Raw genomic sequence first — 144,179 nt, forward strand, 5'->3', positions numbered from 1 at the left:
TTTTGTTACAATAAACTTAATTTAGTTTTGATTCTAGATGTATGGACAACAAGAATTCAGAATTAATTGATTTTAGATCCACATGGAAAGTTTGAGACTTGTGAATAATTATTAATCCATTTATCTTACATTAATTTCTTTCTTTTTATGAGTTAGAGGTTTATTTATTTATTGTATTTAAAAAAATTGTTGAAAGTATTACATATGTCCCCATTTTTCCCTCACTGACCTCTTCTTGTCCTCCCCATCCCACTGCCCCAGGCCTTCACCACCATATTGTCTGTGTCCAGGGGTTATGCTTATACTAGTATGCATACAAGTTCTTTGGTTGATCTCTTCCCACCTACCCACTCTCCTCCACCTTCCCTCTGTGAGTCCACAGGATGGATTATTCTTGCTTTTATTCTTTATCACCAGTGTTTCTAGTGCAGTATACAGTAGGTAATCAGTTACTGGGTGTTCAGAGGGCTGGTATATTAGCATTCTGTATAATGATTTTCAATTTATTTCCCATACTAAATATTTTACTTTGGCAATTATATGGTAACTAATTAAATATATTAATATGGTAATGTCTTTGTTCTTTTACCCTTTACATACGTGCAGTTTATTGAATATCAATTATAATATGGTAACTTCTTGTATCTCAGGCCTGGAGTCCTAGAGCCCAAAGGCTCTGCTTTATTTTCTCCACAGAAAATGAAGATGTATCACAGGAAAAATGCTATATTACTAAAATTAAGTCAGTATTAATCTGAAGTAGATAGTAAACTAAAGATGTGCATTATAACCTTCAGAGCAACTAGTAAGAAAATCACATTAAAAAAAAAGCTAACATCCAACAGAGAAATTACTAGTAACATCTACAATAATAAAAGCATAATATGCTAATTAGACTTAATAGCTGAACAACCTTCTGGACAACATTCTGGTTGTCCTTCAGATGAAGTTGTGGCAGCAGGGGCTGAGGCAGAGGTGATTGGGGTGATCAGGCAGGCAGGCAGGCAGGCAGAGTGGTTAGGGGTGATCAGGCAGGCAGGCAGAGTGGTTCTCCCTCTGTAGATGGCATATCCAAAAGCAGCGCTCAAACCTTCTCCAAAATTATGTATAAATCATGCTTAATTTATGGAACAATAAAATAGAGATATTCTCTGTCTTAAAGGTAAGAATTGGGTGACAAAAATATAAAAAATACATTTAAACTTTTATGTAAAGCAGGGAAATGTTAAACATTTTGTTAGCATTTAGCGATAGCAGAGTACTTTTATGTTATTATTTGTACTACTATTAAAATATAATTTTATTGGTTTCAGAGAGGAAGGGAGAGAAAGAGACAGGAACATCAATAAGAGAGAACCATTGATCTGCTGCCTCCTGCACGCCCCCTACTGGGGCTTGAACACACAGCCTGGACAAGTGCCCTGACAAGAATTAAACAGTGATCTCCTGACTCATGGGTTGTCACTCAACCACTGAGCCATGCTAGTAGGTCTGTAATGGCATTCTTTAAGTGAGGAAACCAAATCTCAAAGAATTCCTGTAATCTGTACCAGGTCACATAGTTTTCCGAGCTTCTTCCAGAGGGCATATTTCTGTGCTTACAAAAAAAAGAAGAGAAATTAAGATGTCATGCAAAAATCTCAAACATAAATGAATGTCACAGACGTGTTTTTTTCTAAGACTCATAAACATGAAAGAGCCTTGTGGTTTTTTCTGTTTTAGACTGGGCTAGATGTCTCTGGTGTTCCACCAGAGGCTTGGGGGAAGTGGGGAAGCTCTAGAGCAGCTGCAAAAGTAATTACTCTCCAGCATTTGCATTTTCTAAAAGCCGAGGAGTTGTTTCTCAGCCTTGAGAAGTCGTAGTTCAAACATAGATAAATGGGTTTTGTTTGGTGTTTTGGCCTCATCTACATCTAAAGCACCAAGGGGAAAAATATTAAAATATGTCTGTAGAGTAAAAGTTTAAGGTCTAACATCTTAAACTACCATCTTCACTGCTGCACTAAGTTAGAGCCCTCAGTCATGAGAGCAGAGAGTTTTAGGACTAAGAGTAAAACATTTTTCCCCTTTGCACTAATCAGAGGACCCAGTTGTGCTGCCGTTTTATGTCTCATTACCTCATTGTACTTTGGAGTGCAAAGCAATCCCACAGGCCATTTAGAATCTAAATAAGACCAAGGCAAGGCTAAATGACAGGCACTGCGATGCCCACAGCTAAACAATATGAGTGGCATCCTTGATTCGTTTTTATTCCTCTGATTTTAGAATTGCAATTGGGTTTTTATAGTTGCCCATAAAAGTCTCAGCTGGCACAGGCAAGGCATGAGCGTGAGGCAGAGGCCACATCCTGGTGGCCTGTGTGCCAGGCCCACCCTGCAGATGTGTTACATTTTGTTTGGCCTTTAAAGTGTTTAAAAGAAATTGCTTTTCTGAGTTTCGTATTTTGACAAAATTTTGCAACCTGGAGAATTCATACAAACATCTAAATTTCCTGTTTCTCTTGGGAAATCTATTGCCACAGTGGGCACACAATCCACTCACTGAGGAGTGAATGCTGCCCCCTTTAACTGGGCACATTGTCCACCAAAAGGAGGGACAATTTTTTCTTGTTCCTGCGAATGCCTAGATGTTTGAGTTTGGACTGAACGCTGACTTATCCTATAGTACAAGTCTTTCAAGTGAGTTATGGTCTGGGGATGCAGACAATACACTTATTCCATTTGTTTTGTCAGGTTCAAAGCCACTTTGGGATATCTCTGTTAAGTTGCTTTTAGAAGTTTTGACACTCATTTGACCAGTCACCTTTGAGCAAATCTTTGTCCTTGACTCTGATTTTTGGAACCAGTTAAGGGAAAATCGGGAGCCAAGATTGGGGTAAAAAATATGTGTGACTATGAAATGGTGAAAACTTGTTTCTTTTGGGTGGCTTGTAGGCTGACTCAAAAGTAACAAATAATAAAAAGAAAATCTCAATAATGCTTTGACAGATTGTCCTTACTTCTTCCAGGTCTTTATTACTCTTTCCACCAAGCTTTCGAAATATCCTATTTATGCTTCTACAATGCATAAATGAATTGGGTTTTAATTTCTTGTTTATTGCCTTCACTTCCTTGAACCAGACTGAAAGCCACGTGGGAAAGATTTCCTTTTATTCATCTTTGATGTGGTATGCCTAGTTGGAAGCCAATAGCTTGAATTGAAGGATTGTTATTGAATGAATGAATGAGTCAATATAAAGGAAAAGCATCCCAAGGTGAATACTTCAAAGAAAACAACACACGCTTTATATCTGTTAAACACCGGTTCTCGGTTTTAGAAACGTTTGTGTAATCAAAGGCATTGAACATGAATTGTTTTGGATTGTATAACTCTCCTTAGTCAGGGAAGGCAGTCCCAAGTATTGCAAAGCCGTTGGGAGGCACAGGCTTCCCCTTGACAGGCAGGACTGCCTTCACTACCCATTTGTGGTTTTTCTAACTGATGAGCAAGGAAATGTAAAAGTTGTAGAATCCAAGGTGAATCAACACCCACCAGGAATTATGGCCTACTGTTCCTGTCCTGGTCAAACACTATGAAAGTATTCCAGACTGAATTAAATGTTGGATATTAGTTACCAAGTAGCAACGTCAACTTCAGGAGAGGGCAGGCAACAAGATACTTTGAAGCCTTCAATATAGAAAGTATAAAAGGACTAATAAGTAAATATTTTAAAACAAGGCCAAGGACAGAAAGCCAGAAACCACACACACACACACACACACACACACACTCACGGAAAACTTGTGTTCCCTTCGTGTGTTTTGTAAAAGCAGATCTTCAAGGTTGGACGCTCCTCTCTGAGTAGTTAGGGTAGGTAGTGGGTAGCAGGGCTTTGAAGGGATTCTTGTTCCTTTGGACGGGGGAGAACAAGGTCGCGGTGCCCCATGCATGCTCCTCCCCGTGTCCCTGTAGTTTATGTGCATGTGCATCCAGAAACACGGGTCTGCCGGGCTCCACTCTCGCACCTTACAGCCTGGCCGCTGCATCCTTCTCCTCCGGCTCTATTTTGGGGCCCCATGAGCTCATGCCCTCTTGCAGACCACACTGCCATTCCAGTCCAGCCCGCGCGCCGCAAGGCCACGCAGGGCGATTCCTGCAAGTGTTCGGAAGGTGGCCGGGCGGGCGCGGGGCGGGGAAGGCTTTGGGGAAAGTTAAAGACACGCCCACGTACAGGACCCAAAATAACCGGCAGGCCGAGTGGCCGAAATCAGACAGGAAGCCAAATAATCCGGGGCGTTGGGTTGCTCTCCCCGCTCCTCCAGCGCCGGGCGGCGGGCGGGCGGGCGAGCGGCCAGGGGTCTGGCGGGGCGGGCGGGGCGGGGCGGGGCGGGGCCGGCGCGGAGCCTATTAAAGGCGCTGCGGGCCGGCGGGGCGGGAGCGCCCGGGCCACGATGGATCGCGACGGCTATGCGGGGGGTGGGAGCCGCGGCGAGGGCGGGCACGGCCGCCGGGAGGGCCCGGCAGGGAACGGCCGCGACCCGGGCCACGGCCACGGAGCCGATGCGCTCGGGGACCCGCAGACGGCCGCGTCCCTGCTGGCTCCCATGGACCTGGGGGAGGAGCCGCCGGAGAAGGCGGCGCGCGCCCGGCCGGTCAAGGACCCCAACACCTACAAAGTGCTGTCGCTGGTAGGTCCGCACCCCGGGGCGGGGAGGGCGGCGCCCCGCTCCTGCGGGTCCCCCTCGATCAGCACCGGGGCCTGGAGAGAGGCTGCCTGCATTCAGCTCTGCACCTTCCCGCTCTGCAGGCGGAATGCATGCTGATCACTTCGGTGCCTCCTTTTCACCCCAGGGGAACAGCACTCTCCGTTGTGTGCACTGATGCTTATTAAAGAGTCTGCTTATGAAATCAGGCTGTTAAAAAAAAAAAAAAAATATATATATATATATATATATATATATATATATATATATATATATATATATATAGTGATCTTTAGAAATACCACCTGTAACCCTCAGGGAGTACAAGGTGTTCAGAGGGGGAAATGACCAGCCAGAAAGTTGTGGGTCTTAGGAACCACCCAGGGCGTTTTACCCCTTAGGGCGGGCTTTGGGCGGCCCTGGGTGCTGCGTCAATGACTCTTCTGATTCTTTTAACTGATTCCGCTAGAAAAGATTATAATGGAGCTCAAGTTTTATCAGGAACTTTAGAAAACACTTTTTTTCTTTGGGCTCTGTTTAGGAATTTCCTTGCAGCTGTTCAGAAAGCCCATCCATATGCATGTCATGTGAGTGTAAAGAAATGTTTATGATTTTTCTGTCCACTCTTTTAACCAGAAGATTACACGTTTTTTGTTTTGTTTTGTTTTGTTGTGTTTTTTTTTGTTTTTGTTTTTGTTTTTGTTTTTTTTTGTGTGGATAACAGAAACCCTCATGATTCCTCTGCTATTGTATGATGATAGTTGCAGGATCAACTGTCAAGTGTTTGAAATGAAGGCGTTGTTTTTCAGTCTAGATTTGTGGTGAGAAGGGCTGGATGGAGCGTCAGAAACATGCTACTGGTTTTACGGCTGTTATTAATTGCCGAGGCCTTGGGTAACCTCTCTCTCTCTCCCCAAACTCAGTTTCTTCTGTGTTAAAATGAGGACGTCAACCCATTGCACAACCCATAGGATTATTGTGAGGATTAAATGGAACAATGTATGTGGGGAAGTGAATTGTGTTATTTGGAAAGAACAGATTTCCATGTATAGTGTACCCTAAATTATATCCTCACTTGCATATGATGATTCAACAATGGTGTGTAGAGAAGAATATCTTTTCTGATTTTGAAATCTTTTTTTTTTCCTTTCATAAGAATTTACATTTTCACTACATTTTGGGTATCATGGAGATGTATTCTGAGGAACCAAGATTCCTAGAGTGAAGAGATAGTGTCACATACTGGCCAGTGTGGCTCAATTGGTTGGAATGACCTCCTGTGAACGGAAGGGTTTCGGGTTTAATTCCCAGTCAGGCCACATACCCAGGTTTAGAGTTCCATCCCTGGTTGGAGCACCAATCAATGTTTCTCTCTCCCATCAACCTACTCCTCATTTAAGTTTATCTGAAATACCTTCAGAAAAATGCAACAGTCTTGTTGTGACTGATTATCCCCTAAAAGGGGATGCTTGTGTTTATCCTGCTAGATAAAAAGAAAGAAATCTCTAAAATCAATACAATAAATATATCCTAGGGTGAGGACTGAAAAAAGAAAATAAGCCTAAGATTCAAAGAGTAGTGTCCCAGACCACATATATTTTATATCTCAAGATATATTTTTGCATCATGTACCACAGTTTAAGTCTAGAACACCTGATATCGATCAGAACTCAGTGGTTGTCTAGAGTCATCTTTTTTAGCTTTTGTTAATGGGGACCTTAGCTTTTACATCCAGATCACTCAATTATTCGGTTCCAGTACTTTCCGCATTTAGCACTCTACAAGGTATTCAGTAATTGTACATTGCATCTGTATGTGAACTCCAATGTGAAATCATATCTAAATGCCCATACTCGGGAAAGGTTGCTAAATTTCCAGTTGCTGAGTTCAGTTTCTAAATCTTTCTAGCTCATTTACTCAGAGATCCACAGTCAGCATCAGTGAAGGTGTACCTTTGGAACATGCATTCCAGTCTTTGGCCTCTGCAATCCCCTGGTGAAACTGCATTTCCTTCTGCTCTGATGACGCAACTCGATATTTGACATGGAAGTGTGCTAGGACTTACTTCCACAAGTAGGACAATCCGAATATATATATATATATATATATATATATATATATATATATATATATATATATAATTCTCATGAGTGGAATTTTTGCTCTAACACAAATTGAATTGGAAAGAATTGTTGCCCCATGTCTTTCTATGTAGTACTGTGAGCATTCATATCCACCAAAACACATTGCTGTATTCTTGAAACTCTTAATTTACTCACTTATCTTTCCCTTCCCTACTTCAATCCCCTTCTTCACCCTCAGACCTTTTCCAAACGATGCAGTTCCAAAGGGAAAAGTCTACAAAAGTCTACAGTTGTCCTCAAAGAGCTCTGGGACATGTCTTCTGGAAAGGGGCTGCAATTACAGGATTCCTTTTTCAGGTTAAACATGAGCACACTCCTCACAGAGCTGGAGAAATGGTTGACTCATTGCATCTGGTGTTGAGGTTATGAGAGGCCAGCCACTGGGGAGGTCTCAGCCAGTTTTTATCTAGCAGGATAAACACAAGCCTCCCCTTGCAGGAGATAATCAGTGACAATGTGGCTCTTGCATTTTTCTGAAGATATTTCAGATAAACTTAAATGAGGAGTAGGTCTGCGAGAGGGGAAGATCCTGCCCTCCCCTTGCTTCTCTCCAATCAAGTTTGATCCCATGGGGAGACCAGCTGGCTCTGCTCTGGGGACTTTTGGCTGTTGGCCCTGGAAATGCTTATTCCTAGGCACCAAGCCATTCTGAAGAAAACTCCAAGAGTTTTCTACTTGTATAAAAAGTAGTATTCTCTCTATGCCTCAGTTAAATACCTTTCTTTGGTTCCAAATTAACTTTTGAGCTGAAATGTCCACTTCCACTGAGGCTGGACTTAAAGATTTATTTGAAATGTTCTTGTTGCCTGGCGTAATTTTAAAGAGTCAGATAACGTTCAACCCATGGCAGTAAATTTCTTCATTCTCCAGTTTGCTGTTCTATAGCATTAATTTTGTTTGTGACCTTCTGCTATACTTTTAAATACGTAGACCCGTGTGTCTCAGTATTGGTGAGTGAAGATTACTTTACCTTTCAATGAAAGAATTCTTTACTTTTAAAAAATATATTTTTATTGATTTCAGAGAAGAAGGGAGAGGGAGTGAGAAAAAGCATCAACGATGCCCTCAATTGGGGATTGAGCCCACAACCTGGGCATGTTGACTGAATCAAACCCAGAACCCTCTAGTCTATATCCTTTAGTCTATCCACTGAGCCAAACCAGCTAGGGCTTGGATGTGGATGTTATTAGTTCTGTGAGTTTCTCTCTGCTTCCACTTGCCATACTTATCTCTAGAATACAACATGGAGAATATCTACACTAATAAAAGAGTAAGATGCAAATTGACCATACCTTAGCGAAGCCCACCAGCCAATCAGGAGTGAGCATATCCAGGGGTCCTCAAACTTTTTAAAGTGGGGGCCAGATCACGGTCTCTCAGAGAGCTGGAGGGCCGGACTATATGAACTACTAATTCCTACTGTAACACCTTGGCTGCGCTCACTGCCCAAAAAACCTGGCGGGCCGGATCAGACTCCTCTGAGGGCCGCATGTGGCCCGCGGGCCTTAGTTTGAAGACGCCTGAACCAACCCAACAAAGATGGTGGGTTAATTTGCATACACTGGCACCGAGTGGTGGGGAAGGGGGCGCGGAATGGCACACTTGCATCATCGCCATGGCGATGACATAGGCATTCCACTGCCCCATCTGTTCTGGGCCTCTGGGCATCCTGGGAAGGTGGAAAAGTGGCTCCGGCCGGAGCGAAGGCAGTGCCAGCAGCCAAGGGAAGGAAGGCCCATTATTGCATGAATCTTTGCGTGCATCTGGCCTCTAGTTCAAGATAATTCTCTGCTCTTAATCTGGTTTGAAATTGACATTGCTCTTTGGATTATGAAATTTAACATCTGTCCAGCCATAGTTTAGCATGTTATTGCAAAATGACCTTACATCTTTGTAAGTAGCAGTAGTTGGCCTTGTTTATCAAATTTGGGTATGAAGATTAGCTTCTCTGTCCTTCCTCTTGTAACACATAATCTTATTTCTAGAATACAGCTTGGAGAATAATCAAGATAGTTCTTTGCTCTTAATCTTACTTGGACTTGACATTGCATCAATTCAGCAATAGTTCTGCATTTTACTTCAAGATAACCAGAGCATCTTAGAGGCCAGAGAAGATGGCCTGTCTGCTCCTTGTGGTATTTGTTTCACTTTTTCTAATAAAATATGCCAAAGATTTCTGGGAACTCAACAAGACTGTTGTGTTTACTACTGGGCCTAACACAGAGCCTTATACTCAATGTCAATCTTTGTTTGAATGAATACACCATGTTTTTTCACTTAGACCTAGTGACACTTTGATTTGGAAAAGGGCAAATATGGAAAGACCAACTGTGCAACCACTCACTCAGATGGCCAGTTAAAGGGCAGGGACTCAAACACAGATGCACTAATAGAGATGACACTTGAGTGTAAATTCACGGAGAAGATCAAACATTTTATTATGTGAATAATAACAATTTTATTAGTGAATAATAACAATTATCACTATAATATATAATAATATATGTATAATAATATATGTAATAATGTAACATAATTATTGCTATAAAAGGGAAAAGGAAAAGGCAGTGAATGAGCTATAAATAAAAATTACAACTAAGGCCAGCCTCCTTAAGAGACCAAATGGGGCCCCTGCAATAACTTGGATTCAGAATTAGGATCTAGCCATTGGGCATTTGCTCAGGTACAAACAACTCAATGTGACCATCAGGCACATGCCAGGAAGGCCATCCTGCAGGTACAAACATGACTTCCTTCCCTTATACCAGGCCTTTTCTGTTTGGATGACTTTGCTGCCACATTCCAAATTCAGTCTTTGTGGGTCTTGTAAGGAACTCTTTTCTCCGGCCTTGCTTTCTATTACTTCCTATCTAATGGTTTGAGTCATATTCTAGTCTTTTTCTCTCTCAGCATTTATATGCTAGCTGTTTCTACTCCACGAAGTCTCTTTCTCAGAGATACCCACTCAACATGTTTCTTTTTCCTTTCTATTCTACTTTTCCAGTTAATTCTAGACATTCTGTTTTGCTGTTTCCTGCCCCATCATGTCCTAACTTTGTTTATGATAATCCTATTGCAAACATTTGGGACGTTTAAGACATAGCAAATGTGTTTTATCTATATTACGGGCTTGTTGGACAAGACAGAGAACTTAGTTGTGATTCGTAATTTTTGGGGGGCCAGGGGGAAGGGCATTTCAAGTTCCAAACAATTTAGGGACAAATAAGTTTTTGGAATACAACTTGTAATTAGAGCTCTGCCTTTGTTTAAAATAAACATGCCTCTATCAACCATGAAATATCCTCCAAACAACAAAACATAAACAAAAATGCATTTAGCAGAACAGAAATTACTCTTCTAAGCCTAAATCCTGTGCAATAATAATCAGAATGGAGACCCTACATGAAAACCCTTTGGCATCAGATCAGAGCTAAGTTATGTGTTTACCAAGGAAAGAGAGTGTATTAGTATATTGAAGAGGGATTTTGAGAAATGACTAGAATATTCAACTAAATATTAACTAGAGCACTCTAGTTCCTGAGTATTTTCCTTATCTGAGGAATTACAAGAGTTAGTATAACATCTATGTATTTTTCTTCTCTTACTTTTATTTCTTTATTTTAAATTTCTTTATTGATTAAAGTATCATATATTTGTCTTCATCCCCTCCCCCACCATTCCTATCCCAAACCCCTCCCACGCATGCTCCCACCTCCCAATTGTCCGTGACCACTGGTTAGGCTTGTATGCTTACTTTTACTTATTTATTTTTTTGTTAATCCTCACCCGAGGATATTTTTCTACTGCTTTTTTCTTTTTCTTTTTCTTCCAAAGAGAGTGGAAGGGAATGGGAAAGACAGAGGGAGGAAAACATGATGTTAGAGAGACACATCGATTGGTTGCCCTCTGTGTCCCAGGTATGTGCCCTTGACTGGAATCAAACCTGAGACCTTTCAGTCCTCGGGCCGATGCTCTTTCTACGGACCCAAATGGGCTCAGGCTTCCTCACTCACTTGTAGTTTTTAGAATAAAATTTGATTGAGATGTCAGTAGTAGAAGCTTAGATGATTATAATCATTCACATAGCACTTGGCATTTTTTTAAAGCATTTTACCACATATATATTTTTTTCCTTTTAAACATTTTAAAAAAAACCTGTGTTTTTACTTATTTAAAAGAGGAAGGGAAAAGGAAAGATAGAAACATCAATGATGAGAGAGCATCATTGACTGGCTGCCTCCCGCATGCCCCACACTGGGGGTTGAGCCTGCTGCAACCCAGACATGTGCTCTTTACTAAGTAGTCATGCACTTGCAATACAAAGATATATTTTGATTATAAGAATGGACTGCCGAAGCCAGATTGGCTTAGTGGTTAGAGTGTCGGTCTGCAGACTGAAAGGTTCCAGGTTCTGGTCAAGGGCATGTACGTTGGTTGTGGGGGGTGCAGGAAGCAGCTGGTTGATGTTTCTCTCTCATCAATGTTTCTAGTTCTCTATTTCTCTCCCTTCCTCTTTGTAAAAAAAAAAAAAAAAAAATACTAGATGAAGCAGTAACAATTTCCATAGTGAAGCAGATTTTATTTAATTTCAACCCCAATTTACCCGTGTTTAGTATTCTGTAGGACAAAATTGGAGGTGTGCACATAGCACATCTGCTGCTCACTGAGGTTCTGCTGTTTTCTAGAGGGAAAGCAGTTGTGCAACTGAGTTGTAAGTTGATCTAGCTGCTACTTTTCATGGGTCATTATTTTTAGTAGAAAGAACAACTAACAAACTGTGGTTATTCAGCCTTGGGTATTTGGTGCATGTTTTCTTAAAGAGGAATCAGTTAGTTACAACAATTGTATCTTTATTTAAACAAGGATCTTTATAGATTTCAAAACTCTCCTACATCTACTACCTCCTTTGGTCCAAACCACAGCTCTGCCATTCCCATGCCAGAGATGAAAAAAAAATAAAAAAATTCACAGCTCAGAGAAATTTGGGGGGCTTTCCAAAATCACAGAACTAATAAACTTCTTAATCACATCACTAGCTTATTGACAAATGGTCTTGAAGGCAGACAGACTTGGGTTTAAATCTTGGCACTGTTTGAGTGTAAGCAAATAAGCTTCTTGAATATCAGCTTACACAACCACAAAAGAGAGATGAAAAAACCATTTCAGGTGGTATAGGAGAATTAAATAGATATCACATGGTGTGCCCTCCATAAGTGGTTGTTTTTCTTGTTATTGCTAAGCATCAGTGTGATGGGATTGTTTTTTTTGTTTGTTTTTTTCCTTCCTCAGAAGCCACTTTACATCCTTGCTACTCAAAGTGTGGTCTGCAGGCCAATCTGTCAGCACCCCTCCTTGGAACTTGTAAGAAATTCAGAATCTTGGGCCTCCTCCCAGTCCTAAACTGAGCCTGCATTTCCACAGATCCCCAGGGATGTGTCTTCGTATTCTCATACGAGGAGCAGCACCCATAGGCTGAGATTGTTACAGAGGCATAAAAATTGGAATTTCGTTATTTAATTTTTAAAAAAATAAATCTTTATTGTTCATATTATTACAAATGTTCCTTATTTCCGTCTCCCCCTCCATTGCTCCCCTCCACCAGGTTCCCACCCCACCCTCTGCCCTTTCCCCACTCCCCATTGTCCTCATCCATAGGTGCACAGTTTATGTTCAGTCTCTTCCCACACCCCCCTCTCCCCTTTTCCCCGAGAATCGTCAGTTCATTCCCCTTCCATACCTCTGATTCTATTATATTCACCAGTTAATATTGTTCATCAGATTTTTTTAATTCCCTTGGTTTTTAGATTCAGTTGTTGATAGTTACGTATTTGTTGTTCATAGTTTTTATCTTTATTTACTTTCTCTTCCGAAAGAACCCCCTTCAGCAATTCATATAATTCTGGTTTGGCGGTGATGAACTCCTTTAGCTTTTTTTTTATTAGTGAAGCTCTTTATCTGGCCTTCAATTCTGAGTGATAGCTTTGCTGGGTAGATTATTTTTGGCTGTAGGTTCTTGCTATTCATCACCTTAAATATTTCTTGCCATTCCCGTCTGGCCTGCTTGGTTTCTGTTGAGAAATCAGCTGACAATCGTATAGGTGCTCCTTTATAGGTAACTACCTGCTTTTCTCTTGCTCTTTTAATATTCTCTCTTTGTCTTTTGCTCTTGGAATTTTAATTATGATGTGTCTTGGTGTGGTCTTCTTTGTATTCCTTTTGTTTGGAGTTCTGTGCGCTTCCTGGACTTGTAAGTCTAGTTCTTTCACCAGGTGGGGGAAGTTTTCTGTCACTGTTTCTTTCAGTATGTTTTCGATATCTTGCTCTCTCTCATCTCCTGGGACCCTCATAATTCTGATGGTGGTTCGCTTGACATTGTCCCAGAGGTCTCTTACATTATCTTCAACTTTTTGGATTCTCTTGTCTTCTTGCTTCTGCGAAGGAGTGTCTTCTGGCTCTTTATGTTCCAAATCTTTGACTTGATTCTTGCGATCTTCCATTCTGTTTTTAGGACTCTGTATAATATTTTTTATTTCAGACAATGTATTCTTTATTTCTTGTTGATCCCTTTTTATCTCCTCATAAGTCTTATCGACCTTTTCTAGGAAATTCTTGAAAAACCTTATAAGCATGGTTTTGAACTCTATATCCAGTCTCTTCTTTTGCTCCATTTCTTTTGTTTGTGATCTATTTCCTTGTCTCGGCATTTTCACAGATTCCCTGTGTTGGTAGTGTGGCTTTGTGTGCTAAGGTGTCTAGTCTTGGTGTAGCCCTTTGTGGGCTGTGTGTGCAGTCTTGTTGTTAAGCCTTGCTTGTTGGTATCACTGGGAAGCGTTGATCTCCAAGCTGATTGGCTATGAGGATCAGAAGTGTCTCACCTAGGAGGGTTTCTGTATTCCGCTTGAATGGGGTGGAGTCTCGGGGTGGCACAGACAAACTTTGTTGAATCCCGCACAATTGGTTGCAGACAAGTTTTAGATTCCTGTCTGCCCCTCCCTAGAAGAGTCCTATTGGCAGCGAACGAAGAAGGGTACCCCTTGGAGCTCAGAGGTGCATTGATGAAAGTAGCCCATTGCTGTTACCTAGCCACTGGAAGGGCTTCTGTGCTCCTCGTGGATGGGGCGGAGTCTCGGGTGTGCAGACAAGCTTTATTCAGCCCTTCCCTACGAGGGTCTGGTTTCTGAGTCCTGCAGTAATGGCCACTGGCTTCATACACCTCCGAGAGATCTTTGTCCACTGCCTGACAGTCTGGCCTCTCCCTGTCTGGGGCCATCTATCAGCGCAATAGGGTGGTTCTGTTTTCCTCCCGAACAAGAAAGCCAGCATTGCATTAGCTGTCTGTCCTCTCCGCATGCAGGGAGTAAGCCAGTAGTGAACTCAGCCCGCCCTCTCCGTGCTCCGCAAGCAAGCCAGCAGCGAACTCTGCAGCCGATTTTTGCACGCACAGTTCTCCGCACCTTCACAGTTCCTGAGGTTCAGCGGGCCTTCTCTCTCCTTCCCAGATGGTAGAGCCTCCTCTCAGCCACCCGTCCAGTGCTTCAGGGTGATGTTTCCCCTGTTTTTCAGTTCTAAATTCAAATTTGTTGTGGTAGGCTGCATTCGGGTGTCTACCCTATGCCGCCATCTTGGTTTTCCAGTGGAATTTCTTTAGCTGGACTTCTAATCAACCCTTGTTCATCCATTGACTTCATACATGATGCTATGATTAAAAAAAAATCACCAAATGTTCCTTGACCTCAACCATATTGGTTTTGGGTTCAAAGGCTGCTGCTGCTGATGATGATGATTGCATTTTGCCCCTTCCCTTCCTTGGAGCTCAGAGGTGCATTGATGAAAGTAGCCCATTGCTCTTCTCCTGTGCGAATGACGCTGGATACTCCCTTCACTGTGCAGTTACTATTTCTCAGGATCCTACCTGTGTTCTCATTTGTTTTCATGTATTGCAATTGCCTCTTCATGGCTTGTCCTTTAATTGCTCTTTATTGCTCTCAGCTTAGCCAATCTTCTGCCATGATTGTGATCTGATAACATTCCCACATTCTTTCCAATTCAACCACTTTCCTATCAGGATATCAGGTAGATTTCACTTTGCACCTCACCACCAATAGAAGTCTTCAAAGTTTCCACGACAGCACCTTCTCCACAATCAACAATATACTTGATGCAAAACCAAAACAAAGAAATCTGATCCCCGGGCTTTTCAAGTGATGTTGAATCAGGCTCAATGTCCTTGGCACAGAATGAGTTCCACAATACCAGTACTCGGGCCAAACACACTGGTTTCCTATAAGTACCACCCAGCATCACTGAGACAGAACCTTATGGAGAGTAGGAAATGGGTGAATGAAGTTCATTCAAGTGGGAAGGGTGTGGGTTGGGAGCATTATGAATAGACTGTGTTGGGCTTTTCTATCTTTGGATTAACCAGGGAATAAGTACAAAACAACTACTCTATACTTGTACACTATTTACTTAAATATCTTTCTGATCAACTCAAGGGAAGTAAATGCAAAGCGTGTTAACATATGAAAGTGCTTTACATTTGTCATCTTGTGGAAAATTTCAAAGGAAAAAAGAACGTTGATCTTTCTGAGATGATTCCGACAAAGGTTTTGAGAGACAGCGGTCAGGTAAAGAGTCCTAAACTTGGAGTCCCGGGAATTATTTACCTGGTGACTTTTGAACAGTCGCTTTGCTCCTCTGACTTTTGGTTTCCTTACATGGGTTCTTTCCAGTCTAAAATCTTTGCATAGAGAGTTTACAGTATTTTTCTTTTGTTATAAAAATAATACGTATCACAGGAAGCTCAGAAAATGCAAAAAAAAAAAAAAAAGAATATAAAAGGTGCTATCTTATTATATGCTATTTATATTGTGGTCTATTTCCAATAGATCACTTATTTATTTATTTATTTATTTATTTACAAAAATGGGATCACACTGCATATACAGTACTATTTCCTTTTTTCACCTATGTGCAGTTGTGAATTTATTTTGGCTAGAAATCTTTCCAGAGTGTCTTTCAGAAATAGGATTTGAGGCTTTCATTGCACTAACCTTAGTTCATGGGGTAAACTTTGAAACCATCCCTACTAGTACTTCAGGCATACTCAGTCCCCAATAATTCTTTTAGGACACATTTTTTTTTTATTTATTCACGTCTCAACTCCATTGCTATTGCTTGTGTCTCTTTTGTGCGGTTTATTATTAGTTTTCCTGAAATAATGACTTCCCTTCATTCTGAATCCACTCAGAGTCTCCCAGAGATGCCACATGAGTGGGGAAATGTGTACTTCTCAATTTGGTATTCTCTTTAGCCTGATTTCTTATCGCTTGAGCAACTCAGGGGCTTAGCATGAGCAGTTTCATCTGTGCACAGCACTCCTGAAGCTCTGTGACATACGTGTGTGGTCATTGACTAGGCGGTGTTGATCCAGCACACAGTGAGTGTTACATAAATGTTCGTTGGATCCATACATGCCTTCATTGAGTTTACTCTTTGTCAGACCCTATGTTAGTGCTTTATCTCCTTTAATTGACACACGTGTGTGAGATCGGAGGGAACAAACCTGTTGGCTGGTGAGTGAGTCTGGTCTGGGTCCCACATCTCAGTGGAACTCTGTGTCCTTTATCTTACATGGGACATGTGTGTTATATACATAACGTGGAATCAGGAGTTCAAAGGGCTCAAGTATGTTTCAGTCAACTTCTGCTCTTATTGCATTTTATCAGTCTGGAGAGTCAGGGCTCAAGAAGCACATGCCTTACAGATGCTCCAGTTCTGCTAAGCCACCTTCCATTGCCCTCGGCCCAGACTTGTACTGTTCCCCAACACACTCAGTGCTCTACCCCAGGAGTGACCTTTTCACTTCTCTTTTTCTTATGCAACACGCTGGGATCCAACTCAATTTATCCTCCCACAGGAAACATTCCTCTGCTGTTCTCTGGGCAGCTCTCTCCTGTCCCTGAACTATTCTATTGTTACACAAGCAGATCGAGGTCATAGAGCTAAGTGGTTAAGGGCCAGACTCTGGAGGCAGACTGCCAGGCTGTGAATCCTGTATGTCAATAACTGCTCTCTGTACTTGGGCAAGTCTTTTCGATTCTCTGTGCCTTAGTTTTCTCACCTGCAAAATGGGGATAATTATAGTAGCTACCTCATAAGTTTATGTTGAGGTTAAATGGATTATGATATGTAAACTAATTATAAAAGTGCCTGAGAGATAGTAGATACTAGATTGGGGTTTATTGTTGTGGTTGGTGATTCATTCAACAAAATTAGAAGCTATACACAGGTCTTGGTGACAGGGGAGGGGAAAGACTTATTCCCTATCCTTGTGATCCATGCCCACAGGACCAGATGTTATTTATTTATATATGTATACTAAAGTATATTTGACATACAATAGCATGTTAATTTCAGGTGTATAACATAGTGCTTCGACATTTTGTATACCTTAGATGTGGTCACTACAATAAGTCTAGTAACCCTATGCCACTGTACAAAGTTATTACCATATTATTGAATATACTAGAGGCCTTGTGCACAAAATTTGTGCATGGGAGGATCCTCTCAGCCCAGCCTGCACCCTCTCTAATCCAGGACCCCTCGGGGGGAATGTCCGACTGCCCGTTATTATAACTGGCAGTTGGAAATCCCTCTCACAATTTGGGACTGCTGACTCCTAGCTGCTCACCTGCCTGCCTGCCTGATCACCCCTAACTGCTTCCCCCACCAACCAGGTCCCCCCTGACTACTCCCCTCCACCAGCCTGGTCACTCCTTACTGCACCCCCTCTGATGGCCTGGTCACCAATGCAACCTGCTATTTGGTCATCTTTCTGGTCATAATGGCCCCTGGATTTTTATATATTAGGATTCCCAGGACCGGGTATTTATCAAAGAATCTCAAAAGATTGTCTCATGTTGCAGCTGTGACAATTGCTTCTTGGAAGCTATACTCAGCTGTAATGGAGGTCTGAGGAGGTAACAGGTGAGCAGGAGATGATTCTGAGGGGAGGCAACAGCAGGTGCAAAGGCCCTGGGATAGCAGGGAGCATGGGCCATCCCAGAAAGGGAGAAGACTAGGGGGGCTGATGTATAGAAAAGTGTGTGATGGGCGAGGAGACCAGAAATGTGATCAGGGGCCAGGTCCACGCAGGGCCTTGCAGGCCATTTTAGAGAGTTTGGTTCTGGTTTTAAGAGCAATTGGAAATTTTTGAATTTTTTGTTTATTTGTTTTAATTTCTAGCTCCAGTCATTATGTTCTAAAATTTATTTCAGAATAAAAAAAATAAATCACAGAAACTTAACTGAGCATGATTTCCCACTCTTCCATTCTTTACCCACCCCCACATCCCCTGTTTTGGTTTCATCTCTGACCTACTATCCATGAAGGCAAGAACCCTGCCTAGGCAAGAAAAACATTTTTTAGATAAAACCCATGGTGCTTTACCTTTAGTCTGTTTTTTTTCCTCTGCCTGAGGGTAGCAAGGGCTGTCCTATGTCCTAAATAATCTACTTTTCCATTTCATGAGCTCAATTAAATTGTTTTTTCTAAATCATTTAATACTACTTTTATTTAATGAGTCATATCTTTCTTGATCATAGTTTTAGAAGAACCAAACTGTTTTCAGGATTATTTTGGTCATGCTGTTTTTCTTTCTCTTCCTTGAGATTCATATGAAGTAAGATGCAGTTAATATATATATATATATTTTTTTGCATCTAAGAATTAAAAAAAGTGAGCCTGCCCTGGCTGGTGTAGCTCATTTGGTTGGAGTGCTGTCCTGTACACCAAGAGGTGGCAGATTCAATCCATGATCAGGGCAAATGGGGGAGGCAATCGATGTTTCTCACCTCTCTCTCTCTCTCTCTCTCTCTCTCTCTCTCTCTCCCTGTCTCTCTCTCTCTCGTCTCTCTCTCTATTCTCTCTCCCTCTCCTTTCTCCTCTCTAAAATCAATTTAAAAAAACCCAAAACAAGTGAATCCTTAAAATGGAAAGTTCTTTGCCCATATTAAATTTAGAGTATGGTGTGTGTGTGTGTGTGTGTGTGTGTGTGTGTGTATGTGTGTGTTGTCTGATTATTTACTGTACTGGCCAGGGTCCAATCAGAAAAACAAAAAAATATACTTGGTAATTGAATCAGGAGCATTCATAACAAAAAACAAGCTACAAAGCTGTTGGAAGAGCTGAAAGCCAAACAAGGGATGTTGTGGCAACGAGACAACCTGTATTCATTTTCCCTCCAATGAAGTGATGAGGAACCGCTGAGAGAAGCTGGCCCCTTGTGCGCTTTCATCAGAGCCAATCCTTAGATTTCTTCATGAGTGTTTCACCCTGGGAGTGATTTAGGCATATAATCTGGGACAAGGAGAAGAGCAAGTGTGTTCTCTCATGTGGTCAGGGAGTCATGTTGGTTAAGTCTGCTAACGTGATAAATTGATCTCTGTTCAGCATCTGATCATCAACTCTGTAGATCCCAAAACCTCTCACAATTTTTGACGGGTTGGGAATTCTGGAAAAGCATGTCTGGGAAGATGTGGCTCAGAGACCCTCTTGCAATGGCAGTCAGATAGATGGTGGCTGGGGTTGCAGCAGCAGGGGACGGAACATCTAGGAGTTGGCAAGGTATCGCTCTCTCACTCTCTGTGGTTTTAGGACTTCCCCAAGTGGTCTCTACAGATGGACAGTTTGGGCTTACTCATAGCGTGATAGCTTCAGAGTAGACTGCTGATGGGGGGCCGAAGGCTTTAAGAGCAAATGTTCCAGTGAAGGATCTACATAATTTAAAAATAATTACATAGTATTTTATATTGTTTGGGTTTATTATTGCATTACATTGACTCAATTTTTTATTCACAGAAATGTGGGTTGTTTGTGCATTATTGCTATCCAAACAATGGTAATAACTATCTATGCATATCTTTGTGTGCTTTTGTGAAAATTTCTATCTGATAAATGAATAGAATTAGAGTTGCAGGAGTGGAGGTATGCACATGCTAAATTTAGGCGCAGTCATATAAATGACCGTTTGGAAAGGGATTTATACTTCAATAAAAACAGTGAAAATGCCTGTTTTACTTCACATTCTTGTCATCATTACCATTGAAATTGTAATTTTTTAAAACATTTTCCAATTTCATTGGGTAAAAAAAAGGACTCTGATTTATAGTTCTTTGACTTTTAGTGAAGGTAAATATCCGATATTTTTATCTGTTTTATTTATTTGAACATCTGATTTATTATTTTTTGGCATTATAAAACTGTGGGTTATCTTTTCCTACTTGATTTTTATACACTTATTATCTATCATGGACATAACTTTGTCATATGTTGAAAATGATTTATCTTAGTCTCTTCCACCCCAATTTTGCTTGTGGTAGAATTTGTTTCTTTGGCTTTATAGAAATCTCTGGATTTTTAGGGATCCGAATGTATCAAATTTTCCATTATAATTTCTGAATTTTGCACGGTGCTTGTAAAGGTGTTTACCACCCTAAAATTGTTAAGAAAAAATATTTTCCCATAATTTCTTCTAGTGATATCAACCCTCTCTGTCATTTTATTTTGTTGTAAGGCAAGAGATAGAAAATCAGTATACTACACTTTCCTCGAGATCTTTATTCTCAATAGCATGTTTTAATAGTTTAAGTAAATCAGAAGATTGTATAAAGGCCATGAGAATGCATTTTACTGTACTCACAGTCCTACTGTAGACAAAAGACAGTTACATAAGCCATGAGACCAAATGAGAGTGCTGCTGTTTATGAATACCGTGATCACTGTGGCATTCCCCATTTGTGGGTGTAAAGACAAACAGTGTGGCACCAGGCTGTGTGCGCGGAGTTTCCCTAGCCTTCCTAAGGGATTTGCTTTGTGCTCTCTAGTTTCTGTTACTGGCCTTGTTGATTTGGTGCTTGCATCTCCAGATTTAGTGAGGGTGCACAAGTCATGGGGTGAAGGATGCCATCCAAGCCGAGTCTCTATTGATGTTTTATCCTTTGACCCTGAACTTCTGTGAAAGTATGAGGTGAGAACTGGGAGAAGTGATTTGCTCACTCAGGCAAAAGTTGTAAGTGCTGGATAGTCTTTCCTTTGAAAATGCATGGTACTTTTTGAAACAAAGATACATCAACATGATGGGAAAGGGGAATGAATCATTGTCCTAGATAAATCAATTTTCTGGAGGCCTTTCAGAGTCCCAGGAAAATGTCTAATATGAAGAATATAGCTCAGGATGTGGGGTCAGGAGGGATCCAAATAAAAGTAGGATCAATTGCCAGGGAGAAGTAAACTCATAAATATCTCAGTTTAACTAGGGAGTATAGAGAATATCCAGTCTAGTCCAGTGAAGGGACTATAAATGACATGACTCTGGCAATACCACAAAGCTCCAAATGTAATGCATACTTAAAAAAAAATCTTTATTGTTGAAAGTATTACATATGTCCCCTTTTATCCTCACTGACCTTTTCTCACCCTTCCTCGGCCCTTGCCCCAGGCCTTCACCATCCTATTGTCTGTGTCCAGAGGTTATATGCACATATGTATACAAGGTCTTCCGTTGATCTCTTCCTACCTACCCACCCATCCCCACCTTTCCTCTGAGATTCCACAGTCTGTTCCATGCTTCTCTGTCTCTGGATCTATTTTGTTTATCAGTTTATTTTGTTCATTAGATTCCACAGATGAGTGAAATCATGTGACACTTACCTTTCTCTGACTGGCTTATTTTGCTTAGCATATTACTCGCCAGGTCCCTCCAGGCATACGAGTTGTTGGTCTTTCTGTGATCAGGACCACAATTTTTGCCATACTTGTATTTTTAGTTTAAAAAAAAGGCTAGAATTTTAACAATTTTCTTACAGTTTATGGTAAAGTACTAGGATTATTTTTTAAGCCAGACTTAAAATTTGATATATTTTTTTAAAAGTATGTTTTTATTGATTTTAGAGAGAGAGGAAGGTAGAGGGAGAGAAACATTTATATGAGATAAAAACATTGATCTGCTGCCTCCTGCGTGCCCCTACTGGGGATGGAGCTCACAACCTGGGCATGTGCCCTGACCCAGAATTGAACCAGCAACCTTTCAGTGCAGGGACAACACCCAACCAGTTGAGCCACACCAGCCAGGCCAATTGAATATTTTATTTTAATCTGTCCTCCTAAAAAAATATTTTTCAATAATCATTACCAGCTCCCATAGGCTACTGATATGAACTTTCTTTGTTATTTTTCTTTAAATGTTTATTCACCAGGATAATTCATTGAAAATGAGGGAAATGATGAAATGACTATTTGCTTAAATATCAAAGGTGCCAAGAAAAACTTTCTGGATATGAATTTTAGTTTGTAGAAGAATCTCATGTTTTATCTTCCCCAGAGGTTAGTTCAACCAAATGTGGACTGTGTTTTTTTCAAAATAATTGTTTTTAAACTGCACAGTCTATTACCAGAAACACCTAGCAAGTTTATATGAAATTGGAGACATTTTCCTCTCTATCTTTCATGTACATAGTCTCATATCTAAATTTTAAAAAATATGTATCAGCTATTATATGTCTTTCCCACTTAGGAAATGGTTAAAAGCCCTGTGCCTCTGAGTAACACATGGGGACATTTAAGAGAGCCAGTATTTTAAAAACATATATTTTTATTGATTTCAGAGAAGTAGAGGGAGAGAGAATCATTGATCGGCTGCCTCTTGCATGCCCCCTACTGGGTGTCACGCCCAGAACCCTGGCTTGTGTCCTTGACTGGAATCCGACCCAAGACCCTTCTGTCCGCAGGCTGACAGAGATTTAGTATTTAAAATAATAATAATTTGGGGGCAATAGAAAGATATGTACACATATCATACCTTAATAAAAAAATAATAAAATAAAATAATAATAATTTAAGGATTTCTATTTTGTGCTTTACAAAACTGCTCTACCTCCTTCTAACTGTATTTTTCTTCAGTTTTCTTTTAAAAAGATGAGAAAAAGAGCATAAAGATCCCCCCAAAAAGCATGTGGTTTTTAGAAATATGAATATAATTCTCTTTACTCATAACTAGAATCCACTTTGATGGAGTCTTTTAGACCTCAGCCTGCTGCTGATTTTCCCACTTACTAAATATGAGAAGCATTTGTCATTTAAAAAACGGCACGAGATTCATGGCACCGTTTCTAACACAAATTAGAAGCAAGTACTGTTTGAAATTACGGCATACATCCAGCAATTCTATTAATCGTTACTGCAAAAAAAATGTTGATGGTAGATTCTTGGAAAGCCAAACACAATTTCTGTGTCTTTGAAGTTTATTTTTTGTGGAATTACTATCTCACTTTTTTCCCTTTAATGTTTGTGGAAAGTGCTATACTGGTATCCACAGAGAAGAGATTCTTTTTATCCACAGAAATAGGAGTCTCTCTGAGGAAAAGCTGTATGGCTTGTGGTCTTAACTTGTGTGTAATAGCGGATCTTCCAAGTGCTTTAGCATCTGGGCTTCATCAAGTAGTGACAAGCTCTGCCTCTGTCTGGATCTGTGCCGAGCCAAAGGAACTCACCAGACGGGTACCCTCTGCTATGTTGTCATTAGCCTTGGATTGGCCCTTTAGTTACTTTCATAAGCAGTGGTTTGTCCACTAAGACCATAGATATTTGGAGTTTGTTGTCTTGTATGTATGCGTCTGTGCGTGCACTTAAGCTTTATAAAATACCTCTTACATGACTTTTATTTCAGCACCTTTTTTGCTATCATTGTAGTCTTCAATCTATACTAAGCCATAAGTTGATAGATACTGCTATAATAATTTCTTTGGCTCTTATTTGACATTGTTAATGAGATAGTAAATAATCTCACTATTCCCATATTTGCCAAAGCTGACACAATTGTGAAGATAAAGGACATTCGGCTTAAGAAAGTTATCATATTATCATAGGTGTTCCCTGACACAGTTCAGGCAGTCATTAATATTTCTTAAATCTAATTTGATGAGATTGAGTGTGGCTTGGAAAGACAGGGATATAAAGGTAATACTTTGAAAGCTATCATAAATTAGAAATGGAGATAAAGTTTTAAAGTCATAATTTTACTTTGTAAGGAAATTGTGCTATTGTGTTGTAGAATTAAACTACATTGAGAGGATAATTCAAGTTGAATTAGATTTTAAAGTCCTCAAAATTGTTGATGAGAAATTCCCTACTGAAAACTATTCTGATTGGGTGTTGTGTAATGAAGAAGTAGGTAATCTAAATTCCATTTTTTATGGATGGGATTATAGATGAGAAATGATTGCTTTTGTTATACTTTTGTTTCAATTACATGCTATGCATTATCTTATGAAGTAACATAATTTAGCAAAGAAGAGGTGATTCAAAAAATCAGTGTACCTCTTCTGCAGATCAGCAAGAGGGTAAAAGCCTGCATATACAGGTATGTTTTAAACCAGTGGTTAAGGAACTAAAAGCGATAATGCTGGAAGTGAATTTCTTTTTTTTTTTTTCTTTTTTCTTTTTTAATTTAAAATTGTGGACATATTATTTGGAAATTATAAACAAATACAATATCTTCTCTAATACTTTCTACATATTTTCTTATAATTCTATAACATTTAAAAAACTAATTTAAAAAATTTTAAGCCTCCTAAAGATGCTCTCAAATTCCCTTCATTTTCCCCCCCCACCCCCCCCCCCCAAATAGTCTTCCAATAACATTACTTTGGGGTGATGGAAGAAAGAGCTACTGTGGAATGTTAACACCGCTGCTGTTTAATGGGCCTTAGATACCCAGCCAGAGGAACTTGGTGGTAGCTTACTTGGTGGAGTTTACTGACAAATAAGGAGCATGGTTGTGATTAAATGGATGAAGATGCCTTAGAGGAAGGGACACTAGCCCAAAAATTTTATAGTTGAGGAACTCTTGGAGACATTTCACAGTAGTTAAAGGACAAAAGTCAAAGCATTGGAAACTGATCTAAATTTAGAAAGGAATGTGACAATTCACAAAAACTTAGAAAAATTCTCACTCTTTATTGTAAGTTACATGATGGGAAGACAAAACACTGTTCAAACTATTCTTGAAAAGTTTATTACTAAGAAATAAAACTTTAATTCTAATTTTAACTTAGAGTCTATTAAATAAAGGTTAGTTTTACTATTATCTTCATTTTCCTGTAGATGTATAGACAGTAAGAAATTTTTTAATATTTTTGATATATGCTTTAAAATGATGCTTTCTATATGGTTGTGTCAATTTACACCACCATCAAAGATTCAGGAAAATCCATTAGTACTCTCTCTGATACCTTGTTCTGTCTCTGCTATTTTCAGCTATTTGTTCAAGCTCTTCCTCTGATTGTTTTTCTATTTTAATGGACATAAATAGATTTTTTATTTCCCAAAAAAGGGGGAGCTGGCCTAAGCCCTGTTGTATTTTAGACCCATAATACTCTTGTTCTCCTTCTCTTTACTCCCACTTTTAAAAAAGTAAGTTAGACAGACTGCTTCAGTTTACTTACCATTCTTCTCTTTGTTCTTGCAGTCATCTAAGAATGGGCATCTCAAGGACATGTCTATGTTATTACTGAGTAGCCAGCACCTAGCCTAGATATTGGCATAAGATCAATGCTTTAAGTTTTATTTGAAGAAATGTGTTCATAAAAGCCACTACCCACCATTCACCCTGGCCAATTTATCCATCCTTCCTTTCTCTACCACCTCTTCATTTTGGCTTTTGGGAAATACCACTCCACCTTTCCATGCCTTCTCCCTGCACCCACATCAATTTCCCTGTGATTTTCTTACCCTGTTTCCCCGAAAATAAGACAGTGTCTTATATTAATTTTTGCTCCCAAAGATGCGCTAGGTCTTATTTTCAGGGGATGTTTTATTTTTCCATGAAGAAGAATATGGTACACATTTATTGTTAAATGAAAATAAAGGAAATTTATTACCTGTATACGGTACGGTAGTTGTCAACACAAACCAGACAAACTGTGAATCCTATAGTATCAAGAATTTACTCATTTATTCAATGACAATCATGTCATCATCTTCTGGAACATTATCATAACAATCCAATTCCTGAATTTCCTGGTGAATTTCTTGTGACTCCATTTCTTTTAGAATCAGTGGACTAAATCACTCATGTTTAGTCAAGGGGAGACTTTTTTTTTTTGGGTTATGCCTTATATTTCACTCAGAAGGAAACCTGTAAATAGATCTTATTTTTGGAGGATGTCTTATTTTCGGGGAAACACAGTAGTTCTGGCCAAAGTAGACTGCTCATTGCTCATCTGCTGCCTTTCATATGCCTTCCTTTCTTTGAGCATCTCCTTATGCTGGCCTTCCTCCTAGATGTTTGCTCTGCTCTGTCCTCTCTGTTTCTCTCAACTCTGTCTGCAGTCCCAGACCATCATTGCCCTCCAAAGACTTTTTCTGTGGCACACCTTCTGATCTCCCTCTCCCCAACCACCCCAAACTGTCTCCTGTTTTGTAGAGGCTACCAAGTATGATCCATTTATGCTGTTGTATTTACCTCCTCCCGCAAAAATAAGAGCTCCCCAAGGAATCTCTTATTCTTTCCTCCAATGTGTAACATAGTTCTTACACACAGTTGGTATTCAATGAATATTTTGTTGGATTGTCCTATAAAGTGGCATCCCAGAGAGCTGTCAAGGAAACTCTATCCCACTAAAAATATTAAGAATTGTCTTATGAGTTCTTTATTTTTCTCCTGACTCACGAATAAAAGTTCGGTTGTTCTTTGGTATTGTATGATGTATCCACTTATTTTAAAACGTCAAAGGCCAGAAGAGTAGAGAATGAGGAAGTACCAAGATGTTAGAACCGGAAATATTTCTAGGGATTCCGTGTAGTCTAACCCTTTAATTTTACAGGTGAATAAACTGCTGTCTAGAATGGGTAAGCGACTTGCCCCAAATCGTACAACCAAATTGTGGTGACATTTGGACCAGAGATGTAGTCACCTAACCCTGTCCAGTGGTTGGTCCCACCAGGTGCCACAGTGCACAGGAAGGTCTTGTTTAGGTGTGTGTAGATCCACTGTGAAAGGAGGCAGCTAATGTTCTCTTTGCCTTTCACATAGGAAATAGATTTTCCTCTTTTTCCTCTCTTGTTGTAAGTTCTATAATTGGATTAATTTATATTAACTGGAAAATTTCTAGCAACATTAACTTTGGATAGCATAGATTTATTGCTAACATTTAAGTAGTCTTTATTTATTTTTGGTGTTTTTTTTTTTTTTAAACATTTTTATTGATTTCAGAGAGGAAGGGAAAGGGGGAGAGAGATAGAACCATCAATGATGAGAGAGCATCATTGATTGGCTTCCTCCAGCGCACCCCCCACTGGGGATTGAGCTCACAACTCGAGCATGTGCCCTGATCGGGAATTAAACCGTGACATCCTGATTCATAGGTTCACACTCAACCACTAGGTCATATTGGACGAACATAAGTCATTTTTTTGTTGTTGTTGTTGAAGTATAACATACATACAGAAAAGTTCATAATGCAGAAGTGCAATTTGAATTGTCACAAAGTGAACACGATTGTTTGACCTGTACTTTGATCAGGAAACAGAGTAGCATCAGCAAGTTTAGAAACATTTAAAGAAACAAAACATTTGAAGAAATAAAGAGTTTTGAAGCTATATAATTTTCTTTTTATATCCCCACAGGTATTGTCAGTCTGTGTCTTAACAATAATCCTTGGCTGTATATTTGGGTTGAAACCAAGCTGTGCCAAAGAAGGTAACTGTGTATGTGTGATGATATTCAGCCTTCTTCAGAATGCAATAAGTGTTATGTCCTAATCCTATGGCTGCTCCATGATATTGGATATTTGGTGCTGGTTTGAGCAACCTTTTATCTTATCCATATTTTATTTACTTGCAAAATTTCATCCTAAAACAATAAAGAGGGGCTGTGATTGAAAAACCAAACAAACAGAAAACAACAGAAAGTAAATAAAGAACAAAGGAACAAACAAGCAGACATGGACCTCAGGGTCTGGCATCAGCTCCTGCAGCCGCTCCCTGCCTTCCCCAGGCACTCCTTTCTCCTCGAGCCCAGAGGTTACCAGGTGACCAGCCAGTATCCTTGGGCAACCAGAAACTTATCTTTATGTGTTCTCATGGCTCTTAAAATTGTGGACTTAGTGGTTTCAAGGCATTTGGGATATTTGTAAGTTAATGTGTGTGTGTGTGTGTGTATGTGTGTGTGTGGTGTGTATGTGTCGAGTGTAATAATTATCCAGCATTGGTAAGATCACTATAATTCATAAAACCGAATCACAGTTCATTGTAGGAGTCATTATTTTGCTAAGACAGAGAGTAAGGTACATCAGGTATTCTTTCTCTGAAAGATTCATAGATAATAACTTTAAACATCTTTTCTCACATTTTGAAATGTGAGAGAACTTCATGGCTGTTCAAGCCAACCTTCAGAACAAGCCCCTATTCTGACTTTTCTCTACCATTCCAGAAAGTATTTAAGCCTTATCAAACACAGTAGGGTTGTAATAAGCAAAAAGAAAAAAAAAAAACTTCTCTTTTCTCTATGACAAGAGAGAAGATCATAAACTCTGTACACAGGTTACCTTCTATAATATTTGTATCAGTTTCCGTGTGTCTTGGTGAAAGATTCTTAGGTAATTTTATTATTCCATCTGTGTATTCTATAGTATTTGAATTGTACAAAGTAGATGCACTTAAGTGTATCAATTGGTGCTTGCTTTGCAATTCTCTAATGATTAGAAACATCTGACTCTTTATTCAATATTTTCAGTTAAGAGTTGCAAAGGTCGCTGTTTTGAAAGAACCTTTGGGAACTGTCGCTGTGATGTTGCTTGCGTTGAACTTGGAAACTGCTGTCTCGATTACCAGGAGACCTGTATAGAACCAGGTAAACATGTGCTGGTAAACATGTCATAGGCATTAGCAACACCACAGGATGGTTCTGCATCTTTTGGGTACTATGTGATTACCTAACTCATTTGAGATTTTTTAAACTTTTATATTTCCTTAGAGAAAACAATTCCACATATTTGGGCCTTTAAACACTATATGGCTAGCAACAGTGTGCCTATTTTTAATGTACAACCTAATTTGCATTTAAACTAAGTTCAAAGGAACGTATGTGCCTATTTTATTAAAGCAAGAGCTCTTGAATGTCCAGGTAAACTTTAAAATAAAACCTTCAGGACATGGAAAATTTTCTCAGTTTGATGTTGACTTCTCTACATCTGACACGGACTAATATTTAAGTGGGAGTGAGCCAGATCTGGATTCAAGTTTGAGAACCTGCAAATGGCTGGTGGGAAAAGCCAAGACCTTCCTGTGAATTCCATCATAAGAACTGCTTGTCCACATGAGATCCTGGGGTTTTAGTGAACTAATACCAACTGCAGCTGCATATTCCCTGTTTGTTCTGATTGATATGATGATGGCAGTGACTGAAAGTTATGGACCGGTTTGTTGTCTCTTACGGGTCCTGCTCCAGAAGACAATAGCTCTGTGTTCAGTTCGGATCCTGAAATTGCTGTTGATATTTATTCCCAGAGCACATATGGACTTGCAGCAAGTTCAGGTGTGGCGAGAAAAGGCTGTCCCGAAGCCTGTGCTCCTGCTCAGATGACTGCAAGGAGCATGGTGACTGCTGCATCAACTACAGCCCTGTGTGTCGAGGTCAGCTTTCCACACACTCAGCCGTCTGTCTCAACTGCCTCACGCCTTCCTAGGTCTTAGTTAGGTTTTGCACGTCTTATCTTTTCACATTAGGAGTCATGTTTATTGGCCAACCAGACTAGCTGAAAAAATACTTTAAAAACATTTTATTAAGGAAAATTTCAAACATATACATGAGTAAAAAGAAAGTGTATTGTGAACATTGTACCCACTCCCAGATTAATAATTATTATCTGCAGAGGGCGAGCCATGTTTTGTCTATAGTCATTCATTCATTCACCAGCTACCACCCCCTCCTGTTGTTTTGACATTAGCTTTATGTTTAATGCCGAATTGTGGAAAGATCATTCCGGCTGACTCCTGTGTCCCAGGTTCCCTTTGTAAAAACAGGAGGATAATGACTTCCATGCCACCCCAATAAATTCAATTAAGAAAATAGCAGCAACTTAGATGCTGAATTTATGACATGAATAATAGGAGGAGCTTAAATGATCGGTTTACTGTTGGGCCCACTATAGCTTTTCATAGCTCTGTAAATACGAGCCTGGCCGCAACATTCTGAGATAGAGGTGAGAGAGCTGGTTTGCTCATGAATTTTAGGGACTATGTTCTATATTCCTCACCGCGTAAAAGTAAATTTGTCCTTTATGATGGCCTCTACCTCACTTAGGAATCAGGAGGCTCATTTCATATGAACATGAGACTAATTTTTCTACAGGATTCTGTCTCCTAATTTCCTAAAAGTATAGGTTGTCTGAAAATCCACAGCACAGAGCCAGGTCACAGAGTCTCAGGAAGGGCAATGATCTCTTTCTCAAATAAATATAAAAAATAAAAAAAGGAAAACTGCAGCAAGAATATAGCATTGCATCAAATGTAACATTATGTCTGGGGGAGAAAACATGACTACACATTGCCTAACTTCCTACTGGAAATGACTTAGGCATTTAGGATAATCTGTTCATTTTGTGAAAGGTACAGTGGGAAAATATTGAAAACTCAACTTCCTAAAGCATATTATTAAGATTATGTTTTCTTTTTTAAAAAACATTAGGTTCTTAGACTTCAATAGGTTGTATTTTACATCATTAAAAGGAAGCTTATGTTAAAACACAGGAAAAGGAGTTTCCATCCTGTCTATTTCATTTCTGACCTACTCTCTCGTATATTGCTTGTGTTACTCATTTCAAACTCAGTTGCATATTCTCTTTTGTCAGTTATTGTTGTCTCATGTGTTTACTTTCTCTTCTTAGTTAGATTATGAGTCCTTAGCAAATAGACAGCATCTCACACTTTTGTATTTAAAAAAAAAAATTCTGTCATGCATTAAGAGAGTGGATGTGAAATTATTGCAAAAGATTATAGGTTAATATGTAAATTCATGTTATTAGGATGTTTTATCTAGATGTTACAGGATTCCTTGAAATTCCCTGGCACTATCTAGCTCTGCTTGAGAGGTACTGACATCATAGTTTTAATACCAGAAGATTTGTTGGATGGGACAGAAGGAAGATTATAAATTTTGGCTGAAAATATGAACAATTTAAAAATAAAAAAGATGCCTTCAAGATCTCACAAATGTAATATTATATTTTAGTCCTGTGATGATACATTCATTTTTTTTTCTTTGTGATATCAACTAACTCTTTGGAAACATTTTTATTTTGAGACAGATTATCTCCCTCTTTTCATTATGTTTTCCTAGAACTATGCCCCATGTTACCTATTTAAATGTTAACACATTTTGTTTTTAGAATCTGTCTTAATGTGTCTCACAAGCATCATATTGTTATTGCTATTAAGTGTGTTCATCTTGTTTTATTTCTTTAAAATATTTTAGGTGAGAAAAGTTGGGTAGAAGAAATGTGTGAGAGCATTAATGAGCCACAGTGTCCAGCAGGGTAAGATGATATTCTGAGATACAATTTTTTTCTTTTTAAATTGGAAAGATAAAATAATTATTATCCATTGGTTCATTAATCATGAATTTCAGGCCTCATCATTGGCACTGGGGGAATAGAGATGGTATAAAGTGGTGTGAACCTCACTCTGGTATGTAGTGGGGAAAAAAGAAGTCATGTAGTATTTACAATAGTATTCATGAGTGTTGGGCGTAAATATTTGTATCTTCCTTCTTAGAAGGAAGGGTGCCTTTACTTTTATATGGAGTTTTGAGAGTTGCACTTGTAGCAAATTACTTTACAGCTTCTTTTTTATATTTTTGCATTTGGTTCATTTATAAGTTTGGGGAATAAGCAGCATGTCTGTGCGAGGATGTTACATAGTTTTTACAATTCATATGTGTTTTGTCCTTAGAGTATTTGGCACTTAGAGTATTTTATATATACTAGGCCATCAGAAAAAGGTTTTGTGGAATTCAGGGAATGGAAATTTTATAAAAGATGTTAGATACATTTAGCTTTGCTCCACTTGAGATCTACCCCATATAATTTGAGTTATTCATTTCTTTTTTTTAATATATTTTTATTGATTTCAAAAAGTAAGAGAGAGGGAGAGAGAGATAGAAACATCAATGATGAGAGATAATCATTCATCAGCTATCTTCTGCATGCACCACACTAGGGATTAATCCCACAACTCGGGCATGTGTCCTGACCTGGAATCAAACCATGACCTCCTGGTTTGTAGGTCGATGCTCAACCACTGAGCCACACCAGCTGGGCTTGAGTTATTCATTTCATGAAATATATTTTTACTTCTTTGAAATGATGATTTTTCTAAACTATTAAAAATATTATGCCTGTATTTTAGTTTATTTTTTATGTATATAATATTTTTGCTTTATAAAATATGTATTTTTTTTTCCTTTGGGATGGGAGAATATATTTTTGTTGTTCAAAAACAATAGTAACAACAATAGAAAAGGCTAAACTCAAACCAAAAAGTTTCAAAAAAAGAAACTTTTTTTTTAAATCAATCTTTATTGTTCATATTATTACAAAGGTTCCTCATTTCTTCCCCCCTCCACCAGATTCCCACCCCACCCTCCACCCCTTCCCCATCCCCCATTGTCCTCATCCATAGGTGCACATTTTATGTTCAGTCTCTTCCTCCCTCCCCTTCCTCCCTCCCTTTCTCTTTTCAGATAGTAAATCAGTTACTTAGCATTTTCTCATATCAATAATACCTCCACATGCCCAATGATACACTTCACACAAAAGACATTTCCAAATAGGTCAACCAGCCTCATCCAGGCCCCACCCAAGGCACTCACAGATCAACACCCCAGCCCTATACTAACTCAACACATCCAGATCTAAGCCTTCATCACTTGATTCAGCAGACCCTCAAGTTCCCGCGAAAGTTTCCAGCCATGTCTGAGAGGCAGCCTTGGGGCAGGAGCAGGCGAGGAGCGAGCTGTTCCGGGCCTGGCTGCTCCGGGCCTGGCCTCTGTTGCTCTGGTTCGTTCCACAACCAGCTGCTCCGGGTCTGGTCACTGCTGCTCCCGACCTAGTTGCTCTGGACTTGGCTGCTGCTGCTCCGGGCCTGGCCGCTCCGGGCCTGGCCATTCCCAGCCTGGCAGCTGCTACTCTGGGCCTGGCCACACATGACCTGGCTGCTCCGGGCCTGGCTACTCCCAGCCTGGCAGCCACTGCTCCGGGCTTAGAAACTTTTTTTTTTAAAAGGACCCTTCTCATATACCTTAAGCTGCCTTTTAAGTCCAAGATATACAGGAAATTTTCGACTTAGTGAATTTTGAATTTTTCCTCTTCTTCTAAACATTGATAATTATTTTTCAATTATAATGTTGAGGGTTTTTTTTTTTCTTTGTTTGTTTGTTTTTAGTGGAAAAATTTATCTTCTTTCTTTATGAGAAGATTATAATTTAAAACACATTTTATTATACTGGAAATTTATTTACCAGTATATTTACCTGGTGGTTCAATAAACTGTTTTTATGTTTGCTGTTGATTGAGTATAAATAACTTCATGAAGATACAGACCATTGAGTTTATATGCAGCTGATTCTGCAAAGTTACTCAACAGAGTGTGGTATTAACACTAGTTACTATAAGTTATATAAATTACATACACATCTCTTCCTTTTTCTATTTGTGTTTGTATATGAGAGTAAGCTGGGGAGGAGATAGAATTGAAAAAAGCAAGGTGAGGTAAACATTAGCTTTTAAAGTTTAAATTACACCAAAACCGGTTTGGCTCAGGGGTAGAGCGTCGGTCTGCAGACTGAAAGGTTCTGGGTTCGATTCCGGTCAAGAGCATGTACATTGGTTGTGGGCACATCCCTGGTCAGAGGTGTGCAAGAGACAGCTGGTCAATGTTTCTCTCTCATTGACGTTTCTAGCTCTCTATCTCTCTCCCTTCCTCTCTGTAAAAAATCAATAAAATATATATTAAAAAAAAGTTTAAATTACTGAGTACATTTTCAGTGGAAAAATTTTTTCATGGTTATCCAATGATATATAACTCGCCTGCCATCTACTAAATAGCATTAGAAGCTGCAAAATTTCTGAACCATGCCTGTTTTGGTGAAGTCATGTAACAGTTGTTTCCATAGTTTTTCTCTTTTCCTGAGTATATTATTGTGTGTGTGTGTGTGTGTGTGTGTGTGTGTGTGTGTTTCCTTCTTTGCTTCCCTGTTTAGATTTCCACACCACAGACTGTGTGGGTGTTGTCATTGTTCATTTCTAGCTTTAGATAATTTCTTTGTTGTTTATATATTTAAATGCAGCAAATACCTCTTAAACTTCTCTGTTAAATATTAATATATTTTAAATATATTAAAGCTAAAAACTTGTATATAATTTATGTAATATTAGGTGCTACCTATTAGATTTAAGTATTGACAATATCAGAAAGTGGTTTTTCAGGAAAAAAAATAATGGAAACAAAAACATAATTTAGAAAATAGTTTGTGTTAACATTTATTCTGATGCATATTGGGAAAATATTGCATTTTAGTAGCATTTGGTTAGCTCATAGAATAGAAGATGGTGACTCAATGGTATGAGTGCTTAATAAGTACTGTTTGATAAAAGATAGGTATATAATAAAATGTAAAAACATGTATATGAATATAAATGCTTATAAAATATCCTTCATGAGGTTGCTCCTGAGTTTGCTGGTTAACTTATAATAGATTACACACCGACCTCAGTGGAAAATCTTCATTAGATGTGTGTCTTCTTTCTTTAAACATGTTCTTTTTCCCTCTTGCCCAGGTTTGAAACACCTCCTACCCTCTTATTTTCGTTGGATGGTTTCAGGGCAGAATATTTACACACCTGGGGTGGACTTCTTCCTGTTATTAGCAGACTAAGTGAGTAACTTCAGAGTTTACTATTGGAATACCACGATTTCAATGAGATAGTCGAAGGGCACAGTCTTTTTTTGTTTTGGAAAAGTACTGGCAGTTTGAACTTGACTGTTTTACTCTACTTCTCTGGTATGGAGTGGTTGAACTTGATGATAAGGAACTAGTGTTTAATATTGCAATTACTTTAAGCTACCTTGTAAATACTTTTAAAATTTGTTTTTTATTTCTCACTGGAAGAAAATAGTTTTTAGAAATATCATTTGACATAAAAATTCCTTAGTGATGAGCCAGCATAGGCAAGGAAAGCCCTGTCTTCACCAGCCAGGACCATGGGGCTTCACGCTTGCATCTGGCCCTTTGTAACCAGTGAGAGGAAGGTTTGTCTTGATGGCATCTTGAGTTCAGAATTAAGGAGCTGTAGGTACCAATATGTGAAGTTTAAAAGCTACCGATACACAATAAGCCTGTCTAACTTGAGATAACTGGAGAATGTGGTCTGTCATTATGAAGTGTTTGGAAAGCAGTGAGAAAGACACATGCCAATCCAAGGAACCTTTTGCGGCAATGAGGTATTAAAATGTTAGAATCATTAGTTATATGTTCCTTCCTCAGTAGCAGATGCTGTAGGAGCTGATTTAGGAACAATTGACTTCTGCGCTTTCTCTGACTTAGAAACAGAATATGCCTTTTTTTTTATTTTTATTTTTTTTTTTTTTTTTTTTTTTAGCAGCATTGAATTTGTCCAATGTGAGCTAGTTCAGAATCTATGGGTTGGGTTACTGTCACCCCAGCTACTGTTTCATCCTAGTTTTAATTTTACACAGATTAAGCTACTAGTTCAATTTTTTTGTTGTTGCTATTATCTTGGTTTTTTTGTTGTTGTTGTTTGTTTGTTTTTTGTATTACCTCTTGCAATTTAGGTATGTGACCACTAAATAGTCACAAAGATCTAGCAAGCATCATTATTATAAATGGTCCATCTGGAGCGTAATGTTATTGATTAACACAGGATAATTACTTTATTGGCTTAATTATTTTGTTTAATATTTTGACTAGGAGAAAAATTAACTCTCTTTTAACATTGAATTTGAGTTAATAATTCTGTTTTATAACTCCCCCTGAATTTGTATATGATTATAAACTCCTCATGGGTTAATATTTTTGTACGATTTATAGACTTCTGTGGTACCACAGCTATCAATAAGGTAAACAGATTGTCAGTTCTATTTAATAACAATCTTTAATTTTTTTTATTTGTAGAAAATTGTGGAACATATGCTAGAAACATGAGACCAGTATATCCATCAAAAACTTTCCCCAATCACTATAGCATTGTCACGGTAAGTTCTGCATTTCAACTTTTATGTATTCTCAGACATGAGATGTAAATGTAGCATTTTTTTTTTTTTAGAGATTTATTAGATATTAGATCAGAAAAAAAATAACTTCTTTTCTAATGTATAATTAACCCAAAAAACCTAGATTCTGGTTGGTCTTTGCTCTGCTACTAACTAGCCCTGACCTTGGGAAGGTCACTTTACCTTCCGAGTCTTAATTTTCTCATGTGAAAATAGGTGGCCAAAGACCTCAATAAATGCTTTTAAGATCTCTGATTCTTAGGTCCTGTTTTTTTGTTTGTTGTTTGTTTGTTTGTTTGTTTTTCTGATTAGTTTTGTAGCTTACTTTATTTAAGCCCCCAAACTATCTCACACTGGTATGTTTGCAACTTATCTTTCTAATCATCCTTTAAAAAAAAAATTGTTGACACTATTACAGATGTCCTCTATCATTCCCACACACACTTTGCCCACCTCCACCCAGCCCCCCGCCATCCGTCCACTGGCCTCCGCAACTCTGCTGTCTGTGTCCATGGCCCATCAATCATCTTGATGGATGAGTTTGAGCAAATCACTCTGCCTCATTCTGGATAGGATTACAGCCCTGTTTTGTTTCAGTCCAAGTTTCCAGATTTAATTTGAATCCAGGAAAATGAAAAGTAGAATTCATTTAGCCTGGAAGCTAGAAAATTTATACTTTAGCTTGTATGGATCCCAACCCCAAAAAAGTTTGTTCTGCAGAAATGCCTTCCTCAGCAATGCAAAAAGATAGTCCTTCTTTCACAATTTGGGAGGCTGTTATTTGTATAGCCCTTCATCCCTAGCATTACTAACTTATTACCTCCTTTTACAAAATGAAAAACACAAATGCTGCATAGCATTTTGAGTGGGTGGTTGTGTTTGGATAATACTCATTGTTTTGTTTTTCCCCTCAAACTGTGTTAAATTTCTTATAACTTCAGTAACCTCTTTTTCTTTGATGAAATTGTCCAGTGACTGTAACATGAAAATACTCATTGTTCACATAAAACCTGCATTTTATGTTTTTTAGGGTCTTTATCCAGAATCCCATGGCATAATTGACAATAAAATGTACGATCCAAAAATGAATGCTTCCTTTGCACTGAAAAGTAAAGAGAAGTTTAATCCTGAGTGGTACAAAGGAGAACCAGTAAGTTGTTTGTTTTAGCGACCAGAGCAGTTTCTTTTACTGTTCTCATCTCTTACAATCAGAGTAAAATGCCAGATTCCCTGGCACTCTTAATAACCTGCTTCATTTACTGTGTCGATGGCCATCCTTTTGTAGATGAATGCTAACAATCCTAAATGCAGTTTGTGTCATCGTGTAGTGAGAGTAGTAATTTATTTCAGAATTGGGCTCGGGTTATTCTGAGCCATTTTTCTTTCTGCTTGACCCTATCTTCTTGTATTAGTAGCATATGGGAGTAGTTGGATGGGAAGTAATATTTTTATCTACACCAAGCTAATTATTTCTGAAGGAGGTAAACTTTGACTTCTTTTGCATATGAAAACTTAGAAGATTCTTTCTGACTGTAATTTAGATGTATCCTTTCTATTTTTAAAAATTGTTACAGTATTTCTAAAGGGTCTATTTGGATAGTCTTAGAAATCCTCTTGGAAAAAGAACATGATGTATAATTTACAGGTTATAAAATGTAAATTTTAGCTCTGATATTAAAGTTCTGTGACTTTGGGCAAATTATTTTTTCTGTGCCTTAGTTTCTCATATCTATACTGTAGATAATACTGTTAAGTAGCTCATAGGGTTTTTTGAGGGTTATTTAAATTAATAATCTAGGATACTTATTGGATTACTATTTAGAACTATAATTGGCAATAATAAATGCTTAGTAAATATCAGTTATATAAGTTAAGGTGTTGATAAATTGGACATGCATATTTGTGAATTTTTCTTTTCTTTTCTTTCTTTTTTAAAATATATTTTATTGATTTTTTTACAGAGAAGAGGAGAGAGGGACAGAGAGCCAGAACCGTCTATGAGAGAGAAACATCGACCAGCCGCCTCCTGCACACCCCCCACCGGGGATGTGCCCGCAACCAACATACATGCCCTTGACCAGAATCGAACCTGGGACCCCCTAGTCCGCAGACCGATGCTCTACCACTGAGCTAAACCGGTTTCGGCTGAATTTTTCTTTTTTTTCAAGGGGAACCTGGGAAGTAGGGACATGGCTCTAAAAGTTGCAGGATTTGCCAACTGAGTTATGCCCATATTCTTTAGGTTAATTTAGTCTCTATTTGATTTATTTTTGCTGCTGTTCAGAGTCATATTACATTATTATTTTTAAATCTAACTGTAGATCTTATTAATCTTGTAAGCATCCTAGCACTTGAGAAGAATGATTGGTGTTGCATGAACACATGTTTTCCTAAGAAATCAATATTTACATAATCTCCTAACTTTCCTTTGTGATCTTTTCCAGATTTGGCTCACAGCGAAATATCAAGGTCTGAAGACCGCCACATATTTTTGGCCAGGCTCAGATGTGGAAATTAATGGAATTTTCCCAGACATCTATAAAATATATAATGGGTATGTGTAGATGTACTTTTTCTAGGACCATAACATAGAATAGCTTTTAAAATACATAAATAAATAAACAAATAAATAAATAAATAAATAAGTAAATAAGTAAATAAGTAAATAAATAAATATTGATTTCAGAGGAAGGGAAAGGAGAAAGAGATAGAAACATCAATTATGAGAGAGAATCATTGATTGACTGCCTCCTGCACATCCCCTACTGGGTTCCAGGCATATGCCCTGACCAAAATTGAACCAATCAAACTGTGACCTCCTGGTTCATAGGTCAATGCTCAACCACTGAGCCACACCAGTGGGGCTTCTTTGGTGATCTTATGTCATTGTTAGTTCTCTGTGGTTTACTTGAGCATAGTGCAGTGCCTCTTCCCACCTTATTATTTACCACGAAATCCGTGCAGGGGCAGAGGGTCCCTCAGTCTGGTCTGTGCCTTCTGGCAATCTGGGACCCCTCACTCCTAACCACCCACCTGCTCACTTCTAACCCACTGTCTGGTCACTCTTTACATAACCCCCCTGCTTGCTCCTAACTGCCTCCCTGCTTGCTCCTTACCACTTGGCTTGCTGCTTCTTAGCACTGCTGTGGAGGCGGGAGAGGCTCCTGCTACCACTGCTACACTAGCCAGCCATGAGCCCAGCTTCTGGCTGAGCAGCACTCCTTCTGTGGGAGGGCACTAACCACCAGGGGGCAACACCTGCATTGAGTGTCTGCTTCCTGATGGTCAGTGCACGTCATAGCAACAGGTCATTCTGGTCATTCCCTGTAAGGGTTGTTAGGCTTTTATATAATAGAAGGTTATTTTCATTCTGTGGATGGTAATTGAGATTTTATTACCATCCACTATACCAGGCATGGGGGATTCAAAGATTAGTGGTATATGTTCTTTGGCTTTTCCAAATCTAATAGAGAATGCAACTGTGATGGGGTTGGGCAAGCACACACTTTAGTGGAGTTTTGTAAACAAAATCCTGTGCCTGGAGGAAGGTGTAGTGAATTCTGCTGAGGAAATGTTGCCCGGGGAACTATCTGTTCATCAGCCTACTTCCTTCTTTTGCTGAGTCATCAACAAGTGAGTCTTTATAAGGTGACTTAGTAGTGTACTGACCCATGGGTTTTTCACGTGGTAGCAATTGCTATTTCAGATATAAGAGAAATATTTTCAAGAAGAGTTTAGGAAATATATTATTAAGCCCAATGACAACTTTCATATGTGTAAAACTTAACCAGTTAACTGTCACGCGTCCAAAATAAAAACCATCCCCACATGCCACCATATTTTGAATTTAATTAAAAAAAACAATTTGCAATGAATATTATAAAATAAATATATTAATCACAATTCGGTGTTCTTGAATAGTTTCAGCTGAAAATTCTCATGAAAAAATGATTTTAAAGTTGGTCAGGGTTCCACTTAGGGAACCTTATTATTTATTTTTTCTTTATTGATTAAGGTATTACATATGTGTCCTAATTTTTACAGACGTGAGTGGCATGTGGGGAAGGTCAGCTGCTTGCCATCTACAAGTGCTTAAGGCATACAATGGGTTAATTTTTGTTCTATTTTTTTTTTAAACAAATTTAAGTTTCCAAATAGAACTCTTACATGGCTTTAGACACAATTGATGCATTAGATTGTTTTAATCTTTCTCAATGCAATTTTGTGAAGAAAAACATTTACATTTTAAACCTAAATAATGGTCCCAGATTTGTTTCATTTTGTTTATTCTTAATTTTAGTTCCGTACCATTTGAAGAAAGAATTTTAAGTGTTCTTAAATGGCTACAGCTTCCACAAGATCAAAGGTATGTATTATAAATACTCCTTTGTCTTATAGAAATTACACAATATTTTAAAATAGACTGCAAGAAAACTTGGATATTGACTATGAGGTTTGATATCCAAATGAATTCTTTGTTGAGCTATTACAGTCACATTTTGAAGAATTTGCAACCTGCAAATTATTTCCCAGCAAGTTTAGAAATGTTACCCCAGCGTTGTATACTTTTTGTTCACTGTCGATTGTTGAATTATTCTTTTCATTCTGTTGTACAATGAAATATTACATTTTGATACTGTTTGATTTAGACCACACTTTTACACTCTGTATTTAGAAGAACCAGATTCTTCAGGTCATGCCCATGGACCAGTCAGCAGTGAAGTAAGTACCTCTTATCAGTGGTTACTTCCTTAAACCTGGTAATGGGTAGCTGAATGAACCTTGATTTGAAGTTGGTTTCTAGACTATTCTGTAAGATTCCATGCTTTCTGGAAAGAGTGAGTATTATGCGCAATTTTACTAAACCACAGAATGCACTTTAATCAAAATAGGAGTTGGGCAAATTGTATTTTAAAAAAATATATATTTTATTGATTTTGTACAGAGAGGAAGGGAGAGAGATAGAGAGTTAGAAACATCAATGAGAGAGAGTTATCGATCAGCTGCCTCCTGCACACCCCTACTGGGGATATGCCTGCAACCAAGGTACATGCCCTTGACCGGAATCGAACCTGGGACCTTTCAGTTCCCAGGCCAACGCTCTATCCATTGAGCCAAACCCGTTTCGGCAAATTGTATTTTTTTTTATATGTTCACTGTGCTAAATTGAATTGATGATGAATTAAATTCAATATTTCGAATTCCAAAGCCTTATCCACTCTATACCCACCCCCCGCCCCCCATATGTTGGCCTAAAACTTAATGCTCTTTAAACATTTTGTAAATGGGCAAGACTCCACTTTTCTAGGAAAATGTAGGGTAAAGTGTCAAATAGCAGAAGAATCCTCCTATGAACTCTCCATCTTAGGAAATATATCTCTGACAATCTGGACCATATTTACAAGGGAGCTGGGGCATCCAAGGAGTGGCGATTTTATCCAAAGTATAGAGAGCTTTCATTGAGCGATTACTAGGAAGTGAGACATCGGGAAACAGCTCATGGACTAAGGCTGTTTTCGCCTCTCTCTAATAAATGTAACATCTTATTTGACCTGACCTCGGTAGAAACTGAGCCCACTCCTGGCTATGTTTGCAATTGGTGCAGTGCTTTAAAACCGCAAATACTGCTTTCAGTTTCTGGGTGGCCATATCATTTTGTATCATGGAGCGTAGGAAACATTTGAACCCAGGGAGGGAGAGTGAATCAGTTCAGCTAACACCATTCCCAAGATTTAGGATTAAGCATGTGTGGAATTTGGGCTCTTTCACTGGTATTTGTCAGCAGTTATTTTGTGCTCTTTCTGTGTTACCTGACTTGTCTTAAGGCTAAATGTGAGTCAGTTCATCATAGTATTTGTATCCACAGTTCCCTCCCTCCCTCCCTTCCTCCCTCGTTCCCTCCCTCCCACCCTCCCTCCCTCCCTCCTTCTTTCCCTCCCTCCGTCCCTCTCTTTCAACAGAGATAGCTTTCTATAGGAATAGCCATTAGTGTGGCATATATCATATAAGATTGGTTCTCTTTCTTAGATCATCAAAGCATTGCAGAGGGTTGACAACATGGTCGGCATGCTGATGGATGGTCTAAAAGAGCTCAGTTTGCATCGGTGCCTGAACCTCATCCTCATTTCAGATCATGGTAATCTGAATTTGCATCATTTACCCTTCAAGTTAAATGGTGCAAACTCCCCCCCAAATTGATTGATCATTGTTTCATTATTTCCTCTTATTGTTATAGTTAATTCTTTAAAAAACAACAACAACATAGTTTCATGTGGAAAGTCTTTAGAAAAGCATAATATTAAATATAAAGTGCAAATGAAACACAGAATTCACAGAAGTTTAAGGGCCTATCAATAAAAATACTTATACCCATGTCCTGATTTGGGGAAAACTTACACCAGGAATTTGGATAGTTAAAAAAATTCTTTTATATTAAATTTTGGTAAATCTACTCTAACAATTTTTATTTAATTCGAATAGATTATTACGTACCTTTTCTATTTGTTTTAGCATGATAAGTTTGACTTTTTAAAAATTTTGTCTTTATTGCTAAAATTATTACAGATGTTCCCTTCCCCTGACCCCCTTTCCCCGCCCCTATTGTCCTCCTTCACCCAGCAAAAAGTTTGACTTTGGAGGCAGTATATATTAATTTTGGTAGTATTTTAATTTCACTTTTACTTACTGTGATCTTTATAATACATGTTTTTATATAGCCTTGGGACTATAGAAGTGGTGTGGATACAAGAAAATAGAAAACAAGTTCTTTATATTGTTTCTTTTTCTTGTTGTTATTATTGTTTGCTTCAGAAATAATTACTGAAAATTATTTCTAGAAACAGTCTTAAAAAGTCATGTCTTAAGGAAACTCTAGACCTGGAATAAGAATAAGAATTTTATACTCCCAGTTAATATCCTAGGTGATCTGGGAAAAATAATGAGGCTTTCATATTTATCCTAAAAATGTGATATTCCTCCTCACTCTCCTAAGACATAAAGATATTATTTATATGTATATGTAAAAGCCTAAGCGATTGGTAGCTATGAGGTGCAATGACCACCAGGGGGCAGACACTCGGACCAGTAGCTATGAGGCGCACTGACCACCAGGAAGTAGATGCTCAATACAGGAGCTGCTGCGTAACTTGGCAGCTGTGGTTCTTGGGTGATGCACCCAGAACCAGAGAGGAGGAAGCCCGATTTTGGGTGTGTCACCCACGAACCACCCTCTCACAACCTGGGGCCCCTCAGGAGATGTCAGAGAGCAGTTTCAGCTTGATCCCCACAGTCCGGGCTGAGGGACACGTGCACAGGGCCTCTAGTAGTACATACATAAGAAAAAACATTAAACTAATTTTGGATAAAGGAAAGGGAAATTTTTTTTTAATAAATAAAATGGTAGCTATAGTTAGGATTCTGTGTCTCACCTATTAGATATTTAACATGAGTACTGAGCACATGTTTATTCAAAGAAAAAAAAAACAATAAAAAGAACTTGTTTTCTATTTTCTTGTATCCACACCACTCCTATAGTCCCAAGGCTATATAAAAACATGTATTATAAAGATCACAGTAAGTAAAAGTGAAATTAAAATAGTGCCAAAGTTAATATACACTGCCTCCAAAGTCAAGAAGTAAAAGACATTTTGTTCTACATGTTAAATTTTTCATTCAAGTTGCAGGATGTTTTGGATTTTATTTTATTTTATTTTATTTTTTATCTAGGCATGGAACAAGGCAGTTGTAAGAAATATGTATATCTGAATAAATATCTGGGGGATGTTAAAAATATTAAAGTTGTATATGGACCTGCAGCTCGATTGAGACCCACTGATGTCCCAGATAAATACTATTCATGTAAGTATAGCTCTATGCTGACCTTGAATATGATTATTATCTAGAATACATTCCTCTAAATCATGATATGTCTAAACTAAAGAGAATCAGTCCTTTGGCTTAGTGGATAGTGTCGGCCTGCAGACCAAAGAGTCCCGGGTTCGATTCTGGTAAAGGGCATGTACCTTGGTTACAGGCTCCTTCCGAACCTATACCCTGGTCAGGGCTTGTGCAGGAGGCAATCCATTAATGTTTCTCTCACATCATTGTTTCACTCTGTCTTTCCCTCTTTCTTCCACTCTCCCTAAAAATCAATGGGAAAATATCCTAGGGTGAGGATTAACACCAAATAAAAGAGAATCAATTGAAGTTAATTTCCTTTTCATGATTAAATAATCTCCAGTGCAAATCTTCCCCTTAGGAGACTGGATATGGGGATAGGTCTGACTACCATAGTATTTATGGCTAATAATGTTATTCAATGAGCTTAGTACAATTTCATGTTGTATTGTGTGTTTTGCTTGTATTAGGCTCAAGATTACTTGTACAAAATAACTTAGGAGAAAAGTTTAGCTACATTTATTCAACTTTAATTAATGACATTCCATTAAAATCATTTACTCAGGTTATAGAATAATATTCTATTATGAGGAAGAATGTTGGCAGAGATGATTAATTCTATAAGCAACTAGTTTCTGTCCTCAGAAATGATTTTTTTAAAAACCATTCTAAAAAGCACTGAGTGTATTTTGTAAACAGAGAAGAAATTTTACCTTCTCTCTCGACTACTCAGACTACCAAGAAATCTTTTTAAATGTTTATTCTTTTGCAAGTCAAGCCTATTTCACAATTGTTTGCACCTCTGTTATACCCTTCTTTTCTCTTTGTCTTACAAGTTGTAAAATATTATTGCTATACATAGGAAAATTCACAATAGTAAGGCTATCAATTTTTTCTAAAATTAGAGGACGAAATTCTTTTTTTTAAATAATTTTTTATTGTTCATATAATATTATTACAAATGTTCCTTCCCCCCCCCGCCCCCCCCCCGCCACCATTGCTCTCCTCCACCAGGTTCCCACCCCACCCTCTGCCCTTTCCCCACTCCCCATTGTCCTCATCCATAGGTGCACAGTTTATGTTCAGTTAGAGGACGAAATTCTTAAGGAAATGATTAGAGGACAATTTTCCTAAGGAATTTTTATGTATACCCCTCTTTTTTATTACTGTCTTGGTAACTTTCAGATATTTAGAACAATTTTGTTTATCTTTTTGTTAGAATTACTTCTAAAATGGAAGGAGAAGAAAGGTCATCTGACAGTTATCAAAATTGGGACCACATATACAATGATGGGATAAACATCAAATAACCACACACAAAAAATGAGTTAGCTTTGAGCACTGCAGTGCTATATGTGCTAATTAATACTGTTGAATATTTATATGAAAAAATAGATTTTGCTGCAGGAAAATGGTTAATGTAATATACTATAACAGTGACCCAAAACATCGACTCTATATGCATAACACATTTTAATTAGTATTTTTTTTATTTATTGATTTGAGGTGGGGAGGGGGAGGGAGAGAAAGAGAGAGAGGGAGAAACATCAAGTTGTGGTTCCTCTTACTTATGCATTCATTGGTTGTTTCTTGTATGTGTACTGACCAGGGATCAAACTGCAACCTTGGTGTATCAGGATGACACCCTAACCAACTGAGCTACCTGGCCAGGGCTCCTAATTAGTATTTTTAAGTGTATAAGAGTAACATACAATAGCTATAAAACCTCTTATAAAACTGTTAGAGGAACGGCAGTCCCAGAAATGTTTAGGATGGGATGGCTAATCTTTTGTCACACTCTTAGCTCAGTTATGCCCTCAAGTTTTCCAAATTAAAGCAAAAACTATACCTCTATCTATCTATCTATCTATCTAATCTATCTATCTATCTATCTATCTATCTATCTATCTATCTATCATCAATCTACTTAGATTGATGATAGATAGATAGATAGATGTATAGTTTTTTTGTATGTATTACATATTCTTTTAAATGGATAATTTTGTCAAAATCATGTGAAGTTTAATTAGAAAGCTAGACTGGAATTGATTTATAACACAAGGTGCACTAGGTATAGGTAACTGTGGGCTTGCTATGCCAACACAATTTCAAAGCTATTCTATTTATTCTTTTCTCTGAGCTTCTCTCTATCCCTCTTATTTTGAAATTCTGGAATTATCAGTGACTAAGTGACTAACAAAGTATATTAAGCAAAAAGTAACAGTTTCCCACCCTAAGCTCCCCTACTTTCAGTTCAGTTACTGAACTGAACTGAACACTGTTAAGTTTGGGATGTGCCTCCTCAGATATTTTCTGTGGCTATATAAAACACATTCATTTTTATTTTTATTCAGTGAAATCATACTAGCTGTAGTAGATGGAAGCATGAGTATTTGCATGAATGGATAGATGAATGGATTAATGGGTGGGTAGACAGATGCACAGGCAGTTGGATAGATGGTCAGATGGAGACTATTGGATGGGTAGATGGATGGTTAGGTGGATGTTCTATAACTTGCCTTTTCATTTAACATTGTGACATAATTTCATTGGCTTGGCTGGGGATTCCTAACATCTATCTTATTTCTGCCAGTGGCTAATATATAATGATTTAAATGAGCTGTTAGAAACATAGGCCTTAAATCTGACAATTTATATATTTGTATTATTTTTATTTCTAATTGTAGCATACTATCAATAATTAATTTTTTATCTTTGTCCCCCTTCAGTTAATTATGAAGGCATTGTCAGAAATCTTTCTGTGAGTATCTTTATTGTTCTATTATCTAATTACTGTTAGTTTCATATAATATATATTTAGAAAACGTTCAATATTTGTTGTGACTATAGTGTTAGAATTTTTGAGTAACTGGGCAAACATTTAAATGCATTGTAGATTTTAAAGATTTTCAAGGATATGTCCCAATAATTTAGGTTTGCAAGTTTTAAGAATTTGTTTATTGACATTGTTAAATTAATGTGACAGTATAAGAAAAGCATAATTGAAAACAGTAGAAGGAAAAAAACTTACAGCTGTACCACCATTAACACTGTATTAGCACCACAATATATTTTCTACCAGTCTTTTTTAATGCCTATTTTTAAGAAAGTTTTTGTCCTGGTGCTGAATTATCTAGACTATTTTATTTTACTTGATAGAAAATTTTCACTTTTTAAGAAATTCCTTTTAAAAATAATTTTATTGATTCCAGAGAGGTAAGGAGAGGGAGAAAAAGATAGAAACATCAATGATGAGAGAGAATTATTGATTGATTGGCTGCCTCTGGCATGTCCCCTACTGGGGATCCAGCCTGAAACCTGGACATGTGTCCTTGACCAGAATTGAACCCAGGACCCTTCAGTCTGCAGACTGACACTCTAGCCACTGAGCCAAACCAGTAAGGACAAAAATTTCACTTTTTAAGAAAACTCTTACAATTGTAGTTATATGAATGTTTGAAAATAGGATCATCAGTAGTAACTCAAATATAATCTTGTGACACAGTCTAAGTATCCTGGGACATCTAAGCAGTGATTATGTTTTCATGTAAAAATAAGAATATTTAATAGCTAGGAATATTTAATTTGTACATTATACAAATAGTAAGAACTAATTTGTTTTTCCATATGTGACTTATTGGGCATGCTGGTAAAATATTTGTGAGGGAAAAATTCATATGGAGTTAGAAAGCACTGTTAAAAGAAGTTTACATTTAAGAAAATCTGCAAATAATGTTTTTTCTTTGCCTTCTATGATTTTAGTGCCGGGAGCCAAACCAGCACTTCAGACCTTACCTAAAACAGTTCTTACCCAAGCGGTTGCATTTTGCCAAAAGTGACAGGATTGAGCCCTTGACATTCTATTTGGATCCTCAGTGGCAACTTGCATTGTAAGTTTGATAGCTGCCTAGATAAACTTAGCCTGATCTATTAGTAATTCAAAATGAAAACTGCACAAATACGATTCTCTAGAGTCTATTTTAGGGTTTCTCAACCTTGGCCTCTTGACATTTTAGATAATATTGTGGGGAGCTATCTTGTGTATCGTAGGGTGTTTGAAAGCATTCCTGACTTCTTCTTACTAGATGAAAAAGTACTATAGTTGTAACAACCCAGATTGTCACCACACATTGCCATATGTCCCCGAGCAAGGGAGGATCACCTACTGCTAAGAATCACTGCTCTGTCCATTTACTCCGCAGTGATTATTTCTTTTTTCTTTTCTTTTTTTAAAAAAAATATTTTATTGATTTTTTACAGAGAGGAAGGAAGAGGGATAGAGAGTTAGAAACATTGATGAGAGAGAATCATCGATTAGCTGCCTCTTCCACTTCTGAGGATGTGCCCTCAACCAAAGTACATGCCCTTGACCAGAATTGAACCCGGGACGTTTCAGTCCACAGGCCGATGCTCTTAGAGCCAAACTGGTTTCGGCTGATTATTTCTTATGCTCCAGATTTGTGTTGCCACTTGCCATTGTATCTCTTTTGCACATTACAGTTATGCCTAATAATGCCTTCAAAGTTCAGCAGATAATTGGCAAAAGCTCTTTACCTTATAATGACTTATTAGCTTCATCATTATACAGTTATTTTTTCATTCTTGTTCTATTCATCTATCAATAAACCTCAGTTTATTGGTATGTTCAGCAAGTTATTTGGATCATTAATATGGTTAACATCTCAAAACTTGATCATTAACTCTTTTTGGTCATTGCCAGAAAGCTAGGGATGAGGAAGTTAGTCAACAGAATTGCACTGTCTCTACTTTATGGGAGACCTGCACTTGTAGTGTTTGGAAATATGAAAGACAAGATGGTCTTACCCTCATGGGAGAAATAATATTCAGTGAACATCTATTGTTTCAAGCATTTTTTTTAGGTTAAACCATTTAATTGTTATAAACAACCTAACATGGCAAAATTGAAACCAAGAGTAGATAAGTAAATTTCCAGAGTCACAGATAATTATTATAACAATCAGGGTTCAAAACCAGTTCTGTTTCAATTATAGTGTTTTTTTTTCCCTTTATATCATATAGCTTATAGTTGATTTATCTACAAAATAAAAGATAAAGGTGGCTTTTAATGCTTTCAAAGTCAAGTGATTTTATTTACCTTTTCTTGGTTTGTTTAAAAAAAGTTACTTATTCTTTATTAATGAAAATAATGCCATGATTATCAATTTTGCTTTATGAATTGGCTTTACATTGTTAATTCATATTTTGTAAAAATTAGGAATCCTTCAGAAAGGAAATATTGTGGAGGTGGATTTCATGGCTCTGACAACCTATTTTCAAATATGCAAGTGAGTATACCTACTATATATTTTTAAAATAATAGTTATATTTGAAGAAAAACTGGTATATAAAGTTTTAGACTTAAAAACACTGACATTATATGTCTTGAATGAGAAATACTGAAATATACTTTCACATAGCTGTTTTTCTTTGGTATTAAAGTAATATATTTTTGTTAAAATTTATATTTCATGAACATGTGACATATATCTCCTACTAAATTTCCAATAATTATTTTGTATATATTATGCTCCACTAACAATATTGCTTCACAGCAAATGAGAGACAATTTGTTAATATTTGAGAAGACATCATACTTATGATCTAAATGAAAATAATACCTTAAATTTATTTTGCACTTAAAATTTAAAAAACAAACAAACCAATAATTATCTAATTTGATCCCTGCGACACTGTGTGAGATTGGCAGGGTGAGGTTTACATTCCATTTCATAGATGAAATTAGATTCCATTGTAATATTGTTCTGAATGTCAAGTCAGGAATTACAGTAAAGATAAGAAAACTATTCTATTGTAGATGTCCTTAGGTTATCTGTGCAACAGGGGTTAAAAAAATTTCCATCAAGTCCTTTGGGCATAGTATTTTTCCTCCTAACATAATCACTTTATATATATATATATATATATATATATATATATATATATATATAATGTAAATATATAAATTCACTTCAAACATTTTTTAATTAATGTTTTTCATTTACAGTTGACATTCAATATTATAATTAGTTTCAGGTGTCACAGCATAGCTGTTAGACATTTATGTAACTTACTAAGTGAGTATTCAGTAAGTCTAATACCCATCTGGCACCCTACATAGTTATTATAATATTATTGACTATACTCCCTATGCTGTACTTTACATTTGACCAACTCTATACATAACTGGAATTCATAAACTGCTACTTTCCTGGTCAATCTAGGCCCTCTTTATTGGCTATGGACCTGGATTCAAGCACGGCCTTGAAGTTGATTCCTTTGAAAATATTGAAGTCTATAACTTAATGTGTGGTAAGTGAACAGGCAGCTTTCATCCCTTCTGAAAACAAAGCTGAAATAGGATTATCAAAAATAAGTTACTTGATGGGTATTTTTTGTGGAGATTATGATGAGGCAAGATAGACCCTCACATTTCTCCCTTTTTCCTTCCTGACACCTGAGTCATTGAAAAAAATGTGCCCAACATACCATCTGATTACCTATCTGATTTTTCCACGAAGCTGCACATTGATGAAGTACAACACTCAGAGTAGGGAGATCTATACATCCTCAGTGCCTGGTATTTTGTGCCAGGGCTCAGTTATTATATATGACCATTGAATCAGATCAGTATGTGAACTGTGTCCAGCACGGCCAGTGTTGAATTTGAGGGTGGGCAGCGAAGGATTAAAGAAAACAGGCAAGAGAATACAGTTGGGGCCAGGTGGATCACTGTGCCTGGATGAGGAAACAATGACCCTACTTGTAAGCAGGATCTTTATTTTATAGTGAGATCACACAAAGCAAAACAAGGGCAAGCTATTTACAGTGTTCTTGCCAGTTTCAAATCTGCTTCTTTCCTGTTGTTGCCATTCTCTGAACTCCATCAAGCTTTGTTTTGGCAGCACTGGCTGCATGCATCTCCCCCAGACCACATCCCTCAGCTATGTAGAACTATAGGTCAAGCTTACAACCATAGCCTTTGGTTGTAATTGTTCTGGGAGGGCTTTGCCCTCTAAGTTGGCTCCAACTGGGACTGGGCCTGGGATGGAACCTACAACTGAGGCACACTCCCTTGACCAGGAATTGATCCCATGTTCCTTTGGTCTTCGGACTGACTCTCTAAACATTGAGCAAAACTAGCCAGGGAACTCTGTGCTCAAAATAGTACTTTATGAGTAGAATATTACATCTTAAATATTACTTCCTTTTTCTAATAATGATACTGGGCATTTACAAAACCTTAACTATGTTCAATGGGAGCTGATTTACATAAATGAATTACTAGATCTTAAAGCACTTAAAACAGTGCCTGGCATATATAATAGTAAGTGCTTTATTATGTAAGTGTGTGCTATTACTATTCTTAAGAGCATGAATCTTAGAGTTGGACAAAGCTAGTTTTGAATCCTAGGTCTATTATTTTAGTAGCTTTGAGACATTGAGGAAAAGGCTCTGATTACTCATCTGTCAAATATTGACAATATCTTATTAAAATGTTTGGAGGATTAAGAAAAATATATTAGCATGGTGATTGGCATATAATAAGCATTCAACATATGCTAACTATAGTTATTACAAACATTAAAATCAGAAAAAAATTATAGAGAAGTACAGCATAAAGACTAACATATTTAAAAATACTCAAAATTCCAAGAGGATTTTAGAGTTCTATTATATTTTAGGTAAAGAATTAAGGATTCATATAGACATGGTTTTAAATAATATAAATCATAGTATAAGTCTACTATTTATTTGATTTAGGAACTTTTAAGTAATCTTCACCAATCTTGGAATTATGCAGATTTACTGAATTTGACACCTGCTTCTAATAATGGAACTCATGGAAGTCTGAACCACCTCCTGAAGAATCCTGTTTACACCCCAAAGCATCCCAAAGAAGTCCGCCCCCCCGTGCAATGCCCCTTCACAAGGACCCCCAGCAATAACCTTGGCTGCTCGTGTGATCCCTCGGTAAGTGTTGTTGAGAGGCTGAGACCAGTGTGTATGTTTTCATAGCACTTTCTGCATAGCCTGTGCTGTGGAAAGACTTAATGATCGAATTAAAATTTATGAGTGAGAGTAAAAATAATATTTATTTCTAATTCTAATGACACATGCAGACTTTTTATTATTTATTTTTCCTCTACCTTACTTTTGCCTCTATTTTTATTCCTGGGTGTTGTGACTTGACTTGCAGTTTTGGGGGAAGTTGAACTGAGTCCTATTATCCTAGCAGTTAGGTCTTGATTATAAACCAGTTACCATATTCCTTTTATAGAGTACATCCCCACCTATTTTAATCTTAGGGGAAAAATATCTCTTTTTTGGGTACAAAATGGATATATATGACACTGTTCCAGTTTTTTCCAACTTTAACATATAGTTGCCATAAAAGAATGAAAATATGTGACAGCTTATGAGCAAAATTGATTAGATCCCTAAAGATAGAAATTTGGGGAGTAGTTGAATTTGTTCTTTCTATTTTATTTTAGGCTTTTAGAAAGACTGAGGAGTAGTGCTAAGAATTTTAAAGTAGCAATTATATTCTTATCTTTCAATTAATAGTGTGCTTGTGCTAACCATCTTGTCTTTTTGCAACTATCATCTTTATCTCTTTTTCCTCAACGTAACAAAAATAATTTTGACTTGTCCAAGATGGTTTTAAATTATATCTTTGTTCCACAATGGAATAATTAATCTATAGCCGAAACCGGTTTGGCTCAGTGGATAGAGCGTTGGTCTGCGGACTGAAAGGTCCCAGGTTCGATTCCGGTCAAGGGCATGTACATTGGTTGCGGGCACATCCCCAGTGGGGGGTGTGCAGGAGGCAGCTGGTCGATGTTTCTCTCTCATCGATGTTTCTAGCTCTCTGTCCCTCTCATTTCCTCTCTGCAAAAAATCAATAAAATATTATTAAAAAAAAAGAATAATTAATCTATAGATGTTTTTTATTACAAAATTAAAACATGTCTGTCATTCCTTAAAAATAGTATTATTAACTTTATAGATGTTTCCAGTCATGGATTTTCAGACACAGTTGAATCTGACCATGGCAGAAGGTAAGGCATGTTTACTCTTCAACTTGGAATAGGGAAGCAGGCTTTTTCTCAATAGCGTGAACCACAGAGAACTTGTTTGGTGGCAATTTTTAGAATAACCAATAAAATAAAGGGAGTAGTGGAAGATCACCTGATATAAAATATAGAGATTTTTTTGCTTGAAGTCTAGACTGTTAGTCATAAAGAAAGAAGGGATATTTATAGTGGAAACAGTATGCAGTATATTTAGTGGAAACTGAATCACTCTTTGTGAACATAGTAGAGATATTTTGAGATTTTGAAGATTTTTATAGGTTTACTAGAGGCCCGTTGCATGAATTTGTGCACAGATGGGGTCCCTCTGGGTGGCCTACAGGGATCGGGCTGAAGCCTTCAGTCCAAGGCTGCCTGCAGCTCCTACCTGCCACTCCCACTCATCCTGGCCCCACTGTGCCTGCTGTAGGCTCATGCCCAATCAGTCCAGATCGGGAGAGGCTCACACTGCCACAGCAGCATCACCAGCCATGAGCCCTGTGTCTGGTGCCCTCCCAAGTGGAGTAGCCTGTGGGATTGGGCTGAAACCTGCTCTCCAACATTCCCCAGGGGGCCCAGATTGCGAGAGGGTGCAGGCCAGGCTGAGGGGCCCCACTGGTGCATGATCGGTGTGTGTCTGGCCCATCTCACACAGTCCTGATCGGCCGGATCCTAGCAGTAAGCTAACCTACAGGTCGGAGCATCTGCCCCCTGGTAGTCGGTGCACATTCTAGTGACTGGTTGACCAGTTGACTACCCCTTGGTGGTTGGTGTACATCGTGGCAAATGGTTGAGCAGCCTTAACATATCATTTAGCATATTACGCTTTGATTGTTGTTCAGTTGTTCTACTGTTTGGTCTATTTGCATATTACCCTTTTATTATAGAGGATAATAAACATTCCAATTTCCATTTAAAATACATGTTAAATGTCTATTTCACTGGGTTCTTAGTTAATTACAAGAGAGTACAAATTGAATCACTTATCTAAAGTTATTTCTTCATAACCTGTGAATGAAAATTAAGACTATGCAGACATCTGATGAAATTTGTTAGTTGTGACTTGGATGGATATGCAGTGTCTGATACCCTTGACAGAGTCTCTAATAGATTAAGTTACTTGTCTCATGTTATTTTCCTGCTGGGGAATAAAAGGTGAATTCTGCATGATTCTTTACTTGAACTTACCTGCATGAAATTCTATAAATGTTCAGGGTAGAGAAACCTTTGGTGATCCCAAGGTGTTAAAGTATTGTAAATAATGACACGTTGGAATTGGTTAGAACTGGGTTTGAACATGAGCTTAGAAATTGTATGTCATGGAAAAAAGTATTTACTTTCTCATCTATTAATGGTTATATAACCTTAATTTATAGGGCTATTTAATAATTAAATTAGATGGTGTCTACAAAGAATTCTACAAAGCACATTGCACTTGGGAAAAGGGCAATAAACAGTATATACTATTATTGATTCACTCAGTTTAGTCTCATAATTTCAGGTCTGCACTTTTGCTTTCCGAGTACATGCATTTTTTTTTTCTAGAGTACAAGAAGTAATTGAAATAATGTTAAAGAATTTTTAAAAAATATATTTTATTGATTTTTTACAGAGAAGAAGGGAGAGGGATAGAGAGCTAGAAACGTCGATGAGAGAGAAACATCAAGCAGCTGCCTCTTGCACACTCCCTACCGGGGATGTGCTCGCAACCAATGTACATGCCCTTGACCAGAATCGAACCTGGGACCTTTCAGTCCACAGGCCAACGCTCTATCCACTGAGCCAAACCGGTTTCAGTTGGTGCTGTTCTTTTAGTTTTTTGTTAAAAAAAAAATATATTGTTTCAATATTTTAAGTAGGGGAAAGAATTAGATGAGTGTATCATATATATTATCATGTATTACACTCTCAGTACGTTTAAAAAGGTGGTTTTGTTTTCCTCCTGTGACCCAAGAGAAGGTTATTAAACGTGGCACTTTACCCTACGGAAGACCCAGAGTTCTCCAGAAGAGCGGCACTGTCTGTCTGCTCTACCAGCACCAGTTCGTGAGTGGTTACAGCCATGACATCCAGATGCCCCTCTGGTCATCCTACACCGTGAACCGAAATGCAAGTATTTACAACCCATGTGGTTCTGTGTGATTACTTCAAGTTATCATTAAGCAAAACATTGAGAGCATTATTTCTCACTGTTAATCTTGGCTCCATAATCACTTCTCAAATTAGGTCACTGAATTGGAGTTAAAAAAATTAGGCTCCAGCTCTGCCAGTAACTAACTGGTGACATTGACACTTGGAAAATATTTCTTTTTCTGTGAAATGAAGGATGTGCAGTAAAGGCTTCTCTCTTGTCTTTGATTTAAATACTTTACAATTTTACTTTATAATTTTATGAAATCATTTTTACAATCAGTCACAGTTATTCATCTCTAAATGCATAGTATGTGGGCACACAGATTTCCCTCAACCGCTCAACTCTTAGCAGATTCTCACTGATGGAGAAGGCTCAGTCGCCTCCTTGCATATACCACCCATCCACAGGAGCACCCCTGAACCAAACTAGGAAGAGGCTGGGGGTCCCATTCACCCCCAAACCAGAGGAGTTAGGCCTTGAGAGGAATGAGGAAAAATGTCCCAGAATAAGACCACCATTCCTCCTCACTCCTAAGGGCTGTGGTGGAAAGAAAAATAAGAAGAGATGGGCTTTGAAAGAGAGAACAAGGGTGGAGATGAGATTTAGATCTTACTTGGGATGGAAGTTTTAAACTAGACTGACCAGCTTTTCAGAAACTCCAAGTAACTGGCAAGCTGTGTGATGTCCTTAAAAGATAGAGAGCTTAGATGAGTTGAACTTAAAAAATAAAACTATTGTTGATATCACTGAGAGTGCCAAGTAAAAATATAAGGGTATACAAATATATATATATATATATATATATATATATATATATATATATATATATATATTTGTATACCTTTAAACACAGAAATTTATATATATATATAAATTTCTGTGTTTAAAAATATACACAACATTCAGATATTTACATAAAATTTCCACCTTAAACTTGCATTAAAAATACATACATTTTGAAGACTATATTCAAACACATAAACACTCTTCATGTTTTTTTTTAAACTTGACTTGTACTATGTAGCATTATACACAGTTTTGTGGGTCCCTATCCATCTATTGTTGTTTAATACCTCAACGGCGGTGTTTTGATTGTTTAAATTATCAGCTTTCTTATGCAAACAAAACTGCAAAACTTCTCTTGAGGTTTTCACATTACATTGCTGTGCAGTGGTTTTTCACACTCACCCACCCCAGACTCTTGGTTGTGTAACTGAGTTTGGAAGATTGTCTTGAATTTCTACAAATCAGCAACTCCCTATATAAAAGTTTGAATTCGAGTAAAAAACAGACAAACTCTTATTATCAACAAAATTAGCACACCATAGGAAGGAACTATTGGCACATAAATGACAAATGATTAATGTCCTTAATTTGAAAAGAGTTTTGCACTTCAGATAGAAAAGAGATGAATACGTAGTAGGAAATGGAAGAAAACTGATGAAAGACATAGACAGCGAGAGCTCCGTAATTTTATGTTGTAGTTCACTTTTAACTATTTAGAAAGTAATCTCCTTCCCTTTTACATACCTGATACCTGATGGTGCTTTTCATTTTGATCTTCAGGACAGTTTCTCTACAGAAGACTTTTCCAACTGCCTTTTTGAGGATATTCGAATTTCCCTTAGTCCTGTCCATAAATGCTCATTTTATAAAAATAATGCTAAAATAAGTTATGGGTTCCTCTCTCCACCACGTAAGTTTCTTCTTCCCTGACCTCCTCTTCCCCAATCCTCTTTCTCTCTTCCTTTTTTTTCTTGTGGGACAATGTATATCATCATATTTATTGATTGACGAAAATTGTGAGTGAGAAATACAATTACTAGGGAAATTTTTAATACTAGGTCTCAAACGTAAAATTTAGAAAGCTTTATTTTTGATTGAAAGGATAGTTGGTTTAGTGCAGATACTGTAGGTAAGGCATTCTTCACTTTAATGCATTTCTTTTAACCAGAATTTGAGAAATCTGTGAGGTCAGAAAAATGCACCTGAATTTTTTGGAAGGAGGTATCATTTTGTTGTTTGAAGTCAAAAACGTAATTCGTCAAAGAATTAGGTAAAGGTAGAGCTTAAATGCTATTGCTCTCTCACCAATACATAGCCCCTAGGGGTGGCTTTTTCTTTTTAAGTTAAAATGTTCCGTTTTTAAAAGGGACAGATTTGTATGTGAGAACACATTTTGAGGTTGCCCTAAAGAGGCAAAACTCAGAAGGCTCTTGGTGTTCTAATACCCTTAATACCCAGTCCAGTCCCAGAAGTAAGTGTCTGAATTCAGAACCTGGCCATTGCATTATAAAAATAGACCAGGTCCCAGCTGAGAACCCATACAAAGAAGCCTTGTACAGCATTTCCAGGCAGACATCTGTGATGTTTTTTCTGGTAGATGTTGTTCTGAAGCCAGATATTGTGTTTTTTTTCTTTTCACCATGAAAGAGTTTAAGGACAGAAAATTGTCAACACAATATGCTTTAGTTAAAATAAGACAAATAAGGTAAAATATGAAAATGTTTAATTTGGGGCTCTTTTTATTAACGTTTTTGTAAAGTTTTTTTTCCTTTGAAGAAGAACATATCTGAATATTTTTATTTTGTTGAGGGACTTAACCAAATGCATTGGATTTCTCCCTTGAACTACTACCTGGGAAAGTTTTACGAGTTTGGGATAATACTCAGTTTATTATTTTTTTAAAAATACATCCTATGAGAAAGTGTAATTTCCAATGTTATTTGTGAAGAATGAAATAGATGTTCTTTTTATTCTCTTTGTAGAACTAAACAAAGGTTCAAATAAAATATATTATGAAGCATTGCTTACCACTAACATAGTACCAATGTACCCAAGTTTTCAAGGTAAAAATTTTTAACTCTATATTTCATAATTTCAATGGATTTCTGTGTGTGTGTGTGTGTGTGTATATATATATATATAATTTATGTGATAAGACCTGCTCTAAATGAAATTACTAAATATCAAATACATTTTTATTGGTTTGTTTGATATTGAGAATTCTAATAAATAAAATTTTTTATCAGAATTATGGTTTATCCCAATATAATTATTCTGCTCTCTCCTTAAATGTTTATAAACGTTTTTGGTGATAAAAGTATGTAATGTTTTTTTCTAAGTTACCAAGCTAACATTGTCTATTAACTTTTAGTCTGTCAGTATTTGGAAGTTCCTGATAATTTTTTTTTCTTTTTAAATCTCAAAATGAATAGATTTTACATTATGATTGATTATTGCAGCATTTGACTCTTACAAAAATAAATGTACTTCAAGTGACATAGGGAATTCAAAATATAGAGCTTACAAATAGATTTTTATTCTAATTTACATCTAGAATATTTGTGAATATTTCAAAGGTAATATTCAGATATTGAGAATAAATCTGAATAACCTGTCTTGTTCCTGTTGGTCACTTCTTATTAATGCTTTGTGATGACATGTGACCACAAGTTCATGGTGCTGCCAGGCCCAGGGAAGGCTGAAATAGAGTTGGATGCAACATTTGTGTATTAGTCTTTCCAAAGGCCAAAGGCCAAAGTTGAACAGTCAGTTTTTGGCCTCACACTAAGACTGAAGCCAAACTTGACTTTTATCTCTAATTACTACAAATGCTAGTTTTGAATCATGGCATTGGATCTATTTTACATGACAGTGTGGCTCTTGTTTTTTATTTATTTATTTTTTTGAACCTGCACTGTCCTTGTTTCAGTGATATGGCACTACTTTCACGGCACCCTACTGCCAAGGTATGCTGAGGAAAGAAACGGCGTCAATGTTGTCAGTGGTCCTGTGTTTGACTCTGACTACGATGGACATTACGATGCCTCAGAGACTCTAAAACAGTAAGAACATATTTTATTAATCTTAACAGCAGCTGTCGAGTGGGACAATCTTCTGGATGAGTCAGCAGAACCTTTACGATTCAGATTTATGTTCTTGACATTGGAAGCCCTGAGTAGGCTTAAAGTAGGTTTAGGTTTAAGCCCTGAGAAATATCTGAGTAGGTTTAATGTTTTGCTCAGTGTTCAGTAAAACATTTAAAAATATATTTTTACTGATTTCAGAGGAAAAGAGAGAGAGAGAGATAGAAACCAATGATGAGAGAGAATCATTGATTGGCTGCCTCCTGCACTCTCGGTACTGAATCAAGCCCGCAACCTGGACATGTGCCCTGACTGGGAATCAAACCTTGATATCCTGGTTCCCATGCTGATACTCAACCACTGAGTCAAACTGGCTCTGGGCATGCAACCTTTTTTAGCTGGTGGAAAAACTTCCTCCACCACTGAGGTCAGATGAGTAATTCTTGAGCTCAGATTCAATACTAAGAAGAGATCATCAGTGTTTAAAAGTTCTATGTGTAGCTAGGATAGTGGTCGGCAAACTCATTAGTCAACAGAGCCAAATATCAACAGTGCAATGATTGAAATTTTTTTTGAGAGCCAAAAACTGAATTTTTTGCACGGGCCACGAAGTTTCAATTGCATTATACGTGTGCTCCCACATGTGGTATTTTGTGAAGAGCCACACTCAAGGAGCCAAAGAGCTGCCTGTGGCTCTTGAGCCACAGTTTGCCGACCACTGAGCTAGGATATTATCTTAATTACATACTTCCAGTTAGAAGATAAAAGAACCATATGGTGCAGCTAAAGGCATCTTGAGTCTAGGAATCAGCAGGGTAATAAAGCTGTAGGCAGAGGTGAATGTCATAGCTTTTACCCAACTCTGGCTGGAGGGGAAGGATAGAGTGATCACTTTGAGGAAACATCAGCAAGTCTGTTTCTATCAAGGAGAGGTGGAGAACATTTTAGAGATGAATTGATCTTTACTAAACAGTAATTCGAAGATTTTATGGACTAATTTTGCTATTAAGGCTATGAGAAAAAGGGACTAAACAATCTGTTGAGATTAAGGTCTTATCTAAGAATGTCTCCTGCAGGCTGATTTAGGGATTACTGTATATATACATATTAATTTATAAAATCACAATTTCTTACTAATATCTCTTGAGGCATCAAGGTATCCTGTAACTGCCTCATAAGTCACAGCAATAAAATGGGTAAAGAAAACAACTTCATACCTTTCCCATTCATAGCTTTAATCAGAGCTCTCTGGTTTGTTTGTTGGTTTGTTTGTTTATTTAGTATGTTTTTATCAATTTCAGAGAAGAGAGAAAGAAAGAGAAAAAGAAATATCAATGATGAGAGAGAATCATTGATTGGCTGCCTCCTGCATGTCCCCTACTGGGAATCAAGCCTGCAACCTAGGCATGTGCCCTGACTTCGATTTGAATGGTGACCTCCTAGCTCATAGGTTGAAGCTTAACCACTGAGACACACCAGTCGGGCCAGAGCTCTCTGGTTTAATGTATTTTATATATTATGGTTCTACATAAAATTGTATTTGAAAACAATGATACCATTACCTGAAATTTTGAAAGATGCTGAAAAAACAAAACAAAGCAGACTAGCTTCCTGACCAAAGGAAACAGAATTAAGGCGAGGCAAAGGTGTTACTTGGAGTATCTTTGAGAATATGCTGCAATGAAAAAAATATAAGTTTTGGTGCAGAAAAAGAATCCAGTTAAAACAAAGAATTCACAGCAATGTGGTTTCTCTGAAGGAGTCGGAATTAAAAAATCTCAACCCAGTTCTCTCTCTCTGTCCACTGTCTATCCACAACTACACAGAGTTTAAAAGACTATTGTTTTTGTATCTTAGTTGTAGGTATTAAAAAACATTTGTGTCTCAATTCTAGTGTGTTATGGTAGAATTTTAAAAATTCCAAATTCAATAAATTTCTATAGAAAATAAAAATTATTTGGGTTGAGTTTATCTAACTGTCTTCTAGTTCTTACTTTCTCAACCTGGCAAAATAAGTTGAAGTATTATGATTACTGACTTCTTATAATATATTTACTTATTTAACTGAATTTGATTTTTAGAAATATTGTATGAAAAAAATGCTTTCAAAATATATTTTATTGATTTTTTTACAGAGAGGAAAGGAGAGTAATAGAGACTTAGAAACATTGATGAGAGAGAAACATCGATCAGCTGCCTCTTGCACACTCCCTACTGGAGATGTGCCTGCAATCATGGTACATGCCCTTGACCAAAATTGAACCCGGGACACTTCAATCTGCAGGCCAACACTCTATTCACTGAGCAACATCGGTCAGGGCTGAAAAAATGCTTTACTGAAATATTCATTATTGAATATTGTTATTTCTTTCTTAAAGTGAATATTATCTTGTTTTACAGAAACAGCAGACTCATCCGTAATCAAGAAATTCTGATACCAACTCACTTCTTCATTGTGCTAACAAGTTGTAAAAATATATCCCAGACTCCCTCACAGTGTGAAAACTTAGATACCTTAGCTTTCATTTTGCCTCACAGAACAGATAACAGTGAGAGCTGTGTGGTAAGTAGCCTTTGTTAATTTACTTTAAACATTGAAAATATATCTAGCTGTGCCTTATATCTAACATTATTGTGGGAGAGAACATAACTTGAATATACTTTGAAATTACAGGAAGATTTTAAATTTGATCCTCTAAAAAGACATATCTACAGAGGGATCTGGTTAGGCAACATTTCAAATTAATTTCCTATATATGACTTTATTATAAAAATCATGTTTGTTCTTAATTCTCTTTTCTTATTCTGTTGTCATTTGAATGTTTGGAAATAATTGTTTTATATTCTTTTATTTTCTCAACATTTAAAAAATCGAAACTGTAGTGTTTGAGCATCAAGATTGCATTAAAATTTTAGCAATTTTGAAGTTTTTCCTTATGGTGAGTCAAAAAAATTTTTTTTTTCCAGAGTACTTCTAAGATATCCTCGTTGGTTTTTTCTTTTCTTTCTTTCTTTTCTTCTTCTTTTTTTTTTTTTTTTTTTTTTTTTTTTTTTTTTTTCTCATTTGCCATTGAATTTTACAAAGTAAGTCTAGACCTAGATTGGCAAATATATTTGGCTTTTCTACCAGTCTCAGGGGATTGGTTTTGACACGTAGAGTACTATGGTCAAAAGGATCTCAAGGCCCAGTCTGAGCGTGGCTGGAGAGAGTGCTGTGTCACTTGTTCATTTACCCCTTCACTTATTCATTTAAGCCTTCTTTGGACCAGTTATTCTTTCTTTTAATAAATATTTGTTGCCAAATACTCTAGGAACTAAGGACATAGCAGTGAACAAAACAGACAGTGCTCTGTGGTGGTCCCCTAAGTAGAGTACAGTGGCTCATTTGCCATTCCTGACCTAGTGGCTTTTCTCTATATCATTCATTAAAATGAATGAGGATATGTCTATATCATTCATTAAAATGATATTCATTCTAATGAATATCATATAAAATTCAAATAAAATTCATTCATTCTCTATATCATTCATTAAAATAAAAGAGGATATGTCTTGCGTTGTTTCTCTGATAAACTTTCAGAACCAATTGACCAGTCCTTTTAGAACACATCTCTCATTAAGTTATTTTTCCCCCCTTATTCTTCAGAATTAAGTACAGAATAACAGGATGCTAGCTATTTGGATTTACGTTGGGCATCTAACTCTACTAACTGGTCAGTGTTGTGGCTGCTGTTGGACACATACAAAACATTTCCTTGTTCATTGCTTTCTCTTCCTTGAGAGATTAAACCGTCATGAAAGGTATCAGTTAGTGTTGTGTTCTGCAGCAAATAACAGAGAACCAGTTACAGTGATGAGCAAATACGAGTTGCCTCATATAATAGAAAGTCCAGAGGTGGACACTCTTGGGACAGTGCACAGGTCAGCTACACCATTAGGGACCTAGACCTTCCTATCTTTCTGTGCTACTGTTCTCAGCATGTGGCCCATGTGGGCTAAAGATGGTTTCTACTTCTCTAGGTGTTGTGTCTGAATGCTAGACCCGACACCAAAAAAAAGTCATCAACAGACTTAGGCTTACATCACATTGACCAAAATGATTTTAAATGCCATGCGTTAGGTGTTGAATTCCTTTTTCATCTCTATTTTTCCAAAAGCTATTGTACCAATATCTTAAACACAAATGAACAATGACTAAAGATTGGCTGGATATTGGCCTAGGAGAACAGATGCCTTATGTGTACTTTTTACATAGTCCTGTAAACATTGGAACAGATGGAAAATATCTACTGGCCAAATAATCTACTGAGTCCGAGTTGTTATCTTGAGAGCCAGAAGGAAGACATTTTCAGAGAAGCAGGCTGAGCAGTATTGAGTAGTGGATGATTGGAGGCTAATGAGAAAATGGAAATTATTAGTCTATTTCCCTTTTATGTGAAAAGTCTATATTTATCAACTATAATAATAAAAGTATAATATGCTAACTAGACCGGACATCTGAATGACTTTCTGGACATCATTTTGGATGTCTTTCTGGACAAAGCTGTGTCAGTGGGAGCCAAGGCAGAGTGGTTAGGGGTGATCAGGCAAGCAGGCAGAGGTGGTTAGGGGTCATCAGGCAGACAGGCAGAGTGGTTAGGGGTGATCAGGCAGGCAGGCAGAGGTGGTTAGGGGTGATGAGATAGGCAAGTGAGTGGTTAGGGGTGATCAGGCAGGTAGGCAGGCAAGCAGTTAGGAACCAGTGGTCCTGGATTGTGAGAAGGATGTCCGACTGCCCGTTTAGGCCTGATCCCACCGTCAGTTAGACATCCCCTGAGGGGTCCTGGACTACAAAGGGTGTAGGCTGGGCTGAGAGATGCCTTCAGTTCATGCACTGGGCCTCTAGTTTCCAATAATAAAGTTCTAAAGGTATTGAGAGATGTCTTTAAAATACAGTCATATCCCACCAACCCTTGGATATTTTCTTCATCTGTCCTTCTCTGAGCTTTTTTCAGAAGGATTTACACTAAAACATAAATGTACAATTGCCACCTCTATTACCTGCTTCAGCTACCAGCTCTGCTTCCATGTGCCAGAGCAGAGCATATGTCTTTAACTCTTTACTGATCTCATATTAGCTGAGACTTTACTACCTCACCAGAAATGATTGTGTTTTACCACTTTCCTCAACCTTTTCTTCATTGCAAACATGTACATAACTGATTCTAATAAAAACTAGTGTTTGTATTGTGCATTTGCACCCATCCATCATTATATTGGATCCTCTAAACAACCCTCTAGGAAAGGTGCAAGGTAAAGAGAATCAGGATTCAGATGTTAAATAACTTGCCTTAATTTACCTGGTAAGGTGATAGTGGAACCAGCATTTGAATCCAAGTTTCTTTATGCTAATTCCCACATTCTTTCTACCGTCCCATGTTGCTTCTGTTTTCCAACATTTTTTATTCCTATACCATTGAAATTTCTTGCACCAATACAATAAATGAGTATCTAATCCAGGTATACTTGTCTTTTCCCAAAATTGATACATCTGATTAAACAAACATGCATCGTATATATTATAGTAAATTACTCAAGAGCAAGGATTATTCTAACAAATCAAAGCTGATTAAAATGGGGGACATGGAAAGCTGGTAGGGAAAGTGAACTAACTGTTTTCCAGTGACTTTTCTTCTTTATTTTCTACCCTCACAGCATGGGAAGCATGAATCCTCATGGGTTGAAGAGTTGTTAAAACTACACAGAGCTCGGATCACAGATGTTGAACACATCACTGGACTCAGCTTTTATCAAGAAAGAAAAGAGCCAATTTCAGACATTTTAAAGTTGAAAACACATATGCTAACTTTTAACCAAGAAGACTGACATATATTTTTTATTACACAAACAGATCATAAATCTTTCTGAAAGAACCTTCTGTTTTACACAGTCCTTTGTTCACACGATTGCATTGTTTGGAAACTGTCGACCACAGTTAGAACTGGGACTCCTCTGTGATATGACCATCTCAGGGAAACGCGTGGCCTCGGCATAGCAGTAGGAAAGTGTTCCTATAGAGTCTTGCACATGTTTGAATGTGTAACAATTCAAATTTGGGAATAAAGACAGACCAAACCTAAAACTGCTCTTCTACTTCTCTTAAAGGCAGAAGTAGCCTGTGAACATTGTCTGGATACCAGATATTTGACTCTTATTATCATGAATAAACTTTGATGGAACTGGCAACAGCAGGCGTATGAATAGGATTGGACTTATCCATGTTACGTTAGTATCTTCACAAGAATTTAAAAATTATTCTTGATTTTTTTAAGAAGTGATTTTGAAATTTCATTTATTTTAGTTTTAATAAAAAAAAGTTAATGGAAACAAATTTTTTTCTGAGATTCTCAAAAGGCAACATCTGTAATCCTGTGTTGTGGGTTTTTTAATTATGATTGGGCTTTTCCAGGTTTAAAGGCTTTAACAAGTTAAACTTTGAGGAAGATCTGTGAATTGAGTATGTCAATCTTTATAAAGTTTATATTTGTACCGAAAGAGAAAAATATTCCCATACTGCTCACTGGTTATTAACATAGGCTGAAAACAGCTCTAAAAGTGGTGTGTTTAGACTGTTATAAATGTCTTATCTTGGTGTCAACTCATGCAAGGTGGCATTTGTCATCAAGATAGTAGGAATGTTTTCCTCTGTACATAAAAATGACTACCAACAGCTGAGCTGTTTATTTGAAGTTCCATATATTTAAAGAGAACACATTACCATCACTTCATATCTATGTGGCGGTCACGATAAATGAACTTGATTTATCTACTGCATAGACTACATCCTTTAGTGCCAACCTGTGAACTTTCCAAGGCTACATTCACTTTTAGGTTCCCTGCATCTAATTTAACTGTCCTATTAGTGCACCAAAGATTTGTATTTGTACTTCAGATGATATTTATTCTCCAACAACCTTGGGGCCATAGAATCTTTTAGATAATACAATTTGCATCTGAAAATTATTTAATAATTTAGAAAGTTTCATAAGTTTTTGTTTTAATCCCACAGATCTCTGATGCTCCATACATTGTTTTTTATTTTAAAAATGTTTTATTTTCTCTCTATTGTTCAAATTGAGTAATTTGTTCTGTCTTCAAGTTCACTGATTCTTTTCTCTGTCTAATCCATTATGCTGTTGAGCTCATCTTTTTTAAAAAAAATATTTCAATTATATTATTATTTCTAAAATTTTTATTTAGTTCTTTGTATCTTTTATTTTTTTCCTGAGACTTTGTATTTTTTTCATTTGTTTTAAGAATGTTTGTAATTGCTCATTGAAGCATTTTTATAAAGGCTGCTATGAAATCTTTGTCAGATAATCCTGACATCTCTGTCATTTTTATGTTGGCATCTATTATCTTTTTTTCATTCAAAATGGTTGTCCTGTTTTTCAGTGTGATATTGATTTTCAGTTGAAATCTGGATATTGACTATGGACTTTCTTTAAACCTGTTTTAGCTGAGTTTCTCTAATACCCTCGCAGGGGAATTGGGGTCACCTCCTCATTATTGATAGGTGTGTTCCCTACTCAGTCTCCATTGATACTTGGGATCAGTGGGTACCCTTGTTGCTACTAGATAATGTAGGACTTCAGCTCCCTATTTGACCTCCATTGATGCCTCCATGGCTAGGTTGTACAGGGCACCCTGAACTATCCCCATGTAATCTCCACTGACACTGTGGACTGGGTGGCAGGGGAAAATTAATTATCACCAGGTGGGAAGGAAATTACCAGTTCCCTATTCAGCCTTCTTTATCAATACTGCAGCAGGAGAGTTGGGGCACCTATTCACAGCCTGGCAAGGATGGAAGGCTAGGCTCCCCATCTGTCTTTACTGACCTGAGTGGAGTCATGACGTTTTCTGTGGTGTTTGGCTGACGTGGGAGCAGTTATTGTTTTTTTTCTTGCTAAGCTATTCTCCTGCTTCTTTGGCTAGAGCGAGAGTGTGGGCCATTTAGGGTGTCTTTTTATCTGTACTCAGCTTTTCCAGATTGCTGACTTTGTCACATCCATGTCTGGAATATATGAGCTAACAAGAAAACTCAGAAACTCATCACAGTGTTGTTCCTTGGGTCCCAAGTACTCTGTCTGTCTGCTCTCAATCTTTCAGAATCTTCCTGTTTTATATATAACTAGAGGCCTGGTGCATGAAATTCATGTACAGGTATAGTTCCTAGGCCTGGCCTGTGATCAGGGCCATCTTCCCTGCTTGCCAGCAGCCGCTGCCACCCACCCCAAGTTCCCCATTCGCATCTAGGGATCGGAGCCTGCCGACCAGGAGGAGGGACCAAGAGGTGGTCAGTGTGCCTCATAGCGACGGGCCAAGTGGTTGTTCGGGTTGTTCCACCATTCTATTGATTTACATATTACTCTTTTATATATATAGATAACAAAGCTTTTTGTCTATACTTAGTAGAAGGATATCTACTTCTTCATACAAGTGTCTCATTGATCTATATATATTCTTCAAAATACATGCATGCAGGTACATGATTTCCTCTTAGCAGATCTTAATGAAATGGACGGATGTTTCTTACCTTTGCCAGACAGCAGGAGTCCAAAGAAAAGTTATAGTGCTTAGCATCTTGGAGAGACAGAAGAGGTAGCAGAGTGTAAATGATCCCTAAGAAGTGGTAAATGTTATAATGGAGCCAGGGGAGAGCTGCCAGGGAGCACAAAGGAAGCACTAAGTGCTGCTTGGCAGTATCAGTGGGGCTTCCCAGAGATGGTGATATTGGGGCTGGGACTGGAAGGATGAACTGAAGCTCTCCGGGTTTATGGATGAATAAAAGACATTGTAGCCTCCCTTGGATGGATATATTTTTGCCATTTTTCCATTTATTGCTACTGCTGGCATTTTTTACAAGTGTCACCGTTAAAACTTATACAACTATTTTATTTTTTTTTCTTTGTTATGATAATCTCCTGTTCTTAAAGGAAATGCCAGACTATAAATTCTGTGCTGACTCATTAAAGGAAACAGCATCCATATCTTTTTCTACTTAGCTTCCCCACCTCCCCCCAGTTGCTCTTATATAGTATTCTTTTATTTTTTCTTCTTGTCCTGTCTTGAAAGAGATTCCCTCCTTTCACTATTTCATCAATTTAAAGCATGTAACTAGTTACCACTTTCCCAATTTGAATGGTGAATTCATATAACCATATATGGAAACAGTTCTACTTTCTCCAATAAAGGCTGTTTTTTGCTACTCAAATGCTAAGCATTTTATTCCTAATTTTACTGCCATGCCTCTGGTCAGTATTTCTTAAAATGAGGGAAGTAACTTCCATATAAAATTGCATAGCTAGTCAACTTATACACAGCAGGCAACCAACCAGGTGGGACTTAGAAATATGTTCAAATATCACAGGAAAGAGGGCAGATCCTAGGGGAAGGAGTGGAATGTGCAGGGTCCAGGGGGGTAAGTAGATATGTAGAGGGCTGTTAGACCAGTTGGCCTGGTCCTGTTTAAGGAGATAAGACAAACAGAGAAGGAGCTGAACCACCTTCTCCTACAGGAAAGGCTCTTATCCCCTTGGACATTTTTCTCTCATTTGTTACAATAAGTGTCCTGCCCTGTCCTGTGAGTACATACTTATCTATAACAGAAAATGGCATTTGGACTTTGAAACTAAATATGATTACACTTCATGCTGAAGCCTGACACAGGAATTGGTGAGTGGGCGCTTTCATGAGCATTAAGTAAAAAATTTTGGCTACAGTCTAAGAACATTCTCCCTGGATTTTTGGCCAGTCTATATTGTAAGGTAGAAAAAAATAATCTACAGACTATAAGAGTCTCTAAGCTAAGAAATGGGTTGTACCAATAAAAGTTGTATATAAAGAAGCTTGGCTGCTTTCCTGTGTGGAGTGTGTGTGTGTGTGTGTTTAGAGGGTGAGGGCAGGACATATGGGGGGTGGTGTTTATCCAGGGACTGATACTGAGGGCAAAGGTTGTAGACAATAAACCACAGCTATATTGTTGGAAGGAGAGAAAAAAGATCCAAAGTTCATTTCAGGCACACAGAGTAAACATCCATTTCTGATCTGTGACCTATATTCTTGTTTTGGGTATTTTAATTACATTTACTCATACTTCCAGGTAAAAGCAAGCGACAGGCATATATAAATATCCTTCCAGTATTTAGAATGGTCTGAAACCAGAGGGAAAATTTCCAACTTGTAACTTCCATAGATTTTTTTTTTCAACATAAGATTTTTGCATCTATTCTCTCCATTGTACATAAATAGTGATTGGAGAAAAAAATAAAGATGTTTACTAGAAATCATATACATACCAGAAACCATAGATGCATAAAGTATGTTTTAGCCCATTAGAAATAATAAAAAAAAAACATTAAAAATCTCTGGAATAAGGGATGCCAAAAGGAAACAACAACATAAAAAAAAAAGTCCCTTCCATCAGAGACTATTTTATTTTATTTTAAATACATTTTTATTGCTTTCAGAGAGGAAGGGAAAGGAAGATAGAAATATCAATGATGAGAGTCATCGATCGGCTGCCTCCTGCACACCCACCACCAGGAACCTAGCCCACAACCTAGGCATGTGCCTTTGACTGGAATTGATCCTGGGACCTTCAGTCCATAGGCCGATGCTCTATCCACTGAGCCAAACCAGCTAGGGCCACCAGAAGCTATTTTAAATTTAAGATCAACTTGCCCATTGTGGATGGAAAGGGGGTATATACAAGTTTAGTGACTGAAAATAATCTTACAGGATAATCTGATCATAACCTTGTATTGGGCAGGTAATGGTGGGTAGTCACTTTTTTATAGTAAAAGTTTTTTAAGCTGTTCATTTTCCTATGCTTATGGGTTAACACCCTTAAAAATGCCAGAAGCAGTCCTCTTTTTCAGACCCCTTGAAGGTGTAACCACCCTCAAAAAGAGGACATAATATTGTTAGCTTCTTTAGTGAAACATTTTAAACTAGCCCTCTCCGTTGTTCTTATGCATCCGAATTAATGAATTAATTCTGATGCATAAGATTGTACTGTTCAAAAAGCTGTTCCTAAAGGGTTAACAAAAATTCTTATTGGCAGAGCATCGCACGGTAAAATTGCACAACATGTTATGAACCTAAAGTAGTCATACTGTAGTGCAAATAAGTTAAAATGTAAAAGCTATCAAGCCTACAGTATAAAATTTCCAAAAGTTTCCTATTATTTAAAGTAAAAAAGGGGGTGACAGTGGAAGAATATCATGTAAGGAAAAATATCCTGAGAATAATTTACATCTAAAAAATTTGTGCTTTAGAAAATTAACCTTCATTCGAAATGCTAATAGCAAGATACCCATGAAAATGCACACATGGTAACAAAACAAGCCAGGGGAAAATCATTTGGGGGAGAGGGGAAATGGAAAAGAATCCCAAATCAAATTTAAAGAAAATATCCCTTTATTAACTTTTGGTCGAGAATATGTTTGTATATTTTCAGAAAACAACTCTGAGACTATCTGGAATCCTGTAACAGAGAGGAATAGACAGAAGCGCTCCAGCCATGAAGACAGAAGAGACACAATCCAGAGATGGAAGATGCTGACGACGCCTCAGCATACCAGCAGACAGCAGTTGCGGGTTGCTGAAGGATGCCCAGGACCAAACCAGAGACAGGCAAACCTGCATTACCACCATTTGTCCACCAACCAGATCTGAAATATCATGGCTGGCATGTACACATAAGGAACTATCTGGCATTGAAATTGGGACGCACAAGAACTGTTGGCCCAGAAAGGAACTCACTACAGACTGATTCATCTGCCTTTCAGCATAACCATTATGGCTTGTTGCAGTTTAGGTTCTTACAAGGGTATTTCTTGGATCACATGATCTCACACATCTAGAGGAAGTAATGAACAACATAAACTGACCCAGAGAAAGAGAAGCAGCAATCAGACTCTCAAACCTCAGAGGGAAAGTAAGGGAGGATGGGAGTAAGGGGAAGAGATCAACCAAAGGACTTGTGTGCATACATATGGGCCTAGCCAGTGGCCATGGACAACGGGGCTTGGGGGGGGGGGGCATATCTAGGGAGGGGTTTGGGATGGGAATGGGGGAATAAGGACAATTATGTGAGACCATAATCAATAAAATAAAATAAAAATTTAAAGAAAAATTAAAAAAAAAAGAATAATGGAGAGGGCTAGTTTAAAATGTTTCCCTTGAATACTCCTCAAAGGGAGTGTTAATCCTCCAGAGAGCACTTAATCTTGTTAATTTGTAATCTGATCCCACATTTCTTCCTCCCACCTTCATATAACCTTCTGTTTCTTTCTTCAATTTCAAGTGCATATAAGAAGCTGAAAATATGTTATTCTCCTGATCATTTGAGACCTTGCTCCCCAGCCTATGTCGCCAATTTGGCTCAAATAAAATCTTACAAAATTCTCTACAGGTTTGGGTATTTCTTACGTCAACAGTACCCAGACCCTTGATGCTAGATCCAAATACAGTGCTTATTACAGGCAGTCTGAAACCAAACAAGGAAAGAAAATAATCTCAGGATGGTGTGGTTATAGGTATAAAAGGATTGTTAGCGTCCACTTGGCGCTTCCAGGGACCTGGCAAGATTGTATCCTAAAGAGAACACTTTACCACAAACCTCATGAGGAAATTGATAAGTTCCAAGAAGTTGCACTATCTAAACATTTTCCAGCCCATGTTTATCTGTTAAGTTTGTGAAGACTGTATCCTTTGGCCTTATTCCCCCAAACTGTAACTTTTTAATTTTATTTTATTATTTTTTAAAATACATATTTTATTGATTTTTTTACAGAGAGGAAGGGAGAGAGATAGAGAGTTAGAAATATCGATGAGAGAGAAACACAGATCAGCTGTCTCCTGCACACCCCCTATTGGGAATGTGCCCACAACCAAGGTACATGCCCTTGACTGGAATCGAACCTGGGACTCTTCAATCCGCAGGCTGATGCTCTATCCACTGAGCCACACAGGTTTCGGCAAAACTGTAACTTAAAAATATATATATACAGTTCTTTTATATATATTATTGATTTTTTACAGAGAGGATGGGAGAAGGATAGAAAGCTAGAAACATCGATAAGAGAGAAACATTGACCAGCTGCCTCCTGCATACCCCCTATTGGAGATGTGCCCGCAACCAATGCACATGCCCTTGACCAGATTTGAACTTGGGATCTTTCAGTCCGCAGACCGACACTCTATCCATTGAGCCAAACCAGTTTTGGCCATCACTGTAACTTTGATGAGATTTGAAGACAGCTGTTTCACAGGGACTACAATTCAATACTGTGGGATATTTCCCCCCAGTGTCGGTAACTCTAGTTTGGCATTTAGAATACGTTTCTCAAATCTGTAGATTCCTTTCCATGTGTTTATTTCCTTGTCTCCAAAGTCATCTGTCATTGATAAGAGGAATCATCTTTCTATCCCTGTTTCTAGCACAATGCCAGTCAGAGAGTAGTTGGTCAATTACAAACCACTGTTGACATGAGTAAAAACCAATGACATGATCTTACCAAAACATCCATCTAAAACAGCTAAGGAATCACAGGTGACAGGAAGGCAACTAGAGCAATCACACAGAAACTAATGCTTCTTTGCACCCCTAGTTTTTAAGTGCCAGATGGGAATGCAAATGGGATATGTTTAAAAAGAAGGTCGTTTACAGATATCTTCCTAGAGCACCAGGCAGAATTTTAAAAAATAGTACATAGAGAGCAAGTAGTGCCGTTCAAGGGCCATTCACAGTTGTGGCACTGCCTGCATCCTGTGGAAAGTATGCTGCCTACTGAACCGAACGGGAAAGAATGACCTATTCAGAGTTTTTACTTCTCAAATGAAAACCTCTTCACAAAGCACACAGTGTTTCCCAGCAACAAGCTGCTGCTGTAAACCTTCTCTGGCAAGGATGGAGATGCACAGGAGCATCTTAGTTCTCACGTTCATCAGCTCCAGATAGCCTTCTGCTGTGGGGAAAGGCACGCCAGCCCGGAAGGGTATAAGCAGGTGAAACAAACACATTTCAGGCAACTTGGCTTTACCAAAGAGGAGAGAGATTTTCCCACCCCTTCCTCCTCCCTTTGAAACCCAAGGCAATGGAATCTAGCATTGGTGGAGATATATCAAACAAGGAGTAGTAGAGGCAGGTGAGTGAAAGCATTCCATCCACCAGATGTCTGATGATGGGTGACCATGAAAAATCTCAAAATGTTCATGTTCCTCTCAGTAATATTATTGTGATAACAAAGATATGCACAATATAGGAATTGAAAATGATGGCTTCTGACATAGCATATGATCATTTATCCATTTGGTGAAAAGAAAAATAGAATCCCCTTTTCCTCCTCTTCTTCTGTAACTCTCCTCTTTAGTTTGTCCACACTCTTCTCTTGGCAGTAAATTTGCTAAAATATTAACAATGAAAAAAAAATGGAAAAAAATATTAACAATGATTATATATTTGTTACACACACACACACACACACACACACACACACACACACCCCTCTGTGATTCCGACCTCTGTACTGCATCCATCTCTTTGCTTTGACTATGTACTTGTCCCTCTATTTTCCTACAGTATTCATTCACCCAGTTGTTTCTGTCCCCCAGCTCTCTCAGTTTTCTCCTTTCACCATGGGACAGAACAGATAAGGAACTGGTTTTCCATTTCCTGACCATTTTCTCACTCACCTCTCCCTCTTTTGAAGACTCCAGTAAATTGCTTTTCAACCCCCCCCCCCCCCCCCCAAACCTCCTACTAACCTCTCTTTTAAAAACTAACAATGGTCCTAGCTGGTTGGGCTCAATGGATAGAGCATCAGCCTGTGGACTGAAGGGTCCTGGGGTCAATTCCACTCAAGGGCACATGCTGGATTGTGAGCTCAATTCCCAGTGGAGACATGCAGAAAGCAACTGATCAATGATTCTCTTTTATTGTTGATGTTTCTATCTCACTCCCCCTTTCCCTTCCTCTCTGAAATCGATAAAAATATATTAAAAAAAATAAAAACTAACAATGATTTTCTAATGGACAGATTTCGTTTTTATTTTGGAAATTTAAAAATATATACTGTAAAATAAAAGGAGGAAAGTGATTATCATCCCATGCATCTTCCTATTGTCAACACCCCATTTACTTTGTTAGCTTCTTGATTATTGCATTAATCTTTTCCTTTTACATTTCCAATTACTGTGATTATCTCAAGCATTCCTGTACCATCCCTGATTCCATTTTTCATCAATGTTTATTTTCTTCTTTGTTATTTATAATTTATTTCTATATTATTATTTCTTTGGGCCTGATTACCCCCCTCCCCCCGTTTTAAGTCTCCTATTGCTTAATATTTTCTTTTCTTTTTTTAAAAAAAATATTATCTTTATTGTTGAAAATGTTACAGAGGCCCCTTCCTCGCCCCACCCCCATTGGCCCTCTTTACCCCACTCCTGCCCCCTCCCCAGCCCTTCACTGCACTATTTTCTGTATATGCTTTTATGCTTATAAGTTCTTTTGGTTAATATCTCCCTTCTCCCACTTCCCTTTGAAATACGCCAGTCTGTTGCATGCTTCAATGTCTCTGGCTATATTTGTTCATAAGTTTATTTTATTCATTAGATTCCATATATGAGTGAGATCATGGGATACTTGTCTTTCTCTGACTGGCTTATTTCACTTAGTGTAATTTCGGGTCTCTGCATGTTGTCTCAAAGGGTAAGAGATCCTTCTTTTTTACAGCTTATCATAACAATGAGAATACACTCACCACTAAAAATCTGTATACTTAAAAATGGTTAAGATAGTAAATTTTGTTATTTTTGTGTGTGTGTGTTAGTTTTTATCGCAATTTAAAAATAATTGAGGAGGGGGTAGGTTATATTGACAGGATAGATGGTAAGTGTGATGGTAGATGGGAATTTGCAAGTTGAATATAACTGCAGTAGGAATAAAAAAACAACTGTCATTTTAGAAACATTGTTAGTGCTATAAATGTAAGCCTTGGATAAAATTAAACATAGGAAACTCCTGTAGCCACAGATAGATTTCAACTGTAAACTAAGGAATAGTTCTCCCCCTGCTGGCCATCTTGAAATTGTTCAGCTTTAGGAAATGAGGATTGTCTGTTTGTGTAAGATAAGGTGCTTTCAGTCTCTAAAATACATTTTAAAAATGACATTGGCATGGACCTGTGTTTGACATTAAACAGACTTAGACATGGAAATTATTAAATCAGATGCAATAAAAAGTTCTAAGTGTGACAGAATTCATCCATGTACTAGAGTACAAGAATTGAGGAGGTAGTAAAGAGATTCAGCAGAAGTATGATTAGTAAACTGGATTCCTACCCTTAGAAGTCACAACAAAGAGCTAATTTGATCATTTCTGGGCACATAAGTACATTGTCAAAGCATTCTTTTTAAAAATACATATATTTTATTGATTTTTTTTTTTTTACAGAGAAGAAGGGATAGGGTTAGAGACTAAGAAACATCGATCAGCTGCCTCCTGCTCACCTCCTACTGGGGATGTACACACAACCAAGGAACATGCCCTTGACCAGAATCAAATCTGGACCTTTTAGTACACAGGCCGACACTCTATCCACTGAGCCAAACTGGTTAGGGCTAAAAGAGCATTCTTTTATTCTAGTTGGATTTTTAAAAAACAGCTTTTTGTTTTGAAATAATTACAGATTCACAGGAAGTTGCAGAGATCGTGCAGATTGTTCTATGTATCCTTCACCCCACTTTCCTAGGGATTGCATCTTCGAAACAGGAAGTCAACCATGGGTAAAAGAAAGTACATCATACCACAAAGACCTCCAGTGCTACCCCTGGATGATCTCACCCACTTCCTCCCCCCACCATTTCCCATATCATTTCAAGGGAGTTAGAGAAATGGAATCGTATAGTATAAGAGTTGTTGATAATTGGCTTTTTTTTCACAGTACAGTGTCCTTGAGGTCTTTACAAGTTGTTGCATATGCCGCAGTTTGTTAGTCCTCTATTAAATTGCTGAGCTGTGTTCTTGTTATAGATGTACATAGTTTGTTTAAACGTTCATCTCTTGTAGGGTGTTTTAGTTATTTCCAGTTTTTAGCTCTATTTATTTTGTTTATTTATTTTTTGTTATTTATTTTTATTTAGCTCTTTTTAGTATGTAAAATTGCTATATACAATCATGCACAGGTTTTTGTGTGGAGCTAAGTTTGTATTTCTCTGGATAAATGCCCGGGAGGATGAATGCTGGGTTGTCTGGTAAGTGTATTTTTTATTTTTTAAGAGACTTCCAAATTATTATTCAGTGTGGTTGTGTCATTTTATGACTCCATACATAATGTATGAAAGACCCAAGTTTTCCTAATTTCCCCTAGCATTCTGGGTTGTCATTATATATCATTTTTGTTGTTTTGATGGGTGTGTGATGGGGGGATGATCTTATTGCATCTCCCAATTTGATAATGCTGTTCAATGTGTTTGCATGTACTTATTTGCCATCTATTTGCCCTTTGGTGATATACCTTTTCATTTTTATTTTATTTTTTGCCTTTTTGCTAATTAAACAATTTGGGTTTGTTTTGCATTTGAGGATTTAAAAAAAATAAATTATAGGTAGGCGTTCTTTATAAGATACATGGTTGGCAAATATTCTCTCCTGGTCTGTTCCTTGTAATCACATTCTCAATAGGGTCTTATGAAGAACAAGTGTTTTAATTTGATGAAGTCTAATGTATCCATTCTTTTTCTTTTATGAATTATGCTTTTAGCGCCATGTTTAAGAACCCTTTACCAAGCCTTAGATCCTGATATTTTCTTCGGCGATTTCATCTAAGAGTTTTATAGTTTTATGTTTTCCATTTTCTATGACCCAAAAATTTGGATTAACTTTTGCACAAAATGTGAGGTTTAGGGCAGGGTTTATAGTTTTGTCTATGAATATCCCGCACCACATGTTGAAAAGGCTATCCTTCCTCTATTGCGTCACTTTTAGACTTTTGACAAAAGTTGGTTGGGTGTATTTTCATGGCTTTGCTTTAATAACAACAGTGGCATCAGAAGACTAAGAGCCTAGCTACTTAGAGTTCAAGTGGTTCTTGAGCTGCACTTTGTCCTTGAGCGTTGCATCGCTTCACCCAGCAGATGGCAGTAAAGGATTATGGGAAATACTGTAACAGGCATCATTGGAAATCCTTGGAGTTTACTTAGGGCTGTTTGAGAAAGATAATTCCAAGAGCATGCTGGTCATCACGCTCATGTGAAGTTAGTTTTTAATTTGCATATCACCTGAAATACTGTCTTACTTGGTGCCTTTAAACCAGTGAAGTGGTACCTGCCTTTTAAGCCTAAAACCAATTCACAGCAGAGCTTCTTTGGGGGCCTGGAACTTCTCAGTGCCATTTGTCTGTCCTCCAGGCAGTGGTGTGCTGGAATCAGCAGCCTTTATGGGCTCCTAAGGGCCCATTGATAATTTGTCAAAGATTTTGTAAGCTGCTTTGCTAGTTTGAAATTGGCTATCATAAAAGCATTTACAATAGAAATCTTCTATTGCTACAAACCAAGACCTTCCATTACCTCCTGCTGGTTGTTAAATATTTACCGGTACTCCACCAATCCAAATACACTTGCTTTGGCCTTTAACAATGCCGCTTGTCTTGCTCATACATCCCATCCATAAACCTCATATTATCTCACTCTCCAAAGCTCAGTTGAAATTCACCTTCTCCCATGTTTAACTAATATTTGTCAAGGGAGCCAAGAATACGCAATAGAGAAGAGACCATCTCTTCATCAAATGGCACTGGGAAAATTGAATATGCACATGCAAATAAATGAAGCTAGACACCTATCTTACAGCACCCACAAAAAATTAACTCAACATGTATTAAAGACTTAAAAGTAAGACCTAAAAGCATAAAACTCCTAGAAGAAAACAGAGAGAAAAAACTTCTTAACATTGGTATTGGCAATGATTATTATTATTTTTTATATTATACTTAAAAGACAAAACAGCAAAAGCAAAAATAACCAAGTGGAACTATATCAAACTAAAAACTTCTGCAGAACAAAAGAAATAATCAACAAAATGAAAAAGCAACCTACAGACTGGGAGAAAATATTTGCAAACCACATATCTGATAAAGGGTTAATATCTAGAATATATAAGAAACTCATACAACACAATAGCAAAATAATAATAATAATAATAATAATCTAATTTAAAAATAGGCAAAGGGATAGAACTTTTCCAAAAAAGATATCCAAATAGCTAACAGGTATACAAAAAGGTACTCAACATGACTAACCATCAGGGAAATACAAAACAAAACCACAGTGATATGTCACCTCACACCTAGTAGTATGATTATCAGTAAAAAGACAAGTGATAAGTTTTGATGAGGATGTGGAGTAAAGGGAACACTTGTGCACTGCTAGTGAGAATGTAAATTGGTGCAGCCACTGTCGAAAATAGTATTGAGGTTTCACCAAAAATTTAAAAAATGAACTACGATATATACCCAAAGAAAAGGAATCAGTATCTCAATAAGTCATTTGAACTCCCATGTTCTCTGCAGCATTATTTACAATAGCCAAGATGTGAAAACAACCTAACTACTCATTAATTGCTAAATAGATTTAAAAAAATGTGATATTCAGAATAAATATTATTTATCCATAAAAAGAAAAAAATTACCATTTGCAATAATATGGTCCTTAAGGGTATTATGCTAAGTGAAATAAGTCAGTCAGAGAAAGACAAATAATGTATATTCTTACTTTTATATGGAATCTTTAAAAATAACTTATAGAAGCAGAGAATAGATTGGTAGTTGCCAAAGGTAGGGGGTGGGGGAAATGGATGAAGGAGGTCAAAAGGTAAAAACAAAACAAACAAATTCAATTCTAAAAATCGGGATTGTTTTAAAACGCCGCGGGATATGGGACAAATTGTTAAAAATCGGGACCGTTTCACCAAAAGTGGGACGTCTAGTCACCTTATCCTACAGTGACCTTGAACTTGCTCTCCTGACTCCTGGTATTTCTTCCCTTGTGCTCTGTCTTCTAAGGCACTTTGTTAAGTCACATGGTAAAATGCCCTTGTTTTATAATGTTTCTCAAGAGTCTAGTGGCTAGACGCTAGACTGTGAGTTCCTAGAGGGGACTTTGAGGCCTGTGTCTGAGACGACTTGGTAACCTCAGTGGCTATGATAGAACCTAGCACATGGCAGATACTCAAATGGCTGTGGTTTTGGTTATTGCCACAGAAGGACTCGGAGTTCTTTTACATTCACCACTGGATCCCAACCAATGTATTAACATCATTTTTTAATTTCTCATCTCCATGCATCCCATTATATTTATTACATTTTGGTCAGACCATGACTCTTGGTGTGTCCCATGGGCACCTCCCATCTTTTTCTCCATCTTTGTGTGTGTTCTTCCCTGTCCCCATGAACTGTCTTTCCCCGTTTCCCTCAAGGACTTGCTCAAATGCTATTTCTTCTGGGGAGCTTTTTTATCTCTGTCCTTTCCATTCCGCTATACTCCAGGTAATCCAATCTCTCAACAGCATGGGTCTTTAAATTTGTCCTCTACCTCCTAAAATTCTGTTAAAAGGGGAAACTGAAATAATCCACTGTGGTTGACTAGACCGCAAAGAGGAATGCCGGAGTTCATGAAGAATATTCTGAGAACCTCGCCAAAGTTACTCCCTTGTCCAGACCAAACAGGAGTGTGAATGATGGATAGAGATTTCGGATGTGGGGTATAATGAAGGGCAGGAGGGCTTGAGTTCTGTCTATTTAAAGTGGTTGCCTGTTTGGCAGCACTCCCTGGAGGTGAGAGGGCTGTTTGTGCTCCGGTCCATATCAAAGAGGCCATTAACACTCTACCATCCAGGTCTGTTAGCCTTCCCCATAAAACCATGTTTGGAGAGATATCTCTGGGGAGAGAATTTTGGTTTGAAACTGGAAGAAAGAAAGCCTGAAACTTAATTGAGAAGTAAAAGATATATCAAGACGAAAAGGGCAACAATTTTGAAGTGGAAAATATCTTGTGAAGAGTAAAAATAGTGGCTTTTAGAAGGCATCTGAAGGCAGTTCTGCCGCTAACCCTTTCATTAGTTCACTTCCTCTGCCCCACCGGGACTGTCTTCTGGGGGCTGATGGCTGTCTTTGATACTCCCAACCAGCTGGTACCACTACTCAGGCCATGGGTTCTAGGATTCCAGGAAGACAGGTAGCTTAGCCAAGAGTTGAAGAAGCTTTGTTTCAGAAATGCTGACCTATTCGAATTTGCTGAGCACCCATTATCAAGTGCCAAGAACAGTGACAGATGCTGGAGGAGGGGGGTAGGATACAAAAATAAATAGGTGATGCCAATTTTTTTGTTTAGTGCTTTGGATAAAGTGAATGGTTTTCATTTGTCTGAAAAGACAACATAAAGAATGAAGTGCTTGCTTATATTAACAATAGTACTATCTTCTGATTTTAAATTCTCTTCCTTCCTGTCCTTTAGTTCAGTTGTACACACTTTTATTAAACCCATGCTATGGGCCAAGTGCTTTGATAGGCCCTAGTGCTACTTGAACAAAACATCATCATTGCTCCAAAGAGCTCACTGCCTAGTGCTGAAGGCAGACTTGTAAAACTCCAATCTTAGTCCCTGATAAGTTATAATAATAAATGACTACAAAGTGCAATGGGAACTTTGATAAAGGGAGTAGGTTGGGGAAGACATGATAGAGGACTTAACATTTCAATGCTACTTCTTTCTTTTACAAACTGTCCTATCATTAACTGCCTGATGGTTCTTGGCATCCCTGATCCAGAGAGAGAAAATAAACAAACTTTTCTAATAGAAAGCCAACACTATACATGGCAATTATGCTCTTCCATTAAGCATGGATATGGCCTCAAATCTCAACACAGAGCTCAGGGGAGCCACCATCTTCAGATACCACGTGTCTAGAGCAGAGACCTACTTCTTACCCCACGTCTGTCCCTAACTGATATTCTGTTCCTCCTTTCTGTTAATTTTTGGGGGTCTAAAATTTGTGTGTGTGTGTGGTGTGTGTGTGTATACCTCAAGGTTTCCTTGTGAAAGATTATTTTAATATCTGTTTTATAATTTTGAATTGTGAACTCATCTTCATCTATGCTCCACACCCTGGTTTGGAAATATTCCTTCTAAAAAATGTTTCCAATTTGCTTTTAGCATCTTGGGACTAACTTTTTACATTAATTTCCCAGCTTTGGGGGTTCCCAGACTACATAAATAATGCTATTTCAAACCTCAAACTGCTATGGCTATATATCCTAGAGGAAATGTTTTTATTATCCAGGCAACCCACACAATTTCTCCTGAGTTAGTGAGTGAATTTTTTCTAGTTTACCCTTTCACTGGCGGTTCGATACAGCAAGTGTTCTGGCATTACTGGGGCATGGGCATGGGTTTGTGGTCTTACATTTATCTCTACCTCCTGGCTTCAGGACTTCATATTCTGCTCTCATGTGGGTGTTAAGGACCTCAGACTCTTTATTACTAGGACTGAAAATCCTCTTCCCTCCCAGGTAGCCTCCTTGTTATTTGCATTCAGAGCTATAGTTTTAAATTTCTTTTGCTTTGAAGGCCTCTGGAACTGCCATATTTTCTTGAGAGTTCAATAATGCATTTTAAAGAATGTTGGCTATATTTATCCAGAATTTCTAGGTTTTGAGTGGGAGAATGCTATCTTACTGCCCAGAAACAGAAATCTATCCAGCAAATCCTTAATGCCTAACATCATTCAAGCAGTTCTTAGCATCCATAGACACATACAACAGGGTGAGACCTGTGACAGCTGCTCTTTATCTGATGTATCTGTATCTCTACAGGTGTAGATACAGAAGACTGAGACCTGGGTGGTTCTCCCCATGGCAGAAACGCTATATTCCAGGCATGACTCAAATCACCAATTTCAGTGTACACAAATGGGTCACGTTTCTTTATTTTTCCGTGTAATCACTTTAAATCTAATTGCCTTCATTAAATGAATATAGAGTCTTTCTTCTGAGGCCTCTCCATTCCAGAAAATTATTCAGTAACCCCTAGGGATATGGATACAAAGGGAATCAGACCTCTTCCAAGTCCCAGACAGAGAGAACCTGTCTGTCCCTCAGCACTATGTCAGTCATGGTCACATGGTGTCACGTTGGGCATGAGTCCAGAGGCCAGTTGTTTATTGCTACAAGTTGCTGGAACCCTGGCTTGGGTTGTTAGGTAGGTAGGCTGCAGTTCTGTTAGTTCACTCCCAGATTTTCAGCAGCTGTTTTCTAAAACTCTGACAGTGTAGATGGCACTGAGGGTCTTTTAGCCTCAGCTAAGGACTCTGCCAAACCGGCTCTTTCTCACCCAGATCCTCCCTGCCCCTCTTAGTTTGCATTAGTGTTTAGACTGCATATATTTCTTCCAAGGATATGAAGCTCCCTATTTATTTGACTTCTCACTTAATAAACATAATAACTTTCATTGATATAGTGGCTTAGCATCTCATAATTCATTGATACTCAAAACCTATTATATGCTGGCAGCCCTGATGCCCAGAGAGAAGGGAAGTGACTTTCCCGGGAGAATTCTGCAAATGAATGGAAAACTGGAACTCCACTGTTCTCAGCACCAACACCATGTCTTCCAGACTCTAACTCTTACCACACAGTAAGCAGTTTGAGGTAAAAACCAAATATCTTCTGTATATTTACCTGCACCCTGACTTATTTAAGTGTAGTTCCCCTCACGAATGGTGTGTTTTTGATCCTCTGGATTCTAGTAGTTGCAAACACATTTGTGGCTCTCAAAGTGTTGTCCATGGGCCAGGAGTATGAGAATCACCAGAGAACTTGTTAGAAATGCAAGTTCTCAGATCCTACCCCATACCTCCTGAGTCAAAGATTCTAGGGCTGGGACCAGCAATCTTTGCTTTAAACCTCGCGAGGATTCTGATGATTCCCTAACGTCTGAGAAACTTTGCCATACAATACATACAGCCTTTTATCTACTAAGTAATCTAGATAGAGTGCTTTCCCAGGGACACATTATTATGAGAGCCTACAAAAAAAGGTTTGTAATTTGAAAAAACAAAATGTTATCTCCAAGTCACAGAAGAAAGTACCAAACTAAATCAACATTAATAGTTCATCAACTATCTACAATACAGAACAATGTAGTTAGTCAACTATTCTGTTTTTATAACTATCCATCTAATTTGTTTAATTGGAAATATGCATGCATTTTAATGTTTGATATAATGTGTAACAAAGCCTCCAAAATAAGCATATATATACTTTGGTTGTGTTTTGTTATTTAACTCTTGAATGTAGAGACTCCGGTCTTCATATAGCAACCCTACAGATGAAAGTTAAAAATGTGGGAATAATAATCGCCAATTTCCAGTTAGTCAATTTCCAGTTATGTTGAGATGACCACCAATGTCGATGTAATTAAAGGAAAGAGTAAATGATATATTTCAGTAAATTCCCTCTCAAATGTCTCTTAAAAATAAATTATTACAGTGAAATGAGGGGGGAAAAAGTGAAATGAGAAAAAAAATCCAAAACTATATATAGTTTTATTAGCCTGTTGTGCTTTATTTCTATTTTTTTCTTATCTCTGTTCTCTTACTTCCATATTCTCTAATGTACCCAAGTTAGATGTTTAAGTAACCTCAGGTGGAAAGAAAAAAAAAAAGAATATTTACTGATAGTTTATCTTTTGTTACTATTGCATAATAAATGCTTAAAGGATCTATTGAATGCAATACTAAATTAGAAATTCACATCGACATACAACGCATGCACTATTGCTTCCTTTCAATAGTATATTCAAATGTATATTGCTTCCTTTCAACTGAGATTTAGGAAAGTTAAAGTATATTCTAAGGTCACACAATCAGTAAATGCACATCCAGGATTTAAATACCAATCTTCCGAAGCACTTTTTATACAATCTTCATGTTTTTTATACAATGCTGCAATACTTCTCTGAGAAGTAGCATCAATAGTGAATATTGTCTCTGGACAATTTTTACTGTGCAAGGAATATTGAGTCCATTAACTATTGCTCTGGGTCTGGAAATTTGTGAAGTAATTTAGCCTTTCTTTCTATGCCAGTATATGTAGGCATACGTACAAAATAATTATCCCTTATGTATGAGAAGTCCAGATTTGCTATATTTAACTTGAACTTCAAAAGTTGACATTTAAGTTTTCTTATAAAAAAATCTATTTTCAGTCTTCATTACTCCCTGTTCTCTTATAAGACTTTAAATGCAGCAAGTCCATCAATCTGTTTTGTATTGGTTGCTTAGAAGCAGTCTGGGGCTACTACCTGATTTGTTAACAATATAAAATCACCTCCCTAAAATAGTGTTATTGCTTGATCATAAACCTGTATGAGAGAATAGCTCCTAGATACTATTGACAGAGAGTAGTTTGTTATTGTTACTGCTACCAGGGCATATGCAATACGAAAGGTTTAGCTCATACATACACACATCTAAGTCTCTACTCAGATTCCTGGAAACACATTGAATGGTCCAGAGTTCCCCACCTGCTAACTTTGTGCCTTTGATAATTTAGGAAAAAATTTAATTAAGAAATTGAGATTCAAATTATTTAATTGGCTCTGTAATAAGCTTATCCCAACAAACAAGTATCTGATTTATTTTAATCCTTATAAACTTGGATGAATATCTATTTATATAATGTTCTTGGTGTGTTGAGAAGTAGGAAAAAGTTATTTAAGTTATTTGTATGGTATTTGACCATTAAAATTATATTATTAAAAAATCTAGAGGATATACATGAATGTGTAAGAGAGAAGCACTGTTTAATAAAAATATAAATCACATATGTAATTTTAAAATTTTTAGAAGTCAGATTTAAAAAGTAAAAAGAAACAGATATGGTATATTAATATATTTTAAAATTATTTAGTTTAAATTTATATAATTATATATTTTACATAAAGTATATAAATGTTTTAACATATTTATATTGAGATATATTTTACTCAATAAAATAAATCAATTTATGAATGTTTTAACAATATATTAATCTATATAACAAAATACATTAATGATGACTTTAATCCAATGTAAATTTATTATATCATCATGAAATAAATTATTGATATATTTAAAGTTTTCCATACTTAGTGTTTGAAATCAGTGCATATTTTACACTTATAGCCCATCTCAATTTTGACACTACCGGAGCATAAGACGACCTTTGAAACGAAAAAAGTCAAACGGAAATCGGGGGCAAAAGACCAAAATTGCACAAAAATTGCCTGCAGATCTTGACGGCAAAGTAAGTTTTCTTTGAAGTGGGGAGTAGTCTTATACAGCTAAATATAGGCCTAAACCTATGTTTTAACTGTAAAATTAGGGGGTCACCTTATACGCCGGAAAATACGGTAATTTCTGTAGGAAATATTTTGTGTGTTTAAATTTCATATAATTTATAGCTGAAAATTACATTTATATACCATTATTCCAATCACACATGAAAATTTCCCAATAACTGAATTGACTATCAACTTTAAAATTAAATTAGTTACAACTAAATAAAGTTTCAAAATTAGTTTCTCTGTTATACTAGACAGATTTCAAGTATCAATAATAGCACGTGGCACATGACTACATTCTGGACAATACAGCAGTAGTTATTTTCATGAAATCTCTGAACTGCGTGATCACATCTAGATCTCAGAGGATGACTCTTCCTGTTCTGACATCCAGGTCAGCTGAGTCTCTGCCCTCTGCTAGATTGTCCTACTCTTAACACCATTTCTCAGCTACCAGGCTCAGTTCCCTTCGCCAGGCCCACAGTGTACAAACTACATAACTTCAGGGTATATCACTCACATAGCCACCAAAGGGTTCAGTCAGGTCACTCAGACTTCTTAGCTAAAATCTGGCCTTATGGTTCAGGCTATTCAAAACATCCTCTAGATTCTCTCACCATCAGCCTCACTCATGATGTGCTATCTTGCATCTCATTAACATCCCTCCAAATCTGTCTGGGATGGGGCAGGTAGCCATGTTTCCTCTGATATTATTTCTCTCCAGAAAAGCTCTACCATGAACACACATCTCCATAAAGGCTTGCTTGACAAAATGTCTTATCTTCACATTTCATAAGATTAGGCCTGGGGTCAGGCTCATAATTTTGGACCTCATCAGGGCATCATTATTAAATTTGAAAAATATTTTTATTAAACAAAAAAGAAACAGGAACTAAAGTCTAGAAGTTCTTTTGCTGGGATTAGGTAAAGAGACAACTGATTTTTATCATTAAAGAAAAGCTATGGAAACAATTTTACTGATGGTATATCAATCATCTCTGCTTCAAAATCAATTGGAAACCTAGTGGTCCTCTTCAGCCTAGAAACATGAATTCAATGGGAAATGGAAGAAGTCAGAGGGCTGAGATGCTCCATCACAGTCAAATAAATCCTTTAAACATCAAGGCGAACGATTCTAAGAGGAATAGAGTAAGTGTAATGAAGTGAGAGCTGGACTTGGAAAACACTGAATCTTGGGAGCAGAAATATAGTTCTCCTACAGAAGAACAATTTCCATTAGAGATGTCAAATCAAGAGAGAAACACATCAGAAAAGATATAGGCTTTCCTGAGATTGGAGTCATTGACACTTCATTGAAAGTGCAGGACAGCCAAATACCCAAGGGAAGGATCCTGGGGCCACACAGGAGAAAAAAAACTATCTCCTGGGGGAGCTACAGGGATCTCTCAGAAAACTGGAGAGGGCAAGAATGGTGTCAACAAGGAGTTCTAGAGACTAGGGGAGTAGTCATTTGGAACTAGAAAGTGATCTTTGGCCAAGATCAACCATAAAAAATGTGCTATACTTAAAGGCTAGTTTTTCAGGAGCTCTGATCTCCACAGTGGCCAAAGAGGCACCAATGCCTGAAGTGATCTTACTGCTTTAGCACACTGTCCCACCCTTCCTCCCATTCAATTTTATTTTCAGGCTTAATCTCAAATGTCTCACTTGCCCTGGCATCTCACACATAGATTCTACTCTTTGACCTTTGGATAATACCTGACTTGTTATTTTGGTTTCTCTGGGCTCCATGTTTAGAGGATGTGTTTTTCCTCAGCCAGAATAGATAGTTCTGGGATAAAGCATCTTCAAGGCTATTTAATTCATTGGGCAGCATAGGCACAAAGCCTAGAACTTAGAAGCTCTTCAGAGGCCCAGAAAAATGCTGGAGTCCTGAAAAAAATACGTATGGGCTCCAAATAATGTAAGAAAAGTAGAGAATTGAAAGTAGGGAATGCTTAATTAAAACCTACAATATAACACTATATCAACTGTATTCATTGTCAAATTTAGTATTTATACAAATTTCATTACATGTGAATATAATTTTGAAAGTTGGAATTTTGTACTTTGAAACATGTCTTAAGTACACATGGTAATAGCTGATGAATGATAGCCAACCATAAACCAAATCCTGCAGAGAACCAAATCATTTTGAAAGTAAAATTATAAACATCCTTTCAAAAAAATTTATTTAGTGTGGGATGAAGTTTTTTTTTTTTAATATGTTTTATATGATTCATGAGCCTCCATAGTAAAAGAACTCAGTGCCTACCAAGGTCTTAAAATAACCCTGTAAACCCCTTTCTACCCAGCCAATACCTGGCCTTACCCATTCCTAGATAAGGCAAATCCATATAGTAGATATTAAGGTATCAGAAAGTCAATAGAATGCATATTAATTTCTAGCAGTAAGAAGTTTGGCAACTTCATTAGCCTCTCAGACTCTCCATTTGAATACGCAGAGATTCCTGGGAGGATTACAGAAGAGGACAAAAGGATGTGATACCTACTAGGTTGGTAGTATGATCTAGATAAGAGGGAAGATGGATTAAGTCCTTGTACTCCTTAGGAGAACAGACTTGAACAGAGGCACCGAATTGAACTCAGAATCAAGGACTCAACTAAGGAGTTAAAAACTACAGGAGGCTTCAGAACCTCAAATCTTATAAAATTCAGTGTAGTCTATTGGGGGAAAGATACACTTAAGATGATTGTACTTATGGAAGATTGCACTATTGTTCTCACAGACTCATTCCTTTCCTTGTAGAATAACTATGACTTCCATTGCTCCTCCATTGCCATGTGACTTGCAGAGCCACCCTATGATCAAAATACACTTTCTACAACATGTTAACTTGGCCATGCAACTTGCTTCAGCCAATGAAAGTGCTAATGCCACATTCAAGCAACAGGTTTAAGGGCTGTTGTGTGATTTGGCCCTGCCTCTTACTCTTTCCCCTCTGCCTCAATAATGATGTGTTCCAAATGGGGCTCCTTTTTTTTTATTTATTTTTATTCTGGTTCCTGTTATGAGAAGAGACATGGAGCTAAGACATAGCAATGAGGTACAGCTGCCAACACAGAATTGTGCAAAAAAAGCCCTAGCCGGTTTGGCTTAGTGTAGGGGTGTCGAACTCAATCAGAGAAGGGGCCAAAATCTAAAATCCAGCCTAAATCGCGGGCCGAATGGTTTACTGAACAGTCATAAACTGTCATTGTGATGGAAACGCAGCTGAGTGCAGTGATGACAGCGTGGTGCGGGCCACATTGCAAGGCCTGGCGGGACGGATTTGGCCTGCGGGCCTTGTGTTTGACACATGTGGCTTAGTGGATAGAGCATCGGCCTGCAGACTCAAGGTTCCCAGGTTCAATTCCGGTGGTCAAGGGCATGTACCTTGGTTGTGGGCACATCCTCAGTAGAGAGTGTGCAGGAGGCAGCTGTTCGATGTTTCTCTCTCATCGATGTTTCTAAGTCTCTATCCCTCTCCCTTCCTCTATGTAAAAAATCAATAATATATATATATATATATATAAAGAATTGTGCAAAAAAGAAATGTTTATTGTTATACTGAGATTTGGGACTGGTTTATCACCACTGGAAGGCTGACTAATGCAGGTATTCAGAAGGAAAGCTACCCCAGGTAAGAGGGTTTCTCTCTCTCTCTCTCTCTCTTTTCTTTTTTTTTTATGGATCTAACTCAGAAAAAATGGACTTTTGCATTAATCAGCATAAATAGTGTTGTGAATGCTTTATAGCAATTAGCACTTTAACAGAATTAGAAAATTAATATTCCCCCTGCCACCCATTTCTCAAGGCCACAAGGCTCCATGTCAGAATGCTGAGAATAAAGTCATGGAGATATTTGAATGGTTATGTGTCTCTAATGACATCTTTTAGGATTTATTGATGTAGTCATTTTTCATTTTTCAATTACAAGTGTGAAATATTTTTGTTGCCCATTTTGCTGGTGTTAGTAATTCTTTGCAAGGTTCTTTCTGCACTTCATAGAAAAATCAGCATTAATTAAATCAACTAATTTCCCAATGGCTTAATTTAGCACATCACTTATTTTTCCATGATGTGAATCTGTTTTTTTCTTCTTCTCTGAGCTCTATAAAAACGAAGTTCCTTGACTCAAAAGAACATAACATGTCATCACTTATAGCAACGTAGCAACTACTAAGATTTTTTTTTTGTTCCTATTGTTTATGGATTATCTTTATTCATTGAGCAAATGCTACTTTAAAATTTTCATGGTATAGCCATCTGGTTAGTCAGTGAAAATTTAACAGAAATTGTTTCTCTTTTGGAATCTTGGAATTATTCCACTAATCTGAACATTTCTGCTTTCTCCCATTGTCCAGAAACTCACAGGCATTTGACTTTCCACATTGGCCTCATTCATTCCTTCATTCAGCAAATATATATTGACTACATGTCAAGTACTCTTTTATACCCTACAGATATGTTGGAGAAGAAGAGCAACAACACCCTGTTCTCTTGGATTCAACCTTCTTAAAAATTCATAGGAAAAGATCTGCCTGGATAGAGAGAATAGAAAGTCCAAAAGTCACAATTCCAGGCTGAGTTTATAGCACATAAGGAGTGTGTCGAGGAGGTCACTAAACAACCATGCTTGAAACAGTGTGACAGAAAGACTACCATAATATACATAGAGAATGTACAAAGACTTCATACCCAAAAGATTAAAAGCCACCAAACACTGTTTGAGTGATCCAAGAATCTACACTAATAAAAGAGAAATGTGCAAATTGACCATACCGCTGCAACGCCCAGCAGCCAATCAGGAGTGAGTATGCAAATTAACCCATCAAAGATGGCAGGTTAATTTGCATACATAGGCACAGAGTGAAGACTGAAGGTTTGGCCTGAGCAAAGACTGAAGACTGAAGGCTCTGGTGTGGCTGGAACCAAGCCTGAAGGCTGAAGGCTTGGCACTGCTACAGCCTGAGTCTCAGGTGCCAGAGGAAAGTTGGTGCCGGCAGCCAGGAGAAAGAAGGCCTATTGCACAAATCTTTATGCAATGGGCCTCTAGTGTATATAATATTATTAGTGTATATAATATTCCATTCCTGTTGCCCTTCCCACTTTTTTTTGTTTGTTTACCAAGGCAGAACAAATGAACTGAATTTCCCAGAGCACTGGCAGAGCTCCTATCTTTATCTCTCAAAGGTGACACTATGAGATCCATAACTCCTTCCCCATATCTAGGAAACTGTAGTGTTTGGCTTATGCCCCACATGTGTTCCTTCTCTCTCATCCCTATATCTAGTCATCTATACTCCAGACCTAATAACCCCAAGTTTAAAATTATGAATGACAGAAAATAATCTGCACTGGGATTCTTCAGGTCAAATTATGGGTAAATTTTTAAAACAAATAAGTAGAATTTTTTTTTTTAAAGCAGTTGTGTAGAAAATATTTCCTAAGCCCTTAGATATAATGCCATTTTCAATATTTCATAATAGTGCACTAGACAAGATATAACAAATACTGAACACAGATCAGAAAAAAATTTAGCTAGAGAGGAATTCAGTCTAGGGAGAAAAATAAGGAGTTAGGTCTAGTCTAATTTTTTAAAAATTCCTCTGGAATGATATAAAAGAACATTGGAAAAAGATGAAAAGAATAATAGTTTATCTTTTTTGTAATGTTAAGAGTTTCAATATTTAAAGACTTTAGTCCCAAATAGAATAAATCACTATGACTTGGATTGAAAAATTGTTAGCGGTGAATGACAATTTATAAATTCAAACGTTTTGCATAATTTCCCAATTCAAATTACTCTACTCAATCTTGAATTACATATAGTTTGTGATAAATTTCTATTTCTTTAATTCTAAGTGCTTTTTATAACACCCATCACATCAGCAGTTAGATTTGAGTGCTTTGTGTATTTGTATACTATTTTTATAAAAATGATGATAGCCTGAAGGTCACTTGAAAATACAAGACAATGAGTACAAGATGTTCCTCATCCAATTAGATTCATTGACCTTATTATTATTCCCTTTGTCTTCACTACAGTGTTTATAGCACAGCCTTCTTAGGGGAAGAACCCAGATACCTTGACTAACATTCATGAATCCTGGTTTCATGTGTAAAAGTGAATGTATGCAGAGTAATTATTATTATTTTAAAACCAGATGGCTGGGTTTGGTTTGAAATTTTTATTTATTCACATACTAATAAAATTTATTGGAATTATCACCTCCTCCTCTCTGCTTTTGGGTGCTTCATTAACTGGTGCCTCTAGTTTCTTGGTTTTATTTATTTTAATTAGATAAAGGCAGCATTCATTAGAGTAGTTTTTGTTTTTAATAAAAGTAGTTTTTCTAACTTTTTTGCCTGCCTTTATCCTGTTGAAATGCACATAAACATAATGTAATGTATATAAACATAATGTAATGTGTTGATAACTCTTGTTGTTGAAGTGAAACTTTATGTAGTGAGAGGTTATTTTCCACATGGGACTCCAGACACCTTCAAATCTTGTTGTGTTCTATAATTACATGTGTTTATTGAGTCCAATTAAATGTACATCAAATATATAGTTTTTGACTTCTACTTATTACTTTCATTTTGGAAGTATGTTTTAATGAATGTGCCTGCTGATAAACTAATAAAACATGAATGTTTTCAAAGGTCAACCTGTCTTCTGAGATTTCGTTAAGAATTGGTATGAGTCTATCTGATGTTTAAAGGGGAAGGCAATGCTTCTCTAAGATACTTTCTTTTTATAGGTACTTCCAGCTTTGAGTTTCTACTCTGGGGTATTGGGATTTATAATAAGAACCAAAACCAAATACACTTGGTTTTTGCATTGTTTCTAAGAGCTCTAAGAGCCATGGTTATGGTAACCTCTGATTTATAGCAGGTTGGTCAGAAATATAGGTAATAACCTGGGCTTCTTTTATTCAGCACAATGTCAGTTGTTCTTTGTATTGATGTATATTATTCCTTTGCATGAATATTCTATATTCTATTTATTCTATTGATATACACTTGGGTTGTTTTCAATGTATATAGCTACTTTGAGAATCTTGTATATGCATTTTATTCATTTTTTTTAAAGATCTATACCTTTGCTATGTATCAGGTAGCTATAGGTTTAGCTTTAGTGGATATTGTCATGCAGTTTTTTAAAGTTCTATTTCTTTAAATTATATATGTAAAGTGCCCTGACAAAAATTGTATAAAAATTTTTTGACCCAAGCAAGTCTTAATATGGTTTGTATTCTTGAGATGTAAATTCCAATTAATCAATTATACTCTACATTTATTAAAACTCATCTTTGACCATCTTTTTAACATTTAACATAGCATATAGTCTCCATGTGTATTTGGGTCCTATATTTAGAACTGGGATCTGAATTAGTATTTTAAAGTTATATTTTATGAGTTTATTTTACTCATAGTCTTAGCAACAGTCTATATGTAATCAGTATGATTCATGAGATAAAGAACAGTTATAAACTTATGTAGGAAAATCTTTCATGATTTTATTTATAGCAGGAAAAATGAGGTAAAAGCATATACAGAATATTCATGAATACAGAAATTCTTTAGAAGTTATATGTGTGTTGCACATGTATCCAGGCACATGGCTACTTAAGGAATAGGTTTAAATAGCTAATGGTTTATGTATTGTGAACTGTTTATCTAAATCTGAAATCATAAAAAACTTTAACTTTTTTGGCATATACTGTGATATTTTTAAATGAGGAGATAAAATAGTTCAACTATTTTTTTTCTGATTTATAAAACAGTACATGGAATATTTGGGAAACTACAGAAAACTATAAGAAAATGAATATGAAATTATTTTCTACAAATCATCATGAGATGAACACTATTGACTAAGAAACTTATTTCTGTTAAAAGTCATCTCTGGTTTATGACTGGAGTTGGTACAGATTGGGCCAATCTGTTCTGAGGCACTGTTAGATATGCAAAGTACCAAAGATACCATACTAAAGTCATCAAAGAAAGATTACATTTTGAATATAATGGATATTATTTCTTACCATTCTAAGATGACCAACTAGGTTTTCTCTTCAATTATCATTATGAGCTAATGAATTTAAGGCTAGTTGATATACTTAATACACACTTTTTATTCTTATTCTTATTGAAACTCAAATTGGCTCATCATTAATAAGGCTCTCTTCAATTTGCCTCCCAAATCCTTTTGATATAATCTTAGTGGTCCTTGCTAACTTCATTATTATATAATATGAAAAGATATTTCAAGCGTAAGTGTATTTAACTTACACATTTCTTGGTAGACCTGGAATCAGCCATTCTCCAAGAAGCTCTAATTTCTTTTAGTGGAAAGTAATATTTCAAGAGTACAGTCTGGGCCTAGGGATATTTATCGCTCTTAGGTTGAGATTGTGTCTAAGTCTTTTCAGTGAGCAGATGAAGGAAAATATATATGTATGCATGTAAGTGTGTTAAAGATAAACTTCATCATAAATTCATGCTGGCATTTAGTTCAAATTCAGGACTACAGAATTTTGCTTAACCATTTTTATATTACATTTGTATTTTCTGTCTTCCTCAGAAAGAATTCTAGTACTTACCAACACTAGGTACAGAATAAGAAGATCTATAATGGCTCATTTAGTTTATCACACATTGCATACCTGACAGTCTTAGAATGTCAGTATTAATAATACCATCACCACCAAGAAAAACAAATATTTTGGGAGGATCATATGCTATCACTATTCTCTCCCCCACCTTTTATGGTTGTGGTCTACACTGTCAGAACATATAGCCACTGTTCAACTATACTTTCACCACTTTAATCTTTATTTAGTTGTGGTTCTAAAGATAAACTATATTAAATGTTTACCACAGGTTCTTATGTTAATAAGTTTCAGACATTTTGTTATCTGGGCTTCTTTTCTAGTAGGTTCCCAAGAAAGAGCTCAAAGGAAGAATCTGCCCTCATTCTTGTATGTTTTTTACTATTTGTGTATTTTATTCTTTTTATTTTTAAATGTGCTTATTTTTTCTTTCTTTTTTTTTTTAACATGTTTTTATTAATTTCAGAGAGGAAGGGAGCGAAAGAGAGAGAGAGAAACATCAATGATGAAAGAGAATCATTGATAGGCTGCCTCCTGGGTGCCCCCATTGGGAATCAAGCCCTCTACCCAGGCATGTGCCCTTGACTGGAATCAAACCTGAGAACCTTCAGTCCACAGGCCAATGTTCTATCCACTGAGACAAACCAGCTAGGGCTCTGTCATTTATTATTGAATGTCATTTTGGAGGATAAAAATTATTTGGGCACACATTTTCTTTTTTTTTTGAGTATTTTAAATATGTTATTCTAATTTTTCTGATATAAAGTATTGCTGTCAAAACACTGATGAGTTAATTTTCTTTTACTTAAAAGGCTCATGTTCTTTTTGCCTAGATGTGATGAAGGTTTTTTCTTTTTCCTTATATTTCAGTAATTTTACTAGAGTATGTCTTAGTGTTGATTGATTTTATTAGGTACATGACATGCTTTATCAATATGTGTTTTCAAATCATTTTTTATTTCAATATAGTTTTCTTAATTTATAGTTTTTAGTTTTGTTTTTTAATTTCTCAGGCACTCCTATATTTATATGTTGGATCTTCTTTGACTATCTGCAATACTTATTACTTTTTCTTGAAACACTTACATTCCTTTTTTTATTTATAAATTTTATTCTTCTCATAATCTATTCTTCTTAAGGAATTATGTTGTATTTATTCATTTTTGTGTTTCTTCTACTTTGACTTTTTAAATTTCTAATTCCTTCTTGAGTTTTATCACCATATTTCTGTTTATATTAATTCTGATTTTTGTCACTATTTTGTTATTAGTTGTTTCTTTTTATCATTTATGTCTACTGTCATTTTCTTAAAAATTTAAAAAAATAGTCGGTTATAGTTTTGACATGTTTTCTGGACTTGTATTTCTGACATGCTTTTGTTAGCTGCAGGAATGTTTTTCTGTCCTTTTCTTTTCCATATGATAGCTTTGTGATTTGGTATTAATAATTTTATTTCTATATTTTTTATGTGAAATATGTTTTTTTCTTTCTTTTCTTTCTTTCTTTCTTTTTTTTTTTTAAGATTTCTTTTTTTTTATTTTATTGATTTTTTTTTACAGAGAGGAAGAGAGAGGGATAGAGAGTTAGAAACATCAATGAGAGAGAATCATCAACCAGCTGCCTCGTGCACACCCCCTACTGGGGATGTGCCCACAACCAAGGTCCATGCCCTTGACCGGAATCAAACCTGGGACCTTTCAGTCAGCAGTCAGAAGCTCTATCCACTGAGCCAAACCGGTTTTGGCTGAAATTTGTTTTCTTGAACTTTGTTCAGGAAAGAGGCTTGGTTTAGATAACTAACTCCATAGAGCTTCCTCTTTTGTTTTAGTGCATTTAAACAAATATGGCTGTTTTCTTCCTGATATTTTGAATCTCTGTTTCTCTCCTCATTCTTATCTGGACCTTCTTTTTCAATGTCTTTGTTATCTGATCTGCTGAATTTTGATTCTGCTTTCAAGAGTGCGGAATCCTTTCTTGGGAAAGAGCCTTGGTCTGGAGAGTGGGCAAACCCCTACCAGCTTCAGTAGCTGTTCTCAAATCATATCCTCTATTTCACTGTTGGCTGTTTTGGAGCATTCCTGTTCTCAGAAGCATCATATACCCTCGTACATGAATCCCTTTGCTTTTACCTTCACATATGCTCACATAGTATAGGTCTTGTGGGGGTTGATGATTTTATCCAATTCATATTTGAGGGTTTATGGGATACCTAGCCACCTAGTTTTTAAATAAATATTGCTCATGAGGTTATGATTTTGCAATCTAGTTACTCTATTTTATATGTGGAGATTTGGAAAAATCTAAAATCTATATTCCTATTTCTGCTTATATCTTCCCAGAATTCTCAAATCATTTGAAAACAGTCTGGCTCACTTACCATGGTCCTTCATCTTCACTGCTAGGAGTCAATTGACAGAAAGAAAAAGTGAACTAAATACAATAGAATGTACTCTGTGGTGTGTGTGTGTGTGTGTGTGTGTGTGTGTGTGTATGTGTGTGTGTTTGCGCACACACGCTCGCTCCTGTGGATTTGCTTGGGGAAGTGGGATTTAGCTGCTGACAGCATTGCTATATATGCTTGTGGGTGTATCCTAAAAGTCCAGTGTTTTGACTAGAAATACTTTTCACATTTTGAACATGGGAAGTTTTCCCTTTGGTTTGTGGCATGAGCACTGTTTGTAGAACCAGCTTTTATTTTCAGATGTATTTTTATCTCTCGAAATGACACAGGCACTACAACATTGCCAATTACTCTGAGATGGGTTAGTCTGTCTGCAACTATTTCTAATCCCCCTCTCCACTAGAATCTACAGCTATTCTGACCTGGAAAAAAATAAGGCTTCTAGTTGTGCTTGCAGTATTTCTGTTTGCCACTTACTTCACCGTTTTTAGTAGAGGCCTGGATGGGCCACACATAATTTCCAAACCAAGCTTCTTGAACAATTTTGTGTCACTTAACTACCAGGTAAGCTATTACTCTTGAGATCTGAAATAGCCAACTTAGGGAAATGGAGGGGTTGCTTTTAAGACAAATTTCTATTAATGTTAATGAATCAAAGATTTGCTCATCCTTTCTTTTCTACTTATGCCATCATTTATTTTTTATTATCATGGCAACTAAAAGCAATTTTATAAAATGAGATTTATTACATTGCTCCATTTTAATGCAGATTTATTTTTGTACTTTTCAGACTTAACAGTAAGATATTAAAGTTCAGAAATAGATATACTTAGAGCATAAAAATTCAAAAAATAGTTAAACATTTTCTATGTGCAAGGCACAGTCTGTGATGGGAAGGGCTGGAAATTAAATGCCTACCGTAGCCAGAGGCATTAAATGTAAATAGAAGTAATACAATAGGGGCTCCTGGAGACTGAAGTAATCTAAAGATAGTTGAATTTGTGTTTATGAAGTACTGGGAAGATAAAAAAAAAAAAATGCCCATGTTCTCAATAGAGTGTATATTCCTTCAAGTTTGACACTTGATTCACTGTAAAACACATTTATGTAAAATCTTTTGAAGTGACTCACCAATGTATTAGTATGTAAGATATTTAGAAAATTATAGAATAGTTTTAAGATAAATAAAAGCTTCCCATTTATACGCAAGAAAACTCAGAAATTAGAGAAGAAATGAATAGCCAAGCTCTTTATAGAAAAAATATATACTTTATTTTCAACTAGAAAGGTGCAAACATGTAACTTTTGGTCACACTCTCAACAAATCAACTGTCCAAAAAACAGTCATAGTCAAAGTAGAAACAAATGCTTCCAGGTGGAAAATTGATCCGCTATACAGAGACACCACTCTTATTTCAATAAAAACCACTTGTTCATTCAATGTGAGGCTGTCACATTTCAGCCTACAAGTCAGACTTCCAAGGGCATCTCTGGCTCGCCTTCAGCAAACAATCTGTTTCGATGGACTGTCACTCTAACTGAGCAGAATTTCCATTTGAATATTCATTTCATGCTTTGAATTATCAGACAAATGTTACGTCTTACTCATGGTATTCAGAATTGAGGCTAACATTTCAAATATCAAAGCATTAACAACATAAACAAAAAGGCACAGACAACTTTAAATTAACTTAGATAACTGTACAAATATATATATATACACACAATATTTACAGTATCAATAAAAAAAAAATCTGGCTTGTTACAGGCAAATTAGCTTGCCACAAGCTGTCCAGTCTAATAGACAAGATTCTGATTCCTGAATGCTGTCATTCGAATCAGAATGTCAGAGCTGAATCTGCCGTTCTGACTTACAGAAGAACTTGACTCAGACTCATGATGGCAGAACACACATCCTAGCTGTCTGCTACAGGCTGGAGTTACGGGCAGGTCAGGGAGCATGCTAAGATTTCCCTTCTCCATAACACTCCAGATAGCAGGCGCGTTGCTACTTTTAAGATGTCAAGCCCCTCCCACTGCCCCCAAAGCCACACCTCGGTGTACATTCTGGAGCTATGTGCTAATGTAGTCCCACTGTCAAGTCTTAACTTTCTTCAAACCAGTGTCTGGGGTTGATAGACTATTTGAACGTCACATGGCACAATGTTTTTGAATTCGGAGGGAATTTTTTTCCTTTTCCCCAGTTAGCAAAAACCGATTTAAATAACTTGTGCTACTGAAATCATGCTTACACAAAAAATGAGATGTGAAATCAGTTCAAGTTACAGCTACATGAGTTAACGTCTCTCACTCTCTCTGGCTTTTAGGCCATGTCTCCGTACATCTTCCGGTAGTAGGTCGACTCGAAGATGTCATTGTCTCCGGGACAGTTGTAGTGGCAGGCGCAGGTCTTGATGAACATCATGCTCCTCTTCATGACCTCGCCGTCGGGACACTTGAACTCCACGGGAAGGGTGGTGGTTCTGTGCGGGGTGCAGCATCGGCCGTCTGTGCACACCCCGCAGAACTTGGCCCGGTATGTCTTCACACTGGTGCAGCCAGAAATCTCAAACTTGACAGGCTTGGAGATTTTGGGGGTACGGATGCACTTCTTGCCCTTCTAAGGAAGACAAGGGAGGAGAGAGAAAAAAATCAATGACTCTGCAAGGGGAGCGAGCGGCTTTCTCCAATCTCTGTGTGTTCTAGGCTTATGTTGTCTGCCCTCTGTTTATATTTTGGGGAGAGGAAGTTGGAGTCTCATTTGCCAGTTTTCCAAAAATAGGCATAGCCTCCCTTGGGATGTCTTGAATTAACCACCACTGTGGAAGATTTTATAGTGGAAAAGCTGGTGGTTCCTGTTACGCAACATCTCATTCCAGCAAAACAGCACAATGGTTAAGATATTTCTGAAATGGAACAGGCCTGTAAGTGGTGGGAGACCTAACTGTGGTCCTATCTGCTATCATCCCATGAAAATTAGTCAATAGGAGCAGAGCAGGTAGTTACCTTAATGTTCTCCTCCAGGTCCACTTCGCAAGGCCTGACCATGCAGAGGCGGCTCTGCTTCTCCAGCCTGCAGAAGGCGTTGTCGTTGGTAACCCGGGTGGAGATGCCCATCCCACAGGTCTTGGAGCAGGCACTCCACTCTGTGGTCTGGACCAGGCAGTTGGCTCGGATCATAGTTGGGTCTGGGCCAAACGTGTCTTCCAGTCGGTAGGCTGGGAGAGCAGAGCACACAAACACAAGGTAAGATGCCAGGATAAGACATTTCCGTCCCCCCTTCCCTTGGCAAAGCTAGGACTCCGTCCCTGGGGGTGGGGCATGGCGAATAGCGACACTAACTTGGAAGACTCAACTCACCAGCGAGGGCAGGGCCAACCATGGTGTGGTCCTTGGGCTGGTCGCACACCCACTCCTCACAGCATTTCCCGGGCAGCTTGACCCTCCGCGGGAAGGGGCAGTCAGGGCTGGGCAGGCGCACGTCCATGCTGCACAGGGGCACGCAGCCCACGGCCCCGTCCAGGCAGGTGCACTGGTATTTGCAGCTGCTCTGGAAGGACTCTCCACTCCTGTACACCGTCCCTCCGAACACGCAGGGGGCCCCATCTTTGGCTGAAGGAGAGGAAAGGAAAAAAGGGGGGTTGTTACTGGGGTCAGGCATAGGTCCCTGGTCCCTGCAGGCGCGCTGGGCATGCCAGCTGGGAGCAGGGCTAGGGGACTGAGGAGGGGAGGAAGGCAGGGGGGCTGCAAACAGCCAGAGGAAGGGCCTCCAGACAGAGGCTCATTTTATGGCTGGAAGGTGGGCGTGAGGGAGGAGGTGGCCGGTCCCTAAGTGTCCCTGGACCGGCACCTCAGCACCTCGGTGGTGGGCGGTGGTAGCATCTAGGGGCCTCTCGGGGGGGCCTGGGCGGGGCTGCTGCAGGGCTCACCGGTGCACACGCCGATCTTGCGGTTGGCCGGGGAGCCGAAGTCACAGAAGAGGCCCTTGTGCGGGTCGCAGGGGTCGCGCTCGGTGCACAGCTCGCCCAGCTGCTTGGCGCAGACGCGGCAGCAGCCGCAGCCGTCCAGCACCAGGCTGACGCCGGCGGGGCAGCGCGGGGCCGGGGCCGGGCACTGGCACTGGCCGCTGCAGTCCTGGCCGGAGGCGGGCTGCGGGGGGAGAGAGGCGGTCAGTCGGGCGCACTCTCTCGCCTTCCCCTTCCTCTTCCTTCTCCTTCCTTTGCATTCCCTATCCCCTTCCCCTTCCTCATCCCCTTCCCCTTCCCACCGGGACTCCCCGCCAGGCCGGCCGCGGGGCTCTCCCGGCGCTTACCCGGCTGCAGAGGGCGATCAGGAGCACGAAGGCGAAAGGGATGGTTCCCAGGCCGGCGGAGGAGGACATGGTCGGTCGGAGCGCAGCGGGCGGACCGACAGACGGACGGTCGGAGGGTCGGCGGGGAGGGCGCGGGCCGGAGGCGGAGGCCTGGACGCCGGGCGGGCGGTCGTCGCTGTCTGGGTCTCAGGAGGGAGGTGTCGGCCGGGCGGCTGCCGTCGGGCTGGAGGCGGGCGGTGGGTAGGTAGGTCGGTCGCCTGCGGTGGTTGCAGTGGCTCTGGCTGCCTCCTCTCGGCGGGGAAGAGTTGTTGTGTGAGGCTGGGGCGGGCGGCCCCGGCTTTTTATACGCTCCGGGCGGCCCCGGCTTGCCAATGGGCTGAATGGAGTCCCACACAAACAGGGACATTCCTCGCATTCCTCCCCACCTTCCTGCCTCATCAACTCGCACCGGATTGATCCTGACCCCTTGACACTCAGCATTCCTCCCGTCTGAAAAAGCTGGCACACTCCAGCTCTCAAAAAAAAAAAAAAAAAAGGCTCAGTGTTTCCAGCACCAACTAGAATGTTCTCCCCCTTGCTTCTTCGCGCCGCTCCTGCTTTATATCGTTTAAAAACACATCAGCAATTATTATTATTATTTTTATACCACTCCTCTTTGTAACAGCTGTGCCTGTGCTGCCCTCTAACAAATCCTTCTTAGGATGTAGGTTGCTAAAGAGGCTAACAGCAGGGTTTCTTAAAAAAAATTCGAAAGGGTTTCTTTTCTCTTTATTAAACTTGTAATTAATTTTTTTTTTTTTAATTTTAGAGGCTTTCTGCCTTTGAAACTCTTCAGAGATCAGACGAGGAGTTAGTTGCTTTTAAGTAGAAATCCCCAAGCAGCCTGCCTGCAGACCCTGACTGCCATACTGGACAGTAGGACTTTGATCTTCAGGGTCTTGGGATGATGGTTTGTATGCCCATTGCCAGACAAGAAAGAGAACAAAGCCAGAGGTCTGAGTGTGTGTGTGTGTGTGTGTGCGCTCAGCTTTCTGGGGGAGATTTCCAGCACTCTGGCCTTGTTTTTTCTTAATTTGTAGCATTTTTATTATTGGGGTGTAGGGAGGGAAAGCAGATGAGTGGGCATCAATATTTCCAGGAAATTGTCTGATTGTTATGTCAGAGCAGATTATGTATTGGGTAGGTAGAGACTCTGGATGTTGGGGTGAGAACACAGGAGTGGGGAGAGAGAGGAATCAGGATCGCATCAGCAAGAAGCTTGGGGTTTACTTGTGTTGAAAATACCATTGTGGGCCTTTGAATGAGTGATGCTTCTTATCCCCAAACCTATAATATCCAAATGTGGATTATACTTGGTTTGTTTTGCAGTAAAATATCTGTTTATATAGGAAGAACATTGTCCACCATTTACCTGGCTGTGAATTAAGAGTGTCAGGGAATAATGGATTTTAGTGACTCTCCACCCATCTATAAATAGTGATTGTAACTTCTTATCACCTAAGGCGCATGCATTCTAATGGGATGAGATCAGGTCAAGGAAAGATCAGTTTTTATTCCCTCTGGTTGTGCACAGTTTTCAAATATGGCCAACAAAACCTAAGCCTAGCTCCACTTCTTAATTTTGCTAGTTAGCTTCACCAAGGACTGACTTAATGAACTGTGCTTGTATTTGGCATCTATAGTTTAGTCGGGTTTTTTGTTTGTTTGTTTGTTTGTTTGTTAATAGCTCCAGTCACCATGTTATGTAAAGAGAGTGATTCCAGCGCCATCCCAGTATTTTCTATTGTAATGCCACTTCATTTGACAGTGGTGGTACCAATGATGTGTTGATGCTTCATTTTATTGGTTTAAGATACCCGTATCTGTTTCTGATGCAAAGACAAACTTTCAGAAACAACACTGTAGCATTAAAGTTGAAAACAGCCCGTGTACGCTGGCCATATTTTTTCATATATCTTTTTTAAAGTTTGAATTCATTCTGTTGAAAAATAGCCAAAAAAAAAACCAAAAAAAAAAAAAACCACTCAACTTCAGCAGAGACCGCATCATCTGTGCACAATTACCTTGTTAAGCAATCCACATGTTGTACAGTGTAGTTGCGTGTCAACAGTGTGAATGGCCAGCAAAGGGGGCCTCTGAAGCTCTGGAGGAATGTTCATCATTGTTATTTAATGCTCTTTCCGAGCATTCCTCAAAGAGAAGAAGCCTGAAAGTTCCTATTTAAAGAAGGAACATTCCAAGTTATGTTAATAGCCACATGTGTATTAAAGGCAACTCGGCCCCCAACTGCTTCTTCCCCTGTGAATGATTTTAAAAGTCCAAAATATGTGGGAAGCCACAGTGAAATCTTTCAAGACCTAAACCCCAATTACATCTACCACGAATAGTTGGAAAGGTGTGGTAAATGGGGAAGGGTAGGGATGTGAAGTTCTAACCTCACCCAAGGTGGGATGTGGGCTCAGCGGTGTGCTCTCTCAGCTTGCAGGATGAGGGAGCTGAGAGAAAGGCTGGGGATTTTTGAGTCTTCTGGAGAGTCTGAGAGCCACCGTCAACAGCTTTGTGTGAAACAGAGTGATGACTTTCATTCATGGAGGCGATACATTGCTGGGCTGGGTTACATTTGTTTGACCTGGGTTGTATTCTTGGGACTGCCATTCACAAATCTTAGGGAAGTCAATAGTAGGAGCCATATCCCCAAGTTTCTGTTTATAAAATGATGATAATAATGAGAATGTTTTATTTCATAGGGTTTAATGGTGGTTAATTAGATTAATTTCAGGGACTTGCTACCTTATTATTGTTATTTAGTCTTTATTTTTTCTTTCTCCACAAACATAAAAAATATATTACCATTCTGCTGTGATGGTAAAAATACCATGACATTGTACATTTTTTTTCTTTTTTTTTTTTTTTACTATAAAATTCATATGGTCCCTCAAAGTCATAAACTTCCATCGCAGCTCCAAATGGGTGGTTTCAATAATGGCTAAGAGAAAATAAGCATATTGAAATATACAGAACATAAAATCTCAGGATAGAAAAATACCTTGTGCATTATAAGGCATATGATCAAAACTCTTTTGAAGGGTTTAAAGTAAAATATTGTTATTAAGAGAGAGAGAGAGACATGACACCCAAGACATTCACAGACTCAAAAGTATGTTTATATTGTGATACGGATCATAAGTGCCAGGAAACTCAAAAGGAAGGGCTGACACTCAGTCCCTAGCTCATGCCATGGGGATCTGAATTCTTGCACTATTATAAATGACTCAGCAAATGTTTGTGTGTGCCTGGGCGGTAGAGAGGATATAGTGGCTTCTTATAACTTTGTCCAACTCTGACTTATCCCAACCCTTTTGATTGACAGCAAGTCCAGCATTGGGAGAAAAAGGTCTTTGAATTTGTGTACAAAATGGTTAAGACGCACTAATTTTGTCTTGTAAGCAAGTGTTTTTCTAGCAAATGCTTTTTAGAGAGCATTTTTCCCTCCTGGTGAAATGAGGAATTCACTAAGCTGGCCACTGAACCCTGTTTACAGAGCTATATAAGGCATGTGTGTGTCTACGTGGGCATCATTTGTGCAGGTCGTTTAGTTAAGTCTTGTAAGATGTTCAGCTGTGGATGTACTGTATTCCTTCTCAGTTCTTTTTTTGTTGTTATCCCCCCTTAAAAAAAAAAAAAAGAAAAAGAAAAAGAAAAGTTACTTGATCAGGTATCAGACATAGAGAAAACCTGGCAGGACTACAGGAAAGTGGCCAGACTTGGAGTGTTTGTGTACTTAAAGAAGGAATTTTGCACATTTTCAACTTAGAATCCTGGACATTTTCTTATAAGAGCAAGTAGGAGTCTGTGCCAGCCCTCAAAGCGGAACTCAAAGCTCCCAAGGAAACATACCAGAGGAATGTGACTCAGAGCCAAGACACATACGCAATGCATACACTGAACGGTCAGATTTATAGGAAGTCTGGCCGTATAAGGCCATCTGGACAGTGAGCGATTTGTCATGAGGGAGGCTTGGGAGTGGGCTTCTGCTGTTTCTAGCATGCCTCGAATTCAATCATGTAAATGAATGTGCCAGAAGGCTTTTTGAAAATTCTAATAAATATTATCGGGAAGACTTCAGGGACCTGGCTTGGTTTACATTGCCTTATATTTGCTTAAGATGAAGGTTAAAGAGAGGGTGTACTCTTTAAGAGTTCAGAGGTGGGAACGAAGCACAGATGTTTATTATCTAAATTACATTCATTTCCTTCATGCTTTTCCTCCTTATAATCAGTTCTGTGACTTTCTTAGCATATTTTCTTAGCAAAGGTATTTGTCAGAAGGTAGTCAAAGTTGTTTCATGTGGCCTGGGTTTTATGTTTGGCTGTTCATTTACTTGTAGATGGGAGTAGAGGCTAAAGGAGTGAGAAAGGATAAAATTTTTTTTTATATGATATTTCCTTCTGTTTACTGCTTGTCTCACTTATATTTTAAAATTTTATTTTTTAATTACAGTTTACATTCAATGTTGTTTTGTATTAGTTTTAGGTGTCCAGCCTAGTGGCTAGACAATTATGTACTTTACAAAGTGCCCCCCACCACCCCCTAATACTTCCAGTACACATAGTTATTACAATTTTATTAACCATATTCCCTATACAGTACTTTACACGCTCATGGTTATTTTGTAAGTACAAATCTCTACCCCTCGATTCCTTCATTGCTTTTACCCACCCGCTTAATACCCCTCCCCTCTGGCAACCATCAGTCTGTTCTTAGTATCTATGAGTTTGTTCTGTTTCGTTTGCTCATTTATTTTGTTCTTTAGATTCCACATATAAGTGAAACATATGATATTTGTCTCTTTTTTGCTGACTTAATTTCACTCAGCATAAAGCCCTCTAGGTTGCTCTATGCTGTCACTAATGATAGGGTTTTATTCTTTTTTATGGCCAAGTAATATTTCATTGTACATATATACTACAGCTTTTTCATCTACTTGTTTATTGATGGGCACTTGGGTTGCTTCCAAAGCTTGGTTATTGTAAGTAATGCGGCAATGAACATAGGGGTACATATATTCTTTTGAATCAGTGTTTTGGGTTTCTTCAGATGTATACCTGAAGAAACTGGAATTGCTGGGTCATAAGGCAGTCCCATTTTTAATGTTTTGATGAGCCTCCATACTGTTTTCCACAGTGGCCGTACCAATCTGCATTCTCACAAACAGTGCACAAGGGTTCCCTTTTCTCCACATTCCTGCCAACACTTGTCATTTGTTGACTTATTGATAATAGTCATTCTGACAGGTGTGAGGTGGTATCTCATTATGGTTTTAATTTACATTTCTCTGTTGATTAGTGACATTGAACTTGTTTTCATATGTCTATAGGACATTTATATGTTTTCTTTGAAGAAGTGTTTATTCAGGTTTGTCTTTTTTTTGGTGTTGAGTTGTATGAGTTCTTTATAAATTTTGGATATTGACTCCTAATTGGATATATAATTGGTGAATATCTTCTCCCATTTAGTAGGTTATTTCATTTTGTTGATTTATTTATTTTTTTTTTTTTTTGCCGTGCAAAATTTTTTTAGTGTGATGTAATCACACTTGTTTATTTTTTTCTGTTGTTTTCCTGTCTGAAGAGATATATCAGGAAAACTATTGCTAAGAGAAAATTCAGTGACTTTCCTCCCTGTGTTTTCTTCTAAGAGTTTTATGGCTTTGAGTCTTACATTTATATCTTTAATCCATTTAGAGTTTATTATTATATATGGTTTAATAAGGTGGTATAGTTTAATTTATTCTATTAGTTCCATTAGAATTTTGTTGTGAAGAAAAAAAAAGGAATCCTGTATTTCCTGTAGTCTGCATTACCCTGAGATGGTGCTGTAGAACATGGATGCTACTACTGATGGAGATGTGTCTCCACTACTTCTCCTGATAGATCAGGAACTCAAATTTATTACAATTTAGCAACCAGGAGTCTTTTACAACTTTGGATTTATTAGCCTAAATGTGAAGAGCCTTTTTGGTGATACACTCTAAACTCTTGACATTATCAGATTTAAAGTAAAAGTGAATTAATAATGCATTGTTTAATTTTTTTAAATAAACACGTGCAAAATTTATTTAATTCACTAATTAATGAAGACACCAGCAGAATATAACATGGTTGCAATAAGACATTTTGGGGAACTATTTATAGGCAACTTGAAAAACCAAAAAGAATCCTATATAATAAAAGCCTAATATGCTAAGTGTCCCATTGACCAGTTGTCCCTTCACCCAATCAAAGTGTAATATGCTAAGGCTTCTCAATTGCTAGCTATGATGTGCACTGATCATCAGGGCGCAGATGGTCCAACCAGTAGGTTAGCTTGCTGCTGGGGTCTGGCCAATCGGGACTGACCTAGATGGACCAGACACACCCTGGAGCCCTCCTGGCATCCCTTTCCGGCTAGCCAACCTCTCGTGTCTCTTCCCAGCCCCTATCATGCACCAGTGAGGTACGTTGGTCTGCCCTGCACCCTCTTGCAATCTGATACCCCTCAGGGGATGTCAGAGAGCTGGTTTCAGCCCAATCCCACAAGCCACGCTGAGGGACCCCACTGGTGCATGAATTCATGCACCAGGCTTCTAGTATTAGAATAAGATTGATCGTTTGACACAAAACTGGTTAATGTTCTACAAGGCAATAGACCATTGTGTATCTCTTCTACCAGGTACAAATCATAATGCATTGTTTAATCTGACATTAGAATGTACAATACCAATTTTGTATGATCAATTTTAACAAGAACACTTCTTAGAGCTCTGTCTGGGTAACCAAAATGGATATAAGGCTGTATCCTTTTCTGTTTATGTACAAATCTTTTTTAAAACTCTTTTAAAAACACAATCTCACTTCAGCTTCATAGCAACACTGTGAGGTATTATTCTCCCCATTTGCAGATGAGAATATTGAGGTCCAAATAGGCTAAGTAACAGCACAAGCTTGATTAGAGGTAGAGATGTGCGTTTGAACTCAGTTTTTCTAAAGGGTACACCCTTTTCTCTCTTCCAGACTCCAGTGCTTTTTTTTTCCTCTTCACATTTTTATATACAGTGCAGTAATCTTTGTTCTTAAGACAGTTATCTAAGATCTTAAAGAGCACACCCTGGAAGGCACATCAAGCACTGTGGGCTAAATTGGCAGTCAGTATTTTGCTGTTGTCTGAGACAAGCGTGAAGTAGAAAGACAATGTTTACTGATCAGTATTAGGAGAGAACCTTGGACTCAGACAAAGATTCTTTTATTAAGATTTTTGTGATTTTTTGCTTTGTCGACAGATGTGTTGCTTCTTATCCGCTAATGAACTGGTGTAGCTAAAAAAGGAAAAGTGAATCAAGATGATGGGCGTGCTCTGGGAGGCTTAATATCAGGGTGTGTACTACTGTGACATCAGCTCCAGCCCACACTGAAAACGCTCAGTCTCTAACTCAGGGCGATCTTGTTTAGGCTGAGACTGGGACCAACCACAGACATCATAAAAGTCTTCTTGAGTACTTGCATCATTCACTGATAAGCTATTCTTGAATAAAAACCATGACAGTCTCAGACAGGCCCTCAGCACTGAAGCAATGTCTACTATGCATATAGATCTTTTTTCACTAGTATCCCTTAATAGCCATGTCCCCACATGTTATTGACACAGTGCCTATTTTATGAACTTCATCTTCAGTGCAAATGCACCTTCCTCAGACAGAATATAGTTTGTATTTTAGGTTTATAGCTTTCTCCTCTCTCATTTTGCCTTGGAATGATTTGATCTGAATCATGACTAGTTTCATATCGTTGATAGAATGAGAGCTATTAATATGTCAGACCTACACATGGCAAAGATTAAGAGTGTTGTCTAAGAATGGCACGTTTATAATGAGGGAGCTTCCTTCTAGATCCATGCAAGTGTGTGAAAGTTAACTTCAGGATAAAGTTTCGTCTAATCATAAACTTGCTAATGTCTGGAAAGATTTCACCATGAAGCCATTTCTCACATACAGATGGTGAAAGCGGATTTTGATCAAACGAATCTTTTGTGGTGCTCCATCCTTTCTGACTGCTCTCTGTTGATTCTTCTTGCTCATGTATTTTGCCCTGCTGACTCCATATATGGTTGCTTCCTGAGACTCTGGCTGCTTGCTTTCAGCTCTGTAGGGAAGTAAACAAACTTCCCGTCCAGCTGCAGCTAGACTTTGAACCAATTTTACTTTGCAGTAGAGCTGAGCACTGCCACAGCCAAATGGATCTCCTGTTGGCTGTGACTACTTTACGGGCAGGCTCCTCTCTCACCAGTCAAGCCGATTTTTCTTGGCCAGCTTCTGCAGGAGCTGACCGAGGGAGGCCCCACAGTGTGGTGGTACCACTTATGCCTCTCTGATGTACTCCTCTTACTCACTGAAGCTTGGTCTTAATCTCCAGAGGGCTCAGGGACTCCAAACTCCTATGTTTCTCACACATCACATCCAACTTTCCAAGAAGGGAAAATGACCTTATATAGAGCAGAAATAGCAATTCAGGAAGCCATTTGGTCTACAATAAGTGCCAAGAGCTAGGGGAAGTCTTAGACTTTACGGAGGGCAGGTGACCAAAGGCATTGACATCCTTCGGAGAAGCACTGCTGAGGGTCCCTTTGCTTGGGGCTCCTTATTTTTCCTGGCAGTGGTGGTAGTAGAAAAACACTACCGTTTTACTATTTCAGACAGCTCAGTATTCAATCAAGCTAGGCTAGAAAAGCAAAGGGGGGGAAAAGATACTAATAGATTATAAAAAAATACGTTTTTTGTATTTGCATTTATTTTTAAGAGCTCAAAAATAAAGTCTGACAAAATAAACTGGATTCATATTTATTTATTTGTTTGTTTGTTTGTTTGTTTGTTTTAAAAATATATCTTATTGATTTTTTAGAGAGAGGAAGGGAGAGGGACAGAGACTTAGAAACATCTAAGCAGATTACATTAAATACAAATCTTGATGATGAAATAATAAATTGGACCACTGTTCAACCTTAGATTTAATAATTTTGTGATTATTGCAAAAACAGTGCCTGGAAAATGTCCCTGTGTGACATGGAGAAGTGAGTTTGTGTGTGTGCGTGTACATGACCAATATTGGTGCTGTAGGAGAGGGAAGAAAATTGTTTATAATTTTGCCATTAAAATCATGAAGAACAGAGAAAAGGTGAGTAAGTGCTAATATATATAAAACGAGGACAAGAATGGCTTGAATATAGGAAGGTGATACAGCTTCACACCATAGATGGTACTAAACCCATGTGTACATATGGGAACATTTAACCTTATGAAATTCAATAGCTAAACAATACAACTCCAAAATGTAGGCAACTGGACAAATGGAAAATGAAATATCTCTTTGAATAATACAATTATACTTAACTAGGGGCCCAGTGCGCAAAATCATGTGAGATCCAGGATCCAGAGTCCTGTGGCTCGGAGGGACCCAGAAATCTACCCATGGCTCTGGTCCAGTGCTCCAGAGTCAAGTGTCCACCCACCCGCACGTGCCTCGCCACACACACAGCCCTGTCAACCCCACACATTCAGCCTCCTGCTCATCGGTTGTTAATGGCATAATGATGTGATGACCACAGGCTTTTTATATAATAGATAGCTGCAAAAATTTTATAATATTAAGTAGAGGCCTGGTGGATGACTTCACTACTGTGAAAGTATTTTTTATTAAAAAAAACTATAATGGAATACATAGAAAACGATAACATTTTTATGGCTTCTGGGGCAAAGGCTTTCTAAAAGTTCTAACATTTTGAAATGTTGATGGCAAAGAAATCCCTTTGATGTAAAGATATCAAAGATCACAGGGGAACTAACTGGAAAATTGCTTCCTTTTAGAAAAAGTTTCTAAGTAATTAAAAAAAATTATATATATATATATATATATATATATATATATATATATATATATATCTTTTATTGATTTTTTAGAGAAAGGAAGGGAGAGGGATAGAGAGCTAGAAACATCGATGAGAGAGAAACATCGACCAGCCGCCTCCTGCACCCCCCCTACCGGGGATGTGCCCTCAACCAATGTACATGCCCTTGACCAGAATCGAACCCGGGACCTTTCAGTCCACAGACCGACGCTCTATCCATTGAGCCAAACCGGTTTCGGCAGTTTCTAAGTAATTTAAGGTATTTCTTGGAAGCTGAGTATTTGTGAATAACCTTTCACAGCATCAAATACAAATAAATCCACCATTGAATGAATTATTTATGTAAAGTTTGAGAACAAGCTTGAAATTTAAAATATTCTATATTTAGCTCAAGTTGCATAATTACTAAGGTCTTAGGAACTATGATGATTTATATTATGTTTATATCAATTTATAGGTAAGCTTTTTGTACTTATTTATTATAAATAAAATTTCTGAGGCTCATGCATCCATACCTGGTAAGTTCATATTTTTCAGAATATTAGAGAAAATAGTGTTTATGTTATTCAAGGAAATAATTTATTAAAATAATTCTCTAGAAATTTGGATAGTAACATCAATAGGTATTTAGGAAAAGTTGTAATTTTAGAAGGTAATGCAATTGTCCAAGTTGCCTAACCTTAAACATAAGATTTTAGTGTGAAACTTTTAATACATCTATTCAGATGCCTTAAATGAAAAGTCAGTCATTTTTTGTTGTCTCCCTCTCAATGAAACAAATAGTTCACAAATATTTTGAGCTTTGGCTTTATTTCTAATAGGGTGCTAAATAGTGGAATAGTAAATGCTACCTCATTTTTGCTTACAAGGAGGTGGTGATCTATCTACAGAACGACCTATATGGACTTGTATTAAACCATTATTGTAACAGTTTTCCCAACATTGAAAACTCTGGAGAATTGGTGTGATGTAACATTCATGACCCTGGAATTAGAACTTTGGAGGAACCTTGAGGCACAGATTGTGATAGAGCTACACACTATGAGGCTCTAGAGGTTTTTGTCAACTGTCAATGGGTATGGAGGGATATAGTGCTAAGTGTTTTGTGAGTGAAGAGGAGGGAGAAGTAATCAATATGAATTTTATGGTCATAAGCTTAATTAAAGGACAAGGAGCAGCAAGAGCATTTTAAACCTTAAAATTTAGAAATAAATGGTATGAACCGTCTTGACTTTGTGAATGCTGTGGCATATATGGAAGAGAGTAGATGGGCTGCTTTGATCCAGACCAATAAGGGGATGAATTGGAAAGTTTGAATAAGAGACTGCAGAGTAGGAACCAAGATCTTAAGCTTTTTCTCACCTATAATGTTGAATACATACTTATAATTTTAGTCCTCTATTCTTTCAGAACATATACATTTTACTTTATAATGGTTTGCAGGGCTTAGAGAATGCTAAAAGACATTTATAGATTTAGAGGGTAAAATTAAGATAGCCTCAAAACTAAAAATTAGTAATGCTGAAATCATTATGCTTCTGTTCTCCTCTTGCTTTAATAAACTATATCTGTTTTGTTTTTTGTTTTTTTCTTCTCTGCAAATTGCAAAGGGCCAGGCATATGGAAGAAAAACCGAAAGCACAATGAATATTTGTTGAATTAATGCATCTTTCTTCAGGACAGAGATTATATATTTTTTCTTTCTATGCCTCTCCATGACTCCTACTAGGATGTTTTACACACAATGGATGTTCAATAACTATAAAGTATAAAAGTGTTTGTATGATTGGGGAACAAAAATGGCTAAAGTGAATATTACTTGGCCATGCTATCTGACAAATTCTTACACTGAATCACTCAGTAATGGGTGCATTCACTGAACCCTGTGTCTACTGTGAGGACTATTAGTCTCATAGTGATTTTAGCAAGAGTTTCATGCCTTTGTATAGGCTAGCCAGCTCTTACTCATTCTTCAACTCTCAGCTCACTTGTCACTTACTTTTTTGGCATTCCAGACTGGGGTGGGTACTTATCCTTTGTCTAACTATATGGTGATTTAACTGTGTTCCTTACCAGACAGAGCTCCATAAGAGCAGAATTGAGTCATTCACCTTTATTTCCCTAGTACCAAGCCTAATTCCTTGTTTATAGATGTCGCTTGATGAAAGTTTGTTGAGTAAGTGTTTGTGGAACAAATATAATTCTAATGATAGTGTTGTCAGATATCTGGTTCTGAGCCAGAAATTTGGCTTTTAAATATTGTGTTCTGAAAACTAACTGAAAAACAAAACAAAACAAAAAAACCACTAGCATTATAACAGTTGGGAGACAAAAGATGGTTGAATAAGATATAAAAATTGAAAAGTCATAAAAAGACAATATAAATATAAAACGAGGTGTGTATTACCATTGATAAACTCCTCAAATTGTGAGAAGACATACTTTTTATTTTTATTTTTATTGTGGCACAGGTTTATGTGATCTAGTGTTTCTGTTAAAACTTTACAGTGTGCATTGAATGTGAGAGCAGGGTAACAGGGGCCTTAGAGATCATTCAGTTCAGATTTTGCTTTATGGAAGAAATAAAGCCACTCGTCTTCCAAGTGCTATAATTCACATAAAGTGAAGGGAGTTCCTCTAACTCTGCCACCATCAGTCTTTCCACCACATCATCCTCCCAGGCAGTGCACAGCTCGGGTGGGGCAGGTGATTGGTGGGTGGTCCTGCTCCTTCATACATACTGCTTCCCTGTGACCATCGTATGCTCTGGAGGAAGAGGGAGTTGCCATAGTACAGGTGTTTGTACAGGACCCTCACTTACAGTATATTACTAATAACAATAGTGGCTGCCATTATTGAGGACCTATGCTAGACTGATTAAGTAGGTTAATGTGGATCCTCACACAACCCTGCAAGTTTATGAAATTTACTCTTTTTACAGAAAAGGGGAAGAAAGGTGGTGGGAGGCTCCAATATGTGGCAAAGCCAAGATTCTCACCAGGCCTCTCTAGCTCCCAAAATTCATTAGTTTTACCAGATACCACATCACCTTTTATAATGTAAAGAGGAGTAACCTATCAATAAACACTGAGTGGCCAGATTATTATGATCTCTGAACGCATAATAATCTGGCCACTCAGTGTGTGTGTGTATATATATATTAGAGGCCCAGTGCATGAATTCGTGCATGGGTAGGGTCTGGCCAGCCTGGCCAGGGGTAGGGGATATGGGCAGTTGGCTGGCCTGCCTGCTGGTCAAACTCCTGGTCGAGGGAACAATTTGCATATTAGCCTTTTATTGTATAGGATATACACTGAGTGGCCAGATTATTATGCTTTTAGAGATCATAATAATCTGGCCACTCAGTGTATGTCAGATAATGTGGTATATTAAGAACAAAGCATAATGGTTTCTATAGAGTTTAAATGCTTATCTATTGTTAGATAATTGACTAATGTATGTTATTCTTAAAAAGAAAAAAAATTACCCTTTTAGATTTATGATCATTACAGAAAATTGGAATTACATGTAAATATGAAGGTGAAAGCACAAATTCAGGAACTTTTAAATTAAATTAAATTAAAAATTTTAATAACCATTGCATCCATAAAGCATATATTTTGTTTGATTGATTTGTATAAGAAAAATAAATAATTTTTCTAGTATAGTGTACTTGGAAAAAATTATAAAGTTGTCTAATGTATACCAGGATAAAAATCTATCACCTCATTAATTTCAGACTGAGCTTCCCCCCCTAAATTTATAAAGCCTAATTAAAATATATTTGTTAATGAAGGCATAATATTTATTCCAATTTTCAGTTAATATAAACTGTCTTGAAAAACCCGATATAAATAAGAAAATGACTTTAAATCACTTTCATTGAGAGCCAAGTGGAAACTTGTATATCTGCTTGATTGTTATGAAGGTGGGTGATTGTTATTATCAATCAAAATAACTAACAATTGACTTAGAAAATAAATGAGTAAAATGATATAGGGTCAGTGTTTTGTGATGAGAGAGAGAGAGGGAGAGGGGGAGAGAGAGAAAGAGAGAGAGAGAGAAAGACTTAGAACATTAAATAAAAAATAAACTAAAATTGCTGGCTTTTTTCTTTTAATATTATACTCATTTGATTTGTAGACTAATTCTTGATGCATATGTTTAACCCAAAACTAAAAAATCAAATGCAAAGTGGGGGCAAATTTCTATCTCCTTCCCCACCCTCAAAGAAAAAGTTAGACATATTTAACCCACACATTTCACTGAGTTGATTAAAGATGAGTTAACCTAAATGGTTATAAAAGCTCTACCTATATAGATGATTACAGATATTGTTATAAGGACAAGTCTAGAGTGAGGTAAATGCAATGCCACTTTGAATACACAGCTAATAAATTTAGGAATAGGATTTTTCTTTTTAACTTGTCATGAAAATAACACTATTTTCTTTGGTTTCAGGTAACAGGATGAAGAAGTGATCTAAAGAGCCTGACTTCCCACCATGAAAAAGGTAAGAATGAATGAAAGGAGCAATAGCTGTGGAAATACAAATGCATGATCACATGCTGATCACACCTTAAAATTTAGTATTTTCATTTGTAAACTAGATTTTTATTTGACATAAATATACCCCAAAAAATGTGTCTTAATTTTATGTCATCCCCTTCCCCATAAAAACAAAAGGCAAGGCATTTGTCCTATAAGATGAATAAACTTTAAACACTGTGTGCTAATTACCATTTCTTCTAAATGTGGCTTCTCTAAAGTTTATTCAATGTGGTTCAACTTCAGAAAGTTGCAGAGTAATGAGGAAGAATCATACAGGAAATGCTGTCAATTTTATCTATAGAAAAAATGCCATGAACCAGAGGAAACCATTCTTAAACTTAGAATAGTTTTTTTTAAAGCTCAGTGTAGGATGATATAATAGAAATTAAAGCATGACTATTATTTGCAGTTATTCCTTTAATAATAAAATTATTACACTGGTTTTGGTCATTAATAACACAATTGACATGACTTCCCTATGAATTTTTAGGCAAGAAAAATTAGAATTTCCCCCCCCCTTAAGTCTTAGATTATAGATTTAAAGACTTATCTAAAGCCACATAGCCAGTTAGTGGCAGAACTGGTAAATGCTGGCTTCCTGACTTTAGTTCTTCATTTTGTTTATTTTTCTCTCCTCATTACTGAATTCTATTTTATTTAATTAATTAACTTACCTATTTTATTTACATTTACTTATTTAATTTATGGGAAAATAAATTCTGCGGGAAATAAAAATAAATGGAAAGGAGTAAAGTGAATTCTAGTTTAGGACTGTTGCTTTTAGTAATTATCACCATCCTGGTTTATTTCATTCCCACGGCATTGATGTCCCTCAGTGGATGCAGAAGCGGCATGTGGCCCTGTGGTTCCAAACCTGGGCTCTGGAGTCGGACCGCCTGGATGAAGCTGGTTCTGCCTCTCACTCAGAGTGAGAGTAGTGTTTCCCTTTAAAACATAGGGTTGTTGTGAGAACTCAGTGAAGCCTAGTTCATTTAAAGTATTTAGAATAGTGTTGATGCATGTAGTAAACATTAGATATTATCAATATTATGTTACTTTAATAATAATAATGAATGTTATACAGGAAAATGAAAGCTTTGCTCTCCCAATTTAAAATACTAAAACAATTGGGCATCAACTGGGAGTTTGCTTTTTGGGGAGCACTTCTCAGTGCTCCTATGATCTCTCTTAAAAACGGTGTCAGCTCACGGTAAGGGCCATTAGGTGAGAAACAGGAGGACAGCATTTTCAATTAGAAAAAACTTCATAAACCAGGTTAATTAGCAGCTTAGTTACTAAATTAAGTTATTTTGCTTTGAAATGTAGGCCTTATGCTAAAAAAAAATTGTTAAATAGACTAAGAAGTCTTTTTTGAAGTGGCCTTCTCAGAAAATAAGCATTGTGATAAATTTTGGGTAAATTTAAGGCATGCATTAAATATTTATTAGGTATGCGAGTTTAAAACTGATCAGAGTCTTGGGAATTTGTCTTAGAAGATCTGCCAGAAACTAAGCAGCATGAAAGTAGTTTCGTTTTTGGTTCTGATTATAAAAGTTGACAGCTTTTGTTTTCCTAATCTGGTTAAACATATTCAGAGAATTAGGGACTCATGGAGTTGGAAAACATCTTTGGGATCATGTGGTCTTGTGCGTTTCAAACTTCTAACCACAGCCCCTTGTTGCTCGAATGTAATCTTCTACAGAAGCCAAGAGGAGCTGCTGTGCTTGTTGTGAGGGTGGGGACTAGAGCTGGGCCTAGCACCCCTGTGGAACCTGGGCTCTGCAGAGCAGGTGCACACACCTCTCCTTGTACAGGTGCAGACACTGACTCTGTAGGCGGTGTATGCCTTGCTTAGACACTCCCTCCCAGACAAACAGTGGCAGAGCCAGCCCTGAGACAAATATTGTTTCTTCTGCAGCTCTTTTGATTACACCCTATGTCTGTCGTAGTAAAGAATCTATAATTTAGAACCTTTAACAATTTAGATTCCTTTTTCTTCTCTGCCTTTATTATAGTTGTAACTGATTAGCAGGTCCATTCAACTTGGTAACATGATGGGCATGTCGTTTTACCAGTACAATTCCATTTGAAACTTTAATCAGTTAATTCATTATGTACCTCTTGGTCATCTCCTATGTGCTAGGCATCATGCTAAGCCCTAGGAATATCACATTGATAAATACCCTATCTTTTCCTCTTAAACATAAGAGAAATATAAAAATAGACACATAAATAAGTACTGTGCTTCTTGCAGCTGCTTACCTAGAAAGTAAAATTTGTGTTTAAAATGTTGATTCTTTAAACATTAAATTTTAACTGTTATATAATGCTCTTTCCACAGTAAATATAACATGTATATTTATAGAAAAGCAGGGTAATTGATTTTTTATTTTGATATATTTAAAGCAAAAAAGACTATTTCTTTGTAAATAGTTTTTATTAAGTAGGTAATTCCCTTAATTGTTCTGAGTCACAAATCCTGTGGGCTGGCTGTCCCTGCCTCTTTTGGATGTCCAGGTCACTGAGAGGTTGAATAATGCTGAGAAAGGGATCTATCACTTTCAGTCTAATTCAGTGGAACCTGAAGGGGTGGTATGAAGGTGGTGGGTTGCAGATGTCCTGATAGAAATATGTCTCCTTATGTAATTACTGATGGCGAAGGTCACTGTTTACTATAACTAGTCAAAATTGCTTTCAGCCTTGAGTATTTCCTCTCCATGACTGGGCTTGATTGATTAGCCATTATCTGGACAAAGTAAAGACTTCCTTTGGCAGGGAAAATTAATTGGAGCACCAGAGACCCATGCAGCTCTGCTAGGCCTCCCTCAGGGATTCCTTGCCATCTTAAAGCCTTATTCATGTTAAGAGTTCAGGGTTTTGAGGGTCACCTAGCCTCAAAAAGCACCACTAAGAGTGCTTGCCTATTTGTATGCTATCTTGATGTTAAATTGTGCCTATCCTTGCCTGTGACAGTAAATCAGGCTGTTTCTGTCATAGCGGGCTGTCCACCATGCAGTGAACACTACCTAACCTTATTCTATGACAAGCCATGTTTACTAATCTACCAACCTTAAGGAGGGTATTTGATGCCTGTGTCTTGCTGCATGTGTCTATGATTGTTTCTGTCTGAAATCTCACTTCATTCTTTAAGAATCCTGTGTAATAAAGTTTGTATTGAAGGCTTCTGTTTCCATAATGGAATCTCTTGTATTAGACAAATCCTTCTGCAGTAAATGAGTGTAAAGCTCAACAGAATCGGTAAGACAGTACATTGAAGGCATTGGAGAGTAACCAACATAGGACATAAGAGGGGTTATGATCCTTTATAGAGGAGGACTTTATAAGAGTTTATAACAAATTCTCCTTGGCTTTTCCTACGAGGGGAGCATTTTTTAAATCATAACACAGGCGAATGATGCATCAAGAAGAGTGTCGTTGTTATTGAACCAAAGAGAAAGAAGACAAAACGTTGGTCAAAGTGACTAGGACAAGAGGGAGAAATTTCTGCAGAGGAGGAACCCACAAAGTGGCCCAAATATCTGCAAATAAATTGCTCAAGTGCTGATCTGCTCGCAGGAAGGACAAAGACTCTCCAATGCCTGGCACAAAAGGACATCTGGGTGGCCAGATAGCTAAATGGGATATTTGTAGTTGCATAATGCTGGGGAGAAGGAGAAACCCAGGAGTTGCCAAGGCAGAGGGGCATTGGTAAACAAGAGTGGGCTTTCAATGGAGGCACTGTCTGTCAAGCCCAAGAGTAGGTGCTTTACCCTGGGAAAACTGAAATCGACAAGCCCTAATAGAGCATTACATTGAGCCTGGATAGGATCAGATGGTCTACCAGAATATTATTTTTCTAAATGTCAGAAAATATTGTAGAGGGCTGCCTGAGAAGGCACATGGACATCCTTTAAATTGTCAGCTGAGCTGGAGACACTGGCAGTCCGTATCCCCCCACAAGAGGGCTGGAGGCACTGGCAGTCCGGTAACACCCCCTCCCCCCCAAGAGGGCTGGGGGTGTTATTCAGTTTCTGACTTACCTTTGTCCAGGTGTCAGCAGGGGCTGGTCTAGATATGTAAATCCAGTAATGCTAGGGCCTAGTTAAGAATGCAAATAAGCTCCTTTGATCCTATAAAATAAAATAAACCTGCTGCGTGGCTTGGGGCTTGCTGCCTCTCTATCAGAGAAGATGGTGCCCACCTAGTGCCCAGCTATGTGAATCTATTTCTGCCTCTTGGTCTCTTTCTTTCTTTAATTTTTTAATCCCCAGCTCCTCCACTCAGGAACCTGACTGTTTTCCTTTTCCGTAATGGAGTATGGACACAGGAAACAGAAACAGCCCCCACAAAATATTTAATTTTTTAGAAGGAAGATAACATTCAGAGCCTCCATCCTATTCATCATTCAATAAAAAATTACAAGACATGCTATAAAACAGGAAGAAATAACCGAAAACCAAGAGGAAAAAGACAATAATAAACCCATAGGCAATTCAGATGTTACAGTTATCCAATAGGGACTTTAAAATAGCTGGTTGATAAGATCAAGAAAATGAGGTACAAAAGAGATGAAAAGATGGGTAACTTCAACAGAAGATTGGAATCTGTTTAAATTAATCAAATGGATACTCTTGAACTGAAAAAATAAAATATTTAACTTTAAGAACTTTGGATGTTTTGAACAGCCAGATGAATACACTAGGGTTTAATAAACCAGAAAACAGGTCAAAATAAGCTAAGGTAGAAGAGAAAACAGAATAGAGCATAAAAGACATGTAGTACACAAATTGACTTCAGAAGTCACTTCTCCAGAAAGAGACTTCACACTTAGGAGCTCTATGAATTCGTTTCTTCTGGACTATTGGATGCTATTGGAAACATACTTGGACACACTTAATTCCATTGCTGATGCAAATCATTTAGATGTCAAAGGAACTTAAGGAATTGAGAGACACTTTTTACTTTAATGTTAATGGAAAATCTGTTTTTCTGTAAATGGTATTATTGTCAAAATTTGACAATTACTGAACAGAGTAAAATTCTGGGGAGTAGGAATAATCTGGACCAAGTTTTCTTTCTATCGGAAATAATGCAGTGCCATGAGAATGGATTATTAGTTCCATGTTTTAGTTCTTTCTTATTCTGATTCTGGTTTTCATTTTCAAAACAATTTGCATCATTAGCAGATCTCTGCCCTCTCCACTTTCTCCTGTTTTCTGGCTTCCCATTTTTTATCTGTCCAGTGTTTATGTTCCTTATCTTTTTACTATATTAAAAGTCTATAAGGTATTTCATTTCTGGAAAGTTAGGCAGAGGGCAGAATTTTTAAATCCAAATCTTTGTAATTTGCAGCATGAGAACTGCTTGACCAACTGCCATGCATCTTTGATGGGTTTTAAACGATTGTTCTAGAGACTTCCGTGCACTGCCTGTAGATTCACCCTGACACTGCTGGAGAAAAATAATATATACTCCGACAGTAGTCTTATTGATGCCTTCGAAAAAGATAAACATATAGAAGGCAGCTTTATAAAGATATTAATGAAAAGTGGAGAGCACAGTTTATCTTTTTCCTATTCACTGATTTTCAACTAAAATTAATCAAAAGCCAATGTTTGCTATTGTACAATATTGGCTTTTTTATGTATCTGGAAATGACTTCAGACCTAGAAATAATATTGTGTTTTCTCCTTCCCTACCCTTTCACCCCAGTCTCCCTACCCCCTCACCCCGCCAAATTTTGATGGCAAAGAGGTTTCCCCTTGACACCCAAAAATACATGAATCCAATTGCAAATGACTGATTACCCCACAACTTTGCTAATGCGCTATGATGACCTAGTCTCTGAGGGGATGGTTTTTTTCTTGATTATAAATTTCTTTCATAGATGTGACTTTTTAAAAAATTGTGTGAAGTAGAAAGAGTGAGTGTTATTATCCTTAAGTTACAGTGAGTTGACTAAGACAGAGGAATAAGTGTCTGACCCAAGACAATAGCTAGTAAGCATTAAAGTCAAGACTCATGCCTTTATTACTATTTGGTATTGACACCCTTAGAGGGTCTGGGTGGACTGGTAGCAGATGCAGGGAACATTATTATTAAAATGCTTTTAGAGTATAAAGTAGGACTATGACAGCCTTAAATCCAATACTAGGTATAGAGTATACTTTTGAAAACTGTTCTAGCAATAGTGGAAGAGAGATGTTCCACGTTGCAGAAGCCTTTTACAGTATTAATCCCCAAATTCTTATGAGAAATGGTAGAAGACAAACATTTTAGGGATTTATACTAACCTTAAAAAAGATGAAATGAATACCTGTATGTGGTTTTCAAGATCAGGAGAATGTTCTTGGAGATGTGCAATTGTGGTTTGTCCAGATTAGATGACATCTTGAACCAGAAAGGGCTGTGTAGATCCAGTTATTTAAGATGCCCACCAATAAGGCACCAGGCACTTAAGCATGTTCTACAGAGTCAAGGTCATATTGAGAGACAGTTCTCAGAATGGGTCTCATTTCTCTATGTCTTGTTAGAAGAAGAACTAAATGACTTTATTCCATTCCATCATTTTAAGAATGTTTGCAGAGTGAACAATCTTGGAAGATGAAGATAGTATATCCCTCCAGAGAAGGAGATGGGCTTGCTTATTGCCCAATAAAGATTGCCCTTAAAGAGTCAGGTTCCTTAAGCTCAGGATCCCTCTCTTATAATGTTTATATAGGAGTCATATGGCCCTCTTTCTTTGTGCCCTATGAGAATTGGTACTTCAGGAACTAGTGCAGGAAAATTCTGGCTACCACTACTGCTGAGAATAATAAAGTCAGTTGTCTCTGATTCTGGTATGTGATGTCTTCCTTCTTCCAGCATCCACAAAAGTGTTATAACTTAAGTATTAGATTGTAAATAGTCTTCAAAGTTCTGACAGATCACAAGGCATCTCCCCTTTGCCCTTTATCTGGTGAAAAACAAAATCAACAACAAAACCACAGGACATTTGGAGTCCATGCATATGCAGTTTCCTGAGTCTTGTGTATTTCTAGCAGGATGATTCTGGCATTTCACAGTGAACCACTGTCTGTGGGCAGTAGATATGTAGTTGGTGGAAAGCAATCAGCAAATAATGACACTTCAACGAATTGGGGGCTTTCCGATAATTCACTGCTGCTCTTCCACTGCTGACTTCACTCCCTGTAAGGCCTGCCTTGAGCAACTTGGGATATAGGTTGGCAGTCTGAAGAGCTGTTTTTACTTTCCCATTTTATTGCTCAAAATATTAGGAAATTATCCTCACTATTCCTCACTGGGCTTGATTTTCACCCTTAGCTCAGTACTAGACTTGCATTTCTGAATAGACCTCCACTTCACTTTTGGATGATAATTCTTACCAACATAACTGATTTCTATCTTTTGATTTTTTATGATGATGAACAAAAACACAACAAATAATCTCTGATGAGATTTATGCTCACTTAAGATGGGGAATTGTTCTTTAGCATTCTAGGTTAAGAAAGGTCCAGTTCTGGGTAAGAAAGTTCTTCAAGCTTGGGGTCTCTTCCTGTTAAAAATCAATGTGATTTTTCAAGACTTAATGCTGCCCAGTGACATTGACATTCATTTTATTTATACTAACTGTCCTTGGGGCTTGGGCCTTAGTTTGGTCCCACTAATTTATACATCACTTGTTTTTCCACAATTCTACCCTCTCCCTTCCAATACCCCAGAAAGGCACCCATTTGATTCTGGGAGTTGGTCAGTCCAGATACTTTGCAGAAGCTCAATAAATATGTGTAGAATGATTGAATGAAGGTAGTTAGTCTTTTTTTTTTTTTTTTTTTTTTTTACTTTTTTTGAGCTCCTCAATCTAACTAGGTCCTTGATTTCACAAATAAAACAGTACATGGAAAGAAATACTATTATTATAAGTAATATGATAATATTAATCATAATACCAAGATTGGCTATGCACTTACTACACACCAGATATTGTGTCAAGTGCTTTACATGTATATCCACATTTAATCCTCACAAAATTACTGTATGATTATTAATATTTTATTAAAAAAAAGGGACACAAAGAGACTATCACTTTTTCAAAGTCACACAGCGACAGGCCTGAGATTCTTCTGCTTTCTCAGAGCCAGAGTATCTGCTGCACATATTACATAGTTAAAGAAGAAAAGTGACCTTTTAGTTTTGGGTAAGGCTGACTTAACTCAGTCATACAGTCATAAAAATGTCTTCTTTATCTTGGTTGGATCCCCAGTTGAGGAGGAAATGGGAAACAATTGATGGATCTCTCTCTCTCTCTCTCTCTCTCTCTCTCTCTCTCTCTCTCTCTCTCTCCCCCCATTCCTCTCTTTCTAGAATCAATGAAAAATATATCCTCAGGTGGGAAATAAAAAGTAAAAAAACAAATACATACACTTGAACTTAGATGGTCATAGCCAAGTCAGAAAGCATGACCTTTGTTGAAAGCAAGCCATAGGTGTTCTTATGCAATTCTTTATTTACAGATAGATCCCCCTCTTATATCAGTTGGGTGACTAATTAATTTATTCTGAAAATATTTATTGAAACCTGACTTGGTACATAGCACTTTCCCTTAAGAATTCTGGCCAAATGAACAGAAGCAATTCCCTTTAGGGTGAGGACAGCATCTACTCTGAACCTGCCTGAGGCTAGGAGTTTCCCCATGGAATGGGAGGAAGATAAAGCAGCTGTGAAGGGTGTGGATACAGACTGGGGACTCGTACATTGCTTGTAAGTTCTTATTTTTTAAAATATATTTTTTTTCTATTGATTTCAGAGAGAAGAGAGAGGGAGAGAGAGATGGAAACATCAATGATGAGAGAGAGTCATTGATCAGCTGCCTCATGAAGTCCCACACTGGAGAGTGAGCCTGCAACTCGGGCATGTGGGAATCGAACCCTGACCTCCTGGTTCATAAGTCGAAGCTCAAGCACTGAACCATGCTATGTGGGCTGAGCTTGTAAGTTCTTGAGAGCTGGGACTGTAGCTGCATCTTTCATGCCAACTACTAGTATGCTGCCTGACACACACGAGTTGTGTCATAAATGTGATCCAATTGAATTAAAGCAACAGTCCTCTTGGATGATTTTTGTTTTGTTTTGTCTTAATCCTTCTGGAATTTTACTTATTAAGTAGTTGACTGAAATCATAGTAGATATGTTGGTTTATTATAAATGTTTGGATAGTAGGTTAAACATGACTAAGTTCCAGTTTCTGCTCTTTCTTTTTCTTTAACCTGAAAATAACCTCATCATTCACCACATCGCATATTCTATAGTATTGTAGTTTGAACGGAAGAAGTTTTTTTGTTTTGTTTTGGTTTTTTACTCCTAAGGTTTAGTGGATAATACCATGGAAAAATTATTTACCTGTGACTAAACTATGTAAACAAATATCCATAGTCTGCCAGGTTAGTCATGGTCTGCCAGGTTAATCATAGTCTGTTAAGTTAGGCCATATGAAATTGACAATATTTGAGAGTTTTTGACCTTTTATGGTTCAACTTAATTGACTTTTTTATTCTTCTTTTAAAGAATAAAACACCTGAGATGCCCGTAAAAGATTTAAACATGTATTCATAAAAATTTGTATGGCATACTCCAGAATGGAGACCGAAATTATAGCCCACGGAAGATATTCGCTTTTTTCTTTCACTTTATCAAAATTCTTTCTAACTTAGATGGTCCACACCACAAACTTACTTTCCCATCTCTGACTCTTATGTGAGTTTGTTCTAGACAATTTACCTCATATTTTTTGAGGACTTGTGAGTATTATTAGAATGAGAGGAAACCATGAAAATTATGGGTTCTTGGTTCACTACTTGAACAAATATTTACCGAGCGCCAACAAAAACAATATTTACTGCATGAGTGGAAAACAAAAAGGCACAGCTCTCACCCCTCAGAATTTATTGTTTATGGTTTGTATTGTTATAACAAAGAGTCTTGTAAGCAAACGCAAAATTATAGCTCTGGTAGATCCTTTGAAGGTATGTGCATAACAGTGTACATATGAAGGAGAATTGATCGAGTCAAGGGGTCAGGGAGCAAGTCATGGCTGAGCCAAGGTCAAGTACAGTTGTTAACCGGATGAAAGGAGACCAGTGGTGGGGATATGAAGCAACTCAGTTCAGTTCAGTTCACTGAATGTTTATAGAACCCCTACCATATGCCAGACATTATGCTTAGATGCTGGGAAATAAAACCCAATGAGACATGGTCTTTGCCCCAGTAAATAACTCACTATAAGGGTTTCATTGTTCTGCAATTTATAAATTAGGAGAGCCACTCTGTACGTATTTGTTTTGCTTCTCTATAGTTTGAGTTTTCCTTTGTGTCAGAATTACCTCAGCTAGGCAAGCCCTTCTCAGGAGATCAAACACAGCCTTTTTGTTATGGACTCAAAGTTTAACAAACATGCATAGTCTGTTCATTTGAGGTCCAGCAACGCTATTCCAGGCGTCACTGTCCCCTGAATGTGGTCCCACGGCGCAGCTCATGCCTGTCTCAGAGCCCGCCAGCAGAATGGCTCCAGGAAGGAAGCCCGACTGCCACCAAACAAGAGGCCCATTATTACTTTATCTCTCTCTGTTTTTAACCGTTAACTAACATGACTGAATTATTAACCCAGCCATAGAAATGAATAATAAACCTACTGTATGTGCATTTGATGATCTGTTTTCATATTAAGTATTACTCAGACCTGGACTACAAACTCCTGGGCACACACAAGTAACACACATATGAAGTGTCAGGGGTATAAACAAAGAAGAGAGGCAGGAGCTGTGGCAAATGGAAACTGTCAAACCGTGGAAACAGAGCAAAAGCAAACAGCGCACAGCAGAGCTGGGTTTTGCCTCAGACTAGAGGGCAGGTCCTCATTCACTGCACCCATCGAAAGCACATCTAGGCCTGTCACCCTTACCACGTCTCCCCCCCCACCCCCACCCCCAAGGCCCTTTCCTCATCTTTCTGCCTGTGATTCTGGCACAGCTCCTTACTCACCCTAGCCCTTCTTGGCTTCATGGCTTGGTCTTGGTGGAGAACTTGCCCCAGGGTTAGTTTGAGTAGTTTGAGCGTGCATCCTCTGCTCTTCTGCTTAGCCAAGTCTGGGTGGCTGCACCACCAAGCCCTAGAGAGCCAGGGTGCCACCCTATCACCGGCTGCTTGGCCTGCTCCTTGTGCTAGGACTGACAGACCTCCACAAAGTGATGAACAAGTTGTTCTGTGTCTCATTTCCTTGTGTTCTTACTTTTCACCCTTTTATTCAGGGTCTCATAAACTCCCTTTATAGGTTAGTGTCAACATTGTATACTAAGGCTAACTTGCCCTGGCTGCAGATCCTAAACACTTGTGTGTGTTTTTTTCCTTCTGTGTATTATTATTATTATTATTATTATTATTATTATTACTAGAGGCCCAATGCACAAAATTTGTGCAAGGGACTTTGGCCCCTGCCGCTTCTGCCTTGGCCCCTGCCACCATGGCTTAGTATGGAAGGTGCTCCGGAAGGACATCCAGTCTAATTAGCATATTATGCTTTTATTATTATAGATTATTATAATAATAATTATTATTATTATTACTAGAGGCCCAGTGCACAAGTTTGTGCACCAGTGGGATCGCTTGGCCTGGCCAGTGGGATCAGGCCAAAACTGGCTCTCTGACATTCCCTGAGGAATCCCGGATTGCAAGAGGGTACAGGCCAGGCTGAGGGACCCGCTAATACATGATCAGAGCTGGGGAGGGAAGCAGGAAGTTGGCCAGCCAGGAAAGGACTGCAGGAGGGCTCCAAGGCATGCCTGGCCTGTATCCCTCAGTCCTGATTGGCTGGACCCAGGTATTAAGCTAGCCTATGGGTCAGAACATCTTCCCCCTGGTAATCAGTGTATGAGACAGAGAGTGGTTGAGGGGCCTTAGCATATCATTAGCATATTATGCTTTGACTGGTTTAACGGATGATCAGACGACCGGACACTTAGCATATTGGGCTTTTATTATATAGGATTGTTTTCTTCGTCTTTGAGGATTGATTTCTTAGGGGCAAATGTACAGGTTCTAGAAGAGGGTGCTGAGATATTGTGCCTTGCCCAACTTTACACCTCATCCTCTATTGTGGAGCAGTTGAGTAGAAAAGAGCAACAGCTTCAAAATTTTCTTTCTTGGGTATGTATAGTCAGTATTGTAAAGATGCAATAAATATATTATTAAACTGGTTGAATATTAGTAGTTTGAGTTTATCAGTTAAGACATTAAGTTAGAGACAGCAGCATTTAGTGGCCTTTTGGAAAATGCAAAATATACCTTCATACCCACAATCCACAAAACTTCTGAGACTTTGCTTTCAAAAATTCAGTGTGTGTTCTGTCTTTAGCAATTTCACACTCTTCCTGTGAAGAGTTATTATCTACCCTGTTCATGAGAGCTGTGATTTTTGCCAAAAATTCCTAAATGAATGTGTTGAATAACATTATCAGACTGTCTAGCAAGTTGTTTATGCTATCTCATTTTCAGATTGTTCTGTAAAAAGAAAGTTACCTGAATACCATTTGAACCATTGACCCATTGTTTCTGCTTGTTTTTTTTTCTGGAAATATTATTAACAGTATATTCAGGAACCATCTAGCCCAAGTTGTTCTTGTGTTATTTTGGAGCAAGTTGCTAGTGACTCATAGCACATTGGGCATCCAAGCTATGGTTAACTGGTGGTCAAGTGAGGAAATTCTGTTCCCATTAACTCGCCCTTTCTTAGCCCAGAACACCTCTCCACTCAACTTTTTTTTTTCTTTTGATTCGTCACACTCATAGTCTCTGCTTGGTGTTTTCAGACCAAAAGTAGAAGCAGTGACATGCCATAATGAGTATTGTTCCTATTGCACTTCCAGCTTAGCTAAAAACAGGAAATACAGGCCATTTCGTGGAAAAGCCTGCTTTTGTGATATTTCCAACCCAAGAACTTTGGTTGAGTGTCTGAACTTTTGGCTTCTGACTTACAGTAAACCTTTCAATTTCAGAATTTTAGCACCATTCTACTTATAAGATGATGCCTTCCATAGTTAGATTATGCTGACACATGAGTTTACTCTTAAACCATTTTTAAAAAATGTAATATTAGTATGTACTTGGTAGCCAAAAAGGTACATCAGAACCTTGTGTGAATCATAAGATGTGAAGCATAATAATGGGAAGAGCTATAGTTTTCATAGTTTCAAGACTTTACTTACTTTTTGGACAGTTTATTTAAAATGGGTCTACTATTATAAGACATTATTCATTAAGTGAATATATGATGCAGAATTTTACTAGGTAAAATAAATCCAGAAGCAAAAATTCTAGGTTAGGTAAAATAGTCCAATGACTTTTTTGGTGGGGAATATTGGGCCCTATCTAAAAAATAAATCTAAATTACATTATACTCTAATTATCAACCAATTAGTTTTTAGTAATCCTAGGAGGCAGGAAGAATTTAAAGTTGGAACTTTCTGTAAACTATATCTTTCTTAAAGATCCATCGAGGTAAAAATGTAATTAGAAATATTAGCCAAAGAAGCCGCCTAAGATTACAGTTATGTGAGTCCCGTCAAATAGGGTGGGCTTGGACATCTCACTTTGTTACTTTATAGCATCAGGGAGAGCTCTGATCTTTCTAGGTCTCTTCCACATGTCATAACTGTAGATTGGCTATGATGAATTGAATGTATTGCATTGTTCCATTTGTTCTCTTCTGGCTTAGCATCAAATGCAGTGGTTCTCAACCTTTCTAATACTGCGACCCTTTAATACAATTCCTCATGTGTGATGACCCCCAACCATAAAATTATTTTGTTGCTACTTCATAACTGTAATTTTTCTACTGCTATGAATCATAATGTAAATATCTATGTTTTCCGATGGTCTTAGGTGACTCTACTAGCAGTTCTCAACCTGTGGGTCACGAACACAGGTTGAGAACCGCTGCTGAGCTAATGTCCACCAACATCGGGTGTAGATAACAGATCCCTATAGCTTTAACCTTATAAAGAAAGGAATTTAAGTCAATGTTTGTTGAAGTTATGAAATGACTGAATAGTTCCTTTTATTCTGTATCTTCTTGCTTCCATTTAGCTGGAATGTACTGGACAGGATTAGAAATGACTGTTCTTTCATTTTTTTATGGTAAAAACAAAGTGCCAAAGTTCTTAAAAGTAATCTCTCTTTATGAAATTCCAAGCCTTTGTACAGATTCAGAAAGTGGAATGAGCAGCTCTTTTTTTTTTGTTTTATTTTTTTGTTTTGTTTTGTTTTTTAAGTTTATCAAACTGTATAAAACATACTGAGATTTTCAAAATCTTGCTTATGGTTAGATGACAATATAACCTTCTATCCCAGGTCAACCCTCCTTTCAAAGCAAGGGGGGGGGGGGGGATAGCTAATACCTGTTAAAATGCAGCATCAGCCAAACATTTTTTTATTGTAGCTGTATCACATGATATCCATTTTCCTCCTTAATTCTTGGAATAATATCACCCACAATTTAAGATCTTACGTTTCAGATTTTAAAGCCCTAGCTGAATAATACTGGATGAGTTAGAAAGTCCTAATAGTGAATTTATAAAGAGAATGTTGACAGAGCTTGGATTCTCATACTGCTGGTGAGTACCATGATTATAATAATAGTTTCCTTTTAAATTCTTCCATTAAATGTTCCAAACAGTGGAATTTGTAGTTTTTCCTTTGGTCCAGAGATCAAAAACATGAACAATTTTACATTTCTAAGGTTGGACAGCGTCTGTGTTTCCACAATTTCTGTGGGAAAGCAATCCACCCTTTCTCAGTTTTATTAAAAACCACCATCTTGGCTTCAATATGTGCCATTACAAGCACTTTCATTATGTCTCATATCTCCTTTTAGGAAGTAGAAGTCTGCCTATTGCTTTTCCCCCCTAATTGACTTTCCAAGCTACATACTGTAAGTTGAAAAGTGGTTTAAAAATTGAAGATAGGGTAACACAGTAGTTAAAGGGGTAAATGGGAGAGACAGACTGTTTGAGGTCAAAGTCTTGCTCTACCATTAGCAGTGTTGTGACCTAGGCAAATTATATAACTCTGAGCCTTAGTTCCCCTGTATAATGTGTATTCTAATTTCTAATAGTATTTGCCTTGTAAGCCTTTAAAGAAAAAAAAAAAAATATATATATATATATATATATATATATATATATATATAATTGATTTTTTTAAAGAGAGAAAAAGAGAGGGAGAGTTAGAAACATCAATGAGAGAGAGTCATCAATCAGCTGCCTCTTGCACACCCTCTACTGGGGATGTGCCCGCAACCAAGGCTTGTGCCCTTGACCAGAATCGAACCCAGGACCCTTCAGTCCACAGGCTGACGCTCTATCCGCTGAGCCAAAATCGGTTTTGGCAAGCCTTTTTTTTTTTTTTTTTTTTTAAAGGTTTAAATAAGGTAACAAATGTAAAGTAACTGAATCACGGTCAGTGCTCAACAACTGGTGCCATCATCAGATGTTCTACTTATTCTTAGCAGACAATTTGTAAATATTTTCTATTAGTAGTTACTGTCTTACTAAGATACTTTTATTTTGTACCAAGCATGTGGTAATGTTTCTATAATAATAATCTATAATAATAAAAGGGTAAAATGCTAATTAGACTGTATGTCCTTCTGGACATCCTTCCTTCTGGATAAAGCCACAGTCGGTGGGGGCTGAGGCAGAGATGTCAGAGGTCCCCAGCCACAGCAGCAGCCACGGCGGCAGCAGGAAGCAACTGGGGCCAAGGCCCTTGCACGAATTTCATGCATCAGGCTTCTAGTTTTAGAATAAAATGGATTAAACCTGATTTATTCATTTGTCTTTATTGAGTACTCACTGTGTGCCAGTTGACTAAACGAGTCCTTCCTTCAAAGATCTCGTAATGTAACTGCTGTGTTTATGTGCTGGGAACCATCCTTACATTAGAAGAAAAGCATTTTTCCTCCCATTGACTTTTAGAAAGAGTGGAAGAGAGAGGAAAAAACAGAGAAACATGGATGTGAGAGAAACATATCAATTGGTTGCCTCCTGCACATGACCTGACCAGGGCCTGGGCCAGGGAGGAGCCTGCAACCACGGTACATGCCCTTGACTGGAATCAAATCCAGGACCCTTTGGTCCACAGGCCGATACTCTATGCACTGAGCCAAACTGGCTAGAGCAGAAGAAAAGCCTTTTTAAAGATTGAGCTGAATGGGCCCAACATTTATTAGAATAGAGCATATTTTTATTATTAATGTGGACTACACAGTTTGAGTGGAAGGATGAGAATGAGCTGGATGTGGAAAGAGCCAGAGTATGTGTGCTGGGGTTGGGGTGAGAAGAGCAGGTGCAGAGACCCAGAGTCAGGAAAGGGGCCAAGAATTGGGGCTTGAGGCTGGTGTGGTTGCACCTTAGGGAGAACAGGGAGATACTCTGTGGTAAGGGCAGCTGGGGACTTTGCATGCTGGGCCCATCAGAAGCCAGTGGGAGGCCTTAAGTCAGGAAGGTGTTGGTCTGATTTACCTTTACAAAGGTCCCTCGGATCTCCTTTCGGGAAGGATTAGAGAGAGGCAAGAAGTGACTTAGGTAGACCAGTTAGGAGCTTATGCACTGGCCCAAAAGAGAGATGATGGTGATTTGGGTGAGAAGGGTTTCAGAGGAAAGGGAGAACAACCAGAGAAATACAGTGGAACTAGAACTGATAGGCCTTGCTGATGAATTACACATGAAAATTAGGGAAAAGCTAAGTATTCTAAGGGTTATCTGTAAACTCTAATGGTAATATATTACTTGGGTACTTTCCAATTCTTCTTAATCTTCATAAATTAAAAAGTTAGTATCTACTGGAATAACTGGGTTTGTTTTGTTCTTTTTTAAAAATGAAAAATGAAAAATAAAAACAGAAAAAAGATTTTTAACAGAACAATTATTCCAGTTTAGTAATTGTCCTTGAAGATCTCCCAATGTGTCCTTCGTCCCAAGGGAAATTCCTGTTTCCTCAGTTCCCAAAAACAGATATCCATAAAAAATATATAGAATTATTTTTTTAAGTTGGAAGAACAATTAAAAGAAAATAGCAACAAGTCTTTCTAGGCTTTCTGTTCTATTCATATGCCTTTTGGTGGAATTTAATGACCTCAAGAAGAGCAGATGACTTTTATGTAACTTTATTTAAAATAAACTTAATCTACAGCAGTGAGTCCTTCAATTTAATGTGCACATAAATTACGTGGAGGTCTTGTGGAAATGAAGATTCTGACTCAGGAAGTCTGGGTGGGCCCAAGATTCTGCATTTCCACCAAGCTCCTATGTGGTCCGCAGACCACACGTGAGCAGGAAGGATCTCAACCATACTCCACATGGGCATTTCCCTGCCCTTAATCACTTATATTTTTCAGAATTCCAATAAACTGAACCAGTAAACTCATTGGAGAAGCTGACCCCTTAGAATTTAAAACATACTTGGAAAGTAGAAGAAACAAATAAGGCATATTTTTCTTCTCTGGAAATATTTTCTGGATTTACTATTCACTTTCCACCCTTGGTCTGAGAAAGCCTGGCATATTGATTGTTTTCTGGTGTGTTCTTTACCCTAATGACTAAGAATGTAATTACATTCCAAATTGTGACTATTTCCTTAAATATTCCCAGCTGCTTTCAAGATGAACTCTATAACATCACTAGGAAAAGCATCTGTGGCCTTTTTTTGAAAATCTACAATATGATCTCAAATAGCTTTTTTTAAACATGTGATGTTCAAAAGACCACAGAATTTTAGGGTATCTTTGCAAGTTAACATTAATCATACATGGTTTTCTTCTGAAAGCATTTCTTTCAAAATGAGCCACATTTAAAAACAAAAAGCATATATCAATTGAGACAAGATATTATGGAAAGAGAGGTTATACCTTAGAAACCTTATCTGGGAATGATAAATTGCCTGACAACACCTTTTATATATTCTGTAATCCAGTTCAATTCTCTTATTGAACTGCATCCCATCTTTCAAAATCCAGATCAAATATTAACTCCCACAAGAAGGCAGCCTTTTCCTGACTTTCACGTCTTATTTGGAGCAAACATAATACTTTATTTTTATCTCTCCAGTCACATTTCTTGCTGTATTGTGTGCTTTTATACATTTGCCTCACCTTTTTTCCCCAGCAGGAAGGAAAATGAAATTAATAGCACAATATATTTGTGAAATTAATAGCACAATATATTTGTGAAAAGTGAAAGCACATGAATTTTGGGATATGTTGTATGGAGAAGAGTCTTCATTGGTGCTGTCATCATTGCAGTAGCTCACATGTATTGAGGCTTATTCTGTGACGGGCATGGTACATAAACTATGTTAAGCTCTTTCCACTAGTGCACGAATGCTTTCTTACTTATATTTGGATTCAGCATAGCACATGGCATGGTTGTAGATAATAAACATTTGCTGAAAGGTGAATCTAGAAGGCAAATGCATGGAGAACATGCAACTTTCCATCCTCCTCTCTTGATCTTAATAGATGTAGCACCTTTAAGAAAATTATCTAAATTGATCCATTAGAAAAACGACTTCAACATAAATCTCTGTAATATATAAAATTGTGTGTTTAAACAATAGTATGCAGAACATAGCTTGTGTGCCTTTTAACAACTTTCCCCCTCCCCCCACCCACCCGTCACATCCCAGCATCATGAACTTAGTCACTGGTGACTATATAAAGCTTAGCACAGTTCACAAGAGGTGCCTTATGGACTTGACATTAAATTTAGACGACTTTGAAAAGCAGTTCAGATCTCCTGTTTTTTTTTCTTTTTTTTTTTTTTTTTTTTTTTTTTTTTTTTCTTTTTCCTTTTTTTTCTTACTTTGTATTTCTTTCCGTAAGAAAGCTGAGTCTGACCTATTTTTAGGATTTGGCCCATGGAATTGAACTTGGTGGTTTTAGTTTCACTGTTGTTGTTTTTCCTCTTTTAGGTAAAAAAATAAAGCACAGGAGTCCTGGCTTTTATGACTAGCAATGCATTGGAGCTTTCTTCTTTTAATTATGTGCTTAGAAGTGTACTAGGCTAGGTCCACACTTTGTTTCCTGGAAATTGTGGGGATGTGGGCCCTCTAAGCCCTTCTAACCTTTTAATTTATTTATTTTATTTTATTATTTTACATTTTCATTGATTTTAGAGAGGAAGGGAGAGGAAGAGAAAGAGAGAGAGAGAGAGAGAGAGAGAGAGAGAGAGAGAGAGAGAGAGAGAGAGAGAGAAACATCAAAGTTGAGAGAGAATCATTGATTTGCTGCCTCCTGCACACCCCCTATGGGAGATGGAACTAGTAACCCAGGACCCTGTAGTCTGCAGGCCAAAGCTCTAACCAGCTAGGGCTCACCTTTTCCTTTAAATAACTTACTGATTTCTAATGGCCCTTCAAAGAATGATATCATCAAAATACCTAAAATTAATCTACCAGAATATTCATTTCTATTTTGCTTGTGGAGATTTTCCACCAACAAACAATTCTCTTCATCCTCCTGTTATGTCCCATTCTACCCTTTGCCTGTCTTTAAAGCCCTTCCCTCTTTTGCTGAAGAAGTTTGACATGAACCCCTTTACTCCTTCATGAACTTAGTGCAAACTAGAGGGAAATCATTGAACATCGAGTTTATTCCATTAGAACAGGATGGCCCTTATTCCCTTCCCATATTCTCCTGAGTTTCTTGTACTTATTAGAGTAGGTGTTAGAAAAAATAAATACCATTATCAAGTGCTTCTATTACTAAAGTCACTGAATATTAGAGATATAGTTTTGAAGTTGTTTTTGAGTCTGGCAGGGTTTTGTGCGCACATGTTTTGTGTGTGTGTGTGTGTGTGTGTGTGTGTGTGTGTGTGTGTGTGAATCCCCATCTGAGGATATTTTTCCATTGATTTTTAGAGAGAGTGGAAAGAAGAGGGGAGACAGAGAGAAACATTGATATGAGAAAGACACATCAATTAGTTGCCTCCTGCATACACCCTGACCAGGATCAGGGAACCTGCAACCAAGGTAGTGCCCTTAACTGAAATTGAATCTGGGACTCTCAGTCTGTGGACCAATGCTCTATCCACTGAGCCAAACTGGCTAGAGCAAGTATGGCAGGGCTTGAATGATCCTATACATTCCTTTGTTTTAGGCAGGTATAGAATCTCAGTCCTGGAAATTAGAATTACAAATATAAGGAAAGCATGGTAGGCAATTGAAATGTTTATTCTTTAAAATTCTAAAAATGAGAGCAGATTGACCATCTCAGTAGACAGAAGAACCACAAACTAACTACCAAAAGATAACTGCCATCACTTTTGTTTTAAAGTTTGTTTTAGAGGCTCAGTAGCATCCACTGAACTTTTCCCCTGACTATCTTAACACATCTTTTTCGTACTTGAGAGTCTGGCCAGGATTGGAAACAGAGGTGTGAAAGAATGACGAGAGTGGCTGTTTTGTAGTGCTTTTGGCTGGAAGTAAAATAAGCAGGAAGTTCTAAAATGGCTTGAGAAAGTTTGTCCTAAGGAAATTCTAGCTTGAATTGTTGTTGTTGTTTTTAAAATATGGGATTCAGGCACTTAGGTTACTATTGAAATAAGAATTTCACTCATATGGATAGAACAATAATTGCAACTATCCTAACATCTTATTGCCTATAGGGTACTTTCTAGGGGTTTCAATGTTTTTCCACATGCTTTTTTCCTCTGGTGGCTACAAACATCTTATCAGAAGAAGAGTGTGGTGGTTTTACTTCTATTTTACAAATGAGAAAATGGACACACAGTGCTCACAGCAATGTTTATTTTGCTGCTTTGCTTAGGGTAGTACCGCTTGCCTGGTTAGGTGCTCATAAAGACTTAAATTTCTTCATCTTGTACATCGAGGTGTACATCAAGGTTATTCTTTTTTTTAAAATATATTTTTATTGATTTTTTACAGAGAGGAAGAGAGAGGGATAGAGAGTTAGAAACATCGATGAGAGAGAATCATCGATCAGCTGCCTCTTGTACACCCCCTACTGGGAATGTGCCCGCAGCCAAGGTACATGCCCTTGACCAGAATTGAACCCAGGACCCTTCAGTCCGCAGGCCGACGCTCTATCCACTGAGCCAAACCGGTTTCAGCCATCGAGGTTATTCTTAAACACAGAAGTGCGGAGCTCTGTTCCCAGTACCCTTTGTGAATACAAATACAACTCTTGACTTTATGAATAATTAAAAAACAACAAAGATTAAATGCTTAGCTCTGCATGTTGCTGTGCTCAGTTTGTACTTTCCTCAAATAAAAATACTCAATGCATTGTTCTGCTATTTCTGACTTCATAAGAAATTGTATTCTAATGTTGAATTGAAAGTATAGAGGAATTAGACAAATCTGAACTCCTAAAAAAATGATACATTTTTGGTTAAAATGAAGAAGGATTTGGATTTCAACATTTGTAGGAGAGTTGTAGATGCCTAAAATTGTGGCAACTAAAAATAAACAAAAATGAATATGTTATTTATTACAGAGTTTAACTGAAGAGAACTTATTAGTTTAAAGCCTGGTTTGTAAGACCTCTCAAGTTTTTTTAACATGATAAAGTTTCAAATATATTATTACTAAGTCTCTGTGGTAATGCTATGTTTGAATCAACCTGACAGTGCTTTCTAAATACTTGAATATCATTCTTTATGATGTATGCATATGCCATACATCTTTTACTTATCATTTTTAAAGTCTGTCATTACAAAATCCACATGAAAATTCAGGTATTCCTATGTATGTTGAATCTGTATTGCAATTAACATGCGTGTGCTTCAGAACATCTCTTTATTGTTGTGCTTGTTGGATTGAAGCCCAGTGTGGAAAGTAGAACATATTAATATATAGGCTGTAGGTCCAAATTGCCTGACTCAGGAAATAACTTCCTTCTCTTCAGATACAGCAGTATACATAGGTGACATGACTTGCATGTACTTTATTTTAAGGCTTGATAAGGAAACCATTCAATTCAATATAGTAATCCTGATACAGAGGGAGTTAATTACATAGAATATTGCATTTTCATGATCTGTGTGTGAACATTTTAGAGAGAGAGATTTCACCTTAATAGATAGAAGAACCTTCTAATAAAAATAACTGTGGGGAGTATATTGATTGGACAGCCTCAGAAGGTAATAAATTTCCTGTCAACAAAAATGGTCAAGCAGGTATAGTGGGGATTCCAGTACTTGAAGTCCCCATGATTCATTGCTAATGGAGAACATTGGCAAAAAAAAAAAAAAAAAAAAAAAAAAAAAAAAAAAAAAAAAAAAAAAAAGCAATGGAAAAATATCCTCAGGTGAGAATTAACAAAAAAATAAATAAATAAAACATTTAGGATGTAAAAAGAAAATTACCTCTTCAGAAATTGCCTAGTCCCACGCCTTCAATTTTCAGAGGAAGAAACGAAGCCCCAGGGAATGTAAATGTCTTACCCCAGGTCAAATATATTTTAGGGGATTTGTTTGACATGAGTCATCCTTTTGTTTTTATTTAGGAACTAGTAAAATGCAACTATTCTCAGTAAATTGTCTATGTGGGGAAATTTAGACACCTACTAAATGCAGAAAGTCTTTCATCTCAGGTTAATAATCTGACAGGTATAACTCACAAAGAATGTGCTTTGTGTGTGAGTACTTGTGAGTAATAACTTTAAGCTTGTATTTATTTTTCAAAATTCATGTACTTTTGTAGCAATGGGAATGGGTCTCAGGTTTTATAAGGTAAGGATCTCATGAGAAAAAAGGGATTACTCAGACATAAGAAAAGACAAAATACTGCCATTTGCAACAAGAAGATAGATCAGTGGTTGGCAAACTCATTAGTCAACAGAGCCAGATATCAACAGTACAACGACTGAAATTTCTTTTGAGAGCCGAAAACCAACTTCTGCACATGGGCCACGAAGTTTCAATCGCACTGTACGTGTGTGCCTGCATATGGTATTTTGTGGAAGAGCCACACTCAAGGGATCAAAGATCCTCATATGGCTCAAGAGCTGCAGTTTGCCGACCACTGAGTTAGATAATTGTGACTAGAGCAGAATCAGGGATAAGTAACATAATAGAAGTCAGAGAGAAAACATGTTGAAGAAGCATGACAGGGTAGCGCTTGGAGATCATTGTAAGGACTTTGCCATTCACTTTGAGTGGCATAAAGAGCCAATTCAAGGTTTTGAGCAGAGGAGTGACATGGCCCAACATGTTTTAAAAGATCAGTCTGTCAGCTGTGTTGAGAATAGAGTGAGTGAAGGGGCAAGTGTGGAAGCAGGAAGACCAGTTAGGTGTCTGTTGTAAAAAGCCACATGAAAGCTATAGTGGTGTGGAGCAGGGTAATGGCAGGGGAGGTGGTAACTACTGCATATACTTTGGAGCTAGAGACAATAGGGCTTTCTGATGGTTCCATATTGGGGGCCGGGGGGTGGAGTGCTAGAGGAGCCAAGGAAGACTTCAGGATTTGTTGGCCTGAGCCGGTGGACAGGTCAGGTGGCCATACTGAGGTAGGAAAAACCATTGTGGGGCGGGGCAGCTTTCAGCAGGGTGGGGAGGAGCTCAGGTTGTAACAGTTAAGTGTGTGATGCCTGTTAGACATTCTCCTGGAGGTGTCAAGCGGCAGCTGGATGGGTCAGGGCAGGGGCAAGGAATACAAGTCTGGGAAAGCTCAGTAAATAGATGATATTTAACTAGCTGAGTTGTGAGCCTGGATGAGATTAGCTAGACAATGAGTAAACACAGGGAGAGAACCAAGTGAGATAAGCCAGTAAGCCAGGACAAGTGAAATGGGGAAACTGAGACAGATAGCTGAATAAACACTCTGTTTACAGAACACAGGCCACCTCCCTAGAGATAACATCAAGGCCTCCTCAGGACCAGCTTCAGTGACTGATGACTCCCTTGAAAGTGCTCACCTAGAAAACTGATGAATATTCTGCTGAGACTCCCCTAAGATTCCTGAGAGAGAGAGAGAGAGAGAGAGAGAGAGAGAGAGAGAGAGAGAGAGAGAGAGAGACAACCTCAAGATCAGGGACCCAGAGCTTATTCTCCCTTTGGGGGAGCACGCCCATGCCATTCCCATTTCCCCTCCCCTCTCCTTCCCCCACAGGCATGCATCACCTAAACTCTAAGGGACCCCATGAGACTCCAGACTGGCAACCAGGGGAGCAAAGGACAGTGGCAGCCCCTGCACCTCTCTCCAAGGCCCCCTTTCCTCTCACTTCCCAGTGAGTTAAGACAGCCCCACCTAGGTCTCCTGTTGCCTTTTCTATTCTAAGCCCTTTCTTATTTTACTGTCCCCAGTTTTAATAAACATACTCTCTTAGTCACTTGGACTCATATTGTGAAATTTTTCCTGCACAAAGTCAAGAACCCACACACTCCAGGCTGGCCCTAGGCAAACCCACTCAGGGCCAGGTCCCCCTCTCTGGTAACACCACGACTGAGTCCTTGGGAAATGCTAGCTGGAAGGATGATGGAGCCAGAAAAGAAGACTGAGAACTGGACAGTTAGTTACAAAAAAAAAAAAAAAAGTCAGAAGAGTTGCCTTGTCTTAGATGTCTGGTGAGAAAAGTGTTGCCTTGTCTTAGATGTCTGGTGAGGAAAGTATTTTCAGTGATTAATTATGTCAGATGTTGAAAACTGACCAATTAAATGAGAATTGAAGAATAGCATCAGATTAAGCAATGTGGAGGATTTTGGTGCTCGACCCCAGCAGGTTCTGTGGCAAGGCGGGAGAAGGGTTCTTCCCTGAAATAAGACTAAGAGAATGGGAGGGATGATTTGGAGGCAGTAAGTACAGAGAGTTTTGTAACAGAGAGAAGAGAATAAGGCAGTGGCTAGAGAGGTAAGAGGTAATAAGGGTGCATTTTGAAGGATGAAAGGACTAGCATGTTTGTTTTTGAAAATTGTGGGGAAAAGTGAAAGAGATAGGAGGAGACTTAGGCAAAAAGGGATAAGGACTGGGCACAAGTAGAAGGACTCATAGCTTACCTCTTGTAATAGGACCAATGGGAGAATATAGGTTTAAGAAGAAAAAAGAAACAATTCTTTAAGAGAGAGAGTGTGAGCTCAGTGGTTGAGTGTCAACCTATGAACCAGGAGGTCAGGGTTTGATTCCCAGTCAGGGCACATGCCCAGGTTGCAGGCTCGATCCCCAGTGTGGGATATGCAGAGACAGCCAATTGATAATTCTCTCTCATCATTGGGGTTTCTAGCTCTCACTCCCTTTCCCTTCCTCTCTGAAATCAATAAAAATATATTTTTAAAAAGAGAGTGGAAGAATATATATATATAATGGAAATATAATGGATTGATTGTATTGTCAAAGGATTGTTGTAATCATACACCTTGAACTAGTAAAGTGAAAATAAAAGGTGTTGAATAACTGTCATAAATGAATGGCAATTTGTCTGTTTCTGAGCCATGAGGCAAAGAGTATCGAACATTTCTCTGAAATTTAACAGTATCATGAGACATTTTTGGGAACCATAGTTTTGTGCATTTAGAGAGCCATGTACACTTAACGGGAAGGCCAGATTAACTTTGACATAGACTTCCGCACAGTATGTGGCAAGACCAAATGAATGGTGTTGGCCAGTAGATTTTGCACTTAAAATATGAGCCAGTGAAGGGAGTGGGATTAGTTGGATAAAGTACAGTCCCTGGGGAGAGCTGGAGCAAGAGACCTGTGCATTATGCCTTCCAGACCTGAAACGGGAAGTCGGGTTTTAATAGCTTTGACTTACAAAATTAATACCCTCCAAAGAAAATTCACCTGTTGCCAAATCTCATGCCAGGGTTTGGATGCTCACAGTTCCTTCAAATCCCCTGTTTGTTTTCATTTCTTTCTTTCTTTCTTTTTTTTTTTTTTTTTCTTGTTCTTTTTCTTCTCCTTTTTGCCAGAATTTTCTGACCTTTTAGGGATGAATACTAAAGGGCTTGCAATCTGTCTTCTTGATGAATTGTTTAATCAGAAGGCCATAACAAAGAGGGATTTTAAACATTTTGGTTTAAAACAGATTTCTTCTGGCTATGGATTTTCCTAAATTCTTTGTGTTCATATAAATGCAGTGTTTATGTCCTGCAGTTTGGCCCACTTATTTTGAAATCCAACTCTTCAAAACATTCCTTTTAGGTAAGTCTGAAAAACAACAGCTCTGTCAGAAGAAATTCTATTGACCTAGGTGCCAAGAACTTTTTATTCTTGTTCCATATACCTTCATTTTTAGAATTAGATACCCCAAAGCTGCAAAACTTGATCTGTCACACAGTCAGATGTCAGTATTTAGCAAACGCAGCTGCCACTAATGGTTTTTACACTTGCGTTGTTTCGCAAAGTCCTACTTTTAGACCTTGTGAATTAAAGTTTCCATTCAGTATTACCAAAACAAAGAGGTAAGAAATATAGACATAGTTTGCTTATAAAGAAGATATAAAAATATTCATTACCATACACATTTTTTTGGAGTTGACTGATATTAAGAGGAAAGGGATTTACAGATTTTAAGATTTGCCTGGGGGGAAAAAAGTGAAGGGATTATTTAGACATAGTTCATTTAATCCTTATTAGGTGTATTTTAAGATAAGCTATTTCCTGAATGTATTCCATATTTCTTTGAGTTTTGACTGAGATCAAGAATGAACAAATTAAGTTGTATTATTATACATTTTTATACAATTATTATATTGTATATTATTATATTATATTATATTATATATTATATTGTATAATATGTATAAAATAATATTATTTTATACATATTATTATACAACTATTATTATTATTGCTTTTGGTAGGAATGGCTTTCCTAGTCATGAATATAATACATACATGCTTATTGTAAAACATTCTGTAAAACAAATAGTGAAATGTATAAACTCAAAGCACAAGTTCCTCCCACAGTTACACCTTCCAGAAATAACCAAACTTAGCAGTTTGTGTCCTTCCTGGTTTATGTCTAAGTGTGTGTGTGTGTGTGTGTTTATCTTTAGTTTATTTTTTTTTACAAAAATGTGCTCTAGCCCTGGCCGGTTTAGCTCAGTAGATAAAGTATAGGCCTGTAGACTGAAGGGTCCTGGGTTCGATTCCGGTCAAGGTCACATGCCTGGGTTTCGGGCTTGGTCCCCAGTGGGGGGCATGCAGGAGGCAGCTAATCCATGCTTCTCTCTCATCATTGATGTTTCTATCTCTCCCTCTCCCTTCCTCTCTGAAATCAATAAAAATATTTTTAAAGTGTGCTCTAAAGGAATTATTTGTTTTTTATTTTGTTATTAAATTATGAACTTATATATGTAGTTATGTGTTTTTTTATCGTGTCAGTAAACCAATATTTATTTCCTTATTGGGGATAATTTATGTTCTTAATTCTTACTATTACAAACAATGCCACTATTTACACCTTTATACAATGGGATAACCTCATTATTAATAATTACTTTATTTATTTATTAATTGAAAACAAATACACTATACATTTAAGTTGTCTAAAACAGTACATAGCATATAAATGCTTCAAAAATTATTTATATTCTTTTTATTTTCTTTATTACTAGTGAATATGTCCTTATGATAGACTCTTAGAAATAAAATTATTCAGTTGGTAAATGTTACCAAATTGCCCTCCACAAAGCTCTAGGATATCAGAACTTTCTGCTTACCTTAGATTCCTGCACCAGGTATTGGCTAATTTGACTGCTCTGTGACACCTTCAGGCTGTTTTCAGATACATTTTCTCAATTTTATATAGATGTTTTTGGTGCAAGAATTAGTCTGATTCAAAGTATTCTATATGGTTAGAATGGAAGGTCTGGATTCCTACACTTTTATTAAAGTCTAACATTAGCTACCTCTTTATTATTTGCTAATTTGATGGTCAAAAGAAAATTAGCATATTGTCTTCATCAATTCTATGGCACAGCCATCATCTTGGTTCACTGTAACTCTATCTTTTAAGCCATATTTAAGGTTCAGGTGTGGGTGCCTGTTTAGAGTTGTGTCAGTGAGTCCTTCCTGGGATTTTTACTCTTGAAATCAGAAATAATTTGAAGCTCTGATTATATAACTCGGGGGCTTTTTGACATCTGAACTTCCTACCATGTAAGAAATGTATTTTGTAGTAAAGATAAATGAAACTAGTGAAAAGACTTGGAAAGACAGGCCTGTTTATATTGGATTTATTGATTCTGGTTATTCAGCAATCACAGATGCATCTCTATTTTTCCTGTGGATCCTTTTATTATGGGGAAATATACAAAACATAAAATTTACCATTTTAACCACTTTTAAGTGTACAGCTTAGTGGCATTAAGTATGTTCACAATGTTGTGCAATCATCACTACTGTCCATCTCTAGAACTTTTTCATCTTCCCAAACTGAAACTCCATACCCATTGCTCAACAATTCCCATTGCTCCAGCCCCTGCTAACCACCATTCTACTTTCTACCTGTATGAATTTGATTATTCTAGGTACCTCATGTACCGTATTTTCCGGCGTATAAGACGACCTTTGAAACGAAAAAAAGTAAACCGAAAATCGGGGGCAAAAAACCAAAATTGCACAAAAATTACCTACAGATCTTGACGGCAAAGTAAATCTTTTCTTTGAAGTGGGGGAGTAGTCTTATACAGCGAATATAGGCCTAAATCTATGTTTTAACTGTAAAATTAGGGGGTGGTCTTATACGTTGGAACCATGCAAT

The 144,179-nt window shown here is 37.8% G+C and overlaps 2 protein-coding genes and 1 long non-coding RNA gene across 3 annotated transcripts; 2 read left to right on the forward strand and 1 right to left on the reverse strand.

The window, feature by feature from the left end:
* The first annotated feature begins 4,403 nt into the window (after positions 1–4,403).
* Positions 4,404–65,693, forward strand: ENPP1 (ectonucleotide pyrophosphatase/phosphodiesterase 1). The gene is made up of 25 exons (XM_036414273.2): positions 4,404–4,667; positions 27,512–27,584; positions 28,620–28,736; positions 29,393–29,518; positions 31,359–31,419; positions 34,720–34,817; positions 36,075–36,154; positions 37,203–37,322; positions 38,617–38,726; positions 40,473–40,538; positions 40,822–40,894; positions 42,200–42,308; positions 43,898–44,029; positions 46,798–46,829; positions 47,831–47,958; positions 49,305–49,374; positions 50,311–50,398; positions 51,891–52,060; positions 53,097–53,148; positions 55,115–55,269; positions 56,861–56,990; positions 58,063–58,143; positions 59,010–59,142; positions 61,564–61,726; positions 64,858–65,693. Exons 1-25 carry the CDS (start codon positions 4,431–4,433, stop codon positions 65,026–65,028), a joined length of 2,775 nt encoding a protein of 924 aa, XP_036270166.1. The 5' UTR covers positions 4,404–4,430; the 3' UTR covers positions 65,029–65,693.
* A 32,166-nt stretch (positions 65,694–97,859) lies between these two features.
* On the reverse strand, positions 97,860–101,251 carry CCN2 (cellular communication network factor 2). The gene is made up of 5 exons (XM_036414778.2): positions 100,923–101,251; positions 100,540–100,759; positions 99,971–100,222; positions 99,617–99,828; positions 97,860–99,230 (listed from the first exon to the last, which is right to left on the reverse strand). Exons 1-5 carry the CDS (start codon positions 100,989–100,991, stop codon positions 98,934–98,936), a joined length of 1,050 nt encoding a protein of 349 aa, XP_036270671.1. The 5' UTR covers positions 100,992–101,251; the 3' UTR covers positions 97,860–98,933.
* A 13,915-nt stretch (positions 101,252–115,166) lies between these two features.
* On the forward strand, positions 115,167–118,764 carry LOC118705737. The gene is made up of 3 exons (XR_004983791.2): positions 115,167–115,371; positions 117,112–117,199; positions 118,185–118,764. It is a non-coding gene; the product is annotated as an uncharacterized LOC118705737 (long non-coding RNA).
* The last annotated feature ends 25,415 nt before the right edge of the window (positions 118,765–144,179 follow it).

This window comes from Pipistrellus kuhlii, unplaced genomic scaffold, assembly GCF_014108245.1.
Source record: "Pipistrellus kuhlii isolate mPipKuh1 unplaced genomic scaffold, mPipKuh1.p scaffold_m20_p_5, whole genome shotgun sequence".
Lineage (NCBI taxonomy): Eukaryota > Metazoa > Chordata > Mammalia > Chiroptera > Vespertilionidae > Pipistrellus > Pipistrellus kuhlii.

Bases quoted from the DNA above. Each gene is read 5' to 3' on its own strand.
- CCN2 (XM_036414778.2), bottom strand. From the start codon at position 100,991: ATGTCCTCCTCCGCCGGCCTGGGAACCATCCCTTTCGCCTTCGTGCTC. The intron at 100,760-100,922 runs GTAAGCGCCGGG...CTCCCCCCGCAG, and splicing joins TGATCGCCCTCTGCAGCCGG to CCCGCCTCCGGCCAGGACTG. The intron at 99,231-99,616 runs GTAACTACCTGC...TGTCTTCCTTAG, and splicing joins ACCTGGAGGAGAACATTAAG to AAGGGCAAGAAGTGCATCCG.
- ENPP1 (XM_036414273.2), top strand. From the start codon at position 4,431: ATGGATCGCGACGGCTATGCGGGGGGTGGGAGCCGCGGCGAGGGCGGG. The intron at 38,727-40,472 runs GTATGTGTAGAT...TCTTAATTTTAG, and splicing joins ATCTATAAAATATATAATGG to TTCCGTACCATTTGAAGAAA. The intron at 53,149-55,114 runs GTAAGGCATGTT...CTGTGACCCAAG, and splicing joins GAATCTGACCATGGCAGAAG to AGAAGGTTATTAAACGTGGC.